Source organism: Lepeophtheirus salmonis, chromosome Z (genome assembly GCF_016086655.4).
Source record: "Lepeophtheirus salmonis chromosome Z, UVic_Lsal_1.4, whole genome shotgun sequence".
Classification (NCBI taxonomy): domain Eukaryota; kingdom Metazoa; phylum Arthropoda; class Copepoda; order Siphonostomatoida; family Caligidae; genus Lepeophtheirus; species Lepeophtheirus salmonis.
In genome coordinates, this window is record NC_092584.1 from 8,157,784 (window position 1) to 8,301,962 (window position 144,179).

Sequence of the window (144,179 nt, forward strand, 5' to 3'; positions counted from 1 at the left end):
CAATACAAATAATATTTAGTCCATGGGTTGTAGAATCAATCATTAAAATATTTACTTAAATATTTTAATGCTTTATTTTAAATATACTGCCTTAATAATATTTTTATTTAGTCATTACCTATGTTTGTGAGTACTCTAGGATACCCCAGCCCGGCTCCATGAGTCTACCAATCCATAAAAGAGGTTGCAAACTAAAATTTCATGCTTTTTGCAAATGAAAGCTCGTTTATTTTATTTATTAGTAAAGGGGTTTTATACTGAATTAGAAAACCCACTCAGTAGAGCGCAAACATCCACCTATGATATTTTTTCCCCCCCTTTATAAAATATCAAGTTTTCTCTAAAGGATTGTTCAAGTAAATCCCGACCGTCTTTGACCATTTCTTGAATAGTAAGAAAAACATTTAACTTGGTTATTTCAATTTTAAAGGTAGAATTTGAGTGTTAACTTTAAGTTAATTGGACAACTTTTAATTCAAAACAAGTATTTACGATGGATGAGACCAGGAGGAACACCATCAGCGTACATCGAGAAGATGCTTGGGTATCCAAAGTGCACAGTCTACAGCATTTACAGCCGCTGGAAGGAAGAGGACCATATAAGAGAAAAGCTTACATGTTCCGGAGTGATAAAAAACATACTCCCAGATTCTTCGTAGGCCTGAAACGGTCCATGAAGGCATTTACTGGGACTCTGATTAACTTTCTTGCCAAAAAGTGGTATATAACCCATGCAACTGTCTCCAGGGTCATAAGCACTGAGGATGAAGCTATACTGCATCGACGATAGAATTATCAAAACAGGAAAAATGAAGTCCACCTGGGCTGCCCACGGAAGAAAATTGCTGAATGATGTGAAGTCCCATGTTAACCTAATCATTGTTTATTCGGATGAGAAACAATGAATTGTCGACAGATCCACCAACATCCAGAACGACATGTGGTCGGTCATACAGAGAGCTAATGTTCCCCACGTCCTTAAAACGAAGTTTCCGGCCATCATCATTACTCATTGGGAGCAACAACAGCGTCTTGCCCCACTATTCTTTGGCCCCAACGAGAGAGTGGATACCGACAGGTCTCCTGTCTGACCAAGTGATACCTTGGATGAAAGCTGAGGCCAAATATACTGTATATTATTCCTATAAGTAGCATTTATATTAAACCTACATAATAACACCAATTTGAGCTCTGTACCTCAATATGTTCAAAATTATTGGTCGATTATGTATGTCGAACGTTTTTTGCTACCCTGACCTAAAATATTGACCTCTCCAAATTTAATGGTCTTTTAATGTGGCCATAAATATTCTTCGTAACAAGTTAAATCATTATCGATTAATAACTTGATAAATGTAAGTAAAATGTGCAATACTTTGTTATGAGACCGTGCTTGTCGTAAAAATTTAGAATGTTTAATCCATCTGGAAGAAAATATATATTTTCTTGTATAAAAAACATTAAATAAAACTGTAAAGGTGTTTAGCTTCCTTCAAGAAACATCTTTGTGACATACCTGATGAACAACTATTAATTCAAATAAATACCGGACGTGTAAAACCCGGATTAAACAGGATATTACGGTTTATAAGTATGTAATATGTATATTCTCACATCAATTATAATATATCTATAAATAATCATTATACTTTTTGCTAATAAATTTGCAGTAGAATCGGTTCATTTGTCGTTACAACTCAAAAGATTATTTTAAATTATAATTTGTCTATTATTATTAATTTATATATATTTGTATACAAATATTTTATTTAAATCAATGGAAAGTTCGTTGGTTTTGCTTAATAGTCCTTGGATCAAGTAGTCATTTTCTCTCTCTATATATACACACTACACAGGGTGTTTATTTTTCAATGGTAGATTGGTTTTATTGACATATATCTCCATTAGTATATAGACTGACGCTTCAGTTCACATCATTGCAAAAAGTCGTTGTTTTAATGGAAAGAAAGATTGCTTTGTCTTTTTCTCCCTCAAATTATCTAAAAAAGGGATATGGAGGCTGCAAATTAAGCAATAAGATCATGATGTCCCTTCAGAAGGTGAAAATAAACCAGGATGATTGTTTGAAAGTTGTTAATATAAACGCATATATAACCCAAAAGGGGAGCGTCCAAAAGAATGGGGTGCTTACTCATATCGTTTTGAAAGTGCAATCCATGTGCAAGAAAACCATTAAATCCTACAGAATTTGCTTCTCTCTTTAATTAATGTATACCCATTTTGTTTTCATGTAAGGAATAGTTGAGAAGAAGACGAATGAACTTTCCAGATCGAGCAACATAACATTTTATCCAATTTAAGTCATCTTGGGGGGACACTATTAGATTAAGCTATTCAAGCCACATCCGAAGCAGTAACAAAGTGCCCGACCATGATTATGAAGGCCAAAAAAGTCATTTTACTTAACCTTTGAATACTTTCTTTTGCAAATTTTAATCGTCCAAATGCATTACTAAACATTGTTAATCCGCTCATTAAGGCTTAAGTAATTTTAAATTTACGTAGGAACAGAGTTCAAATTGGCTGCAGTATGTATTTTTACTAAAGATACTTCATATAGAAAAACATAAAAGGTCTAAATTAAAGCCTTAAAGTCACACAAAGGGTCAGAAACTCAATTAACGACTATATTTTTTGAATAAATTGAGATAAAGAGCTGAAATAGTTTCCTTGTGGCACACAATACATATTACAGGATGCACGCAATATGTATTACATTTCATTCAAATCAACACGTTCAAGATTGCACATTTTTGACTTTAACATAGAGTTATTTAGGAATCTTTAAAAAAAGCCACCCTACGAGCTAAAAAAATTAATATACTAGCATCATTTTTAATAAAATCTATAGATGATAATCTCAATTAAAATATTTTTTTTGCTTTGTTGTGACTTGTGATTATATTGATAACATTTTACAAAATAATTCCCTACTATTTAAATAGATGTTTTCTAAAATTTCCTAAATTATTTAATTAAAAATAGTTTATAATAATTTAGTCAAACACAGTTTATTGTTGAACTTATATTTGATCAATTCAATGAAAAAAATATTTTCTTTGTCTGATTACTTTACTCGAAGTAAAGCTCGATTTAAAATTGATGCTCAAAAAGTCAAACTTATATCGACTCAATATTAAATTACTTCAAATTTTGCTAAAGGCTTTTTTTCTTTCCTTCCCCTCATGCGGGCATATAAAATTCAGCACGATTATTCCAGGTCTCTAAAATTTCATGGATACATATACTTACCAGGTCGTGCAAAAGTTTTGCAACAATTTTTAAAACTCAATAACTCAACGTAACATCAACAATTGGATTCTTTCTCCCTTCTGCAGAGAGCCAAGAGTCTTCTTTTTGATTTTTACGTTGAAATACAAAACAATAGAGTTTATTATCATGTCAAAAGAGCAACAAATGATTGCAGCCTCCATTGTTGCTAGAATGTCCATAAAAGGAGTTTTTACGGCGAAGTATGTCTCAAAGACAACAGTCTGCGTTATTAAAGAGTTACCTCTCACATGTACCCAAGAGGGGCTGTCTAAGAAAATTCAATACTGAATCTGCAGTCAAACTGTGATGTATTAAGGTGGAACGTAAAACAGATCGTTGACAATTTATGAAGAAAAAGGAAGTTGTGAAGGAACCCACATATCTAATCAGGTTAACAAATAAAATACATGACGGCAAGCCTTGAGAGAGAAGGGTCATCTTCCCATGTAGGATATGCCCAAGAACGTCAATAGGTCCACCGTATCACGGCACATAAAATAGGCTGGTGTTGCCTCTCTAAGATCCCAAAAATTGCTGACAGAAGAGATGGTAAAAAGGTGTACCATTAGTTCAGTTACTGTCTTGATGATGAACTCTGGACCTCTTCAATCACCAGATCTGAATCCCCTTGATTACAGTATATATTACCAAGTAGAATCCCAGACCTGCAGAATCAGAACACTCAAATATTGAGGCTCTTAAGAACTCTGCCAAAATCCACTGGGCTGTCATGTCAGATGCCTACATCAACATTGCCTGCAACAAATTCTGGCACCGTCTGGCAGCTGTTTTGACTGCCTTTGGTGATCATATTCAAAATTAATTATTGATAATATCATTATTATAAATTATACTAAAAATTGTTTCCGATATTTAATATTGAGTGTGAACCCTAAATACTGGAAAAAAGATATCTTCAAATTCAACTTATATAACCTATAAGTAGAAAGTAAAAAGATGCAAGAAATTACTTTGTTTGTAAAAATCTGGAACACCTTCTAGCATTGATATAGTTATACCAATTTTTTATTTATTGTGGATCTATACAACCTCAGAAAGTTATGGGGTTTTGGGAGAATAAAATATTTGATTCACACTGTAAGGTGCATAAAACCAGATTCAGTGATGGTATAGGTCACCATTATCCGTTTTGGTAAGGTTTATATTTGTAGGGGAAAAAAAATTAACAGCATTGAGTACGTCGATACAATCTTGGAGAAAAGTATCCAGTCATGTACGGGCTCCAACTTCAGGTAAGATATTTATACCTTTCAAAAGTATGGTGTTCAGTCCTAACGTTCCAATATGATGCAAATGTGGTATGCAACTCATTTCCCTAGCCTTTTGGAGCAACAGCTTTTAGCCTCCATCCAGTCCGAATTTGAATCCAATGCGTTTTGGAATATGCTTCGTTTTTGAGAACAGGATGCCCCATCGTGGCTTCTTGCTAATATTCTTCCCGATGAAAAATAGTTTTAATCAAGCTCGACTGTTAAAAATCGACTCCAACACTAGTTTATAGTAATTATTAGAATTGATCCCTTGTAATAACTCTTTTAAAACAACACTATAATCAAAAAATAGACAAATTGTAGAAAGTTACATTAAAAGATGCATTTTTGTTTTATTTTATTATTTTTGCATATAAACCCCTGGTCTACAAACACCGTATATGTAAATTCATAAACAAATTACATAAAAATGAACGCTGAAGCAAACAATTCACAATAGGTCAATAAATAACAAAATGCTTGGAGCGGAGCACAATGAATCTAGAGGCTGTCAAATGTTTGATTTACGTACGTACATAAGTAACGTACATCTAATTTCTTTATGAGGGATTGGTAATGGAGTTAGGAGTATATTTTGTAAATAAATATAAATTGATTTGAAATAATTGTAATGTCTGTGGGATAACATTTTGTATCATCATTTTTTTTTTTTTCGCTTTCATTTCGCCCATGTTGTCCATACAAAAAAAAAAATGAAATAGAAAAACTCCTCAATATACCTTATTAACCAAAGGTTAGTTAAAATTTGGATTGACACACAAGTTGTTAATGGGTGTGTTGCCTTGGAGTTATGCCCCTATGCAGAGTCCTGCAGAAGTACTACATTATTAAGGCCAAACTTAGCAAAACAAACTTCAGGATTTTCAGGTACTCTACGGTGTTGATCTTAAGTCCAGGCCGATTATCTCTGGTGTCATGATGTAACCAACGCGGCCCACAGCTCCAAAAAATATCACTCCAGTCATATTCTCAACCCTTTTTCTCATAAAGTTCCCTAGAAGCAACACTTCTTAAAAGAGTCTGTTTTATATATATATATATATAACAAAAGAAGGAAGACTTGTAAGAATTGTCGGGTTAATATGTGTCTAGGGATAAATATTCATGAATTTAAGTATCCAAAATATCGAAGTTTACCTGTTTCTCGATTGTTTCAATCCTTTCATTTTCAAAAACATACTAAGACTACTTCTATCTAGGCAATTGCACGTAAATTATGTATTAGTAGAACAATAATCAAACTCATGGGATTTCAGTCAGATTACATACGGTTCTTTTTCTTTTTTGACTAATCAATGCTCAAAGTGAAAAATGACTTTTGAAGCCTACCATGTGTTTTATGAAGTTCAAAAGCTTCAGGTAGTGATCAGCTCTTATGGCTTTGATTTCCTCTATAAATAAAGTCTCGTATGAAAGAAATAATTACGCAAATCACAGCAAGGCAAATTTTATCGCGTAATTCAAAGTGGCAGCGAAGATTGAGGAATTTGAAAATTCCCACTTTATCTGAAAACCTTTAGGTATTCATAATGAAGAAAATGAATAAATAACTCAATTTTTACTGCATATTTGAAAAACGTGGTTAATAAATCTAAAAGGCTTCTTTCTTGTCTTATTCCATATTCAAGGTCCAAAATCTAAGATATTTATATACTTAGTTAGTTTAGACCCTAAAAATGGGAATGATAATATTTTGAATGTGTTTTGTAAAAAAAAAAATCGTATTTAAAGTGGTCTAAACGACATATTTACAAAAAAAAGAGGCAATATATAGATATTTATTCCGAACCAGTTTGTTATAAAATTGTCACATTGGATATAATTACAAGTTATGTTATTTAAAGGGTTACGTGTTAATGCATGGATTACTTAACATCTGGCTACACTATATGTACAATAAACACTTATATAATCAGACAACATTTCTATGATAACTATTGATGTCTAAATAATGCAAAAAAATCCTTAAGTTATTTAATAACACACAGTATTAAAACTGAAACTTTTCCAAAAGAGTTATTGTATATTGTAATCAAACAAATAAATAGATGCACTTAATATTTATAGATGAAAAACGGATTGAAAAAAAACTCAATAGCTTCGATGTCAAGATGGAGCTGGGGAATATAAGTGACAGAGCTCTCTTGTTTTGGAGGGAAACACTTAGAGAGCGTGTGATCAGTACTGCTACTATGAAAAGACTGCACAAATACCCATTTCCTACCTACAAAATTCAAATAAAAGACGGAAATGCAAATAAAAGCCAAAGAGGGGGGAAATCTTATTTACATAATTTGGATATCACTAATTACTAGCGTAGGTTTGCCCAGTCTTGCCCGAGACATTAAGATATTAAAATTAACCCACATAATATTCCAAAAGCTCTCACGTTGTGTAGGTGATGAACTGGGCCGAAATACGGTTTAAGCTCTACCGCTGCCTTATTTCTAGGGATCCAGGAATCCTTCTAATATTCTATAATATACCCCAGCCCATAGGTTGTGCAGGGGAACTGCTGGTCAGAGACTAATTAAATTTATCTGCCACCCCTTCCGGTGTATTAAAAAACCTTTATAATATCCCAAAATACAACTCGGCTCTTAGGTGGTTCAGTTGAAGTACTGAGGCACAAGGAAGTTCAAACTGTGTTATTAGGTAAAAAGGAACCTTTATAATATTTTAAAATACACCCCAACCCACGGTTGCTGGTCCCTGGGCAAATCTAAAATAGCCAAAATACACCCCCTGCCCTCAGGTTGTACAGGTGAAGTGGCAAATGTTGTTATTTGAAGGACAAACATACACACACAGATATTTATATTTAATTTATAGATAGCCATTACTGTTTTGTTTTAATAAGTAATCTCTACCCGTATATATATTAAAAAAATGTTCATCAAGAGACGCTCTTAACCAATACAAGCGAAATATGATGCAATACTGAGGAACTGATAATATAATAATTATCTCCTGGACTGACATCCAAAAATGTCTTCCTTCGACTCGATTTAATAAGAGTTCCTTTCTCCATACACATTAATAAATGAGATACTGGAGTTGTATACTGTTGGATCATAAAAGTAAGATAGGAAATTCTATCCTTCCGAGAAAAAATATTCTTTGAACAAATTGAATCATACTTGATAGTTGCTTTCACACTCAAAAAATGTAATTTTAGGGACAAAATTTTTTCGTCTCTCTTCTTGTTCTGCTAATCCCACTTAAAGTAGTCAAAATGATTTGTCAAACCTAAATAGTTAGAAATTGATAAATGCTATGTTAAAGACCATTTGAGGACCAATATAGTGTCATACTCAAAAACTTTTATCTGCTTAAGAAATACATAAATAAGTTTTGAAACTATTTTTTCAATTTTTTAGCTGTTTAATACATTTATTTTCACAATTAATAGGATAATTAAATGGATTACGTTGTTTAAACACATAGAACAATAAATATAGCTTATTCATGTTACAACTTGGGATGATTTTTTGATTCAACAGTATTTGAAGATGTAATATCATACTTTTTCTGCGGAATGATCGTCTTTTCATTAGATACTTGAGGAGGTTTTAATATATTCGAAGATTAAGATGGGACTTACATTGTTACATATACATTGTTTTCAAAAAGCTTATATTAACCAAAGGTTCCTGTACACACAATGCACTTTTAGAATAAATGCACAAGTTTTAATGTTTTCTGATGAATTTCAGCCATGTGATTAACAAGTTTCCACATAAAAACCTTCCCACAGATGGGACATCTCCCAGAATCCTGTTCTTTATTCGCCAGCTCTTTCATATTTGTAGTAACCAGATCGTGAGATCCCAGGAAATGTCTTTCCAGGCCTTGATTGGTGAAAAAACAGTATTTACAAATTTGACAAGCAAAAAGAGGACGATTATGTATCGTCATGGGATAAATTTTAATCTTATGAATCCCTTGCATATGATTTCTCAGTTGCTCAAAGTCCTGCATAAAACCGTCACAAATTTCACAAATAGATAGATTTCCTCTTCCTTGGACAGCATTGGGTTGACCAGGCTTCATCACAGAGGGCAAAGGACGGACATAATTTTCAGATGAGCTTCCCCACGGAAGAGGAGTCATTGGTATATTAGCTGAATTTGAACATAGTGTACAATTTCTTTGATTTGCACTCTGAGTTGTTATGGAAGCTGAATTTGCTAAGTTGCCAGGCAAAAGTGCAAATGAATTGCTCGAAACTAAACATCCACCTTCTTTAAGGGCCTGAAATAATAATTGATCCTTCATAAACCGGCCTCCGACATTTTGCCGTCTTCCTGACTGCGTAACATTAAATACAGATCGCCGTGAGTCTGATCTTGCCATGCTTATAGATGATCCTCCGAGTTGCAGTTGTGGCATACCAGAATAGAATCCTCTATTTATATTCGAACGTACATTGGTGGTGGAAGATGATACACTTTCTGCAATAGGACCTGGAGAGAAGGATGAGTAAATCCCGCCTGAAGTACGTGACACGTGTGGTTTTGGATTTTTCGCAGGAGGTTCCCAGTCAAAAGCAGGCTCCAAATTCTTTTCTGGTAAAAATATTTTACTACATGCTGTTTTATAGCGGATTATTTTTCTTTTCAATTTGTCTTCAAAGGGACATTGTGGGCATTGGTGTAAAGATGGAGAACGTTTTAGTTTACTTTGAATTATATGCTGATTCATCATATGAAATAAAACTTCTCGTTGAAACTTGGTTTCATATGGGCAGAAATTACATCGATAATTAGTCATTTGAATATGAGAAATTTTTAAATGCAAGGACATAACGAGTTGGGACTCAGTTTTGTAGGAACACATTTTACATTTTTTCATATCAAAATGAAAGTATCGATTATTTTCTTTTAAAGCTTCTAAATTCTTTTTGAGAGACATGATCGTGGATGATTGATTGCGTTGTCTCTTACGAACTGTTGTTTTAAGACATCTATTTGTACTGCCTCTTGCACTAAATTCAATCCCAAATCCATAAAAAAATTCCCTAGTGGACTTTCAATGTAGTTTTCCGACTGAGTTTTTTGAGAGGATTGAAATATTTCGTCTTCTTCTTCAGATGAGGACTCTGAAATTAACTTGACTTTTTCATTTTCAATAATCACAGCATCAGGGTTGAATTCTGGATCCTTGTCATCTCCTTCTTCCTTGCACTTTCCCAATTTTTTGGTTTTTTGTTCTTTTTTCTTATGCTTTTCATCTCTCATTTTGTTTTGCAACTTTTTGATATCCTCCCAGAACTCGGAGAAAGTTTCCTTGGGAGGTTTTTCATAGACGAAAGGAACGATAAAACTCGGAGCTAGAACAACAAACGAGCCATCTGTCAAATAAGGGTAACTCAACTCTGTTTTTTTAGTATTGGAAGTGGACGACGCGGAATAATTTCCCACCTTAGGTGCATCACGCCTGCAGGGAAATTCGGAAGCGAATTGGTTTTAAAGCGTGAAGCCGGTCTAATCCCGACACCAGTTTTTCCTGCAAGATTGGAATCCATACCAATGAGGACAACGGTGTTCTTGTTCGCTGTTGCTGTAGATTCCTTTGGGTTGGATGCAGCAATTTTATGTGAAACTTTAACATCAGCAATGGTGACAACTCTCTTTAGTCCTGAGGGAAGAGGAAAACTCCCGTTTGCTTTGTTGAGGGGAGCTCCCATCGTGAGAGGAGTCGTTTTATTATCAGAGCCTTTTCCCAAAAGATCTTCTTCTTCCTCGACTTCCATTATATCGGAGTCATCCTTGATATCTTCCACATCATTCAGATCATCGTCATCCATTTCCACTACTTCTACCTCTTCTTCTTTGTCGTCTTCATCCTGGAGAATCTCTTGCCGCACTGCTGGGGGACTTCTTAAACGGCATCCATTTATTCGCCCCAATGAATCCTTGTCCCTGTTCTGACATTTTTTTCCATTTTCTCCCTCCAAGCCAAAACCTCCTTCTTTCCCTTCGTCCATTGGGGTATTCACATCCACCATCAAGTCCTCATTTCCTCCAATTCTATTCTTCTCGATCAACAGTTCTTCGCACTTCTTTTCCACTTCAGATCCCCTCATAGCTCCTTCAAACTCACTTATTTATCAATAGTCTCTCTCACTTAATCTGAATTATCAAACTCTACTTCCTTTACTCGCTTCTACCTTAAAACTGATTGATTTCTAATCTCTCTCTCCTCTTCTTCAATTCTCCGTACGACGACCACGACGAAAAGGGATGACTACCGGAGTTTCTTTTCAACAGATTGGCGGTATTACTAATCTTATTACGGCTATCACTCAATTAATAATTACTAATTACTATTCAGACTACTTTTTTTTTTTAGTATGTAAGTATTTCAATAAAACGAATACCAATGCTTAGAAAATAAATTACAAATCAAACATAAATTGTTATTTAATTAATATTATCAATAAATTTATTGATTTTCAGACAAGGAGATCGATGGAATAAAAATAAGGTACTATATACAAATAATAAGATAATATTTGTCATTAAGGCTTTTTTCAATCTTCATTCTTAGATGTGTTTTTTTGTTTTTTTTACAAACATCCGTACATGTACATTTTATCTAATTAAATAATTTCCAATATGAACAAATGAAACGATTGAAATAAATTTATCATCTCTACATAATAAGTAAGCAAAAGTACTTTCTTTATTTTGTGAGCATTTATTTTTTCCTGCCCCGTTGCACCTGCAGGTAGTTGACGCCTGTCCCATCTAAAGAATATTCTTCTTCTTACCCATAAATTGTCCCTCCTTACCAAGGTAGTGGATCATATATGTGTGTCGGTTAGCGCCTGCATTCTGATTGCCTGAATTAAGTGACGTCACATATGTTGTTTTCACTCAAAAATTAAAACAATAATATTAATATAACAACGTGAAATGATAATTTATCAAGGTGGTGTATGATATAACTCTCTTCAATGTAAGGGTCTGGTCAAGGGATCTCAACTCTTAAGGGGAGATCCAATGAAAAGTGTCCCTCTTGGTGGATCTCTTCTCCTTTAATGGAATGATCGCTCATTGTGCGGGTACCTCTTCATATCAAGGGGACTTGTGACTTCTGATCTCGTTAATAATTATCCCTTTTCATTCATTCCTTCGGATCGTCCAGAGAATCATCGTATACTTCTACATTTAATAACTAAAGAGTTCAAAAAAATGACAGATTAATCTGATGGGATACGCATTGAGGAGCAGGCTCTAGCCACAGGTCCTTCTTTGAAATGATTGAAAGTCAACTCTGCTTCGTCTCCTACTCTAAGAAAACTATTCCATTAATAGTGGTCCTTCAGTTTCCTGGATGTATATAGTGTAGAAATTACTCATCTCTATCACATTTGTATAAATTCCAATTATAAATTATATAAGCTATACATTTCAAGCTCAAGCCTGATTGCTTTATTACTACAGATCCACTTGACATCGGAAAATAAGTGAACCATGATTCTGAACTGGTAAAGATGATGTGCTTCTCTTTTCTAAATATTTTGGTCTGCAAAGCATATTCTACTCTGTTATTACATATAAATAGTTATTGAGACTGTTAAGTGATTATGTGTTTTACAAAATGTCACCATATTTGGGACCTTTACTCTTGCAAAGATCTAGGATCTCAACACGAATAAACAAATTATTAAATGTTTTCTAAACTACATTATTAAAAGTTGTTTTACTGAAAACAATAGTTAAAATGTAACAATATAATAATACGATTATTTTAGTATTGATTGAAAAAATATTAGTGTCCATGATATTTTTCAAAATTTACATTCCCTATTTATGAGTTCTCTGTTAATTAATTTTTTTATCTTATTGATTAATTCGGTTTTATTTTAGACATCCAAAATCTATTTTATTATTGGGATTGTTTTCAATTTCAAAACCCTTCCTATCATTTGTTGTAAAACTATTATTGGTATATATTAAAAACTATTGCAAGCAAAATATAATTAGAAAATCTTTAGAAAATTTGATTTTCCGAGTATTATTCAAATTTGTACTATAATATATATCTCTTTCTGGAGAGATAAGTAAAAATCACAGGGCAACAGAGACTTATTCAATGCATCATCTTCAGGGCTGTTAGCAAGATAAACTCTATATCAACATAAATAACAAATTCAGATTTAGTTGTAAGTTTATTTTTTTCACATGAGCGTTTCATGTTAAGCAAAAATAATATCGACTTATTTTTAATATATAATTGATTTCTGCGATATAATGATTGTTTTTTATCATAAAACTATATCTAATATTAAAATAATGGTGTATATTCCCTATCCACAGAAAATTGAAAAATATTCAGAAATGATTCAATGCATTTGTACGAACTTACAACTACAATGGAACTAATAGTAATAATTGTCTATCGTATTATATTCATAAACGTAGATAAACCGACATGTGGATAGTATGAAAATAAAATGTAATTCCCCCTTTATATACTGCCAGGCCCAGTTTGCAAGAAGAAAATCCTTCATCTTGAGTTAGATTCCTTGTAAACTGAGAGCAAAATACAAGTACGGACTACGTTTTCCACACATATGTGACGTCATTAAAATTGGATACCTACTTCTGTCAAATTATAAAAGTCGTGAGCTACACAGCTTATTAATACAGTACGCCACTCCCCACACAGGAAATGTAGCGCCTCGTGTGATGTGATTTCTCAACCACACAGACCCTCATCAGTGACCAAGGATGTCATTGGGAGGAGACACGCATAATTTAGTAAATTATATTAACAATAAAAACACATCTAAAGATGATAACACTGGATCCATCGTTTTTAAAAGATTCAAGCTCCATTAGTAATCTTTTTCCTAAATTTCCAATCCCTACCGATACGGGTTGATTGTTGATTTTAGGCGCATGTATTATCCACTGAACTTAATCATGAGGAAAACCCAACCTATCATCATTAATTTATCAATAATTGTTGACAAAAAAAACAAGCTAAAATGATTATTCTCAAAATAGAGTATGTTTATTTTATAATTTTAATACAAACTAGTGTAAACACGCTATCTTATGAAAAAAAAAATCAACTTATAAGCGAAAAAAGTCTTCCAGAGCCCAGGAATAGAGTCGGATCATAATGAAACAATGTCTAACGTACTTTACTCAGAATTCTTAATAACTTTTATTTTATGTCTAAATTATGTAGCTGTCTCTGTTTTTGAAATGCATTGAATCATTTTTTCCAAGTAGAAGGAACAGACACGCATAAATTATTTTACTACAATTAATCAATAATTTATTCTAATGAACCCTTTAGAGGCACTTCAAATTCCAATCAAAGTAGCCAAAATTCTCCATCACAACAAAAAATATTAAAAAATGGACAGACTCTATTTTAAAAAAACCCTATTGGGGCCAATATAAGTAGTCCCCTACATAAAAAAAAAAAAGTTCAAAATAATACATAAAATTCTTTTATATCTTGACTGATCCCACAAATTTGAATAAAATGCCTAGACTAAATTATATCGTTGAAAGTAATTAATAAATCAAATGCAATTTTTCCCATTTCTTGATTTTCGTTATCAATTGTTTTATGTTGACACACGATATGTATATTTCAGCAAAATTATTTTTCGACTTTTTTGTATTGTTTATTTGCTATAAGAACTGTGTTTTAAAAAGCAAACACTATAATAAATTTAGATTTTACTTGAAGGGCCCCATATCGGAGACGATATAAGTCTCTTACATCAAACGTAGGTACTCAACTTGGTGTGTCCGTTTAATCAATATCCAGTACTCAAGAATTAAAGGCACACTGATATTATTTCTTTGGAAATATTTCTTTTGAGATATAGGTAGGGTTCAAATTTAGATGAAGACTTTTACTAGATGATTGAAGCAGCATGTATCACTTCTACATTAATTTACTGTTATGTACATCTGATGTAAATTAATAATTTGCTTATTACTACTCTCTGTTAACTTTTCTTCCTAATTGATTTGATATATCCCTTTTAATTCGTAAAAAACAAAAAACTTTATTATTTTTTTGGGTTCATTTACTCATTCCACAATTTTAAATACAAAGTATATACTGACTCAAATATGTTTATAAAATATTGGACTGTATAAATAGGGTTGATTTTATTTAGTTACATTATGGCAAAGTCACGATGGAGGACAACAAGACATCTTATCTCTAAACAGAACAAGCTGAGACGGTTGAAAAGGGTAAAGAAGATTCTTAATATTCTCATGGGCAAAAAAAATTCGGGCTAAATTTGATTCTTTTCTCATAAAAAAAACAACAACATTCACCGTTAATGCCAACGTGAATCAGTAAAACAGTCACCACTGCATCAAAACCAATCATTTAGACTATGTCTCAGCTTCAGTGAAACATATCCTCAGAACAAATAAATCCATCCGGAACCAAAGTATTGATTGTTATAGAGTCTGACTTCTTATTTAAGTGAAGAGGAAGGAGCGGTAGAATGCAAATGCTTACATCGAACTTTGGGAGAAGAAAGTGCGACTTACGACTTATAAAACAACTTTGTTTTTAATCAAGAGGGCGCTTCATGTCATCGTACTAATAAGACCCAAGCCTTCCTGAGCGATATACTTCCCTACAAGGGGAATCTTTACATGTGGTCCCCTCTTCTCTAAACGCTAACCCCTTGGTCTACTCTATCTAGATGCGTATGGAAGAGAGGTTGAATGCTACTCCTTGGAGGCGTGAGCAGTATCTAGAGGCTTCAATCAAGAAGGAGTGGATCAAGCTCGAGTTTGACTACTTTGTCAATGTGTGCAAGGGGTTTAGACCTCGTATTGAGGCAATTACTAGAGTGAAGGACTCACATATTGAATAAAAGTTGTGCAGAGTATTATTTTCAGATAATTTTGTCAAATAAATGTCCTCATAAGCTTTCATTTAATTTTGACTTATTGAAAAATTAAAGAAAATAAAATGTATACCACTAGATAATACCATATATATTTATTTTATATAAAGTAAAAAAAATAATTTGGGATTCTTTATTTGGAGTAGAAACACATATGTAACAACAACTACTAAATTAGGGAAAACGCAGTTATATATTGCTAACATGTTCATTATAGTAATGGAATGGCTTACGCCCCCTAGGATAATATAGATGTTAATAATAACGGAGGTTTAATTAATAGGTTAATTGAATTGTTTTATTTTTAATATATAAAAAAGAAAATGACGTTGAAAGAGTGTGAGAAATCTTTTTGTAAGCCTGAATAAATATATACACATCTTATAGAAAGATAAATTACGATGAACAGGTGTCTATATAGTTTTTTTTGATATATAGACCTCTTAGAATGTAGTCTATATCCTTTTTTTTGGGGGGGGAAAGTTTTCATCAAGAAGCTCACAACTTTATTCATTATTCACACAGAGTATGATTGTATTATGAAAAAATGTTGGGGCTATTTGTAGGCTATCTTTGTATGAAATGGCATCATTCAACATTTCTTGCCCCTTATGTAGATATAACAATAGTTGGAGCGCCCGGCATGGCTTGGAGTTTATATGTAGTCAACAAACAAACAAACGTTTCTCTAATGATATAGATATCGACGCCCCTTTTCTTTTTAAATATGACACTTTAGCTATACACGCTAGCTGCTACATTTTTAATTCATATAGTTAGTGATGAAAATCGTGTGTCAATTGCTACCTTAAAAAATAAGATTTAAATCCCAATTGTAATTCAAGGAACTAGTAAAAACTAAGACGGACTTCATGCATTTTTTAATTCTTGAAAGTGTAGTAGATCTTTGAAATTAACTTCTTGAGTTGTCCAACTTATTTTTGGAAGAACCACTTTGAGCCAAGAATACTTTTTATTTAACTATCACTTAATAAAATCACTTTCACTAGCTAGTAGCTAGTATTCGTTGACCGGATAATCATAATTATTATACCTTGAGGTGTACTATTTTTCTGCAATGTGGCACTACTCACTGGTGATGTGTTTACAAACGAATATAAGTATACTACGGACATACGCTATTGAAATATTTCAAAATCTGCCTCTTGCAAATTTTCCCAACATTGATGGTATTTGTCGGAGGAAATTGTTGGACTCGCTTTCTTCGATGATAGAATCAGTCTCCACCAAAAAGGAAAAGCTCAAAAGAATTAAGAATGGCTCTTTTGAGAAAATAAAATATTATGACCCTTAACTTTTAAGTACATAACAGTTCCGTACAGACTTCAATGAATCATAATCCCATTTCGGATGATCAACCTTTTTTCTCATTAATTAAGAATAAGTGAAATAAAAAATATTTTTGACATTTTACAATGTTTTGAGTATAAGAAACATACCACAAGCTAAAAAAAAATAATTTTCTACCTTAGTAAAAAAATTCATAATGTTGCTTGAAGCAACATTATGAAATTCTGGTCCATAATTGATACAAAAATTAACTAGTTTATTTACACATATTATAATGATTATTATAATTATTTCAATGGAATTTCTTCAAACAATTTATATCTTTGATTAAAGAAAGATAAATGTAACTTAATTTAGTCGATCTGTTTGTAAGCTGATATGTGAATGAGAATGCTTCTTGGAGGTTCGGCAAAAATTTGTCAAGAATCTGATCATAAATTGATCAACTTGGAATTTTATACAAATCCTCCTAACAAAAAATTTAGAATCCCTAATTGGGTAATTTTCTCAAATGATTATAAATAAAAATTAATGAATGGTTGAAGGATTTCTTTTGACTCTACACTATTCTCCAATAAACTATTTACAATATTTAAAAAAAAATCATTTACGGTGATCAATAAGAAGACAATGTTGAGGACATAATGAAGACAAGGATGTCCGGTTCCCCTTCTGTTTTTAACTGTATGGAACCTTTACTTGAATCTTAAATATAGGGGTATCAGGGTTCGTTTTGGTGATTTATGAAACTTGGTCGATTCATATTATGGATGATATTACTCTTATGATTGAAGGAAATTCGAGTAAAAAATTGGAAAGAGAGTTGAAATTATGCTTTCTGCTTTCGAACAGAATGAGAGTTAATTTCAATCAAACTTACATCCTCTCTATTGGACACTGGAATCTTGTTTCGGATTTGACGATAGGTGACTGTGGGGTAGTTTACAGAGTTAAAATATGGGGCTTTGAATGGACAAGAGATGGACTTCTAATTTGATAAAAGTCAAATCAAAGACCCGTAAGTGTTGTCTCCAGTGGAGGAGATTTAATCTTTAAAAGTGAATTGATTTATATAATACCAAATTGCTTCTTCAGATTATTTATATATATCTGCTTCTGTCCCGTCTGATGTGAGGAACCATTATTGGAGGAAGATAAATGTCTTGGTACATTGTTTGATAAACGTTACATCCCCAGACATGTCTTAGTAGCTAGTATTTTACCTAAAATCTTTTTCAAAAGTTTTAAAGATATAATTAATAAGTCTCACCTGGAATTGATATATTTTTAATATGTTTCTAATACTTTTAGTTATTTAATTTTTGTCAGAGAGCTTTCAAATAACCGCATTCTCTATCTATCAAAGAAATGAGAAGCCTCTTTGGGAAAAACCTCCATGTTTAAATTCAAATAACACTATCAAGATAATTCGCTAAAACCTGAGCAATAAACCTTTTTTTAAGAATATTCGAGACCCAAGTGAGCTTGAAAAAATTGCTACGAACAAAAACGTCCTTATTCTCTATAACCTAAAATGCTACTCCATTTTTGATACAAGTAAATTCAATTACCTTTACAAAGAATGGCATTGTATCATTTTCTGCTAACTCCTTGGTCCCTAAAATTGATAAGCATAATTTATCTTTTTAAAGAGGCTAAGAAAATACTCTTTCATTGTATATCTCTTGATAAACCCTGGGAAAAGAAAATTGTACCTCTAAAATGATGGAAGAAAATTTACGGCTCAATTATTGGTAACAGCAAAGCTGTTAAAGTATCCACGCTTTTGTGGACTGCCCAGGCCTTTCAATACTTAAGCAGTTTATTGTGTTTAATTATATATTTATCGAGAATTATAAAGAAGAGGCAATTGAAAGATATATTCTGTTTGGTATTTCCTCTCGAAGGACTGGATTTTCGTAAGAATGCAAAATAATGAACGGGTGTTTTAGTAATTATAAGTCATTTATAGTATAGAACATTACTGTTTACTGGGTTTTTTGTCTTAATGATATAAGATCTATACATACTTATAGTCTCTACTTCAGGGTAAGCTACATTTTCTTTGAAGATACCAACCTCCGATGGGGCTACGTGGAATTATGCATCCGATTTAATAAAATACTTACCACAGATTACCATACGACATGAAAATATTCTTCAGTTAATTATTCGTCAATATAGAAAACACTTTAGTGAGTGATGTTTTCCTTTAGAGGGGGTTTTATGCTATTCTGTATTTATTTATGTTGTATTATTGAATTTTTGATTGCTTTTGTTTTTATTTTTTCATTGAGCAACTTACTTATTTTTTTCATGAATAATCGGGTTACATTGAAGGATAATAATTTTAAACTATAATGTTTAATTATATATATTTTTATATGAACGCAAATATTCTTGAAATAAAACCTTGCCTCTGAGGAACAAAAAAAATGTCTAACTCTTTCGAAGTTTAGCACTAGAGACCAATGATTTTATACATTCAAAATATAAAAAAGTAAAAAAAAATTAGGAAATTATTTACATATGTTATAAAAAAATATAAATGGTTTGAAAATAAATTTACTTAAAAATTAAAAAATTTGAACTGATTAAATCTTGTGTCTAAAGAAGGAAATATAAAAAAGCTAACATCATTAAGAAAAAGAACAAAAATGTAGCCAAATGATATTTTTGGTCTTGTACGTAGCATTTTGGACAAAAAAGACTTACATTTTTATTACTGATTTTATGTGATAATTTTTAATTAAAATGGTCAATTTTTTTTGAAAAGGTCATAATAAAGTTCTCTAAGGTCATGTTAATTAAAAATCTAAATTTTTTCGTTGAATTTAGTATCATTTAAACGTAATTACAAATTTTCATATTTATCAGTCCAATAGTTGGGCTGCAATATCTTAAAGAAATGTAAAAAACGGATGACGTTATTTGGTACATATAAATATTATTTTTTGTTGGAATAGTTATCAAACATATTTTATTGCATATCCACTAAGCTCATTTGATTGTTTTCACAAAAAATGCTTATTGGAAGTATATGGATAGTACTCAAGAATCCGTTTTTTTTTCTATGAAAAGGTAAATGCTCAAAACTTTATGCCCGTTGTTGAGCTACCTCCAAACATTTTTCAAAAATGTTGAAACTTTTCTTGACTGTTTTTTGTAGAGTTGGAACATTTTACATTTTAAGTCATTTTCCGTTCACAAAAAATTGACTTTATTGTCCCCCTATTGCAGGAGTGTATGAAATTTGTCCGGGACAGGAGGAACGACTTTTTATGGTTATCAATCTAATCAGTTTTTTATTTATTTTCCATGCCTTTTATCATTAATCTAGGATATAATTGTAAGGTTGTATCTTATGGAGGGGTGTGGGGGGGGTAGGTTGATAGAATATTTACTAAAATTACCCGAGTTTCATCTCCTTCAATCTGCACTTCGCCTCATATTGAGGTACTTGCCCGTTATTATTAAAATGTTGCAATAATTGAATTTTTGAAATACAATGAGAAAATAGGACATACACTTTTACAATGTATTTTTTAAGCATAAAAAAAAAAAAACAGCGGTATAGGCACCTTATTTATCTTCTTTTGTTTTACAAGAATATATTATTGTAGGGGGAAATTATTATAAAACTTTTGAAAGAGGGTTTATACGTCTAAAATAGTTATTTGGGCTCTGTTTTGACAATTATTGACGGTTGTCTTATTAAAGTACTATTTTTCCCCCACCAAAATATGAAATTTCAAGGACCATGGCAATCTTTGAACATGTATCAATATGTCTTAAAATTTATAGTTCTTCAATTTTTACCAAAAGGAAGATTATTTGACTATGTCCTTCCAAATTTTCGAAAAAAAATCATAAAAAGAACAAGTCTATTAGAGATGTATCTCTCCATCAAAACAATGCTCTCTTAAAAATGATAGACAATGACTATTTATATATAACATACTAATATGCTTAATTATTTTTTTTTCAGACTCAAGAATTAAAGTATGTCTTTGATTGCTACGTGACAATAAAAATAATGATTTATAACCATTTAACTTGATTATAGCTACGTTTATTTTTAGTAGCTATAAGTAAATATATATATATATATGTAATTAGTTGTCAATACATTTCATTTTTTCTAAAAACAAGTTATAGATTGATTGGCAGAATAACGTGGACTCGAGAGGTAGCTTTAAAAATACTTCAAAGATAACAAAAAATATATATATTAAAAACTTGTAAACAATGTCTTTCTAAACTTGCTCACTCAATATGCCCACCTTACATATCACTCACAGCATTTAAACGTCAACGGAATGCCTATCAGGATTTGACGAGAAACTCATCAGACAACCACGTGGATTTTAGTAAGTCCATATTTGGGTTTGGAGTTTCGTTAGTTTGTCTCTCCAATGCATCCCTCACAGTTAAGTCCAGGTTAGCTGGTATCAACACCAAAAAAATTGAACAAACCCAAAAAATAAAAATATCCCACTCAATAAATTTAAAATTCCTGTAATCTAGAATACCCATTATATCACTTTGAGTATTTTAAGTTTAATAAGTTTATTAGATAATTTAAAATATTAAGTAATGATCAATTTTAAAAATCTACACTAACAGGGGGCTGCTAGCTTGCATCATGTGGGGGAGCCCCAAAAATTTTAAAAATGTTATAAAATTACTTATATAAATATATATATAATGATAATTTTTTTGGGCTGTGGCTCAGAAACTTTTAAGGAACACGAGCCCTTTCATAAAACAGGCTAGTCACTCTACTGTTTTCTCTTAATATGATTAGTGATGTAAATCGTGTATATGGTTTAACTACCTCACTTTTTTGTAATTTGTATGTAATTGAAAGAATGAATTTTAATTGATATGTATATAACAAACCAGATCTTGAACAGAGATAGTAGTCTGTTTGTAATTCTAGTATATATTCTTGATCTATACTCATCTCTGAACAATAATACAGTTTTTTGAGATCCATCTCTCAAAATACGGCAGCTGTACAAAGAACTGAATGGCACAGGGATCCTGTTTTTTATTCTACGTCAAAAGTAGATATCGTGGAACAAAATGCATGGATTTTTTTTAAAAAAGGTATAAAAAACTCTAGGACTTGAAAATAGAAACAATGACTCATAATATAATTACTGTTCATAAATTTAACCGCGCCACAAAATCCCTGTTAAATAATGGAAAATATCGGGTTCCCCTTACAAAATTAGCAAGACATCTTTTAAATCCAGGGACCTGGGCACTTTAAGATGAGGATTTCGCCTTCATGAGTTGATATATTGAACAAGATATGTGAAAAATTCATAAGAAAGTTGAAACTGCCAGAGTTTTGGGCTAATACGATAGGCAATTCTTTGTGTGGAGCTGTCGAAGAAAAAAAAATTTACGTCTCAATTCCAGATTTCCACAGACTCTAGTATTTACTACAATCCCTGTTGAGTGCCCTTTCGTTTCTTTTAATTGAATTTGTTTCTCTAAATATGAGCAGGGGGGATATTAAGTACTTGAAGGCAACTATTTTTTTCGGCTTGTCAACAAGGCAAAGACAAAAAATTGCAAAAAAAATCGGTCAATACATTTTGCTCTTTTGAGGGGCGAATCCCTTATTGGCAATAAATTGGTATGTGGAGAACCAATTCTTGGAAATAACTCAAGAGCAATAGTTTTGTATTCTGCAGAAAGATATGGTTCTTTTGCTTTGAAAAGACCAAGGATGTGTGGCAATTTCTAGGACCTTACTATTAAAATTGTCAAAGTATAAAATCTCAGAGTCAACTAGATATATAATATTTTAAAAAATTGTCCCAAGGTATGAACGCTTTCATCAAAGGAGGCCACTGGATGGATTTTTATATTATTTAGTGTGTGGTAGTTTTTTATGACTATTTAATTTGCCAATGTTTTAATTGTTTTTAGGTGTAAGTTTTGGCTAGGACTACTAATTTTAGGCTAAAATGCTTATTTATTTTACTGCAACGCTAGAATAAAAAAAATGAACTTGATTTAACTCCTGAATAGTGAAATTCATTTCCAACTATATTGAATTTTATTTGAAACGTGAGTTTTCCTTCGATGTGTACTCAATATAGACGGAGAGTCAACTGAAGATTTTTTGCGGAGTTTTAATCGTTAACCTTGTTGGACTCAGAGTAGAATTGACGATCGAGATCAGAGTAACTCTTGACAATATCCTTGTTAATTTTTGTCTGCCTTCCTCTTATGCCACGGTTGATTGTAGCTGATCTCACGTCATGACAGCCAAGGTGCTCTCCACCAAAAAATTCTGCAAATTGTCATGGTTACGCTCAGGATTTTTGTTTTTCTAACATGCACAAAAAACACATGATATGCATAAACAGTTATAACAATTTCTTCACAGCCTAACCTAGTGTTGTTTATTTAAACTACATGGAACATATCCTAATTATTCTCGAAATTACTTCAATAATTATAAACACAATTCTTTTCTGGACTTTCAATTTGTATAAAAATTCTAAAAACCTCTTCAAAAAATATAATAAATATGTATAATATTCATGTCGAGATATCTGCCCATTTAATAGGTTGGGATACACCCATTTTTACTCAAATAGTGGTCTGTTTTTGTTCATATAGATGTATATGCATAGTAAGTATAGGTTACTGGGCCCTTCATTTGAAAAAAAAAAAAAAAAAAAAAAATTGTCTTGATTCCAACCCTTTTTGAACTTTTCTTTTCTAGTACACGTTGCAAAATGGAGCTTCTACAATTCAAACCAAAGTAAAATATCATTTAATTTCCTATTGTAAACAAATTTTTATGGAATAGACTTCTTGATGTTTTAAACAGTTTTGATGTAGATGAAAATGGTCTCTGCAGACATATTGGCACTGATATCGGGATGGAGGAGATCAAACCCCTTTTGTTCTTACTTTGAAATTTTTACATAAAAGAGATGGGATCAAATCAAAGCTTGTTTATTTTTTTTAAAGCTGTCGTTTGATTACATAATGAAACCTTATAATTAAAAATAACAGAGATAAAATCGTCATTCATCGGATGTGGAAGTTTTGGGTCCTCACTCTCTTTGCAAAGGCGACAGCTCAATTTTAGTTCTACATAATTGAGAATCACCGAAAAATAGACCAAAATTGCAGTTCCTAACTGTGGGGTTCACTCGAAATACTCGATATATATATTTGGATCTGAAAAGTGGTAAGCACTCTATTAAAAATAACTGCATTGAGTTGTGAGTCAGCGTAAAGTTTCCATGCCGAGTTGAGAATCATAAAAGACAACCTCAACTCAAATTTAGTCAATTCATTGATCTTGAACACAATTTAATTTGAAAAGGGGACCTACGAATTGAAGAAAGGGTACAAATAACAATATTATTTTTCTCAATTCTACCAATGAGCACTGAAAAATTATACATATGACCTTAATAAGTTTAAAAACAACCCGAAACTACCCAGATCCAAAATTAGAGCCTGAAATCTAACATTACTTTGAGGTTGTCAAAGAATAAAAAAATAGATTTGACTCAATTTAAATTTGATTCCATAATTTTGACCACTTATGACTCGAATTTATATCACAATCAAAGACTAGAGATTGGAATTGGAGAGCTTTGATTTGTAACTCAACTTTCTTTAGAAAGCCAGTAGAAAAAAGATAAATAATTGCCTTAAGACTATGGATAGCATATTATAACCATGCACTTCAAATGAACTAAAAAAAAATAAGTACTCAAACTGGACTTTATACAAATATTCAAAGACTTGGACTCCTAATAGCAAAGACTTGAGACTTGGCTAGAACTTGCAGTTTAAGCACATGTTCCTATCTCTAAATCTATTTCAGTAACGTAATTAATTAAATTTCTTTACAATATTGAGCTTAATTTTATATATATTATCTATCAAATTAAACAAAAGCAAGAAACAAATTTCAATATTTCTTCAAAAAAAGGACAGAGAAATCATTTAATTCAGAATTTTGAATATAGGCATTGATCATCCTAATAAAATAATTCAAATTTCCCAATTTTACAAAATAATGGAGCCTTACAAAAATAAACCTGAGTAACAAATAATCAGATTATAACATTCAAAATCAGAAGATAGTCAATACACAGTTGCTAAACACTGAAATGAATTTAAAAGTTTTGCAGCTCAGAAACAGAGAATGGCTAGTAGTTTGAGATTCAAACCTCGCTAACTCTATAATTAATAACTATTTCGAGATCAAAAAAGTACAATGTTGAAATTGAGCTCTGAAGCTTTTATTGGTGAGTCAAATAAAAATCAATAAATTGCTTCAATTTCTTATATACAAAAAAAAATCATAATAATAATAATTCACTTTTACTAAAGTAGGTTTGTTCGGTGTGCCCTGGACCTTAGGAACATAATTAATTAAGAACTCTTCTGCTTGATATAAAAACAAAAATTAAAGATCGTAAAAATTTAAGAACTATTCTCATGTGGGTTTTATGAGGATACTAATATATAGGCACTCTTTTTTCAAGCAATAAGGAAGTAGTTGCTTATTTCTGGTCAGATCCCGAACTTGCAGTCTTGCAGCCACTCCCATGACCATCAATGAAATCTCAAAATACACTCCAGCTCTCAGGCTGTACAGGTGAAGTACTGGGCCAAAATACAGTTTAAAATCTACCGCCGCCATGTTTCTAGGTACCACGGAACCTTTGTAATATTCTATATAATACATCAGGCCACGGGTTAAACAGTTGAACTTCTGTACCCAAGGTAAGTTAAAGTATATCACATCCCTCAGGAAGTACAAGGCCTCGCCGCAGTTTAAACAGCATTGCCACTCCATGTCTAAGCACCAAGTACCCTTTCCAATATGCTATAATACACTCCCACCCTTGGGTTGTGCAGACGAGCTATTGGGCCAGAGTCAACTTAAATTCTTCTATCACCCGCTTCCCTGAGCATCAAGAAACCCTCCTATCCAAAATAAACTCCTGCCCTCAGGTTGTACAGTAGAAGTGTTGGACCGAAATACAGGTTAAACTATACCGCCGCTGTGATTCTAAGCACCAAAAACCTCTTCAAATATGCTAGAATACACCTAATGACGCTTCCCTAAGCACCATAGGTCCTTTATATTATCTGAAATACACCCAGATACTCAGGTTGTACAGTCAAAGTGCTAAAAATGTTATTTAAAGGCCAGTATGCTCCAAAGAAACGAAAAAAATCTTACTAGAACCGTTTCTGAAACCATCAAAACCTACATGAAACAGCAAAATCCATCCATTGGTTTGGCCTTGATTGAAGGACATTCACACACACACACACACTTTCAAATTGAGTATATAAATAATTTGAAATTTGCAAAATTATTCGAACAAGACTAACTCTACGGATAATTATAATAAGGAGCTAAAACTGGTGCCATTACTTTAAATTTGATGCAAAAATTGCAAATTAGTGTATATATTTATAAATAAACATTCTAGTTTAAAATATATTCACTAAATCAAAGTCAAACATGAGGGAAAAATGCTATATATGATGTTATTTATCAATCCATTTCCAACAAAACGTTCCTTCTATAAAATGAAACAATGAATAAATTTACAACACAAAGCCACAAAATAGCACAAAATGTCATAAATGAGTAGTAGTTATATAATATTTAAATAAAGACGATAAAACAATAATTATTCTGAAGATCCGGAATATCTTTTTAATTTCTTATAATTGTGAACTAAACGGCACAAGAATTTTAAGTTTTTATCTGAGAATGAGCAGAAGTGGTGTAATATATTCCCAGCATAGTTCTGTGAAGACGTATACACCCTTAAAATCCTGACGTAGAAGGCAGAATATCGGGCTGCTGCGATCAGAAATGCTCTGATTTCTTCGACTCTGATTGGCTCCTCTACTCCCAACTTCTCTGCAATCAAGCCTTTACAGCTTTATAAGACAAATTCCATATCTATTGTTTTTGTAGGAGTTTTTTTAAGGAGAGACAAAATAAAATTAAAGGCGTTATGAATTTTCCTTTAACTCCGGCAATGTTAAATTTTATAAAATCTCTCAAAATCTAAAGTGCCAGGGAACTCGCAAACGCATGCATAACTATGTTGAAAATTGTGCTGCGGTCCTTAGAGGAAGTATTAAAAAATAAAAAAACCCGTGGGTACGTAAAATCCGGCAGTAAATCCCTTTTCCTTTCTGATTTTAGATAAAGAACTCTTGACGTCTTTTTCTATGATTTATGTAAATTCAAACAATTTAAATATACATCAAAGATTTTATCCGCCTGTTTTTTAGAGTTGGAGGGAAACTTCATTCCTAAGTGCCACGGAATTGGAGTGAAATGGATGATTACAGATTGTAGATTCCTATTTTTTTGGGGGCCATGAAGTTTTTAAAGAAACACTTTGTATTACTATTCTGACGCATAATCTCAATAGTAGAAGATGATTAAAAGACTGGGCCCCTTTTCCAAATGATCCTCTTGACAACTTCCCCAGAATAAGAGACTTGAAGGAATTTTGTGAATTAAGAAAATCAGTTCCTAGCATTAACGAATTTTAGGCAGGATGGCACGAAATAGATACACTCAGACTCCAAGTTTCTTGAGTTTCTTCTTCCTAAATGCCTTGTGGGTATTTTCATGGAATTTATGATGTAACTTTTATGAAAAATCTTATTGAACCCGCAATTTTTCTTGTTAATCTTCAAACTAGAAGCCTTTTTTTCATATGCCTTGAAGTAGTTCATTCAAACTTCAATCCTCCTTGTTAATTGGTTTTCTAACTTTGCCACAAATATCAAAGTGATATCGTCAGCATACATATCCATCATATGTTTTGACGTTCCAAAATCAGCTCCAAAACCCTCAAACTTCTTTCTTATGGTATCCCCAATATCTTTAATACCTGCACCCAAAAGTAGCGGAACTGAAGGACAACCCTGGGGACAACTTTTTTTATTTTAAAGTATTGGATTACTTTTCAAATCACATTATGCAATAGTGGACGTACCATCGAGTAGAAGAGTTCTAATTGGGTTGAAAAACCTTCTGGGAAGTAGTTTATTTATTACTCTCAAAATATGCCTTTGTAAATTGGCATCAATTTAATCATTGTACCATATTTTGTAGTGTCCCAATTCCAGTTTGAATATTTCTTGATATGTCGGAAATCATCTTTCTCTTCGAGAATCCATTCTGTTCCAGACCAAGATTAGAACTTAAAATTGGCTCAATTTCCGCTTCAAGAATACCAGAAAGGATTATATACCTTTCATTAATAACAATAATTGGTCTCCCGTGATTGACATTCCTAGACGGACCTTTTGTCAACGACTTTGAAAGATGCCCATATATTTCCATGGACTTTCCTGTTTTAACAACCAGGTCAGGACCAACACCATCAATTGACCAGTGAAAATTTTATCATTAACACCATCAGGCGTCGACGTTTTCCCATCTTTAAAGTTATTTTTGATAAAAGAAGTTATAACTTCTTTTGTAAAAATCGAGTGGTTGCTTAATTTTGCCGAGGAAAATTAACTATCTCAATACCAAGAGTCTTTTGGAAGCACAATTGAAAAAGAGTCAATATTGCCCGAGAGTCTGTAGCAAAATTGCCTTCATTCATAATTTTCTTGATGATAGTTGTAGGGAAACGTTGTTTTAGGAAGAGGGTTATTTTGTACAAGAGTCATTTTAGTTGTCGATTTTTGTTTTAAATTCCAATTCAACAATTTCTAAGAATCGAAATGAGTTTATAATATCTGAAATTTACAACGTACAAATAAGGAACCTTTTCCCAGCATTTTTTCATTATCTTTTTCTCTCTCTTTTTTCTTTACGAACAAGTTCTAAGGTAGTAGATTTAACAGTATGAAACCAAGAATAAGCAAGTTTTTTTAAAAATTAAATGAAGTGTTAAATTTATATAAATAAAATGCCTATGAACTTTGTTGATAAATGTTTGTCTTCCAATAACCATTTGGTGAAATGATATTTAGGTCTATAAAATTGGAAAACAATTTCAATAAGCCTATGTTCTGAATCAGTACGAGGCAGTTAAAAGGGTTTTTAGTTTTGGATAAGAAAAGTAAAAAGGAAAGTGGCAGATGGATTCGGGAAATATGCTGGTCAATTCTACAGAACATTATGTCTTCTGTGTTCAAAATCATAATAAAAAACTTTCTAACTCTGTTCTATTTTGAGTTTAGATTAACAAAATTGATTACTGTACCGACGATTCGTACTATATAAGTCAACATGTAATTCTTCTATGATCAATACAGAATAAAAGTCATTATGAGTACATTTAGACACAATTAGAAGAAGGTGTGGCATTTGCCATTAGGCCTATATGCGTTAATTATATAAAAACCAGCACTTTTTGCTAACATAAATATTTTATGCAAATCACCAACCCTTGATAATTTTTAAATATATTTAGGTTCTTCGATTGATTTTGAAATTAGAGCAAGTATTCCCCTATCCATACCGGAGCAAGATACTGACCTTCATTTCATAGCTTCTAGCAGCTTATTGTATAAAATATCATGAGAGCTAGACTGCTCTGGTTCAAACATTGTTCAAATTCTTAACGAATGCTTATATGCTAAAAAGGAAAATTAAAATTTAATAATTTCATTAAATATATTTTTTTTTTTAAATGTTAGATCGTCTAAATACCTGAAAAGTAGTTCTGTTAGGATTTGAAGTAAAAAAAAAAGAAGGGCTCTACACAAATAAAGTTTACGACGAAGTTTGCTGAAAAATAAGTTGACATTTGAAATTTAGCGATATTTGTTTTGCTCAATTTTTTAAGCTTTTTAATGTTAGTACACTCGCCACGAACATATATTTACTGTTTCGGCTATAAAATATGTTTAAATAGCTTACAGAGTCATAACGGCTAGAAGTATACTGCATCTTTGGCAATATTTTGCTTTGAAAAAATATGGATAAATAACTTGGATTAAATTTTATGTAAAAAATGAAATTAAGTGCTCCAAAACACTTGAAATGTGGACAGTGGCATACGTTAAAACACTTCTGAGTTATAAAAAAATGTTTCAAGGTGGCCGGGAAAATGCGAACGACAAGCTTCGCTCTGAACGTCCAAGCACTTCAACAATAGATGAAAACCTTGAATCAGTGAAGAAAATTACTAGCTGAGAATTTGCTGAGAATATTGAAATATGGGTTGGCTCGTGCCATAAATTGTTTTTAGAACATTTGTGGCATAAGACGAGTGTCAGCGAAGTTTGTTCCGAGCCTCCTTAATTTTGAGCTTTGCTTGGAAAATATTTTTCGGTTATAAATTACGGCACAATCCTGTCTCAGGCACCATATTCACGGACTTCTTCTTGTTTCCAAAACTGAAGATACACAGATTGAGTAGATGAAGACTGCATCACTAGAAGAGCTCAAGGCTATACCGAAAAGAGCTTTGAGGATTGGAAATAGGGTTGGTACAAGTGTATTCTATCTGAGAGGGATTACTTTGAAGAGGACAACGGAAATATTGATGCATACATAAATAAATTTTTTCCTAAAAATTAAAGGTCACCATACATTTTAAAAACATTTGTATATTGCAAAAATATTAAATACGACTGTTTCAGGGAGAAAATCTCTAGTCTAAACTTTGTTAAATCCCTCCCCCCCTTTCCCCTAAAAAAATCAACCCTTAGACAACATAAACTACTACTTGCCATTTTGTAAAAAAAAAAAAACTCTGGAAAATTAATAAACACTAATAATTTCAACCTGCACGATAATAATGAACCTTCACAGCACAAAGTTCTTATAATTATGTTTTCTAGAAGTTTATTACCAACTCACGATCATTATACGTAGATATATAGGTAATGTTAAATAGTTTTTAAGGCCCTCTTGTTCCTATTTACAGGCACAACATGTATATATTAGTGTTGCAATTTGATCCGAATATTCATAACGGATCAAAGGAAGTTGTTGGTTTTGTAGAGCTGATTTTTTCTCCTCTAGATCAGTCTTGAGAACAAGATCGATCCTAATATTGAATTTTTGTCCCAAACCATTTTTTGTATTTAAATAGGTGCTATGGAATTTCATTCTAGGCGGATTTGAATCAATAATTCGACCTAGAAATCCGTCAGAAACCATACACAGAAATTAAAAACTTCGGCCGGAGGGATAAATATGACAATTTATTGGGAATGATCAAGAACAATTTGTATGTATATTAATTTTTATAATGTGACCGGTCCGAACTGAACTTTAATCGAATTAGTTAGATATTGAAAAAATTGTAACGATCTCAGATCGGTCTAGGATTTTCAGACCAAGAGAAAAAGCTTAATTAAAAAACTTTAGTCTTGATCAGTATCCTGATTTTAAGCTTTGTTCTGGAGAGATATTTAAAGAAATTGAAGTGGATGCCATTAATTGGTATTTCAAATTGGGGAAACGATTCTTTCAATAGCAGAATACACAGCTTTACCGTAATTCTTTTCGATGGTAATTGACCAATATAGTTTTTGGTAACAATTCAATAATAGTTGATGAAAATGTTTATAAGTATTTTTTCGCTTTATTTTAACAATAATATTACCATAGTTAGGACTATCTGATTAAAATCGTTTCAAACGATTTTCTGTAAAATCTTCAGTTTCTGTGCAATGGACTAAGTGCTCAAATTTGATGTCCATATTACCATTCACGAATTATAGTCAATTTCTATTTAAAAAATATATATTTATAGCCTTTTAGAAGCGCAACAAAGTACTCTTAATTTAACCCTCCCAATAAAATATTGATAAATTGATTTATTTTATTGGAAAGGCCATATCCAGATCAATATAAGTCTCTTTAAACCAATACAGGTTTTGAATTATAGTTAAAACTCTTAGGATATTTAATCATTCCACAAATTTGTGTACAAAGCCACCATAATTGCATCAAATAATATCATTAGATAAATTTAAATTGCCTTCTTTTCTTTACTAGAGTGAATAATTGGTTTTATGTTGACGTATCACATATATATGTGTATTTTCCCCAATTTTTTTGTCTGTTTGGTAATTTGCTATAAGGAATGTGTATTGAAAAGTATACGCTGTACCAAGATTTAAAGAAATTCAAGGTTATACCATAACAATGCGTGTACGACTCATGTTTGACTTACACCGGACTTTTTAATAGTGACGTCATAGAGTAGGATCGGGTGCATACTTTGTCAAAATCTGTACGAATCGGTACGATATATTAAATTGAAAATTGTCAAAAGCTCAATTACATGATGGTCTAACCTTTTATTTCTATTAACCTTCCTCTATAAACGGAGCGGGGATCAAATTGTCGCCAAAATATTTTTCTACAAAAAACAACACAAAATATACATTTTTTAACTTTTTTATTGAAAATCAAAACTATGACGAGCATATAGGTATAGAGTAGCCATTCATTCGATATAATCACCGTTGGCATCAATAAAGGCCTCAATACGGCCTCTGAACCGGCCGCAGGCTCTTCTGACCATCTCATCGTCCATGTTGCCAAATACCTCCTTGATTGAGTCCATCAGGCTGGCCTTGGTGCTATGGGGATGTCTGTTGGTATGTCTCTCGACATAGCCCCAGACAAAATAGTCCAAATGATTAAGGTCGGGAGAGTTAGGAGGCCACAAATCCTTGGTTACGACGTCATAACAGTTCACCGTTAACCACTACATGGAGATTTTGGACACATGACAAGTCCTGTTGCCACACCCAGGGCCTGTCTCCGGCCTTCATGGACCTAGTAGAGTCATCCTCAACCATCTTCTTCACCTTGTCGACAAAGTCGGTGCCCCATACCTTCCTGTCGGCGCCCTCCTCCTTGGGTGCCCTCTTTAAGGTGGCATCAACATCCCAGGTGTCCTCTAGCTTCTTATGGATACGCTGAACAGTCTGTAAATTTACTCCTAAGGTTGAAGCAATCGTTGAATTGGAGATTTCACCTCCATTATTAACCAATACCATGACTACGGTGGACCTCGAAAGCTCCTCGTTCCACTTATAGCTCTTTATCTCCTGATATGATGACGGCATGATACTAACTGAACTACGTATCGTCAGCTGACAAGAATAGCTTTTCTATTTGGTAACCGGTTTTTTATTTGATAATGTCGTCTTCAAGTTATCAAGGTTTAAAGTCGGCGACAATTTGATCCCTGCTCCCTGTACTAAATTAATTTCCGACGTAATCTTTGGCGAAAATGATTTTCTATTTTTCTTAAGGAAAAAACAAAATTATAAATTGGATATTTCCTGCGTTAATTATCACTTGAAAGTATGTATGTATGTACTACACAGTAAATGATTCATATGCAAAAAGAAAAAAAAAGGAAAAAAAGTAGGTTTATTTGAATCATGCTTATGCATAAATTAAAATACTCCACCGCTGTGTTTAATGATCAATAAGATTTCTCTTCATTTTTTTTACAATATGTAATCAAAATATCAAGATTCTTATTATGTATAAAAGAAAAAAAATATATATATACATTTAATTTACGGTCTCGTTGCATTAACAATGTGCAAAAACAAAACAGCAACCCTAGGGCTAGCAAATTTTTTTAAAAGTGTAGTATTAATCAGTCAATTATATGCGTAAATTAGCCAAGTTTACGATGTTGAGTCGAGAAATACAGGAGTGACAAAATGGCTTATTTTTTCCAAAAGGCAATAAAATACGTTTTGTATATCAAAAAAGCTTTATTTTTGTTTTATAATGATATTAAAGAATTAAAGTTTTGTTTGTCAGAGTTGTGTCTATTTTTTTTAGAATTGGTAATCTGAAGCATGAATTGTATCTTGGATGTTCTCATTATTACTTATCTCCTGTTTTGTGAACTTCTTATTCTAAATTCCTTCAATTCAAAACCTGATTGAACATTCATGTGTGCTCATAAAAGACGGGGAGAGTATTCTTGAGGGATTTGTTGTGGAGTAATAATTGAAAGTTCTTGTTGGACTTTGAGTAGGATTGAGGATCGACATTGTAGCATGACATTGTTTATTTCCTTTCTTCGCCCCCTCCCCCCTCATGATAGTGAATTGTAGCCCCAAATTGTGAAGGCTACCTTGTTGATTATCGGTTTCTTTTTTTTTAACATCCCAAAATTACACATAATTTTCATCACTATTCCTGTACATAAACATAATTTTATGGCCAATAATGAATGCGATGCGGATTTTTAATTCTACTTCGAGTCCACACTAATAGCTCCACAGTGTATAGAAAATCAACCTGCATCCCACTCCGTATCGTGTAAGAAAAGTGGCAAGAACTACCCAGATGTCGATCCTCAATTATACAATGACTTATATATATAACTTGGCATCAAACCTTTGCTTGTGTCCTCACGGACTTGAAGGGATTGGCCTTGGCTATTTTTTAACTTAGTTCTAATTTCGTAATTCACGAGATAGTGATTACTTCATACTTAAATGAAATCCCAAGATTTCTTGCTTGTGTCCTCACGGACTTGAAGGGATTGGTCTTGGCTATTTTTTTAACTCCTACAGGTCTGGTTTGGGTTTTTTTATATTTTTTAATTATAAAAGGAAATACATTTATAACTTGCCATCAAACCCTTAGTTCTAATTTCGTCTAGGATTTGAAATCCCAAGATTTCTTGCTTTTCCTCACGGACTTGAAGGGATTGGCCTTGGCTATTTTTTTAACTCCTACAGGTCTGGTTTGGGCTTTTTTATATAACTTTTCTTCCTCTCCCAAGATTTGGACTTCGTAACAGCATAGACTGTGGTCCTGGAGATGCCCAATTCCTTGGAGTGTGTGAATGGAAATTCATCCATCACGTTCAAGTGACATTTTCTCAACTTAGAGAGCTCCAGTTTGTTTTGTTTACTAACGAATTGTGTATGCTTTAATATATCAATCTTCATTAATTATTAAGTGTTTAGATTTTAATGAACCACTCGATACATATTCCGGATTGAAAACAGCAAACGATGTTTTTAACTCTCAGAATACTATTTTCTGTGTAATTATGATCAGAAATTCACTTCTGAAAAATACAATCAAGCCTATTACATGGTATGGAAGTCTATTTATTAAAAACCTTAGTATGAGGATGATGATTTTCTTAGCTAAATATGATTTCAGCAACGAGTTTTTTGCTCCAGCATTGAAGAAAGGAAAGGTATCTCAATATATTAAGGATATATTTGGGATCCAAGCCTCAGCTCAACGGAAATGTATTTAAAATATCTGATTTCGTCAGAGGTCTTATTTAATAGGATACACTATAATGATAATCCCATTGTGGGGAGTGTGAACAGTTAAAGCTAATTTCCTACATATTCTGGGACTGTAGAAATATTTTAATTTATAAAGATCAGAAAATTATCAGTATGCATGTATCTTAGTGAACGTTATTACCTTATTTTTTTTAAATATTAACCCGTCTTAATATCATCTCTGATCGAGACAACTATCCTCTTTCTTGGGAATCGTTACCTTACCAATAGTTGGTACAAAATTCCCTAAAATTGGGCTGCTTTTTATTTTTGCTCTGTTCAGACAAAAAATTTTAAGATAGTATGAGGTGCATGTAATAAAATATTCCTCTTTTTATCCAATAGCCATCTTGTAACACCCCAACTTACTAATCGATAGAGAATGACTAAATACAAAAAAAATATTCCAGATAAATCATGTTTCAATAACAATTCCAAGAATTCCTTAAAACAAGTGTAATATTGTACCTTTTGAATTCACAAAAATAGAACACCAGCTGTACTACAACAAATGTGTAACATGGATCGGAAATGCCATGTTTTGAGGTAGGTATTTAAAAAAAAACATAACAAAAAAACACACATTCGTATCTTTCATCATTATCCGGAAATGACATCTTTTTATCTTGATTCATAACCTCAGTGGGTTTGAAGCTCATTAATTTTTGTTTTCGTTTTCTTGCGATAGCTATGGGGTTGTAATTTACTGGATATTAGCAGTCAAACTAATGCGTAGCCTGATAGACTAATTAAAATGTGGACAGCATAAAAAAAAGTCATGTTAACTTGTGTTTGTTCGGTTTCAGGACTGATTTCCTAATCCCCTTCAACCGTTGTTTTACTGATTCAATCTTTGTCATCATTGATCAGTCCTAAGGCCTGATTAGTCAGCTTTCACTCCTTTTATTTTCTTGACTCCTAGCTAGGATTTAACCAAGGTTTATAGAAGTACAAGGTTATACCATTACATCTGTACGGCTGAGCTTGACTTCCACCACGGCTTCAATATTCACGTCATAGTAAATGAGTGATTGCGTGTTTGTTCAAAATCTGTTTTTCTTCCACAGCAGTTAGTACGATTCATTAAATTGAAAATTCTAGCAATGGTGACCTTATAGACTATGACTTGTTGTTTGATTAGTCTAAGCCTACCTATTTTGCCCAGGAGTCGGCTCAATACATCAGATTGAATATTCTAGCAAGCCGGTTTACATGATGGTCTAACCTAGTATTTTTATTAGCCTTGGGATTGAACAATATAAAAACGAATAAAATAATGAATGATAGCTGGATCGTAAAAACATTTCTAGCTGCATACATTCTACCTTCAGGAGTGTCCGCAGGGGGTAGGCTGGAAGGGCTGTAGGCTCCCTCTAAATAAAGGATTTTTTGAATTTTAATAGAACTTTTATTTTGTAAGGATGAAACAATTTTAAACGAAAATAGAGTTAATTTTTTTTTTGAAAGAATTATTTACCAAATCGGTAAAATTATGCATCAGAGCAAAAAATTTAATATTTAAAATTTCATTTTTGATTTTTTTTCGAAAATATTTAGTATTGGGAATTGAATTAAGGAACAATTTTGTGAACAGCTGTGGATTTTGAAATTTTTTCCTATGAAATTTAATGTTTGAAATGCAATATAAAATAATTAAATATTTGAAATTTAATATAAAATCATTAAATATTTGAATTTTTTTTGTCAACAGTTGCGGATTTTTGAATTCTTTTTCTAAAGTTCTATTTTTTTGTAAACAACAATGGATTTTTAGATTTTTTTTTGATTTTGTTTAAAATAAATACAAAAAACTGGGGTTATTTTTAGTTTCTTAGGGCTGGGAGTTTGTAATTTATTAAGAATTTACAAATATTTTATTATTCAAAGACTTGAGCATACGACTGTATTCATTGGATTATCCATTGAAACGATCTATAGACCTAACTATACCCTATTTTCATCCAAATGATTAAAATAACTCGGCAAATTATTTGAGTTAAGATCATTATCACGCCATTTTCAAGGTAGGTAGTAGATAAATTCACATATATACATTTCTTAATTATCTTGAGGGAAAGGTAAAGGCAAATTCAGATATGTGACGATGTGAGTAACAGTTGTTATATAGGTGGAATTATTGTACAAAAGAGGTAAATTTTTTCTTCTATGTATAAACATACATTTTGGAGTTGTATACGATAATAGGATAATGAGAGGGGTTGGAACATATTGAAAACGACATTTTCTTGTTTTTGTTTTGTTTACCTATTATTATTAATTATATTTTAGGACGAAAAATGGGCTTTTTATTATTATTATAGGTAAAGAAAAAAGAGTTTGAAGGAAAGTACATTTTTTTTAACCCAATATAAATTTAGAATTTCATTCCAAGTTTGAAGACCTTCTTCGTTTAAAAAGTATATATTTTTTTGAAGGCTGAATAAATTGAGTGCATTGTATATGTTTTTGTACGTCATACTTTCACTTTCGATCTTGTAATTCGAGACATTGTCAAGGGATAGCAGAAATTCAAGTCTTGCAATCTTTTAATAATGAGGAAATAACTTTACAAAGCGAAGAATATAATTGTACTGTCGTAGATTTAGTGGGTTTAAAATAAATCACTAAACCTTCAGGTATTTATGGCAAATTAACATAAATTTAAATTTTTTGTTTCAGGAGTTAATCTTTTTAATGTCACCAAAGTTTACTTCCTTGATACTTCTTATACCACTAATATTTTTATTGAAAGTACTTAATATCTCAAAAATAAAAGTATTATATAGACCACCTAAAGCATCATTGGCACAAAATATTCAAATAAATTAAATATTCACTGAGATATTTAATAGCGATGTAGAAAAATATGCGCTTTGGTTTTAATGGGATCTAAAAAACATTTAATCTTTTGTTAGTGAACAGTGATTTTTATACTCCAAATTTTATTTACGGATTTTATGTCTGTTTCAGCTACCTTTTATCCCCAAAAACTTTTTAGCGTGCCCCTAAAAATGCCCAGGAAAGTATACACCATTTTTTTTGTTCTTATACAAATATTGTTTCTAGAGATTATTCTCATATTTTACAAATTTAAGTACAGTTTTTGTAAATTTAATTAATGTATTTGCTTATGTAAGTCGTTCTTTACCTTTCTATTTTTTTCATTTGTGAGTCGTACATATTACTACTTTGTAAAATCAGTTGTTATTTTTATACATAAATATGTTATGAAAAATTTCAAATTCAATTTTTTCCTTTAACACCTGTTTTATAATAAATAATGGTAAGAAAAACCTATGCCTATAAAAATCATCTCTATAACTTCAATATTAAAGAAGTTATTACCAATTTATCATCAAAATTTTACGCCTTTTTTTCGTGATGTTTATGTTATAACCTAGACCAATATCTGGGATCTAATATTTGAATCAAACAACACAACTTCCTTAAACATCAAGAGAATTGAGTGAAATTTTGACGAATTACCAAATACAGTATTGTACAAAAGAAAATACTTTCAAATATTTGGAATGAAATTGTATAATATGAAATTCGAGTATATTCGTAACTTCCCACGCTCAATTAATCATAATTATTTAAAAAAAATGGAGAGGTGTCTTTCATATTCCTCAGTTAAAAGATTGAAGGTGCTAATGTCGGGTACAAATTGATGCACGTCGCATCAACAACCTTTTTAAAAACTTAACTAATATATTAGATAGTTATCCGTATTAAAGGTCATTATATTTTTTATTTAACTTATGCCACTTAATTTGTAATTTTGAAAGGTACCTTGTGATGGCATATTTTCCAGCGAATCGTGCGATTAAACAAAGAAACGGATTGAAAAAAAAAATTAAACTGGTGAAAGATTAAAAATTAATCGATATTAAATTTAAATGATGTCAAATTTAAGTAATAAATATCCATCATTTCTACAGGACTTCTCAAAACACTTTTACACTTCCGCACACACCTTCTCCAAGATCATTTACCTCCCCCCACCCTCCATCCCTTTTCTGTCCTTCTTTTATAGTTCCAATCTTTTTTACTATTCTACGATCCGTCGGTCCTTTAATCCTACGATCATTATAGCTATGCTTCACACATAGCTAGCATTAAATATCATAAAAAAAGAAGAAAATGATGAATGATAGCTATAACAAGTAAAAATAAGTTCTAGCTACACACTCCCTACTTTAAACTTAAGGAAATTGTCTCTTAAAAGAAGTTATTTTGAACAGCTTAAAGGACATAGCTATTAACTACGTCATTTTTGCATTTGTAGTTACCATAAAAGACTGATGGGGATCCGTTCTAGGACTCAAAAATTTTAAAAAGACCAAACTCATAGAATTGCAGTCTTTTTAGTTTTTTAAGAGAAATTCAACACTACAGAGAAGTATTAGCTTGGGGAAAAATTAATTTCGTATTTCCCGCTTTTTTTGAACTAGGCATTCCTTTTCATTATTTTGGTCATCTCGGAAACTACGACAAGGCTCTGCAAAGGTCTGAGTGTATATTTCAAACGGAGTATTGCACTCGGCCGGATCATTCGTGAATTATTGTGCGTCAAGTATAGATGCGAAAAAATTTGCGTTAATTTACTTTTTTACTAACTGCAACGGGAAAACGCAATGAAAGGTACAAAGAAAATTTGCAATCTATATGGGGGGATACTCTTTTTGTTCGTGTTGCACAATCGTAGTTCGAGCAATATTTTTTTCCCCGCTCAATTTTCCGAACTTCTGTGAACAACTCGACCCTTTGAAGCTGACCATCAAACATTGGTGAATAAGAGACAACCAGACATGATAAAGACAGCGCCAGACCGCACACAGGGCGTTATAAAATTGAATTCTCGTTGACAACATGTTATAGAACAGAAAGGGGCATACTTGGCTTAAATTGACTGATTGTAACACTTTTCATAAAGCAGTGAAATAAAGCAAAAAATATGAAATTACTTTTTCCTCAACCAATAATTTTTAGCCTTTTAATTTATTTATGAGTTTAAAATGGATTAAAAAGTAAAGAAGATATTACAAATTTAGGTATCTAACTTTAAATCTAAGTCGAGTGTACATCATGTAACACCATTTGTTTTATTTCAACGTTGTTATAAAAGTATGTTTACTAATGGAGGGTTAACTAAAATCCCTCCACACTTTATCAAACATACAATTTATTAGGTAAGAACGGTTCCTCTACGTGTAATTTCCTGAATCTCATCAATCATTATCAAAAAAAAATATATATATTTTAAATACGCCAAAAGGATGTCACGAAGTTTCGCTATAAAAACTTTTTTTTATAACGATGATTAGTCAAGTCATAAGTCATTCAGGGAATTTTGTCTTTTTTATTATTTTTTGCACTATTTATTCACGGGTTTTTTTATGTGTGAGTCTATAAGTAGCCTTCAGGTGAAAGATTTCCTTCACATAGCACTACAAAAATGATGATAATTATTCGTCGTAATACACTAAAATAAAATTCTTCACACTTCTCGAGTCTTTGAACTAGTTTTATCACGATACTAAAATTTCCGTACCTCTATCCATATGAGTATTTTGATACTTTTTTGACTAAAAATGTCGTTACCAATGATGGAATGGCCACATTTTTTTTTCATAAAATAAATGGCCAAGGAGTCAAAAATGATACTGTTTAACTATAATTATAATTAAACATTTTTTAACCTGATGTTAGTGAACTGGGATGTTATACATCCCAAAATTTATAAATATGCTTCTTAATCTTTTAAATCAACATTTTATCGCCAATACTTTTCGGTAGGGTTGTGTCAGTCCTAATAGATTCGGTCCAGTTCAGTCTTAGTACCGGTCCTATCAGACCTTGGGACCGGTCCTTAAGACTGTCTCAACTAAACAGATTGAAAATAAAAAAGATCCATTTTTTATAAGTTTAAAGACTGATTTGTAAGAGACTACAGTTTAGAGTCCTAAATAAGAACTAACTATTTTTCAGTTATCTTCTGAAACATTAAATCAGTTTATTCATCATTTTTTATTTATCGTGAAAATACCTTATTTAGAATTTATTCGTATAGTTTGCAATTTTGGATAGAGGAGTCAATATGTTGATTTTTGGTGGAGGATTGGACAAAGTCTCATTGCCTTATAAATTTTTCCCAGTTGATGGTATCGTTTGTCCTTCAGTCTTTAGGTCAATTTTTGGTTGAGAGACAAAGTGAGCTATGAAATCATGCCCCACCAAAGCCACAAACAACGAAGTGGAGAATAGGGAATGGACACAACATCAATCTACTGTTTGTATTAAAAGTACTTCCGTTTTATTTATTCGATTTTCTCATTTTCAATAAGAGGAGTCAGTTGTATACATATACTAATTAGATTTAATAAAATGTAATTAGTATATATTAGTTTATATTATAAACGCCTAAAAACCTACAAATTTGTTTTAAATATATAAAAAAAAAAATCACTAAAATATCCCACTATATCTAGTTGAACCCCAAAACTAGTGTTGTTTATATGTATAATTAGAATAAGGTTTATCTTTTAAATCATGCTTGATATTTAAACAAGTATTTTCAGGATTTTAATTGATATTTACGTTCGCAAAAATGAGGGAGTATTTAAAAGCATGATACAAAATTTAAATAATGTTATTATTATAAACGTTTAACCATTTAACGTGTAATTAAATAATTTATACTGTTTATCACGTTCATTATCTGCGTTACAACAAGGATGTTCATTAACAAAATGTAAATTGATTGTGATTTTATTTAAATTTTGGTAATTTTTTTATATGTCCTTAAAAAAAATCGATAAGAACTATTGAAAAATGGACATGAAAAATTCGATGTTACCAAATATGACAGTTTGGCCATTTGAGTGTTAAGAACACTTATGGTGTCTGCAGGAGCATCTTAAAGATTTTTGAGTGAAGTTGGTAGAGGAAAATGAGAAGATTTCTTTTTAAAAAAACCCCTTAAAAATATATTTTTCTGTATTGCTAAATTATACTTAAATTATTACACTTATTTTTTTATTTTTTTAAATGAAAGACGATTTCACTTCAAGTAAGTCTAAGTCGAGTCTTAAATTATAGTTTAATAAGACATGATACACTAAAGACTAACGCTGAAAATTTCTTATGGAGTTCTATGTATTAAAATCCCTTGTTGGACTCAAGGTATAATTGAGGAATAACATTTAAGTCATTTCTGTATTTGGCCTTGTTAGATGAAAAGGTAGATTTGTGTTTATATCCTTCATCCTATAGCTGTCTGCATCCAATGTTATGAAACGTCAAGAAAGATACGCTGCTCTTTTCAAAAACATTATTCAAATTTCCAGGGTTACCAAATTAATTTTTGATTTCTTGTTTATATAGATTGGCAAGTAGTTTATTGTTCAGTCCAAAATTTATTCGGTCTAGTTCAAATGTAGGACTGGTCTTATAGCTGTCGGTCCTTGTATTGTTTCTACAAATTTCTGTGGTTTATTAAGCCAAATAGGATACATGAAATATTTATTAAAATGATTGGACAAATCTTTCCAAAAAATATATATATTTTTTTTTATATATAAAAATGCAATATAAAAGGAACATTGTATATTTTGACTTAGTTATATTAGATATAACTCCATTATATTTAATGAATATTTTAATTTTTTTCTTCTTCCATTAATGTTGATCTCCTTGGCAATCAAAACAGTGTTTACACAACGATCAGAATCGACGAATTCCATTATTTTATCTATATTTTCGACAATTGTCCCACCAGAACTTGGTGTATCCTTTACATAAAATTTATCGGAAGTGAACCGAAAAAACTAAAATACCACATGAGGGGCTGTTAAAGTATCAAGAGAAAAAACACTATTCATATTTTCAGCCATATGTGTATTATGTACCCAAAGAAAAACTAGAAATATAGCGTATTTTCTCTTTGCGTACTGCTCAAACAATCACAAAACTGTTCAAAAAGCTTTATTATTACAAAATTTTACCTGTGTAATCCAATGGCATTATACAACGCGATATACACATTACTAAAGCCTTCTATTGTAAAAATAATATATTTCTTCTTTCTACGCCTATTATAATTAACTGAATAATTTACAAAAAGGAAAACAATCCTTAATGACGTCAGGAGGGTTCCATTGTAACTTCTTGAAGGACGGACAAGTTGAACTGGACTGGATGCATCTGGTCTGGATGGGAGTGGACCTGCCCTTTACTGAATCGGGATGGAATAAATGTAACTGGGCTATAATTTGATCCTCAAGTTATACATTAGGATCAACAAAACATGACTGTTAGGTCATATTATGTACAACTCTATATATACACATCTTCTCATTGGAAGATACAAAAAAACCCTTGTATGTACATAAAATATAACATGACAACAAGTAATGTAATGTTTGTTCCTGAGTCATAAAATAACAAAAACGAAAAAAAAAAAAACAATAACAAAACGATACACATCAGTTGAAACTAACTAAACAGAGTTGTTATATATAAATACGTACTCAGAGCAATCTTTTTGACAGTGTTTATTTTTTAGTTATCGTTATTATTTTGATACAAAAGTATCATCAGATCTCCAATTTGCTTGTTGCTTTAAATAAATAAAAAAAGGATCCCTCCCTTCCCCATATCAATGGCATTTATCAATAACAAGCTTGACAAAGATACCACACAGGGAGCCTGTTTTATTAATAAATCGTGTACGAGCTGTGGCCCAGTAGCGTCCCCATGATTGTATATATATATTTAATTATATTTTTATATATTATTTTTTTTGGGAGGGGGGAAGTGGCCTTGTTTTTGGAACTTTTTGAATGAAAGTTCAATTATTCAAAACTTTAGGTAAAAAATGTCAAAAATCCAGAGCTGTTCCAAAAAATTTTAAATTAAATTTCGAATATTTATTTAAATATTGGAAAAAAATCTACAAAATCCAGAACAATTGACAGATGATGATTTTTTTTTTTTTTTTTTTTTTTTTCAAAAACTAAATTTTATTGAAAAAAATCTCCAAAAGTTCATAGCTATTCTCGAAAAGTTTAATTTTAAGAGAAAATTTTCAAAAATCCAGAGTTGTTCAGAATAATTTTGAAAAATGAAATTTTTTGGGAAAAAATTTGAAAAAAAATTAATTTCAAATAAAAAAATTTCTGTAAATTTTTTAGAAAATAAATTAAAAATTAAATATTAAATTTTCTGGAAGAAAATTTGAAAAATAAATTATATTTCAAACATTAAAGGGGTTCCTTTCCCTACTCGCGGCTTGTCATATAACAGGCAGATTCTACAAGTTGCATCACTCAAAATTGTAGGTAAAGTATTTTATGATGAGCGTACAGTGTTCTTGTGAGAAGTAGATGTGTCAACATTAAAATAATCATAAACAAAAATTAGCAGAACATCAAAATATTTTTTTTACTTCATATCTACTAAATGAGGACCCAAAACTTGCAGTATGGTAACTTAAATACTGATAACATGATTTTTATCAAATCGAAAAGCCACAACTCAAAACCCATTGGTGATATGTTTAAATATTATATTTGTATTCAAATATCGTCGTTCACAAAAATAACAGTTTCCACATGGTGGTGAACAGATTGCCAGCTTTTGACAGATATTTATCCTCTGGAGACCTCAAACTACAAAGTACAAAGGGGTTGAGGTCAGGACTAGAGGATTCCGATATGGAGGCATGCCAAAAGTCTTCTATATTATTGTTGCATATGTTTTAGTCCTTCTTGGGTGCATGGGGTTGGAATTGACTTCTTGATGTTTTGTTGGCCGTACGAATGGAGATGTCAATAATGGTAATACAGCCTTTTTGGCATTGTCACCGTGCAAAGGAGATTGGAGGCACGTTATCCTTTTTGTTTATGCTCTGAAATTGCATTATATGTATTTTGTCCTTATTAGCTAAATAGGGTTGTAATTTACCTTTTGGCGTAGTAAGAAGTACGGCTGAAGATTCCAACAGTCTCTGCAACTTGTTCCACTATGACATTGGTTTGAAGGTGATTGTCCACCCGTTGCCTTTTTCTGGTTTTTCCAACATGATTACACTTTGGGATAAAAACAGGGGTTGAGTACAGCCCTTAGCATAAAATTATTTCATTATGAGCTATGTTTCACAATTGGTTCCTACTTTATGGTCGATTATCCATTTTAACGTGCTATGTGACCTTGGATCCTGAGTTTTCAAAATTTAATGGCTTCTTACTGTGAACATATTTTATCTTTCTACAAAGTTTCGTTAGGTAAATTTTTACGTTAACAAACAAACCAACAAATCAAGACAAATTCCATAGGCAGAGCGAACAAACAAAAGGAGGCGATTACGTTCAACTTCCTAATAAATCTTATTAAGATATGAGATAATTTGTTTGTACAAAGTACTTTCTAAAGATTAAGCCTGAGTTACTAAAGGAACTCTTTTTTTTTTCGATAAATTTCGGGGGAAAATCATCACCCAGGATGAAATCTTTACTTACAGTACATAAATTAAAAGTTTTTTTTTACACAAATGTTCTCTCAGAGAGACTTCGAACAAAGAAACTTATTGATATTATAGTTCTTCGTAATTACCTCCTCAAAGCAAAAGAAGAAGTTTAAGGAGTTTTACCCATCCGTACTACTAGAGCGTCATTGCGTACGGATTTAGGTCAAAAAAAAAAAAAAAGGAACAAGAATTAAACTAATTATGGAATATACGAGTATATATTATTATACTGTCAGGGAAGACTTCCTTATTTCATAAAAAACAGTGAAATTGGCAATAAAATTGAAGGAGAAAAGGCTGTATGTTATTTTTAAATATACTTTTTATGACGAACATTGCTTTGTATAGGTAGCTATTGTTTGGAATCCCTGTCATTTACCACATTTCCGCAAGGCTGTGTAAAAGAAGCACTTCTCAAGTTTATGTATAAAGAGTGGCAACTTGAACTCGCAAACTTAATTACAAAAATGTGATTTTTATGGAATCAACAATTAAAAACAAGTTGTGATACGTTTAAATACAATATATCCTTCTTCACAAGCATTAAGTCACACCTCTTGACAATGAAATCTGTGTACATGACAAACCATACAGTAATTATGGCAGCTGGGAGCGAATCGAAATTTAGATAAAATGTGAAACAGATATTCTTCTCCAAGAGTGCACAAAACAGCAAAGTCCAGGGGGTTGAGGTCCAGGGTTGAGGAAGATCACATAAAGGCATGCTAGATGTCAGCCATAATGTTTCTGAAGAATTTATGCTTCTTCTTGGCTCTATGGTCCTCTAATGGACTAATGTATGTCGTAGGAAGTCCGGATGGAGATTCGAACGTTCTTTAAGAAGAGAAGATTGTACACTCGTTTCAACCATAGAGAAGAAAAATGTGACAAGAATTTATACTTGACCGCTTGGCTAAGAGAATATATATATAATGAGTTTGCAAAGTTTAATGGAGCTGTTGAGTAGGTCTTATTTAATTACAACTCGTGAGGAAGAAATCAGCCTATTAAATTAATTGCTATTTCTTCAATATACTATTTTTCAACATACCAAAGTTAACAGCTGACGGCAATAGAACAGTCTTTATCATACCTTGTCACCTCTATGTATATTTCCTTCCTTTATTGTTGAAGCTTTCAAAGGTTGGGATATATAAATAATAAAATCACAAATATTTTGCAGTTAATCAACAATACTTTTTTTTAAATGCATCTTCACAAAGATTTTGTCAACTTTCATATGACTATTTACAACGGTGGTCTGAAAAGTTTCTGACCTCAAAGTGAAGATGAAAGCACTCCTAAATCACAGCTAGTGACATCTATTTACCATCTGTTGACTATTTCTCACCAAAGTTTCAGTCATTTTGGACCTGCAGTTAGAGTGAGTTGATGTGTTTGTTTTGTTAAAAAATTTGACAAAATTGAGTATCGAGTTTTCGAAATGATGTATTTCTTTTTGAAAGGCAATATATGTACCTACGCAAATTAAAGGTCGGTTGGAGTCTGTGTATGATGACTTTTCAACATCCTTTACCTGATGAAATTATGGGAAGCTGAATATTTACAGTTGTTTTCCATTTTCACAAAAAATAACCACATCAACTCACTCAAACGATTGTTACATAACAACTGGCCGTTCAAAATGGCTGAAACTTTGGTGTGTAACTGTAAAACAGATGCTAAGTAGATGTGACTAGCTGTTTACGCCATTTTAGACTACATATATTTTATAGCAGCTCGAACCCTGATTTTGCCCATTTTCATAAAACCACTAACATCAACTCACTCAAACGACAGTTACCTAGCAACATAGTAACCCTCACCAGATGCTGGATGGATGTGACTAGCTTTTCTATAGGAGTGCTATCATCACTAAGATAAGGTCAGAAACTTTTCATACCATCCTCGTATAAATAATAAGAACATTCATACCTTCCAGGTTCCCAACTTATAATTTTATTAAAAAAGTATACTCATGAATAATTTGACAAGGTTCATATCCCTATATGTGTATAACAATATACATATATGTAGAGAAATCATGTAATGACGCTTTCAACTATGTATCAGAGCGTATATTGTGCGTATATTTATGTATGTATTTAACGATGGACCTAGTTCGTTTCCCTTACAACCCTCCCCATATAGTAGTTCTCTACTCTTCCTCCAAAAACATATTAAATACATCTGCTTCAAATAAAACATGGAAGTAAAAAATAATAATAGTCAGTCAAACACATGAAATTCCCACGTGATTAGGTCTTTTAAACAGCGTTACTCTTTTCCATCCCTCCTGGCTTAGTTATGATGTTTGTAGTTTGTAGAGAGAAAAATGCTTCAAAGAAAAGTAAAGGATATAATTTAACTGTTCATTTAGTAACGAAAATATCAATAGAATAATGAATAGTAATAAATAGAGCTTGGTTTTTGGATTTTTTTGAAAATATGTTCGGAAAGTTATTTAAAAAATCACAAAAAAATTAAATTAGTATTTCCAGGAAAATCCATTGCTTTTTCCAAAAATTAATTTTTTGGAAAATAATTTCAAACATTTTTTTCTTTTTTGGATAAAAAAACCTTTGATATTTTATCCCTCGGTACAAAAGACATCTTGAAGGTTTTTTTTTCTTCTCTAAATGGAGCCTGGATTACAATGAATCATTCTCGTCAATTTCTATTAATAAATAATTCTAATAATTAATCCTTCGGAGGCGTAACAAATTGCACTTTCAAGTAGCGAAAATTCATGGCATATTGAAAAAATTAGAAATGGATATATTTCTTATTTAAAGGGAGCCATATCGGAGCCAAATAACGTCTCATAAATCAAATGAAGGTACTGAACTATAATTAACACTCTACTACATCTCATCTTATCCCATAAATTTAGATACAATGCTAAGTATTTGATAATGTCTAAGAAAGTTGAATGGGACATTTTTCCATTTTCTGATTTTTATTCAAGATTGTTATTGTGTTAATTTATCGCATATTTTGATTTTGACATAAAAAGTTTCGATTTATGTAATATAGTCAAGTGATATATTCATATATATTTTACATTTGAAACGATTTGGATTGTTAGTTTTTGCAGGAAGTTACTTAACGTACCAATATCGTTACATATATATTCATTGCCAGAGGCCTAGTGAAAAACATATGTCCTTGATAAAAAGGATAACTTAACTAATTGGGCTCGAGTAAATTAAACAAATAATTGATAGTTGCATGATGGTTCGATAGTCTTGATAGACCAACTAGTAAGTTAACAACGCTCATGGATGTATCTGTAGAGTAAATGACTTGCTACGAGTGTCAAACTTTTTATCGTTGCCTCCCGATCAGTGTTATTTTTTCAAAGCTGTTATCATCCTTCTTGATACTATCTAAGCATAATTTAGTCACTAGATCGTGAAGAATAATAGAGTTGATTTGTTGAAGAGATTTAAATTTAAGTTCTTGTATTAATTACCAAGAGGTCAACCTTGGAAGCTACATGAATAGAACGCCATGCCTACTAAGCTGCTCTGCTCTTCAACATATGTTAATGGAAGGCAGAGAATAAAACTGAGAATTTGTTGGGAGCTATATGTTTGTTGGACTCGGACTAGAATTCCCTATCAATATTCTAGTAATACCTTGCTAGATACAGCATTAGATATTTGGTGTTTTTTTTCACTTTATCTCGCAGCTAGCTTTATGAAAAGTATGGGCATATAAGCTGATCTCCTCCAAAACATATGCCGATGAAAGAGGGAGAGGAAGGCCGAGAATTCTAAGTCATTGTTAAACTCAAATTAGAATAGAGAATTGAAAACCAAATTATTCTGGCCTATGTCCTTAGAACTTGTATTCATTTTCTTCTTCAGATAGATCCACAAAGTTATACAACTGTTTAGTCGTAAGTTGGAGTTTTCTATCTTTAGGTTGTCTTAATAAAAAACTGTTTACTCTAAGTGATAAACCTTTATATTCTAGTAGATATAGACTAGGAGCTAATTACTACGTGTTTTTTTTAGTAGCATTACGGATTATGTGGAGAAATATATACAAATCAGGGGCGTCTACAGGATTCTATTTTGTGAGATCTTTGCTTTTGGAGTGATTATGAAAAAAAAATTGGAAAAATTGGGGAAAAAAATAAAAAAATAAATATTATTATACGGAAAAAAATATTAAAAATTAATTTTTTTGGGAAATTTTAATCTTATGGAAAAAATTTCAAATATTAAATTATTTGCAAAAATTTCAAAAATACACAGCTATTCACACAAAATAAAAATTTCGAATAAAAATTGGAAAATTTCTGAATAAATTTTAAAAATTGTATTCACAAAATATTAAATTTTTCGGAAAAAAGTTTCAAAAATCCACAATTATTTACAAAAAAAAATCAAATCAATGTATTAAATTTTCTAGTCAAAAGAAAAAAATTACTTAATTTAGGTAGGGCTACACCTCCCGGCTCAGGGCCTGCAAATAAATTAACATTTGAGTGTTTCTTTAAATGTAAATCGTTACGAGTAAGACCAATATGTTATTTCTCAAAAGTGCTCAAAATTGAATTTCTACAGTCATTCCAGCACTTCACTAGTAGTGTGGGCTAGGGCCCCATCCTGTTGTTGCAATATTTTGGACTTGGATAACGGAATTTGTACATACAATACTCTTAATTTAATTATTATACATTTGCGACGAACTATATATTGGTTTCAACGGATTGCATAAATCATTTTAGGTGTAAAAGAACATTATCAGATTTTTCGACTGTAAATTTTGGCAGGCATTATTTTCCTCTGAAATATTATTTTACACTTTCAAATATTATGATAAAAACAAAAAATATCATTGGTAATTGGGTTTGTTGGATGAGTCCTAAGATTATTTTCTCAGTCAGTATTGTCCACCTCTTTGAGTCTGACAGTCCAATCTTTTTCAACATTCATAAGTTTTAGGGACGGATTAGTCGGTTCTTCAGTCCTAGATATATTCACCTCTAGTTTGGATTAAAGAATATACATAAGAAGAAATAATGAATAAAAGCTAAAACGTACTAGTTGATACAAAAGTTTTGAATGATTTTTTCGCTTTTTTATTTTAACAATAAAATGAGCATAGTTAGGATTATCAGATTAAGATGGTTCCAAAGGGTCGTGTGGTTAATCCTCAGTTATTCGGCAATTGAATAAGAGTTAACATACCGGTCCAACTCTACGATTTCAACTATTATTTTATTGACATCTTCGACGTCAACCAGAACGTAATACTTGGAATCACCGCTTTGCTCTTCCATTCGATACTGTATTGGGTCCCTAAACGGTCATATATTTTTTTTTTTGCCGCCTGCTCTGCCTTTTCACCTTGGTCGTAGTGACCCTGAAGAATGTATCAAATTTTCTCTTTCTTTTTTACTTCCACTTGGGAACACTGTATTATACAACTGGCTCCACCTAACGCAAAACTGTATATGTACTATTTTTATTATCTTTAACTATACTTTAAGCTTCTTTTGATCGATATTTTTAATTGTGAGATAGTATCACTAAGCTCACTAAAGAAATCTACCAAAAACGCTCCAAACTTTTTTCTTAGCCTCATATATACAATATATATTATACGTTCTAGCCACACAACTCTTATGATGTAGTTTATAAACTACATCCTTTCTGCTGTTGTATTAACCATAAAAACCCCATAAAGACCATGCCTGGTACTAAAACATTTTATTAGGACCAGATTTATAGGCTCGAGTGTTTTTTTTTTGACGGATCCAACACTATGCTTTAGCGTTGTTTAATTATATTACTTTGTAAACAAAGCGACAGATTGAGGCGCCATCTTGAGACGAAGTTCCAATTCCAAATGATAATATTATTCCATGCTAAATATGGATATATGTTGTTCACATGATGCGCTGTGAATATGCTACCTCGCTCCTGTTATTTTTTGTAGATAACTAAGTTAAACAATACGCTACAGACTGCCACATCCCCTCACAGATAGTGTATATATTTGAGTGTGTTCTTGTCCTTTTGCAAATGATTTTATATATATATATATTAAAAAAAGTGAAATGGAAATATTTTATGTATTATATGCAAATTATTTATATTAACAAACAAAAGATATTATGATAATCTTTACATGATTGACAAACTGTAATCAATTATTATTTACTCATAGGTTCAATCAGGGCCGGTACAGGAGTTCTTTTTTTCTATACAATATTTACCTTCTTTTTTTCTTTTTTTTAAATACATTTTATTTTTTCTCAGTTACTGAATATTTTTTTCACAAAATAAAGCAAATTTTATTTTCATATCTACACCAAATTTTCACACTGAAATTCTAATTTTTTCGACTGAAAAATCCATTGAGAGCTATTGATACCCTCCAATGGTGACGGCTTTGGGTTCAACTGCACCAAGAAAGTTTTAAAACAGTGACTCCATAAATTGTTTGTTTAATTAAAATGGAAATTGTGAAAGAGGTCCATAATGTTATTTTTTTCGTTTAGATTACCTATGTTCACTTTTCTGACACAACCGGAACAAAAATGAAAATAAGGAAAGGAGTCGAGTAGTAAATCTGTTCATTGCGAACCTAAGTCGAGTTTAATTATGTATTAGTGCATTCAAAGTCGGAGTTGCAAGCAAGAGTCTCCGAGCGTCTTAATACAACAAGAACAATCTAAATATTTAGTGCGTAAATATACAAAAAAATATTTTTAAGAAAATTATCAGAAAAATATGAATTTCCAATTATTTTATAAAAACATCATACAGCCCATTATTTTATAGAAATATAATTTTGATCAACTATAGTTCATATTTTCAAATTTCTGGGGTGCTATTAAATATCCCCAAATGTAAACTATAGTTTAAAACTTTCATTTAATAAATAATATTTAATTTGACTCCAATATGCCTACTTTCAAAAAACCAAGAACCAAAAAAAAAAAAAAAAGTTTATAATCCTTTTATTCTAACAATGATTTTTTCTACCTTAAGGAGTGAAAATTGATGGACGACCTCCATAAGATTAATTAGAATAATAATGTGTTTCTAGAAATGAATGATAATTATTAGCAGAAAAAAATGCACACGTAAATCTTTACACAACTCTGAAACTAAGGGAATATATAAGGTTTTAAAATCAAATCGGTTTATATTTAAAAAATCATTAAATTGTCAATAAGTCCATATTTTTAGGAGGATTTACATGAATATTAGGTTGAATGGTTACATATGAATATTGAGATAGAGCTAATTTAATGTATCTGCCTACAACATCAATCAGGGACTAGATCCATGTCCAGAAGAAGGAGGTGTAGAAGAAGTAGTTGGTCATTTTCACCTGGATGAAGGCAATCAAAGATTCCTTAATGGAATGTAATGTTCGATTTATTCTACCTTCAATCTAGCCCAAGGCAAAATATTACATGGGATTAAGATCCACACTCCTGAGGGCCATATTTTCTTCCTAATGAAGTTATATAACTGTTCAATCAATTACTTATTTGACAAACGACAAGTTGAAAAGTGGCTTACAAACCTCTTGCACGCTCCGGATTTGAACACCAGTTCTATTTGAGACCTCCTGATTTGAAATCTTCTTATTGTTGTCGTCAAAATCATCGTCACGCTGCAACGCCGTTTCTTCTATGTACATTCAATCGTCTTTATAACTGAAGCAGTTGTGGCCACGATGCCCACAACTTCACAAAAGTTTGTTGATGGCTAAACGAGAAAAACCATAAGGCAGGTACATCATAACAAAGTCGCCAGTCTAAACAAACGCCGATTTGATCTCACGTCCTTTAGTTTGCTTTTATAAACATGAATGACTTTGTTTAAAATAAAACCAAATTCATAAATAAATTTACAATGTCCAATTTTTGCTATTGGTTTAGAGCCCCATTAAGATCCGACGGATCAAAATGTATTTGACACATCCCCCTCTGTTCCAATTGAATTAAAATATTTTGCATGTCTTATTTAAAAATCTCTGTTTTATTTTTATTTTGATAACAATCTTTTGAACATCTCATAAATATAATTCTAAGTAAATTTATAAGATGTTTATTGATCCATAGAGAGTCTTATAACATTATTTATAGACAAGTTCATATATCGGTAATAAATTTGCTCGGTGTAATGTTTTCGCAAAAAAAGAAAAGAAGGTATATTTAATTACCTTCGCATCACAAATCACACATATACACTTCTATATATTTTTTTGCAAGTATTTAAAGTATTTTAAAGGTACATTCCGGGAATACGTTTTGTCCATGGTACATAACACTAGTGTTGGGGCTCGATCTATTAGATCGGTCTGAGACACTAATTTTAGGGTCGAACTAATAGTATCCCTATAAAAAACTATGGTTGGACCGCTACCATAGAAGAAATTGATTTAAATTCGTTAGAGAAAAGTCTCATTTAAAACTCAACTCAATTTATTTTATAGCTGAACTATTGATGACGTCATGCGTGTTTTCAAATAGATTATTTTGCCACAATACTGCCAATGAATTTAAAAGTATTTCCGATGTGTAGAGAATGTAGACTGTCTACGTCATCAAAAAGTCAATTACAGCCCCTTACATCTAAGTAAAACCAAGACTACTGTAGCCACGGTATGCCTGACTTTTGGACTCCTTACACGTGGTCCTCTTCCAGGCCGGATCTCCACTTCCTGGACTTGAAACTTGACGTCCAAAATTGGATTTACACATATTCATATTCTGGTACGCCATCCGTCTTTCATCCTTAAGAGCTGTCAATCCATTCACTAGAGTTTCAAGGCTTTTATTACTTGTGAAGGAGGGCATATTGAATAAAAAATATCCCATATAGTATTAAAGTAATTTATGTGTGTGTTTTATGTACGCCCTGCTTAGAAAAACAATGATAAATATGCATTTATTTCAAAAACAGAGACAAATACAGACTTTGGACTTAAAATAAATGTTGTCTAGAAATATGAGTTACGTACGTACGGTTATGTTTACTTCTGATGTGACCAGATTCCTGGGCTCTCAAGGGCAAGTTTTATTTTTTATTTTTTCATACAGCAAGATAGATTCCCACTGTCTCAAAATTGTTTTTAATGTACAGGTTGTAGAATCGAAAATACATCAAAAAAATTAAAAATCCAATAAACAAATTATTGTACTAACAGAACGTAAATTAAATGCGAATTAAAAAAGAGAATTAGGAAGATGATGAGGGGGAGTTAATCTTAGTATGTATCTTCAATCTTCATTATGGTTAAAGAAGAAACATGACAAGTTAGCAATGGCAATTAAACAAATCAAGGGGTCAAACATTTGAAAAAATTGCTTTATATTTATCAAAATCAGTATTTTCAAATGGTCAATTATATGTTGCATTTTCAAGAGTATTAAAAAGGGCTGTAGATTTGATTATATTTATCTCAAATGGACAGAAAACAACAAAACAGTTGTATACAAGGAGGTTTTATAATATAAATTTACCTTTTATATAATTATAGTATATAGTAAATCGTTTTAGTTTAGAATTCTAACTTAAATAAGCTATATATAAATAAAATATTTTTAATTTTTCATTGGCTATCTTAACGATAGTGTAATGGTCAACTGTACATTTATCTGCTTCAATGAGGGTTTTTGAATGACGTTTGGTTAAATTCGAAATAGATCTTGTTAAGATTAAGATTTAAGTCATTCTCAACAATTATTACTGAATAGTTATAACTCAATAGCTGGGAAGAATTGAATTGAAGAACCACCAATTGATTTTGGGGCTTCTTTTATGTTTCTTTTCAAGGAGTAGATTGGAAGATACGATAAAGGCAACAACTTACAGGGGTGGGACCGACAAAAAATATGTCCACGAGTTAAAAAAGATGGAATTTTTTATACAGAGTCTCAACTAAAATATCAAATCAAAATTTCCTAGAAAAAATTACATATTCTGAACTGAAAAGCAAATCCCTGTTGCACCGAGTCTCATCAATAACATCTGTATTAATACATGTTTACAAGGTATGTGCACTTCGCAGTCATAACTAGTTAATTTGATCATTCGGGTCCTTGTTCTTAATCTTAGAGATTAACGTTCCATAGATGATGATTGGAGGGGAATCCAGGATTGATATTATAGCATAGATTTTGAAGAAGTAATGTGACGTTAAGGATTCAAACTAAGATGATCAATTTGACTTCAACAGTAACAACAAATTATCCTTGTTTGAAGTTAATAAGCCATATCAAAACGCATATATTAGATGTTTTTTTTTCTTCAGTTATCAAAGGATTGAATTCATCTTTATAATTAACTGATTCATTTATGAACAACTACATATAGTTAAATAATAAACCTGTATCAAAACTGCATACAACTACTGACTTAGTTACAAAGTCAAGCAATGTTTTTGTATGAATAGACAAAGATGCATTCACGCTATAAATAGAATTTGTAGAAACTGCGTAGTAATTGATGGAAATTTATTTAAATATAAAAATTGGCAAGTAATGTAATTTTGTATCAAACTCGATGATTTATGCCTTGCAAAAGTGGAAAATAAGTAAGTATTGCTACAAAGCAAGATACATTTGATTGACTGAAGAGTATTGATCAAGTGTGGGCAATTATTTACTTCATACGTCATATTTAAGCTTATACTCACAATTGCTTTTTAAACTTTATTAAAAGTTGGGTTGTGAAGACATTGAGAAGAAAATTAAGTTTCTCTCTAGTGAATTGTATCTGATATCATCATATTTTATTCAATATGCCCTTCCTCAGCCTCAATGGTGATATCCACCCTTTTCCTGAAGGCTGCACAATCCTTCCGCATGTAGTCTTTTGACAAGTCAGCTATCACGGCATTGATGAAGGAATTTAAAGATCACACTGACTCATGATGATTGTTGCAGACTGCTTCCTGGACCTTTGTCCATATGGAATAATACATAAGATTAAGATCGGAGAAACTGGGAGGCCACCTCTTCTTCTGACACATACGAAAGAAAGACGACCTCTTCTTCTTTGTGGATGTTGTAATGAGATATTTCTTCCTCCTTGCATTTCATTTTGCTTCCAAGTCATCTTTAATGAACCTTCAGAGTATAGTATCGCTCACATTCATCTTCTTGGCGATACCTCGAAATCCTCCTCATGGAATTGGTAGAAAAGCTGTTTTGACGTACATTTTTATGGCTTTTGTTTTGACTGTTCGTTTCTTACCTTGCTCAGACTTTCTGACGACTATTGTTTGGATTTCAAATAACTTTTTAATGCCGTATACGGCAGTCTGGCTTGAGGGCGGGGGGGGGTAAGGGGAGGCTGGGGGGGTAAGGGGAGGCTGGGGGGTTGAGGAGTGCAGAAGATGGAGAATGGAAGATTGTATTCCTTCTACAAATACATAGTACTCATGCTTTGTATAAAGGGATCTCAGATAAAAATATATTAGCGATAGGCATAGTAAAGTTTGGGAAACCTTGGATTAAGAAATGTTAAAGCCCCGACAAATTTAGCAGCGGACCAGGAACAATAATCCTCCACCCTCCTTCCCTCTTTTATTTTCACCGTTTGGTCCCTAAAACTACTTTGCCAGATCCATAAGAAGCTCTTAGCTGTTTTGAACTCAGATACAACTGTATTACCCTGGCAAGCTTAGCTTAAAAAAAATAGTTGGAAAACGCTGATTTGCACAAAAAAAAACTCCGAAAATTTAGTAAAGCTAGTTTATTTTTTTATAATATATATTGTATTGTCTTTATATATTCTATATATGAACAAAAACCCAAGATATGAGATCAATAAACAATATATTGTGGTTGCGGTTCGACTTTGTCGGTTCTGGTTCTAACAGTTCAAGAACCGGATCCACTAGAGCCGCAAGATCGATAAGGGCACACCCTTGGCTATCTCAGTTGAATTCTTCTGGGTGCAAACATTTCCAGCATAAGAACTACTTGTTCTTCCATTTTGTTGTCTTTGAAGATTATAGTCAATATATTTATAACTTAAAACAAAATAGATTAATAATTATCATCAATTTTTATTTAAAGTTACCATGATTAGTAACAAAAAAGTCCATCTTTGATAATAGCCAATTGAATCACAAATTGTTTTCTAAAGAAAAACAACGAGACTAAGAGTTTGATTAATTGTATATTCCATGGTGTTTTTTATTTATGTGTTATAATGTCTTTCTTTGTTGATTTACTGAGACTTAATTTGGTAACTTAAGTAGTTACATACGAAGTAATCTAGACTGCATTTGTATACATACTTGAGTATACTTGAAATATTTACATTTCTGCTTACAAACTCCTTTGGAGACAACCCCTTAACTACCAACAAAAGAAGAAAAAAAACCTCGTTACATTAAAATTATTCGAAATTAACATATATTTTTTGCAAAGAGTAATATCGGTTATAAGTGAACCCCCATACACCCAATGAAAATTCTAAATTCTAGTTAATATTCTTGTGTATCTGTACTCATTCCAGAAATTTGAATACAAAGTCAATAATTTACTTACATAATATGTTTTTATGAACTAAAAATATATATTACGTAATAATACTAATTGAAAATTTGTAGAATGTCAACATAAAAACAATTCTGAATATTTCAAGAAAAAAAGAAAATCCATATATATTTTTTTACTGCATATATGAGGATACTGGTTTATATTTACTTTTGGAATGAGTTTAGGTATCCAGGAGCTTTATCTACAATTTAGAAGCTTTATTTGATTTAAATGACAAATATTGGTCACGATATGGCCTTTAAATCAATAGGTGAAGTAAAAAGTAATCAGCATTTTTTTTTTGGTTTTATTTGGATAGTAAAATGAACAGAGTAAGGATTATCCGATTTAGATAGTTTCAAAAGGTTGTCTATCAATTCTTAAGTTTAAGTGTTCATATGCTGGTCCCACTAGATGATATTCATTATTTTATCGACATTTTCGACGTTCATATTCAGGGGCATCTACAGAGGAAGGGCTGAAGGGCCTATCGATCACCCACTAAATTAATTTTTTTTTATTCCTACGAGAAAATTTAATATTTGAATATTAACTTAATTTTTCAAATAAAAAAATTTAATCTACTGACAACAGCTAGGGATTTTTGAAATTTTTCCCTGAAAAATGTAATATTCAGATTTCTTTGCAAAAAATTGTATATTTGAGATGTAATTTTATAAATTTTTTCCAAAAAAATTCTTTTTTGATTACACCTCTAGATTATTGAAATTTCGTTACAAAAAATGTAATTTTTTGAGAATAGCTTTAGACTTTTGAATTTTTGTCTGTTTTTTTTTTGTGAACAGCAATGGATTTCTTAAATTTTTTTACAAAAAGTTTAAAATTTGATTTTTTTTTCAAAAATTGTAAATTTAATTTAAAAAAATTGAATTCCAAAAGAGTCGTTTTTTTAAAAATCACTATGAAATTTTGAATTTTTTTTTCAAAAATTAATTTTTTGTGAACAGTTATAAATTTTTGAATTTATTTTCACAAATTCTAATTTTGGATTTAAAAAGTACAAAAACCAAGCCCCCACCAAAAAAAAATATATATATATATAATCCCGCGGACGCCCCTGATGCTACCAGAACGGAATCATTGCAACCACCACTTTCCTGTTGCATTTGATACTGTATTGGGTATACAAAGAGGACACAGTTTTTGGTTGCCTACTCTGCCTTTTTACCTTGGTATTAATGATATCGAAGAATGTATCAATTTTTTTAATATTTACTTACATTTTGAAATGCTGTAACTTAAAACAAACTTCACCATAAACAAAACTGTAATTCAACTTTTTTAAGTGTATGCTTAAATTTAAGTTTGTTTTGATGCAATGCACATGTGTCATAGGATTTAGCTCAACAGAGACATCCAGTGAAAAACGCTGATATATTTTTTTACTTAACCGAATATAATGTATCCACTTCATGTTTTTTACTTTTGTGCCCATCAATTTTGGGCAATTTAAGTGCAATTTGTTTGTAGGCCTTAAGGGTTAATAGGTGTAATTTGTTGCCAGAAATTGAGAATCAATCGTCGAAGAATACAAATGTATCCAGACTCAATTTTGAGACAAAACATTATTTCTTTTTTATGAAGTAACGGGCGGTATTTTCGTGGGTAGTCACTTGCGTAGGTATATTAGAAAATGTATGACTAAATTACTGAGAAACTGAGTTGAAACTGTTCTACAAAAAAAAACCCGCTACATTCGGTCTTTTAAATATAAGTACATTTATTGAGGAGTAGCAACATATATAGAAATAACATGTAATGTCAGGGGTCAAAGGTCAACTCTATTTACCAAAATGGGAACATTTCATGTTTTCATAATATAACTTTTCACCCTAATAAATATTTAACAGAACCTCTCCATCTATGTGTATTTTTTTTTTAGTTCATTAATTTTTATTTATTTCAAATTGCATGATATGAATATTTTTTGCTTTACATATATTTGAATAGCTTTAGATGGATGTACATGTATATTTTAGAGGGTTTAAGTGAGATTTTTAGCGTGAGAAATGATTATACGTTAGTGAGTATTAATATATTTTGTCTAAATTGGTTTTAATTGCTCCTATAATTGAACTTAATTCAGAGTAGAAGAAAAACTAATTACTAAAAAAATTTGCACACACGATATGGACATCAAGAGAATCTCAATTGAAATATATCCTATAAATGTGAACAATTATATAATATCTTTGGTGTGTGCTTGACTAGTTAGAAATTAGGGGAAATATTTTTACTCCCTTTGTATTTCACATTATTTGTTTTAATATATTTAGTAAATACTAGTTTTGAGTAGTGATAGGACAATTCCAAAATTAATCCCAATGGTGGTTCTTTAATATTGAAATAATAGTTAAAAAATACAATGTTGCTATCAGGGACGTCTACGGGATGATTTTATAGGATTCTATTTCGTTGGAAAATTTTTAGAAAATAAAATTTCTTGGAAATAAATATCAAATATTAAATTTTTTTTTCAAAAATCCCATCTGTTCTAAAATAATAAATTTTTTTGCAAAAAAAATTTAAAAATTAATTTCTAATAATATAAATTTTTTTTGGAAAAAATATCAAATATTACATTTTTGAAGAACAAAGTTAAACAGAAAGTTAGTTTTTAGCCATTGTCTCTAAGTCTACTAATATTGCATCAACCAACCCAAGACCATATGCATCACCATCCATACTGCATACAATATCAAGAATTCCATTATAGCCACATAGAGGCAAGCAGACCATAAAACTTCTATGGCAATAGTATGGCTGACCTTCGGCCTATTTTTAATTTTGTACTTCCCTAGTCTTGACCTCAGCCCCATGAATTTTGCAGTTTTAGGCATCTTGGAGAATAATGTTTGTTTTATCCAAAATTTGATTCGGTCCCATCTATCATCACGACAGTGTTGTACGCCATGGATACGGCCTTTATCGTCTCTAGCTCTCCATATGTTTGCTCGGTGTATCGAGGCTGTAATGGCTTGTGAAGGAGAACATGTTGAATAAAAGATAAACTATTTACATAAAGATATCGTAAATTGGTTTTGAGTACTATTTCCTTGATTCCTTCGCAATCTCGATTTTGGGTATTTTATTCATACTACAGCAATTTTTTTGTGCCCCACTCTCTACATCTCCAAGTAGTTGTAAAAATGAACTAATATTCATTTATAATAAGTATCACAGTCATGTTTAAATATCACATAATAACCTAGTTTAGTTTTAATATACGACGCATTTCTCATTCATATAAATTAGAAATCTTATAGAACATGACCACAATGTTAACGTTTATAGTCCTTATCTTTTAAACCCAGGACATTTTCCCATCCGGGACTTGTTGCCTGGCATTAAGGCTTTATTATCTCCCCTCACACTCCCAACGATATTCATAGAGGGATTTCCTTCCGGTTATAAAGGCAATCGTTCATCATTCTACTTTATATCATTATCAAACTATTTTTAGAACAATGTTTACCCGTGCATTTCCTCATGTCAAATAAAATCATTAAAGCGCCCCACGTCTAGGGGTGAAATGAATGAATTTCCTTTGATGTATGTTGTATAGTATAACATCCATATGAATACCATTTCCGTCTTAGGAAGAGTCTTGAATCATTTTCCTTTTCAAGAAAATTGGAGCGCATAAGACAATAAAAATTATTATTTTTAAAGACCCCCGTAAAAAATCCTATTCCCCATTGAAACGTCATTTTTAGAAAGAAAAATCAATTTAAAATAAGAGCGGGGTTTTATATATATATATATAAGGAATTTATTATTTCTTTCTTTTCAAAACCATTTGGTTTCGAACAAATGAATGGTTGGAATGAGGGATCAAATAATTTAATAGAAAAGAAATTAAATTGAATTTATTTAATAAGTATATTCTACAATATCTTTCATGAGAATATGTTATAATTTGACTACATAAGGTGATCATAAAATTGGGGGTTTGTTCAAAGAGAAGGACTTCACAATTGAGGCTGTACTCAAACTGATACTTTTTCGGTCAGAAGTAAGGAATGTATTGTATGTTTATGGATAGCTCCTTGGTAGATGAGATGTATTGAGTGGCGTTACCTCAATATTTTCTCAGCACTAATTCTATTTTAAATAATGATGTTGAAGTAATTCATTTTGACCCCTAAAATCATATAACAGATAGCTGATATTAATAATGGTCTGAAGTTATAAGGCGTCGACAAACATACAACTTTTGCTTTAATATTATAAAAGATAATTTCTCAACAAATCCTTGGTGCTACTGATTTTTTTGTTTAAATGCCTACTTATTTTGAGCCGTTATTCTGTTAATTTTTGGAGGGAAGGCTCTGCAGTTCAATGAAGGTAACTATGTTATTGACGATCACAAAGAAAGTTTGCTCCAATTCGGACGTGTCCGACAGATTTAGAACCAAAACTAGTTTTAAAACTTTGGTATACTATTCCTGCAATTTTTATTAGAAATCCAAAATAAACGCTTAATAAATAGTTAGGTTTTATTGTTCCTTAATGTAGGTCTTAAAATGGGATCTTCCCACAATCTGTACAGTCCAGTCTTGTCAATGTTACTGGGCTTTAAAAGTGTCCTAAATTGTATAATGCACACTCCAAAGCATCATTTTCACTAATATTATAGCACATAGACAGAAATAGACTGAAGACATTAGGACTTACACAACACTACAGTCATCTATGATGTACCTTTAATGGGTATTTAATCGAGTTATTAATATACCTATGTAAATATTATAGAGTTATTTTAAATAGTATAATAATAATAACTTATCCTCATGTCAAATGAACAGGTGTGTGTGTGTGTCTAAGTGCATACTATTCAAGCCTATACTTATACATCTTATATTAGAGGCAATTAAATAATAAAAAGAGAGTTTAATAAAGGTTACATTAGAGCAAAAATGGTATATTTTCATGTCTGTAAATATGGATAGTGATGAAAATCCTGTGTATTTTGGGAGTGTTAAAAAAAGTCTAAAATCAACATGGTAACCATTACAATTTTAAGAGTGTTTTGGAGAAGAGAGGCTGAGTTGTCAAAAAGTAATGATGCCCAAATTTTGTAAATAAGATTTATTTGCACTTTTATAGAGAATGTGTGCAATTGCTTCATACAAACAGACCTGCTTACACACTTTATAAGATCCCCCTCCCCCTGAACAAAATATCTCTGTCTCTTGTCGCCGAAGCTAATAAAGTTTTTACAATCAATTTGTCTCTCTTGCCCAAAACCTCGCCTTATTAATGTAAAACTTCAAGAGCCTAAGGGAGAACATCACTTTGTTCGAGGAAAGATTGTCTCTTGCCCATCATGAAGATGGTCTACAAGACCCTGACCATCCCCATGTTTGTCCACAAGTAGGAAGACGTTCTCAAGAATAAGAATAAGAGAGTAATATTGGTTTAGTGATCTCTGGTGAGAATGTGTCTGTCGTGAAGGAAAATCCCAACATACTAGGCAGCCTCAACTGCGTCCTCATAACGTATGTGGACTGTGGAAAATCCTTTACAGGCTAACAGAGGACCACTTGAGGCTACAGATGATTAACCAGTGGAATAAGGACTTGCTGGAAAAAAACATGCAATTTGATAGATACATTTTAAACCATTAAACAAACCTATTTTTAAAAGATTTATTTATATTTTTTGCATTTGTATTTGCATATGTAGCTCCATTTTATGAACTATTTGGACAATCACTACTCATGACGTTTCGTTAAATCAGCTACAATCAGATGTGACAAGGGGGATCAGGAAATTAACAGGGATATTAGGAAGAACTTCCCCGATGTCAATTTGCAATTCTACTCAAAGTCCAACCAGGACATACATTTATAACTTTGCAACAAAACCTCAAGGTAACTCCCGTTTTTATGAGCACACACGAATTCTAAAATGACGTTTTGGGTACTATTGAATGAAGTTCACTGCTCGGGAGTTAAACAATAATGATAACAGCTGAGGCTAAGAAAATTAACTCTTCGGATTACTATAATGGATAGTTTAGCCATATAAAAACTGTATTTTCCTCTTGTAGAGGTTACATTTGACTATGGATGTGAAAATTGGCTAAATTGTGGTGAACGTATATTTAAAAAAAGAAGTGTATTTTGAGAAGCACAGCTTAGCTGTTACGACATTTTATCAAATTACCTCAGAGCAACTATGAGATGAAGAAAATATACACATGAGTGATTTTTTTAAATCAAAGCTCCTATCGTTTAGAACGGTTGGCCCATCTAGCGGTTGCATTTTGAACTACCACTTTTTTGACGTTTGACAGCTGTAGTAACATTCTCATTGTGTCTAATATTTGGTAAAAGGTCTTCGGGTTACGAAATGGTTAAGTTTACGCTCGAAGAAGATTGGGAAATACCGAAGACTTACTTCCAAAATGGAGAGTCTTCAAACGAAACTGCAAGAAAATTACGCCGGTCGAAATAAAGCGCCTTCCAGGCAGTTTGTAGATAACTTTGTGAAGCGTGTGGGCGAAACTGGTTCGTTAATGGATAAAACAATGCTTTCCCGTGTTCGTCCAGTGCGCTCAATCGAAAACATTGCTGCTGTTGCCGAAGGCGAAAAAACGAGCAAGGAGCTGCCGTTACGGTCAATGGTGAGCACTATCGGGCCATGTTGAAAGATTTTTTGTTTCTCGAATGGAAAAGGAAGACATAAACGACATTTTATTCCAAAAAAATGGCGCTACGTGCAACATAGCCAACGTTACAGTGGATCTTTTGCGCACTGTCTTCGACAATCGCATCATAACCCAAAACGGCAACGTCAACTGGCCACCTTGTAGCTGCGATTTGACTTCGTTGGACTATTTTTTGTGGAGAACCGTCAAGGATAAATGTTATGCCAACCATCCAAAGACGATTGACGATTTGAAACACGAAATTGGAGTAGCCATTGCAGCTATTGAAGCTCACACAATCGAAAATGTATTGAAAAATGGGGTCGACAGAATGGGCTACTGTAAGACCAGCGGCGGCGGTTATATGAATACAGTGGTGGTTCATTATTAACCGGAATGTTAAGGCTTTCAAATAATTATAAATTATTGAAAGTTATCCATCCGTCTTTTTTTTTTATAGCGGTATCAAAAAGGAAAAGTTTCGTGGGCCACTCTTGATATGATTCCTGAAGAAAACTATTTTTTCTTCTACATACAAACTATTATTGATATATACGAAACCAGACCAAGAGTAACCCATATGATTTGTTGCAGATTTAATGTTGTACGTCCTTGTTGGACATAGAGTAGCGTTGTGTTATGTTATCTTTTTATTCCATATTTGTTTTTATTTAAGACATTGAGTACTTTTATATTTCTTACAGTAAATGCCCTGAGGGATTGTTAATGTCAGAGTGATTTTATCGTACCTTATTCCTCCAGGAATAATCTCTTATTACTTTTTCATCCAGGATCCATCTTAGATCCTGGTCGAAGAAGCAAGAAGTATATACAATCAATATAAATATGATACAACTAAACATCATGGAAAAAGAAAGTCGTCACATGGAAGAATATTTATGAAAAATCCCAAAAACAATCAACCAATTAATGACCACATAATATATACTTGAACAAAAATTATACATAGATTAATAGGTTTTAGTAGGATCATAACAAAAGCAAGGAGAGGGTGTTTAAAAATTTAGATGATAATTCTAATCATTTGAAGATTAAGGTATATATGAATAATATCCTCTCCACCATTATGTAATTATATCTAAAAATGATATTCCAAATATTCGAATGGATTAATAAAACAATATAGATAAATGAATGTTCGTAACATCAGTGCTTCAATTATTTTACTTGTAGGTATGTAGAAACATCAATAATAAAAAGATATTGTATAACAACACATTGAAGGGAAAGAAAGCTCAATAAAGCAGATTTATCATCAAATACAAAAATTATATATACATAATAATTGGTTTTAAAAGAATAAATACAAAAGGAAGGGAGGGGTAAAAATTGAAATTTAATTAAAAAAAAAAAATTCTAAATTTCTAAAAATTAAATTTTGGACAAAACAATTTATTTATCAAATATTTTGAAGAAATTCAAAAATCTACATTTATCCAAAAAAATTAAAGAGACGTTTGGTACATCTGAATTAAGCTCTTAATTAAACATGTTAGAACATTCATGTGTGCTCATAAAAAGACGCATAAAAGTCCTCCTTCGGCTCAAAGTTTAATTTAAGATTGACATAGGAGTAATTCTTTCCAATCTCCTTGTTAATTTCTTTCTCCTCCTCCTCCCTTGTCACAGCTGATTGTAGCTGATCTAATAAAACTTCATGAGCGATATTCTGTCTCTCCTCCAAAACATTGTTCAGATTGTCAGAGATACCATGTTGATCTTTGATTTCTTTTTTAACATGCCCATTATACAGACGATTTTCATTCCTAGTAATTATACATATATAAATTTATTTTTGTTATGATTTTCAAAACAATTTTCACCAAAGAAAGGCAATAAAGAGAGAAGTTATCATCACAAAAACCGATTAAGTAATCAAAAAATAAATAAAAAGCAGGCAAAAAAACCGTTTTACATTGTGTTATATTTAAAACGAAATTTTGTTGTAACAAATTACTCAACTCTAGCTTGAGTTTATCTAATTCAAAACCTATTTGAGCTCAGACAAAAGATGAATATCTAAAAAACTAGTTTTTTTGGAATCAGAGGCCCAAGGCAGCTGAGTAGTAGTCCTCGTCTACAATGGATCTAAGTGATCAAATCTTCATTATTCATAATTAATATTGTAATATTAATAACGGAATAATAGTAATAGTTGCTTTTAAGGCAGTAATTGTTAATGGAATACGTATTTACAGAGTTATGTCGTCATAAAAATATTGGTCTGGTGAGAAAAAAAAAAATAGAATTTATAAAATAAACTTGCATATTAGCTTCACTTTCTACTACCCCTATAAAAATCATACAGACACCCGTATGAGTGCATCTAAACTGCCCTTCCTTGTTATATATTTTTTGCTAAAAATAGTGGAAATATCAATAGCATTTTTCGAACATAGGATAGTTTTTTGTCAGTCACTATTTTGGACAGAGAGAAATCATTTCTGTCCATTTAAGTCTCAATTTGTAGTCCTTAAAACCCGGTGTGATCTCTTTAACAACAAATTATACTGTGTAGTTTGTTGTCTGACGTCGATGTTTCTGCTTCTTTTTTCTTAATCAACTCATGGGGAACTATGAAAAATTCTCAACAATACTGGGGCAAGGAATTATCGAATGCCATGAACTATCTTTGGAATGGGACATTCCAGTGAAAGACGATTTATATCCAATAGAAATTAAAACCCATGGATATCTGCATTGTTTCTGAGGGTGCTATATACCCATCTTTTGTAAACAAAATAGCATTACGACTAGTGATAAGAAGATTAATCAGAATCGGAGAATAGGGTGTTTTTCTTGAATTGGGAGGGGCATCCGGAAAATAATGTGTAATTTGCAATTCCAAATCTTATTTATTACTGGTGTTGAACTATTTATTACTTTTCTAAGATATGAAAAAAAATAACCCCTCCCCAACAAAATTAAGGTATTTTTACTGGGAAATTTGATCATTGTAGTTTTTGGTGAGTAAATGTGGATTTAGTATTATGTCCCCATAAAAATTAATTTTGTTATGAAAAGCTGTGGATTTTTTAATTTGAAGCCTTGGGCTCATAACTTTTTCACAAAAAATTTCATTTTTTGTGAATTGTTGTGGATTTTAGCAAAAAAAAAAAAATTAATATTAAATCGTATATTTGAAATTTAATTTTATAATTTTTTTCAAATAAAATTCCAAAAACCAAGCCCCTCTAAAATATAAACCTGTGGACCCCCTGATAGCAAAATTGAATTTTTACCTATTTTTTAAAATATTACAGTATCGGAATCGGCATCCGGAATTTGTAGAAAAATTGCATTGGAATCGGTATTTGAATTGTTTTTTGGAATTGTCCCATCACTAATTACGACACCATTATTCTATATTTCCAAAGAAATGAAGTCCAAAGACCAATTGTACCATTCAAATTGAGGGTAACCTCGATTTCAGTATCATTGTTAAGAAAATGTGCTCAATCCACTACAATAAACTCTTTTATTGAATAGCTGAAACTAGGGAAAATAAAAAATAAACATACACAAAGTTATCGAGCTTTTAGTAGTACATTTCTGACTTCGGCGGAAATGTGATTTACTTATCGAAAATTATAGAATACCCTGGAAGTTGGAAGTAAATTTTATAAAAGTAAATGTGGAGAATGCCTTTATTGCAGTTTAATGGAGACTACCAATCATTTTTTTGAGGGAATGTCCTCTTTTAAATGGAATATATAGATACTTTCTTTCGGTTTTAGATAGCTCTGATGGGTGTAAGCTCCTAGTATACTTTTTTAGCAAGACAAACAGTCAAAAAGTTAACGATGTCCTTACGTACTTTATACTTCTTAAGGTAAGGGAAAGAAAAAACCACTGGAAAGGCTTTAAATATTGTAAAGCTGTGCAAGGATGTTTTAAAATAGTTATAACATCTAGTATTTTGTATATGGTTGTAATTATTAAATAGGTAGAATGTATCTGTTTAATATTCCATTGGCATGTTTTTTATTTTATTTATGTCCCTGTATTTATTGTTTAAAATCTGAAAATAAATGGTTGCCGGCCTAAGGCCAAGAGAAAAAAAAAGAAAAAATATTGGGTATAGAGGTTGTTTACTTACTTTTGTTTGTAAGCAAAGCAGCAGAGAGTGGTGTCATCTTGCAACCAAATAGTACAACTCCCTCAATTATATTATTTCATATTAAAAAAAACATAATATATGTAAATCACATAGTGGACGCTATTAAAATTCTTCCGAATATGTGCAATTTAAAAAAAAAAAGAAGCTACGGACTGTCAAACAATCTTGCGGATAGTATATATATATATTTAGTTTGATGATGTACAATTGAATAATAGCTCCATCGTTTGGAAGAATAGGGTGACTACAAACTGATTTTGCACCGTATTTTCTGTTTTGTTTTTTTACGGAGGAAAGTTTGCGTGATACAATGGAAACTACGTGGGGGAAAAAAAAGGAACACTTTATCCCTTCTCTCATGGCTGAATACAGGTTTGACTATATAGCAGTAATTTTTATAAAATTGGTGATGATTTCTTGACTAGATAATATTTATGATGCCTTTATTTATTAAGAATTTTATATGGTATCGCATTGTCATCCGGTTTGGATGTGTCTTTAAGTTTTAGGACGAAACGTATATATTTTGATATCATTAAATCCCTAAGAATTAGAGGCACGCCTAGGACATCGTATGTTATCTCTGTCCATACTTAGGACTGAGGACTAATCAAGCTCAGTCCGATATAGTCCTCTCCTCTTTATAGTCCTTCAAAAAGAAGAAGATCATTTGTGACGCCATCGAGGTAATTCTTCCTTATGAATGATTATAATGGCGTTGAGTTCAAGTACCAGTCACTTGTATCGTTCTTAGACTGAAATGAACCAAAGAAATTAGGAATGATACGACCAATCATTATAATGTATAAATTGAAATTTTGAAAAATATAAAAACTAGTTCAAGGAAACAACCCCCCTGTTTCCTTTTATGTTTACGGACCACAAAAGAGAGATAGTTAGTGTTGCAAAAAAGGTAAAATCTATGATGTTGGGCACCTAATTGATTTCCATTAAAAATCATTCCATTCACGTTTTGTTTTGTTTTGATTGTTTACAACCTCCATTTTGAAAGATATTTATCATCAGTATATCCATTCGATTTATTGATTTATAATGACTATATGGATACCACCCCTTTAAGTCAAAATGTATCAAGTCTACAAAATAAGACTGGTTTGTGATCTGCATTAATCCTTCTTTGTAACATGATTAGTACAAAAACTAATTTGGTTTCTTCATATGCAACAGTTGATGTTTCTCTCCAAATTTGGACACTTTTTATGATATTTATACAAGTAAAATATATTTCAATTCTTCCTTAATGAAATATTCTCTGATTCATACTAATCATTAAGAGTAATAAAGCTCTAGCAAAGACAAAGAACAAAGTCAACTCGTGAATCATCCAAAAAAATGGAGAGAATGAATCATGATGGGCAACTTTATATTGTTTTTAAATATAAAATTATGTAAAGGAAGAGAAATTTATTATTGCACGCTGTGGGTAATTACAACATTGTCCTGGTCAATAGAAAATAATTAAGTGATACATTGTACTTAAATACAAATTGTGAGCATGGATTAGTGATATATTGAATTTGATGAGTATTTAAAAAGAAATGCATTATTTTGAATGGATTTTTTATATTTATTTTCCAGAGAGGTTTGGTAGATAAAGAAAAAATAAAATTGAGAAGCGACCACTATCTTATACATCCCTCTTTTTTTCGAAGATGCATTAGTGGTATTCACATTTTCATTCTACCCCTAAGAATAGTGATGAAAATCTTGTCAATAATGGGCACATTAAAGCAACCATTAATCAACACGGTAAACCTGACAATTCGAAGAATGTTTTGGAGTAGATCAGCTACAATTAGCTGTGACAATTTTGAGAGGGAGAAGGGAATTCACAAAGATATTGGCAATAAGTATTCAAATATGGATCTCCAATTCTACTAAGAGTTCAATAAGTACATATAGTTATGTTTGACTCTGAAACAAATCCTAAAGGTTACTTTTCCGTCTTTTATAAGTATACACATATGTTCAATCAGGTTTTGAATATCATTGAATGTAGTAGGAAAAGAAGTTCACAACTCCAGAGTTAAATAATAATGGCAACTGCAAAGGAAAAGAAAATTCATTCTTCTTTAAAAATACACAAATACACACCTGAGAATACTGAAGAGACTCTAAGTAAAGAGATGCCATGCATATAAATTGAGAAAAAAAATTAATTTGAATTATGATAAGTTTAAAATATTTAAGTGCGTTATGATCATCCATTCCCTCGCGTTATTGTTATGAATGGGATTTTTGTTGATCAATATTACAGTTTTATTCTCCTCTGATCTACAAATGTCCAATACCTTGTATTTTTGCTTTTGTTCGAGGGTGCGTTAATGAGTAAATATATTTGAGGCCCATGTTTTTAATTCATCATGGCATAGCGTTGTCTTGCTAACACAAAATAATACATTGTATTTGGCTGTAAGCTGTCGATATATCTTCTAATGTCCTCTTAATCAATGTTTCAAACGATGATTTGGTTGAAATGGAATTAGCTTCTTTTAAACTGTTAACAATTCCCAGAGTATTATGGAATACTAATTTCATAGTTGGAAGAATTGTCTAACAACCTACTGATTTTGGGCATTTATCTATTTTTTTGGGAGTAGGAGGGATGGTCGCCTTTTTCGTCATTTTCTCTTTAGAGAATAAAAAGATTTTTCTAAGTATTCATAGAAGCAAATATTTCTGTAACCAGATTTTATTATTATTTTTTTTTTTTTTTTTTTTTTTGGGGGTGAAATAAAAAAACACAACAACTCAAATTTAGAGTTTTTTGGAAAATATTTCAAAAATTCGTTGTTATTCAAATTTTTTTTTTTTTTTTTTGTAAAAAGTTACAATTATCCATAGTTATTCTTAAAAATCAATATTTTGAAAATAAATTTCAAATATTAATTTTTTCAAAAATATTCAGCTGTTTAAAAAAAATTCAAAATTACAAAGTTGTTTACAAAAAAATCAAATATTACATTGTTTAAAAAAATTTTTTAACTATTAACAAAAAAATTTAAAAAAAAAATCGGAATAATCTAAAAAATCCATTTTCAAAAAAAAAAAAATTATTATGTGAAAAAAATCCTTCATTTGGGGAGTGGACTTGAGCTCTTCTGCCCAGTCTCTTTGGACGCCCCTAAGAATGCAGATAATCCAAGAGTGAATACAAATATATGTAGATACATCACTAATTTATGTGTATTCCAATATTACCATATAGATATATGCAATACAACTTGAGTCACGCTTACCAAGTCTGACTCACTTATATGTACAATATAATATGTACTGTAACTAATAGTGATGTGCCGTGAACTAAATTTTGCTACTCAAGTATTTTTGAGTTTTTAGAAACAACATTCTAATTACGAGTTATATTCGCAAACAGTCTCATAAAAATCAAATCCTACTTTGAAAATAATTATTGAAACCTTATCATTTAAAAATTGTGTTTCCTTTCTCTAATAAGTAGGGATGTCTTTTTTGTTGTGAAAAAACTACCTCTATACATCAGAAAATTAAAAACAGTTGTTGTGTCTACTGTTCCTTATTTTTTGTTTATTATTTAATAGGGCGTCGTGGTGACTTCTTCTTCCCAAGTAAGGGTTCTTGCATCACCCATCCATGGTACATAATGTTTTAAAAATTTAGAAATAAAATATAAATATGTTAAAGAAGTTGTAAAGGAGCTCATTTCGTTCTCCGCAGGAGAAAAGGGATTTAGAAGTAACACTGAAGTAAGAGGCAAAGTATTAAGTACAAGTTTATGTCATTTTTTAAACTACTGTATTTCTTTAATTTTTCTCAGATACTTAAGTATTTCAAGTATCATTTGACATTGTATGTACAAAACCATAATATATAATTATAGAAACTGAGAAGATAATTTCAGATTACTACGTCACTGTCGAACAAATACAAAAAAATAACACATCACTGAATTAGAAAAAAGGCTACATCAAATACTACTTCTTATTGCCTCAAATCGGACTTTTTTTGCATTATTTAACATACTTAGATATACGTACATGAATTTGAATACAATTCTAATATTTTCGCCTCACATAGGTATACTATTACCAATGAAGAAGGTTCTCCTGTTTGTGGAGCTACTCATTTTCTCCAACCAAAATTACTTAACAGTAACTGATAGTAACAAGCGTACTTATTTAGTGTTGCTATAAGTATTACTACCACCTCCACCTTGCCCTCATTTTTTTGCCAACAATAATGACATTCCTTCTCTGAATTAATAAAAAAACTCACATTAGATATGGTGAAATTCTGTGAACGGAAAACTTTTTAAATCTGAATAAAAAAATAAATAACCGTTTTGAAGACGGTTCCGTACGGACAAGGCCAAAGAGTACCCGATGCACAACAATCAGCATACATCATCTTGCGGGTGGGAAAAAATAAAATCCAAAATTTTACAGAGAAAGGAAGTCTGCTTAATAAAATTTAAATAATAATGTGCTTGTAACAGAGAAAGAGAGAATCCCAATCTAGGTTTTGCTTTATGAAGCAGAGTTCTCATAGCATTTTTCATGCAACTGCTTATGCTTGAACAATACTTTTCCCATCAAGAAGAATTAAAACAAGACTTTGTTTTGGAACCACTGTTTTGAAGAAAAAAAAAGTGGAGGGTCACACTTAACAGAATAACTTACAAACTCAAGAACAGATTGTCATGTAATTTTGACTCCTGTCTGTTGAAGATTGGTTCTAACTGAAAATGGTGTGAATATAAGAAAGCACCATCTATAAGTGAAGGCTGAAACTATTCAGTCCATCTGTTAATTGACGAGTTTTGCTTATGACACATCCCTAGTAGTTAATTGAACTTTATTACCATATCTGTCTATTTCACGACGAGCCAACATGTAACATAGCTATAGAATCTGTTTCCAAGTGCAATTTTCCCAATGCACATTTTTGTAATTTACATTTATTGCATTATACGTAACAAAAAAAAAACACAACATAACAGAATTTCTACCTTTCCCTTCAAAATTGTATTATGTCTCATAATCATAATAAATTAACAATTGAAGAATGAAAACGTAGTGGGTATGTTTGTCTTTTTTTATTATTTATTATTATTATTTTTATTATGAGGAAAGGCCTGAGCTGATAATTTAGGAGATGTATTACGAAATAACAAAATTTAAAATATCTCTTCTCTCTCACCTAATTATTTGAAAATAATGTTACTAGTAATGTTACGAAAAATAACAGAAAGGATTTGTTGAACTAGGAGTAGAATTGAGGATCGCCGTTGGAGTAATTATTGCATATGTCCTTGTTTAAATCTTTCTCCCTCCCCTCTCGTCATAGCTGCTTGTAGCTGATATAATGAAACCTCATGACAACTAAGCTGATCTTCTTAAAAAAAAAAAGAATTAGCATCTCTGGATATAATTATTTTTCATTCTTCAGGAGATAACATCTAAGTTTAAAGTCTAATCACGAGGGTCTTTATTTATGATGAATGACAGAGAATATCGCTGAGGAGTTAAAAGTCCTTGTGGGACATAAAATAGAATTGAAAAACGGGAAAGGCGTCATTTCCGCCCATATCTTTGCTTGATACTGACGAGGACTTTCAATCATTTATTTCATCTCACATTCACTTATTATGAAGCGTTCTTTTCATTGTCAGGGGTACAATTTGTTTTTACTGTTCCATTAATGTGTCAGATGGAGTTGCAGGGATTAAGTATATGTAAATATTACAGAACTACAATTAACCTATTTTACCAAGGAATTGTCTTTGAAGTCCATATAAATTAACTACATTTCCTTCTTGAGGCGTTATAGGCTTATTTTTAATTTCCAGCCAAAAATCCTCTCGTAGCCCTAAAATGACTTTTTCAAAGATGAATGAGTATTTTTTAGATTTATATATTCCAAGAATACAAAGAAAATTGCGAATATCGTGATCAGTAAAGCATTTTTATGCTCAAGGCAATCTATATATATATATAAAATGTTAAGTTTATAACTTACAATTTTAAGGTCATATAAAAGGTCAACTAATTCTGAAGTCTTATTATAGCATGTGTAATAAGGTGTCCAATTTTTAGGGAGACTTCTTAATTTGATCTTCGGTTGTCTATCTTGTCTATAAAGTTTCAGTCTTCAAATAGTGTTTTTTTACCACTATAGCCATTTGAAAATGTGGATGTCACTCTAAGCACAAATTAATATAAATAGATAGATACTTGTGTCGATAAAGATAATATCTTATTTTTTAACTATGATTAGTATAAAGATACACTATAAGATGTTTGAGATCCGAAAAATCCTTTGGATCTTTTTTTAAGATATCCAAAGCCTGTTCAGATCCCAAATAATACAAATTATTAATTTACCGTACTCAATAAGTACTTTGGATCCCGACTCAAAACCCGTCTTATCTATATTCAACAATACTATAAAACTAAAAATTTGTCAACTTGCTCGTCTAAAGTTATATTTAGATTTAAATTTACTCAATATAAATTCAAATCCAGGATTTTAAGCGTTGCGTTTAATATTTTTGGCTTCGTTCAGCGTTCATCCATCGGCAATATTTCCGTTCTGTTCCACGTTCTCATGATTCAGAATTATTGATCAAGTCAAGTTTATATGTTCAAGTTAAGGTAGATTAATAGAAGCTTTCATGTTCAATAAAAAAGTGTCTTCCCCCCTGAGTAACTGTCACCAAATAGGTATCCCAAGCGTTCGTCTTTGCTTTAAAATCATATATAAATGACTAAAAGAAATGATAACTTTGATTTCTTGAAATTTTTTTATATATACTATAGGAACGAAACGCAAAAATCTCATTTTTAGCGTTCAACAAACATTTCCTTTCTTTCCTTTCCGTTTATTGAACGCCCGTTCAATGGAATGCCGTTCAATTTTGTGGTGGGTTACAAGACCGGTATAATCCATATACTAGAATTTTGGATGTAATAAAAATATGCTTATAGTCAAAGTTCCCTCATTTAACAATTTTGTTTTGTATAAAATACTTTGCGTAGAGGAAATAAATCCGTATACAGTCTACTTCGTTTCTCTCTTTTGTCATCAACTTCATAGGAATTCATATGAATGAAGAGTCCCTTTGGGGATTTTTGAAATTTTCATATGAACAAATCGTAGTTGGTGCGTACATTTTTAGGCTATATGTTTATTTTTAATTGAATTACACATTGCTCTGTCAATCAATATACATAGATATATATCATCAGTGCCACAAAAAAACACTTTTACAGAAAGATATACTAAAAACATCGACGATCTTTTAAAAACAGTATCTAATCTGAAAACTGTTTGCATCGAAATGTGAAGTTTCCAAATTATTTATTTACGGGGTCGTTCAGGTTAATCCAAACTACCTTTAATCACATTTGGATCAATAAAGGAAGCAAGTAGAGGCTTGAAATAGTATTTACATGTTCAAATAATAGAAGAAAAAAACCATTCAATGTGTCCACCATCTTCACCAATCATCCTCTTTATAGGAGGTCTAAAGGATTTGCAGGCCTTGATCACGTCTACAGGGGCTCAAGGAAGATGGGGGCATGATATTATCGTTGCTCTCAATGACCCTAAGGCCATGATACTGCGCAAAAAAAACTTGGTTTTAAAGACCTGGGGAACATTACCACCCTCTGTCGTTCTGGATATTGTTGTATCTGTCAACAGGCAATTGTTTCTCATTTGACAGAATTATTCATGTATAAACGAAAACCCAGTAAGGATTTTTACTCAATGACAGTTAAAAAGTAATCAACATACGACTGTCTCGTTACTCCAGTGGAGGTAAAATCTGTATAAAAACCAGTTCTTCTACCTAAACAAACTTTTAAAAGTATAAACACATACTCAGTCCACATGGAAACATGTTTAAATACGCTTACAATTTACATATACAAATGTTAAGTAAATATTTCAAGGTTGAGTTGGAGATATTTATACCTAAAATATTCACATCATAGTAGGATTTCTAAGCCTTATTTGTTTTGTTTCATGTTTGTAAATTTCAAATATAATTGACATTAAATAATAATATTTTTGAAAGAAAATGGAGGCAAAAATAAAAAGGTTTCATAACATAAGGAGAAAAGAGGGGGGGAGGAAGAATGAAACATTTGCAAAAAATAAAAAAGTTGTACAAATTATTCCGTAAAATACTAAAAAATAAAACTATGAAAAAAGCAAAGGGAAATTTCTCCTTTAGAAGTAGTATTTAATTTGATATAATCTCCAAAAAAAAAAAAAAAAATGGAAATAAAAAATCAAATATAAATTAAATGATTGGATTCTAAAAGGCTCATTTGATTATGTATATTAATATACTACAGAGTGTTCCCGTAAAAATGTACAGAAAATATTTATCAGATATGATGGTCCTTGGTGTGGACTCTAAATATGATTTCTATGGATTCCAGAAAGGGCAACTTAAATCCAATTTGTTATATGTTTAAATACTATATTTCTAATACAATATATCTCCTTTACAGCCTCAATACGTCCCCGAACAGATTGGCAGCTTTTGAAGATGAAGTCCATATAAATCGTGTACCACAATGACATGAGTGCAATTTGGAGCAAATCCAAATTTGAATGAGAGGTGAAACAGAATGCTTTTCCAAGACACCCGAAACTGCAAAGTCCGGGAGGAGGGCCACATTGAGACAGACCATATGTTCGTCATAATGTTTCTGCATAAGTTTTGGTCTTTCATGGCCATCAGAGGGTTTAATTGACTTCTTGATGCTTTAATCAGTCTGGATCGAGATTCTAATGGTATCCGTATTCTTCTCGTCACTGCCACTGGTACAGAGAAAATTGCCCATTCGTTGTTCTGACATTTTCACAGTTAGAGACCTAGGCAACTATTTTTTTTGTTTTGTTTATCTGTCATTTGATTGCTTACTGAAACCTCGTAATTAAACATCAGAGAGATAAAGTGTAATTAAATGATACTGCAAGTTCTGGGTCCTCACTCTGTGGACTCCCTCAACTTTTACAAGCAAAGAGAGAAAATTGAAACTGATGCTTCGAGAATATACTGAAGTACAATAGTATTTTTCCATAGATCAAGGCAGGGACCGTTCCTTATACAGACAATGTGAGCCACAGTCCCGCAAAAAGTAAGTATTTGTTTACATTCATTTTCTCTGGTTCTTGTATTCAAAACAGAAAAAAACTTTCAATTCCTGGTTTAATTTGTTCATATTGTGTTAGTATTATAAAGAAAACAGGATTTTTGTATTAGAATTCAAGGTCCCATAAATTTGACTAGACCGAATAACTTGAGATCGACTCTACCCTAGATAAGTACATACCATTTGCTACTAAATCATATTCTTTTTGAATCTTAAACTTAACCCAAACAATTTTTTTCTCAATTTTTTTGCAATAGAGTTTTGCTGGAATACATTCTCAAGATTATTAATTAGAATTATTGTTTCATTTGATCTGTTTATTACCTCAACAGAATTACATACATGTGGCTATCATAACTAATTGACCATGTATTAAATAAATATCTTCGTGTTTTATGCGATAAAATGGTATAAATCGATTTTTCACACCTAAAAAACGCTTTAATGGATATTAGTGAATTAATAATATATTTTCACGGATGAACATTGGAATTTTAAGACCATCTCTTCTTCTTTTTCAAGCAGAAACCATGTATTCTCTCATATATTTTTAAGGCAATATTTTTTATAGAGTTATGGAGGAAAAATAATAATGAAATGAACAAGGGTCAATAAGTTTAGCTACCGCCTTGTTCTTGAACTCTTTAAATATCCCATCCCTACTTATGACCAGAATTTTACAAAAATATATGTATATTTAATACAATTTACATATACTGTAAGTGCGTCAGAGTCATGATATACAATTGAGAGCAATAGAAAAACAAATCGTGTTCATTGTATACATGCACAAGCCTGCAATATATACATCATGGAGCACTATTTACAGTGCACCTTGTTACTCCTTTTCTGACATTCAGACATTTATACAACAGAGTATCTGTAAGGTATGTGTGGCCTTCGTTCAGGCTGAGAGAGTCAATATCAGGGGCGTGCGCAGGATTATATTATTACAGAGAGGCCTTGGTTTTTAGATTTTTTTGAAAAAAAAATCCAAATATTTTTAATGTTTGGAAACTTTTTTTGAAAAATTAAAAAATTTTCCTATAAAATTTAATACATCACATTTTTGGGGGGAAAAATACAAAAATTAATAGCTATTCTTACAAAAATTAAATTTTTCGAAAAAATATATATAAATATTATTTTTTTTTGGAAAAAAAAAATCATAAACCTACAGCTATTCATAAAAATTTCAAAAATTCTTAAGTATTCTCAAAAAATTATAATAATCCATAGCTGTTCACAAATAATTGCATATTATAGAAAAATATTTCAAAGGTAAACTTAAGAAAATCAAATTAAATTTCAAATAATAAATTGTTAGCAAAAAAAAATCCAGTTAAAAGCAAACATTCCTTAATGAGGAGGGGGAGGCTACAGCATCTCTAGCTAGCCCATTCTTTGCAAACACCCCTGCATATTTTATAAAAAATGTGTATTTTAGTTATAAATCACAAAAAATCAACATAATTTTGTTCTGACTGTCTTTACGGATTAGTATTTAATAGAGTTTGAAAAACAATCTACATTGTCAAATTAAATATGATCCAAGGGCTTTTGGATTATAGCATTTGATATGTTTACGCATTTTTCCCATGCTCTAAGATGTAAAACACTCGAAAATCATGTTTTTATGGTTCTAAGTATGTCCTATACAACGCGTCAGCTTCCTTAAATTGATGATTTTGGGTAGTGTTCTATATATAGATCAAATACACAATTAAATACCAAAAAATATATTCAGCTGGAATATCATTATTTTCGAATAAAACTTTTTATATATTTTGCAATCTAAGAATTAAGATTGCCCAGTAATTTGAAAGTAAAGGGAAACATTGGTATATAAATAAAATAAGAACATGGGGATTTTTCCTTTTATAGATTCTTATTGAAGATTGTTTTTACCTTGACGCATTACATATTTTCATTTCAGGACATTTTAAGTATGATTTTGTAGTTTAATGTTGATAAAATCCAAGATTGATCCTTTCTTTGTTGGTTTGGCGCTCTTTTCTGTTATAAAATAGAATGTAGAAATACAATATAATAATATTAATTGTATGCCTTCATTTTAAAGTATAATAATCCATCGTTTCATGTTACCTATGCATATTTTGTACGCACACACATGCAAAATGATATAAACGGTCCAAATACTTGGATATTGTACCTACTACAAATGTACATCAATTATAATATTATATGTATACCTATATCCCCGCCCAGGTAATTTTCCATTACTTTTATGATAACAATAGTAATAAAGTTGTACAACTTACCGTTTTGGTTAAATACCCATGTACCTTAGTTACATGGATATACAGGTACTTTGTCATGGGACGTACCTACATACAAATGTATACATTAGGGAGGACTGGGGATATTTGCAATACTTTTTCATTGAGGGGTCGATTAAATCGACCCACAAATTTTTAGGACAGAATATAGGGAAGGGCAGCTAAATGTGGACTTTCGGCCGATTTGACACTTATAACCACCGTCAGAAGGTGGCGTGGGGCTATCATATATGAAAACAATCACTATTTGCCCTTTACAGCCCCCTTGATGGTCCTAACAGCCCTGAATAAGTTGTTGGAGTGGGGATTCATCGATTTGGTGGGAGTCATCCTTTTTGAGAGGTTACTTTAGACATATTTCAATCATTTCAATTCCATGAATAATACAACACAAAATATATAACTTTTAAACAAGGCCCTTGCAAACTTGTTTATTCAATATGTCAAACTTCAGCATCAATTACAACGTTTACTCGTCCCCTGAAGGCCTTGCAGGAGTTGATAAGAAACTCCTCAGACAGGTTGTCCTACGCATCCCCTATGAGAGCCTTCAGGGCGTTCGTATTTGTGTGTTGAGTTTTGTTGATTTCCCTCTTCAAAGTGCCCACTCGACAGCAAAATCCAGTGGGTTTCAATCTGGGAGGAAGGGCCATTTCGAGCCTCCTAGTTTTCATTACCTGAGCAAAAAAGTGACAAGGGGTCCTTGTGTATGAGGACAATCCCAATTTGCCTTCACGGTCCTCCTGATATTTCGAGTATGCAGGGGAAAGTCATTTGTGAGGTGATCCATCGATTTGGTGGAGTCTTCCTTCATATTTTTCTTCCTGCATCCCAGGAGTGGTCTTCTTCATCATTTTTCATATTGGCCACCTTAAAAACAAGGCTCCTGGAGCATTTAAAAATGTTCATAATCCTAGCCACTTCAACTTTAATCTTCAGTCGAAATCCTGTATTTAATTATTCTGTTATGTAAGCTTTATAAAATAACAAATTAATCGAGAATAAATGACGTCCAACAAAGTACCAAATACTTTTGTTTTCTACTCAATTTATCGGAGCTGATTCTACAGGGTGTGGACCCATAACTTCCTTTTTTATAATGAGAGGGAATCATGCTGCAGATGTATTGAGGGAGTGGCTGTGGTTTCATTTTAGCGATGATATTCTAAACTTTTCTTGTTAATGCAGTCACTCTCTGTCACATATTATGGTACTTAGGAGACAAAATCAAGACTCCCTATCGAAAGTTTTGACTCAATTAAAAACAATACAAACGAGAACGATTAAAATAGCGTTGTTATATTTTTAGTATATTTTATTAATAACATCAGTATTATATCGACAAATCAAGATTTTAAAAAGATTATCTTCCGTTAATTTTTGCCTTCCATTAGTATTAGTAGTTTAAAACATACTACAAGATCCTTCAACATTCAGATTAGAATTTGGAGCAAAGTTGAAGATGGCGATATCTCGAGGAGTCCTGTTAGATGGAGGCATCTCAATTTCACACACCACCACTGATTATTCTTTCAACATTGTGCATAAATGGAGGATTTTGTAATTTTGCTCAAAAGTATTTCTCTTTTGTTTCAAAGGGATTTTTCAAGAGTTAATTTTGTGCCAAATGTATCTTTCCTCTCTACCTAGTTGTCTGTTGTCGTTATGAGTCTCACTCACATTTCCAATCATGTAATCATAACACTGATTACATCATATAAATATTTTTCCCTTCAAAAAGAGAACGGAATAAAGGATTTACAAGTGGATTTTTCCTAGAAAGATATCATCAAACAATCATCAAAAGCTGTTGTGTAATCTAACTAGAACCAAAATTATCTTTATTTTTTCATACCAGTTTAAAAAAAAGAGTGATTTCCACATAACAAGAGAAAAATCAGTAGTTAATCCCAAAAAAAAGTCAAATTGAGCCATTTCTTCCATGATTGCTTACCAATCCTTAGTCTATTCGTTATTTTTTCATATAAAAGGGTATAAAAGTCTCGAAACTTTTGCAAACCCCTGTATTACTTCTAAAATATAGTAGGACACCATGTTCCCGATTATTAAAGCCCTGTATTTATGATTGCATCATCTAATGTACGTTTGATACATACAAGAAGGAAATGAGGACCAGAAATGAGCGCAAAAACTGACAAATCACTTATGATTTAATGAGGGATTGAGAACATTTGATGGGTTTTAAGACAAGCTAAATATGTATTATATTTTTCCATGAAAATTTAAAAGGAAATGCTTAAGCCTTATAGTATTTATTACTTACTAATATGATCCCAGAATTTGAAATTTTTGGGGAGGGAAATGATCAACTGCAGAGTAATTTATAGCCTAATCTACGCCATTTCCCCATCGTGTTTAGTTATTTGTGACACATTGCATTGTTTTAATGAAATAGCTATTTTCTTCATCAAATAGAACTGTTTTTTCGTGGTTTCATTCTTTAAACGCTCCGACACTGCTGTGTAATAACCAATGTTGATGATTTAGCCATTTTTGAGGTAATCAATTAATATTATAACATCTACATCCCAGAATACTGATACTATAGCCTTGCTAGCCAACTGTTGCATCTTTCCACACTTTGGATTCGGTTCATCGCGTACAGTCCACTCGGATGACTGTCATTTATACTCTGTAGAGTAGTGAAAGAGCCACATTTTATTCTTGGTCACATATAATCTAGTTAAGTTGTGGTTATTACGTTTGAATTTTGGCCAAAATTACTCCAAATCTTGCTTTTGATCGATTTTGAAATCGTGGAGCACGTACTTTGCACACTACTTTGTGCATGTCTAATTATACATTCCCATGTGGTTTTCTTTTCTAAACAAAGGTCATTCGATCAAATAATACTGTGGAGTAACAATATAAAATGTTTGATTCACAAGTTTTTTATGAAAAAATCAGCCCCCTCCCCCTAATATAATAATCCAACGGACTCCCTATTAACGACGATTAACGTCACTTTATAGACATTTTTAATGTTTTCGTCAGTAATTGCCTCTTTCGATCGCCTACTGCGTGCATCGTCTTTGAAGCTAATTTTGCAAACCATTTTTCATTGGTTGATTCCTCTTGGTGCGGATTAGGAATACTATTTTCTAGCCAAACCTTGTCTTTATCATTTTTATCACCCTAAAGAATTTCTTCATTAGAACCCAAACTATTTATTATGAATTTTTACCATTAACAAAAGTGGTTTTAATAACAAAGGTATACATCACGAACCAATTGTCAGACAGATGACAAATATACAATATACAAACTAAAATATTATTGTTTAAATCTAGATACAAGATTCTACAATTTTTTGGAAATAAAATCCAGTCGTAATCATGTGTTTGTCATTGCAAATAGATATAACTAAATTTTTTTTATAAGATTAAAGTAACTGCAATTTAGCTTCAGAGTTTTTATAAGTGTGATTTAATGAAAATCGGTGAATTGATTTAATTATTATAAACATATAAAAAATTTTGCGACTTCCTTTTCATACTTTGAAATTTACACAATTGTTTGAAAGTAAATATATTCAAGGATTAGAATGCTGCAGAGCTGAAATTTATCTCAACAGATTTCAAAATAATTATCAATTAGTACTACTTTTAAAACCAAGTTATTGTAATCTGAATGATTCGGGGAAAAACAAGGATTTTTTGAGGTATTTGCGGAACTCTAATTACTATTTACTTATTGAACTAATCATCCACAATTATAAAATAATATATCTTGACAATTAAATTTCGCATCTTTTTGTACACAATTATTATCCCACTATAATTTCTATATGAACAATTATTTAAAGAGAAATGCAAAATTCAAAGTTTCTCCATTTGGAGTTGAGTTTTGAACTTTTAAAAAATGATATCAAGTGATAGCAAAATAAACAACAATTAGTTATATCATTTAGAGATAAAACAATTAGAACTGTCTTACTAATTATAAAGTAATGGGCCGTGTTCCAAGAACGCTATTTTAGTATGGAAGTAACAAACCTGAGGAAGAAATAATAAAGTAGAGGCTTGGATTGGGGGTAAAAGCATACACTAGCTTATATATGTCAAGGATTACTATTTAAGGGATGAATTTAAAGCTACGATAAAAAATATATATACACGTGGACTCTAATGCAATAAAGGTACATTGGGTTGACTATGGCTATAACTAATCCCTACGTCATATTAATAAAATTAAATAAAACAATGGTTATTTGAGTGGTAACTGTCCCTATTTAGGACCAAGGGCCGCAGTTCAGTCCCCTTTTTTGGTCCTTAAAGAAGGTAAAATTGATTTTTAATTATTTCGTTCTATAATAGAGTATATTTTTAGCAAGATATATCCAATAATGTTTGTCTTAATAAACTATTGATATTTTACGAAAAATTGTAAAGATCGAGAGTTAAGGAATGGCCCCAAGTGTCAGTAGGACCGTTTCTAAGACTGGATTGGACTGGAATGAATAAATGAGGACAAACACAACACTAATAGTGATACACAAATTTATGGTCCTAAAAAGAAACCCTGTTGGTAATTTCATCAATCAATTATAATACAATATCTAGAGAAAATATTTGAGAAACATTATATATTTGTTTCAACAGTAAAAAATATGATACAATTAATTGTGATATAGACCAGCCTTACGACTGTAACTTTTTCGATGATTGAGAAAAAATCCCTGTCACAACACTCTTGGTCTTCCCTACATCGATGGCAATCCATGTTAGCAACAATACTTCATCTCTGATGTAAGTTTGGTTTTTTTTTTTTTTTTACAACAATTAACGACTTATATTTAATACATAATGTATTTATGTGATTAACAACTTTGTAGGCTGTGTTCGTGATCAGTCAAACTACAAGTACAAGGGTATATGTATATTCAGATAAATAAATCAGGACACAATGGATTTATAAATTATTGTTCTTAGTGCATTTTTTGAAGACAAAAATGATAATAAAAAACCGTAGGTTGATTACTTACTAATGTTCCTACCTTCTAAATAATTATTACATACAAGGGTATCCATTCCGGGATCTTGTTTTCCCGGGATTTATTGATGTTTTACGTAGGTGGAAAATTTCTGTCTAATATTTCTTTGTCCTGGAAATCGCGTATTTAACAAGTTCATACTATTAGTATAATTTAACTAGTACATACAATAGAATATGAGTTAATTTAAATAATCCATCAAGATCCGCATGATGGTGCCGTTGTAGTAATTTTTTGAGGCCAAAAGTTATTTGAACAAAATAATGGAAACTAGAATTGGCACTCTGTATAGTGCCTTTACTTAAAATCAAACCGAGTTATTTGTCTTAATTTGTTTCAAAGTTATGGTCGATTATGCATTTTGTACGTTTTATGTTAACTTGACCTTTGACCTGGCTCTCTTAAAGTTTAATGTCATTTTACTATTAGTATATATAATCTTTGTACCAAGTTTAGTAAAGACCGATTGGTAACTTTTACTGTAATCCTGGTGACTAACGCCAACAAATAATGGCAAAAACTGAAACTTCCTACAACTTTGTTGGTAGAGAAAACAAAAATCAAGACTATATTGCACTCGATAGTCTACATAACCTCTTCCCAAAATGAAATTGTCTTATGTATCTCAGTTTGTTCCAAAATTACTGTGGAATATGCATTTTTTACGTTTTCTGTTTTTTGACCTCTCAATATTTTTATTTTGTAAAATCTTTGTATCAAGTTTGATCAAAGTTGGTTAGTATCTTTTAGAGTTATCCTGGTGAAAAAAAAAACAACAACTAAAAAACAAACAGGAGCAAAACATAGAAAAAAACTTGTTGAGTGTTATCCTGGTAACAAAAAAACAAACTAACTATCTACATAACTAACAAACTGGGGCAAAAATATAAAAAAAAATTCTTGACTTTTTCTCCACAGGTTGGGTCGTCATTTGAGCAATCATACCAACCCCCAGCTCCACAAAACAAAAAGCTATTTACGTTTATTATTTAACAACGGGATCCTGATATTTCCCGGAAAATGAGAAGCATACCTTTATAATATTCTTGCATTTAAAACATTCTGTTATTGATTCCACCCAGGTTTTTTTAAATATATATTTAGTATGCCATTTTTGGGAGTTCTTTGATTCAATTATTTTTATTATTATGTTTATTTGCAAATCGAATATCCATTTTCCAAAATGAGCTACTCCCATAATGCAAAGTATGAAAAAATAAAGTTTAAGGGCTTATTTAAAATACTAAGTAGTTAAAACGTAAGTAGTTGTATATTTTGTATAAACATAGTGGTCCCAAAATGTTGGGGTGCCCTCTAGTCGTGTCCTAATTGTAGAAGCCTGTTCCTAATCGGAACCAAGACTATACTTTAAAAAAATCTTCTATAGAAGTTGTCATCAAACATTTTCATTACTAACGTAATTAAAAAAACGAAAAAAAAATTCTTACCATTTAGGAAGTATGCGTAGTGTTTTACAAAATATGATCTACTTGCACGTTAGATTTTGTTATAGATTGTAATCTGTTAAGTAATTTTTATTTATAGAAGCTTTTCTTATGTATATAGCAATATATTGTTCTTAAAGAGAGAACATCTATGTGTCAAGTAATAGCTAGTGCGTGTGCACTTGAATTATGGAGAGTAACACGCATGATTTGTTGGACAGTTATTAGAGTAATACTTACCCGTATTCCGAGTAGAATTGAGAAACTACATCGATTAATATCTGTATATAAAAAGCCTCCCAAAATGGCGGGTTTTTCTATCATAAAACATGGTCTAGTTAAATGTGAGTTCCACATTAGGGTGATATGATTGCAATGGCCTATCACCGGTCATCTCTCCCTTCTCTGAGGTCATATATTTATAGGGTTGTTGATATTAAGCATTTTTGATATTTAAAAAACAAAAGTGAAGTAGTTAACATTGACACCCTGACAGTTTTAAGAATATTTGGTAGGTGAGCAGTTTAGCTGTCACGACAGCTTTACCTACAAACAGCAATTAGGTGAAAGATATAAACTCAAGCCCCACCTGTATCTATCAATTATTTAAGCCGGAGTAATTCTGTTTTCCAAGAGGGACTTACACTTATAACTAGAGTTGACATTTTTGTAATGAAAAAGCTACTTTTGAAGATTATAAACAGAATAATGCCTATTACTTGTGCTCTTTCTTCCTTTTTGCTTATTATTTAATAGACCAAGGGTGTGTTACCATTTCCCTCTGAAAGAAGAATCCTTTCCTATTTTTGGTGTAAATTGTTTTAAAAATGCACAATCAAATTTATACATATATATGAATTTAAATATCATCACAATATTTTTCTCTGCACTAATGTAATGATTAAAAAAATATATGTATAAATGTAGGGGTATAAAATTTGAATTTTCTAAAAAAAATTTTAAAGGAGACGAATCCAATATTTCATGACCCTAAAGAAAAAGTTCTGCTAAGTTGAGCATTTATTGATTAGAGAAGGCTCGATTGGGCAGTTAATATACTTTCTTGTCATGTAGGATGAAATACCTTTATTTGAGATCCAATCAGGCTTGCTAATACAAAACTTCCCATGATATAAACGTGGAAACTTTAAAATGATCGTTACAGTCCTTCGTGTTCTTATTTTTATGAAGTCAACCTATCTGACATTCTCTTTGTATGAAAATCGTACAAATATCCTTTGAACTTTTGCAGTTGCATTGGTTAAATATATTATGTCATCAGATCCAGAGGATGAGGATGAACAGAGCGAGACTAATTATTTTACAACCTCACTTTCAGATAAGAAAGTGTTGAAGATTCTCCAATTTATTTGCAGTAGTTCATTTCCTTCCCCAAAATCATATAACATCCCGCTGATATTATCAACAGTCTTAATTCCAGTAGTACCCTCTTCTCCTCGAACTCATTTTTTCCTTACAAAAATGGCAACTCTACTTATAACTCATCCGCGTGGAGCACACCCACACTTACTGGTTCTTTCCTCAAGAGTTAAAAAATCATTATAAGATCCTTAGAAAATAAAAATAATACTATTCAGGCCGAAGCAACGACAAAAGACACGCACACCTATAAATGCTTAAGATTTACAGCTCAACATATACATATATTATGACCCCTATGTATTTCATGACTTTGTACTAAACTGAGAAAATGTATATAATTTTAGAGTATTTTATTACATAAGAGCTCTAATCAAATGCCAAGGACTAACTGGACCGTAAAAACTCCAAGGTAGTAAAGAGATCATTACTAATACGCTCTTACCAAAAATGGACAATTTCATTATGCACTAAATTTAGCATAATCGTTTTCCTCTAGTAGTAATAATTATTATTGTAGGAATAATTTTATTTCCTTATATGTGCATATCAAATAATTTATGACCAAAAATCAACGTTAAAGATATAAATCTGCCAAGAAAGAAAAAAAATGAAAAGTACACACGAGCCAAAAATTTAATTTTAGGGATTGGGTAGTGTGAACTTTTTTTATGGAGATAATGAAGCATGTTTTATACTATGATAACGCAACGTTATTTCAGCCCATTGCTCTGAATTTCAATGTGAAGAGATTCGCCCTTGCGTGGTAAGCGGGGGGAGTTGGTAAAGGAAGTTTAATTTGAGGGGTTGTGTTGTGTGATATGTTCAGTATACTGGTACTATAGTGGTATGGACGTATTCTAAACGTTACTATACTCATTTGGTATTAGAATCGGTATTGGAGAGCCACACCATCAACCAAAGTTAGAATACAAATAAAAAACTTAGTTCATTAAATTCTGACCTAGGCCCCACGCCAAACCAAAATCCTCCAGAGGTCTTTATAAACCCCCCCCCACTACCAAATGATGAAAGCTAGGGACCCTCCAGAATAAGTATCATGTCTGTTTCGAGTTTTGTGACTCTAGTCTAGTGAATGGAATTTTCTCTCTCTTTAGTAGAATACATTCCCTTTGCGTATTATGTAAAGCTATAAAAAAACTAAATTACATATATATACAATTATGTAAATAACAAAACAAACTATCTAAATAAATTAGGAAATCCCGACGATAAAAGGGTCTTACATCATTTTGATAATGTGTTACTTAAAATGAAAGTTGGCAAAAAATTATTTAGAGTAAATAAGAGTAAAAAAGTGTTGTAGGAAGTGAGAATATATAAACAAATTTAAACATTTATACAATGACACCCTTTCCTTAGTTTAATCTCAGTTTCTTCCTTTCAAATCATATATACTTACTTCTCCAATATTAAAATGGATAGTTTAGTAGTATAAAATATTTTTTTACACTCTTCTTTATTATGATTTTATAAGCTTCTAACAGAAAGTTAAGTACATTTTCACTGGTAAGGCAAAAAAATATGGACTGGACAGGTCACTTAATATGACCACATTCAGCATTAATCACAGTCTTTACATATCGTTGGAAGGCCTTGCATGAGTCGATTATCAAATACTCAGACAAATTGTTCCACGTACCTACTACGGCGGCCTTCAGTGATTCTACATTTGGCTATAAAGTTTTATTGGTTTCTATTTCCAAAATGCCCAACACTGCAAAGTCTAGCGAGATCAAATTTGGTGAGGAAGGACGGGACTAATCTCTTCGGACCAGAATCCAGAAAATAATATATCTATATATATATATTAGTAATGGGTTATCCAGTGTACTTGGACCAAGGAGGGATCGGGACATCCCATTCACTATTACTTCTTAATCTTTAGTATCTTTGGGTATTCTTACAGGAATTATAAGTTAGCGCCTGTATATTATATATACATGTATTATTAATTAAAGAAAATATATTTAAAAATTTCAAATAATATACCAACATATATACATGAAAGATTTGTATAGATAGAAGGATCATCTTTTATTCATGTCAAAAAATTGCCCAATCGAAATTTGCGAAGAAAATTAAAAAAAACTGTTTACAGTACTTTTGCAGGAAAAAATATAGGAAGTATTTTATATTGCCATGGTCATAAGGTACACAAACCTACCAAGATTTTTGTCCTACTTACAAAACCAAAAAAGTTATGGAGAATATTGTTGTAGAAAAAATGTCCGTCGCAAACTGGTTTATTTTTGGAAGTATTGCAAAAATTATGTAGTTAAATGTTCTGCACATTAGAAATAACTGAATATTCAGTCAAGGTTTAAATTTCTATATCTAAAATTCAAAGTTTTGTGGCATTTCTTTTTAAAAAAATTTAAAATTGACGTTCAGCGATAAAAAGAGAAAAAAAATGAAAAGAATTGAAAAATTATTGAGAAAATGACAAATATTTCCTTTCTTTATAAATTTGTAAATGTCAAATTTATATGCAAACGAATCTCCAGACGAAATCTACAAATCTGGATATCTATGGATATGGATATCTAGATGAGAAATCCTCATAGCCCAGAATCAAAAGATAATTATTCATAGGAATCTTCATTCTATGATTTCTGTAAAAGACTTTATTTATCTTGATGCATCAACAGAGTTTTTTTGTTTGTTTTTTTTCACTGCCCCCATCTCTACAACCAAATCAAATAGTACTTGGCGTTTACTCTCCAAAATAATTGTTCACTTGGATTGACTTAAACGCGTCAAGTTTTAACACAACAAGACTTTATATGTTGGCTATTGTTTGAATCTAATTAAAAGTTACAGTTTTAAAAATAAAAGATGAATGATACTCGATTTTGTCCGTCCATTTTTATAGCAACCCTCACATCAACTCACTCAAACGACTGATACAGTACAACTCCCGTCCAAAATGGCTGAAAAACTTTGTTGAGTTACTGTCAACAGATGCGCGATAGATATGATTAGTTTTTATTTACAAGTACTGCTATATTTACGTTGAGATCAGAAACTACCACCATCATAGATTTTTAGGGGCATCTGAAGGGTTTTTTTAGGGGGCGGACTTTATTGTTTAATAGAGACTACCTTTTTTTTTCTGTATGAAAGAAAATTTGGAAAACTTTTTTTTACCCTTTTTTAACAATGAAATGCATCCTATAAAGTAATAATTTTTGAAGATAAAACAAAAATTCTTAATTTGGAGGGAGGCTCAAGAAGACATCTATGACTTTGTGAATATGAAACACGTTCAGTGAAGTATCACGAACAGGTGTATAATAAGAAACATATTTTTCTACTGTGTGACAAAATCTACTAATTACAACAAAGTATTTTTTTTTATAGTTTTAGTTATCATAAATGATGTTGATGAATATGGAAATCCCTTTCCCAGTAAGGAGCATGAAAATTCTAGGAATTTTATTCATCTGTAAAATGTGATGATATCATGAAAACTCGGGAAACTATTATTTAGTAGCTAGCAAAGTGTGTCATTCTACCAATGACTCGTCATGACCAGTGATGCTAATCTGTAGCATTTTGTAGATCCCTATGTTTTTTAGAGTAGACAATATGGAGAGTGCCTTTCTTTTCCCAAGCTCTTCAATTCCTTGTCTACTACATACAATTACAGGCGGCTCGGAGATGGAATCCACTCTATCTTCTATTTACAAAAAAAAACAAAAACATAAAATCGGTCATTTTTAATATTTTTATTTCATATAAAAAGCAGGCTCATTATTGGTCATATGCCTGGAGTCTTACTCAATCACGAGCTTGGTACTACCATTGAAAAGGGAGAAGGCATTTCTGTCGATGTACCTGGGCTCCCTCATGGCGAACAACATACTTCCCTTAGTTGTGTGGGGACCTCTTTAAGGGTATGCTTCAAGGTAGCCCAAGACAAAACGATCCATCGGATTAAGATCAGGGATCCCTGGTCCTTGTCATAAAGTGATAGGAGTTCTCCTCAGGCCAAGCAAGATACTTGTTGGGTACATGAAAGGGTGCAGAGTCCTACTACATCAGCCAGGGGTATTGGTATTATATATGTCACAGTTTATAATTTGAAGATTAATTGGATACATAAAAAACGTTTCCTCTCCGTTCCTCCTCTCTGAACTGAATTTCCGGCTGCTCCGAGAATACTCCTTTGATTGTGACGTAATTAGACTGAATAAATGTGGTTAATCTGTAAATTACATGGGATTTAAAATAAATTGATATGAGTTCTTTGTATACAATACCAGATCAAAATTTGTGTGTACTCATAATAGACGGACAGCCACTTTGAGGATTTGTTGCGGAAGTATAATTGTAAGTCCTTGCGTGACTCAGAGTGGAACTGAGAATTTGCATCCGATTCACATTTGCAAGTGTCCTTACATGTTTCTTTGTCTTTTTTAATGGTACTTTTGCGGTACTATACTATATTGATATTGAAACCATAACTAACTTAAAAAATTGCCCCTGCTATCAAACAACACAGTCATAAAATTATTAAGCTAATTACCTATCACTGCTACAAAATAACTCAACCCTATTTCTAAGCCACAACGTTTCAGTATAACTCTAACGCAGTTGTTGAATGATATATTGACCTAAATTATCCACCATTTTTTTTAGTCATTCTCTAACTAAGAGATTAACTTGCTCTAATGAAATATTTTATTTGATATTGATATTTATGCATTTAAAATTGGAAAAATGATGATTCACTTTGGGAAAATGATGAAATAATATACTTACTTTATCTATATATGTATATTATGGCCTAAAGGCCCTTTAAACATGCATAAATAGAAGACGTCTCAGTGTTTTTTTTTACATTTATTTTAAAGAAAATATATATTGTACTGTTTTTATTATTTTTAATTTCTTAATATGGAATTTCCTCTTCAACAATTGTATACTATATTAATTATGTACAGTGTACGTTTAGAGATTCAAGTACTTCCTCTATCATAATTCGTGGAAATGAAATTAACTAATTTGATGCTTTAACCTTCAAGATCACTCTTTATGCCATTGACGCCAAGTTCATGTACGATTAGTATGAATGTTTCACACTCAGAACAGAGTTTACAGAGGGCTATCACTTGGGATTTTTCTTTGAGATAAAAGGACTTTTTATAGAAATCTTTGACAATTTTGTCAAAATGTTTTTTTTATTATATTTTTTATTAATTATACATTAGTTTTTGTAAAGATACATTTGGCCAAAACCTTTTTTTCGTATTTTAAAATTAGTGCTTTTTGAACAGTCAAGATTTGAGGAAATAACTTTTTTTTTTAAATTTGTAATCTAAAAAATTTGAAAGCTCTAATTTATTATAAGAAATTTTATTTTTGGTAATAGGAAAAATAATATTTTGTTGATTAATTACTCCAATGTTGCGAACACATCACAGAAAGAAATTTAACTCGTTATGCTCATAAAAACTAAGAATGAAACTAAGGATTTATTTGAGAGTCATCTTCCAAATTATTTTATACAAAATTTGGGCTTGTCTTCAAACTTGGTACTACCGCTAGAAATTTAACAAGAACATTTAAATAGTTAAACTATTTAAAACCAATGAATCCTTTTTCTTCTTAATAAATACAAAACTCATTCTCGCTGTTTACAAATCTTCTACCATCTGGTCGATAACCTTTACATATGGCATATCACTTCATGTTTGAATGTTGCATGGTGTACCAATTAAAAATACTACTTATCAGTAGTTTTCACGTACCTAATAAATTGCATCATAATTGAAGCAGATACCATCTCGGGGGGTCAAAGTTTATATTTTAAGTACATTCAATGTACAATTTCTTAATAAACCTTGATAAAATTCCATCAAATGACTTTTTGAATAATAGAAAATGATCATCACCTGCATTGAATACTACTTGATACTAATATTGAACAGTGATCTTTAAATAAAATCAGAGTAATATACACTGAAAATCCTTATAAAATGAATTGAGTAATATATTGCTTTTTTGATGGATTATGGACGAGAAAAGTAAGATAATTAGAGAAAAATGTCTTATTCTTTAACTGTAATAGTTGTAGCAGGGCGTCTATAGATTATATTAATTTTTTAGGGAGGAATGTGTTTTTTAGAATTTTTTCCAAAAAATTTTAATATTCAAATTGAAATTATCAGTATATGTATTATATAATATATAGAAGTATTTTTGAATAATTTTTCAATTAGTTTGACCATTGTCATTCTGATTTCCTGTTCCCCCCTTTAGACCAAGCAACGCCGACTGACCCTTTGCAAGTATTTTAAATGAATTATCAATCTATCAGAAAATATTGTCTGTCCTCTAATTCCAAAAGTTAATATTTTCAAAAAACTACGCTAATAATAGCGCACCCCTAACAAAGTAACATCATCTATTTTTAATAAAGTTTTATCACACACCCTCTCAATATCAAATTGCATTTGAATGGCATTTATATCTTTGGACGAATTATATTAAGTTTCTAACACAAAATCATTCAGATTTATCCGAATAAGGCTCCCAAATTGCAATTAGAGTAATTAAAATTAATCGTCACAATTAATTATAATTAGAAATTGATGAATTATAATTAAATGAAACCTTATCAGAATCAAATTCACTCTCATAAATCAAAACAAAGTTATTAACTGCAGCGAACATTTTTGAGTAACTAAACTTTCCTGAAAATTTAAAAACCTAACTAATATTACACCAAATAAGTTAATAAAATACAGTACCGTTTATTTTGATGACGTTAAAACTATATAGGGAATTTCTGATCTTTTCTGTGGATTTCTGAACTTTTTTGTGAATTGCTATGGATTTTTGAGATTAAAAAAAAAAAAAGTTCAAAAAAAATTATATTCCTCTCATAACTGTTTGCAGCTGATTTAATAAAACCTCATTACAGCAATACAGTTCCTCCTCCAAACATTTGCAATAATTGTTAGGGTGATTATGTTAATTATCCCCTTTTTTATTTTCACATACCGGCAGAACATATTTTTCACATCACTCTCCAGAGGTGCTTAAAATATGTCATACTACAGGGTGGTCCATTCAAATCTGAACACTTAGTAATTCAATAATCGATTAAGGTTGAGTGATTGAAATTAATTTATATTTCGATTTATTCAAGCATAAACAATTATTTAAAAAAACCTTATCTCTCTACCTACAAGTCGAGAAAATGACACGGGAACGTGATTGAAAATTTTACATTTGCACACTCTAAGCAGTGTAGAATTTAAGATCGACATCGGAGTAATTATAGTCTCTATGTCTTTGCTGTATACAGAATATAATTTTTGGTTTTTTCCCCTTCCTTTTACAGTTGCTTGCAGCTGATATAATACAACGTACCGACAGCTAAGCTACCCTCCACCCAATTTTATTCCCATGATTACCCTGTTCATTTACATATGTGTACCAGGAGACCCCTATTGCATACACAGTAGAGTGTACATAATATATATAATCAATGCAATTACATTAACTCTCTCCAAACCGTACAATATATGAGTCAATTAAAGTAAATAATGATTAGAAAATCATTTTAAATGATTTGACAGAATTAAAAAAGATTAAGGGAAGGATTCTTCAAATGGATTTCCTATTGCGACGCAAATAAAACAGTTTTTAATAGATGACATAAAAGGAGGAGATACCAAAAACGAAATTGATTTTAAAGTTATTTTAATAATAATAATAAAAAACGGATGCATTGGCTCAATAGAACTAGTAAAGTAATCTTCCAATTATTTTTAATATTTTAAATCAAAGCACGTGTTATAAAACTCATGGATATCAAGCAGCTTCTTTAACCGATGATAAACAATCAGATAGGGGCCAATAACGAGCATGCATGACGATGGCTACTTTTGATGCTAATTAATTTTTTGCAATTAATTATGTGAAAGATACGTAATTATTGATGTTGGTTAGCGTCACAGCATGAATACAAGAAACCCACTAATAATATAGAAGGTTTGATTGCTTACTCATGAAGTAACCTTACGGGGGCATTAATTGTACCCCTCTGCTTAAAAGGAATATAGTAAATATTAAAACAAAGAGAGGCATATGAATCAAAGTATTCGTTCGGAGATAAAATGTGCTTTTAATAACCTTAAAAAGACAGTCAAATGTCAAATCGATTTCTGCCCTTACTAGCTTTTTATAATCCATCAATTTAGTTACCTAATGGATTTGGGGTCTTTTTTTTTTAAAGTTTGAAGCAAAAACCATGTATATCAATACAAATTATGTATTATAAGTGTATGAAGCTTATAAAAAAAATGATGTATGACTCAACTGGGGAAAAAAGGAGATAAAAAATGACGTTAATAGACTTTCCTTTAGATTTCTAGAATTTTACGAATAAGCCGTTTATTAACTTTTCACAAAAGTGTACTCAACTTGACTTCTACAATATTTATTTTATAAGTCAATGTGTACTTTCCCTGGTGCAATCATTAGACTACAATGTTTTAGTCATATATTAAAAAGTCTAAGAATAGTTAATTTTCCATTATCCCATATTTTATACCAGTGTCAAAAAAATAAAAAAATGGTAAGAAGGCCTATAAGCTTTGCAAATAGTTTTTGTTTATGCCTTCTTGCCTAAAGAATAAACTATAGTTCAGATTGATAATTATCTGGATAACAAAGGTATCAAAATAAGCATAAATTTGGATGACTAAATCCAATATATCAAATTAATAAAATATTTTTTCCGAAATCGATTTTATGCATAGTACTAATTACCTATATTTTTGTTCATCATTCGATGCTTCTGCCTAATTAATTTTATATACGCAAATAGTGCAACTATCTATTTAAAATACTAACAATGATGTGCAGAAGGGATAAAATTATATTTAAAAATAATTAAGAGGTAAAAATTGTTTAAATGTAAAACTTATTTGTCGTATGAGGTGTTTTTTTTTTTTTGTACTTATAAACTGATAACCAGTATTGTAAATTTTAAGCGTTTTCTACTTGTTTCATTGTTCAAAACTCTCATCATTAATCATTCATTTTTTTGAAAACATGCACGTATTAAGTAACCGTAAATGTGTGGGCGCATGAATACTTAAGATTTTTGGGAAGTTATACGCACTAGGCTCTAAACAATGTCCCTCCTTCGGCCGAGAAAGGCCGGATAGCCCTTTGCTTATATCATACATTTTGATTATAAAATTCCCAGAGAACATCAATTTAAATAAAAATAAACAATCTCGTCGTATAAACAACATTTACTTATATGTATTAATAGCTTTGAGGCAAAATTTCCTTCGCTGATAGATCTTAGCGTCATTAAAATTGCTTAGAATTTACAATTCTACAAATACCGACTTTTACTTCTCTTTTTTTTCTCTCTCTAAATCAATTTATATACTTTCTGATGAAATTTTTTTTACATACTTTGCATTTTCCTAACTGAGCATTAGTGGAGAAAAAAAAAAATGATTTATGCTTTTTTCGTCATTTTAAAAAATTGTACCTACATAGCTGTATAACAAAATGTGTGCTAATGGCAAAAAAGAACAAGCATAGTAATAATTTAATAACAACAAATAAATATTTATTGTAATTTACTTTAACCACAAATAGTCATAAAAACAATGCAAAAAAACAAAAAAAAAGTTTTACAATGAACATTTAAGTTACTTAGAGGCTCCCTAGCACTACGGAAATATCTATATATCATCCACCTATGCAAGAAATGACCTCGAAAAATACAAATGTACTTTTCCCACCATTGCACTTTTCTCTTCAATTCTTGGATAATGATTCTTAATTTTTTTTTTTTGGCCAGCATTTAATTAAAATATTGAATATATATTAATGTAATACGGCGTACGGGTGATGTTTGACAACGAAATTTGAGCTCATGTGCTTGTAGGATGTGTTTTGTTACTTTGGTGGGTTGGCAGAATCATCGCATCAGTTTTAAAAATGCTATTGTTCAACAAAGTATTTATTCCACAATCGTACAAAATGCAGAGTGTCCTTCTTGCGTTATGAAAACGTTTAATTGGTTCTCATCACTTTTGTTGGACACAGTGTTTGGGCACCAAGCTATCTGGACATTTCCCAAGGAGCAACACACACCAATAAGTCCTCATTCAACACAAAATCCGAGTTATAGCTCTAAAACCAATCTTTAGTTTGACTCCCAACAGTGTTGCTCACGCACTTAATAAATAAATGTTAAATTAACAGAATTAAAGAAACATGATAAAGGTTTCGGAAAATGAGACTTCCTGCTCTCGACTAAAGTTATATTATTTACAACTCCAGCTATATATTTCTACATTTGATTGTAGATTATACTTTAAGTTTCTGAAATGTGAAGTTCTTGTGGTCTCAAAATGCTCATTTTTTGTATTTGGATATCATATATATATATTTGAACTATTTCGATAAATAATTTAGAGTTAGTTTAACTTTTTTTTTTTTTCTTTGAAAAAAAGATGTGTTTTTTTATATTTCAATATCATCTATATGCTACATAATACAGATTTTTATAGAATTACTTTTGAAAATTCCGTGCAAAGTCCCAGAGATGACACTACGGACGTGGATGGAGGTTATGTTTATTTAGTAACATCTTTTGGAAAAACATACAATAAGTTTCAGCCATTTCTGTCTGTTTAGCATTCGATTGAATCGAATAAGTGGATCAAAAAATGATTAAAGTAATGTTTAATCAACAGACGAAACTCTTTTTCGTTCATTTTTTGGAAGGAAAAACACCTTAGAAGGCTAAAAAGAAGCATAAAAAAAAATTACGGGGACTCTCATTAAGGAATAGGTCAGAAAGATTATGTCGACTTTCTTCTAGACTTGCAAAGAATACTCCTCATGGCCTATCTGGAAAAGGGTAAAACCACATTACAGATGCATAATATTCATCGATATTGGACCCTTTAAAAAACGAGTAACAAAAAAAGACCCACAATTGGCACAAAAAGAAAATCCTTTTCCATCACGACAATCAGTAGTTGTGATCGCAAAATTAGTGGAAAAAGAGAGTTTCAACTCAAGATGCCAACAGCAGTAGAAACCTCACACACCTTCACTCTTCTGACATTCATCACCGTATCGTGGAGTTTATCAATGATTTCTGAAGTAGTAACCTCATCCAGAACATTCAGCGACACTTGTGCTCATATGGACCCTCAAAATTTTGAAATGACTTATCAACGGTTCTAATCAAGCTTCTTTTTAGTCTCCAGAGGCGTTTTGCCTTTCATAAAGTAATGTTTAATCAACATACGAAACTATTTTTTGTACATTTTTGGATCCACTTCCTCGATTCAAACGAATGCAAAAGAGCAAAAATATACCGATCTGGCAAAAAGTTGTTCGGTGTGTTCTTCCAGGAGATGCTAATAACTAAACATGATCTCGATACGCGTCTGTTGTGCCCTCTTTCTGGCTTTGCACGGACTCTTCAAAAGACCCTCGTAATATTGTAATTCAATATATAAAAAACAAAAATGATAAACATTTAGTTATGATTTACATTGGTCCGAAAGAATGTTGATTGTACTTGAATGAACTGTGGCTTTCCACCTAACTGTTTGTTTGTTAGTGCATCAAAACCAAACGTTAAGTACATGTATTTGTACCCAAACAAACCAAAAAGGGAGAATGATGATGACCTAAATGACTCTCTTTCTTATCTTTATATGAGACAAAATATGTTCATAACCAAATTATTTAAATAATCTAAAGTTGCATGTAAACCAAACAAAAAAGAAGGAAATTTAATTTAGTCATAGTCACTCAATTTTAGTGCACAGAAACTTCGCCAAAAACCTTATTGTCAAATGCCACTTTGGACATATATATAAATTTTAGTGTACTTTGCTGAAAACCTTATTATTGTCGAAAGCCACTATTCGGGGGGCGTCCGCAAGATTGCATATATTTGCAGACATATATATTATTTTTTTCATGAGGGGGTTCGTTTTAAAAAATAATAAGAAGTTAATTTTTTGGAAGAAAAACTTCAAAAATAAATTTCGAAAATCAAATTTTTGGAAATTTTTTTCAAAAATCCATAGATATTCACCAAAAAAAAAAAAATTGTAAAAAATATTTGTATACATTAATTTCAAAAATAATATTTTTTGAAAATATTTTTCAAGAATCTATGGTAATTCAAAAAGTACTTAATTTTTTGAAATACATTTCAAATATTCAATTTTATGATAAAAAATAAAGTAATAACTTTCTTTTGAAATTAAAATAGAAAAACTAATTTTTTTAGAAAAAAATTATTAGAGGTTATATTTCACATAATTATTTTTTTAAATAGAAATTTATTATTCAAAATTTTGTAGTAAAAAAACAAAAACTCTTATTTTGGGGAGGCCTACAGCCACTCCAGCCCACTCACTACGGACGCCCGCTTTTGCCAAATGCAATTTTGGCAAACAAACACAATGCCAAAACAAATAATAAATATTTTTGATGATGATTCGTGCTTCAGTAATGGATCAGCGTTACAATACCGACAAAGAATGCAACTTTTTTTTCTAAATTCACAGATATTCATAAGAAAATTTAATTTTTATATTCGAAATAAAATTATAAAAATTCAATTTTAAATATTAAATTTAAAAAAAACAAGAACTCAAATGTTTTATTTTTTTGGAAAAATCTTCCATATTATTAAACATTGAACTTTTTTTCAAAGATCGAGTTATTCATAATAAATTATAGTTTTTCAATAAAAAAAATCCGAAATTATATTTCAAATATAAAATGTTTGAAAATATTTTTTATAAATCTACAGTTATTTACAAAATATTAAATTTAAAAACAAAAATCATTTATTAAATTTCTAAAATTCCCTTTGTTATAAATAAAATTAGAAAACTTAAATTTTTTGGAATAACAATTCAAAAATAACATCTCAAATATTAAATTTCAACAATATATTTCAAATATGGAATTTCTATGAAAATAGACTTTCAAATCCAAAGTAATTCATAAAACATTAAATATTTGAAAAAAAAAATTGAGAAACTAATTTTTTGCTAAAAAACTTCAAAATATAATTTAATTTATTAAATTTAAAAAAAAATCAAAATCTACAACCATTTACAAAAATATTTCAAAAATCTCCAAAAATTAATACAAATTTAAATATTGAAAAAAAAAAATTGGAAACAAATTTGAGAAGTATAATTTTTTTGGAAAAAAATTTCAAAAAGTAAATTTCAAAAAATCCAAAGCTATTAAAAAAAAAGAAGAATATTTTCGTTAATAATTTCCAAAGATAAATATCTAATATTAAATTTTTTGAAAAAAAAATCAAAAATCTACAGTTAATAACAAAATATTAGATTTTTGAAAAAATTTCAATTACTCAATTTCATCAAAAAACATTGCAAAATGATGTTCTTTTAAAATTAAAATAAATAAATTGAAAAATATTCAACTATTCACCAAAAAAATAACATTTTTGAAAAAAGTTTCAAAAACTCCAAAGATATTCAAGTAAACTTAAATATTTAGGAAATAAATTTTTTTCCAGAAAAATTTCAAAAGTAAATTACAAAAAATCCAAAGCTATTCACAAAAAGGACAATTTTTCGTAAATAATTTGCAAAATTAAATGTCAAATATTAAATTTTTTGTAAAAGTTATATTTCACATATTTATTTTTTTAAATAGATATTTATTATTCCAACTTTTCTATTAAAAACATAAATTTCTTATTCTAAGGAGGGCTACATCCCCTTTAGCCACCCATTGCTGACGCCCCTCCTTTCCTATATGCCATTTTGCTATACAGATACATTACCTAAACATATAATAAATATAATTGATGATTCATGCTTCAGTATTTAAAGGGTGTTACAAAACTAAATTTTAAAATTAAATTTCCAATACTAAAATTTTTGATTTTTTTTTCAAAAGTTTATATCAGTTCACAAAATATAATTGCTTTTAAACATAATTTTTATATTATTTTAAAATAGAAAAATCTAATATTTGAAATTTTTCTCCGAAAAATCATATAATTGATTTGATAAAGCCTCATAATACAAGTGATATTCAAAAAAAAGTATATATTTGTTGTTGTTTTGTTTAGGTTTTAAATTCAGTAGACTTGATTAACCTTTATAGCTTTGCTCAAGAATGAAAAAGAACATGAGGGAAGTAAATTCCCATGTAAATTAAAGCATGTATTGAGTTTTTCCCTTCTTTGATGTATTCGTATGTTGTTAAAAGTATAATTAGTAATGACTCACAGAGTCTATTTATATTATAAATATTATGTATTTATTAATTCAAATACATACTTTCTATATCTGATGTAGTTCCAAGCTACTTGAAAGATCTGAAATCCATTCAAGTAGCTTTTATCTACGTATACAATGTGTATATATAGAAATAAGCCACTTCAAAGATCTGAAATGTATTAAAAAATCAATCAATTAAAGGTGGCTTTCTCTCATTAAGAAGGTGGTTCTAGAAGAGTGGTTTTTTGTTTTTTATTGTTTTTCTTTTACTTCTATAGTGAAATATCCTTTTTATGACAACATCAGAACCGAGCAAATCTGTCATTATGAACGATTTTTCACAACGTCCAGGATGTTTGTTATGCAGAAGTGTGTTCTTTAAATATGCCCTAAAAATGTGGGTTTGCTCGGAAGTTTTACATAAGCAATGATGAAAATCCACTACAGAATGGGCATGTTAAAAAACTCCCCGAAAATCAACAAGGTTGGTCGAGGCCTAATCCAATAATCTACATATACCTAAAGCCTACCACTAAAGAAATTGCTGTAACTAGTGGTGTGTCAGTCTTTAATTAGGACCGAGGTCCAGTCCAATTCTATTTGTCGGTCCTTAAATCGGTGTTATGTCACTAACACTAAAATACCCTATGTATTTGTTGTCAGCTGTCGATTCGCTCATCTGCCTTGATACGTCATGGCTATTTCATAATTTATTCTTTTCATAAATACACGAAGTAATAATTTCTTCTATACGTATGTTCGGTTTAGAAAAGAACAGGAATACCATTTCATGTTGATCCCTCATCGTTTATATATAATATATATATATAAATATATTGGCCATTTTATTATTTATTTGAATTTTTTTTGGTTATTTCTTCATAGAAATAATATAATAACTGACCATAACAACTCTTTCAATCATATATTACTAAGTAAAATTATAATACTGTATCGAATAAAATACTACGTAGATTTCAATAATATGTAATTTATTTTAAAAATGGTGAAGAAATAATATATCAGTGATAGTCTACGAGTATATATGATATAAATAGGTGTTGGTATTACTGACTTATTTGGCTAACTAACAGATGATTTTGGGCCTTTTTTCGGTTTCATTTTTGGAGGAAAGGTTGCGTGATACAATAAAGATAATGACGTGTTTTAGAAGGTAATTTCGATCACTCCTCACGTCAATGAGGGACTTTGGAAAAGTCCCTCATTCACTTAATAAATAATTGTATAGATTTTTTTTCGTAACATCAACTGATTGAGCAATGAGTTACGACAAGAGCTCCCACATCGTCACCAGCTCCTAGGGTATCATTACAAAGATTCAAAAGCTCAAGAAGGAGAACAAGAGCCTTGAAAGATTGTAGGTAGCCCCAAGGCCAAGAAAGAAAAAAAAAGTGGTGTGAATACAACTAGGCGAATTTCTGGCCCAATAATGTGACTATGGTTTCTAAGGCGACGTCTAGATGAAGTACTATGCCACCTCCCATGTGAATGTTGATGCCTAAAAGGATGCTGTGGAGAAAAAATGTGATGACTTATCAGAAGAATACGTGTAATACCTCTAGGAATAGGGGCAAGGCTATTGTGGAGGCCAAGGGTGGCCACTTTGAGATTTATTCAATTATATAAAGCCTCATTACCTTAATACTTGTACTGTTTGAGTGTGCTAACTTGTTGGAGGAATACGATCAAGACCCTTAGGCCTAGTATTGAGGCCCTGTTGGCAGTCAAGGGTGGTCACGCTGAGATCTAATTGTTTATATAAAGCATAATGAATATATATAGTTTCAATGTCTTACTTCAACTTGTCCTTTTTGAGAATCTTGATCAAGACAATCCTTTAAAATGTGATCACGGCACGTAGGGACACACTGTAATTGTCAAGAAAAATTTAAAAAATCCGTAGTAGATTTCAAAAATACAAATACAGATATCTTAATCTTTTAAAATACTGACAGTCTAGTAGTAACTAGGTGATTCTAATGATGAGAGCATAATTGCAATCTACGAATTTCAATATTGGTGAACATATTGTCACTCAAATAATGAGATTATAAATCTAAATTTGAGCTTTTATCAATAAATATGATAAAGAACTTTTATATCTGTATAATATATTCAAATAAGACAAACTTCTGTCATGTATTTATAAGCAAGATGCATCACTAAACTAATATCAAAATGATTTTCTTGATTGACTAAAGTGTACTGATATTACTTTTATTTTAACGATCCTCTATTTGGATCATAGGTACATATAGGTAACATATATTAAAAAAACTGCATTAACGTTTTCAAATATAGATACTATCTAATACCAAACCCAAAATTAGAAAAGGTTATATGAACATACACACAAAAAAATAAATATATATACCTACATATATATTGTTTTGACGTTTAAAGCACTATGCAGTAATTTAGTTTTTTCTTCAAGATCAACCAGAGCATAAAGTTGTATACCTATATATAAGAAAAAAAGATGCCATAGGCTTTAATTGGATCATTTTGATCTGAATGGCATTAATTTTTTTTAATATAGTAAAGTCTGAATAAGGATCTTTAAAAGGAAAATTTTTTGGAATGACTTGCAATTATTAGGGATGTTTTTTTCGATATCGGTCTTGGTTTTTGTGATGAATTTTTGAAGACTTGTATGTCATCTGGATTTCAAACCCTGAATAACAAAATGGGAACAAGACCATTTACTCTCTTTTGGTCGTGATTCCCTCAAGCATGGCTGGTTTTATCACGAGTGTGGACCAGGGGAAAGGTAAATGTGTGAGCAATTTTCTCTATTATTATATAAATTCGAATTAAATTTTTACCTTCAATATGCCAAATTTTTGAGAAGCACCATGGTGTTGAATACAAAGAATATCCTACAGTGAACCCTAGCATGACTAAAAAAATTATACCTTAGGGTGACGGCAAAGTCGTTTTTTTACTTTTAATCAATATAGAAATTAAAGTAAATTTTTAATTTTATTTTTCTAATTCATATATTATAAAATAATTTAAAATAATTTTAATATATATATATAATTATTCAATCAAATATTATATACAAATTACCAATAAATACTTTTACTTTTTAATAGAAAATGTAATATTTGAATATTATTTTTAAAAGATTTTAAGAGATTAAAATTTAACTTTTGATTTTTTTTTAAATAATTTAATTTTTTGTGAACAACTGTGAACTTTGAAAAAAATTTGCACCAGCTATTGATTTTTCAATTTATTTATTTTCACAAAGCTTCGAATTTTTGAAATTTTTTTCTAAAATGTAATACTTCAAATTAATTTTGAAGTTAATATTTAATTTTTTTGGATCAGCTGTATATTTTGAATTTTTTTTTTAAATAACTATTTATTTTGAAGAATTTTTTATCTACAAATTTTTCAAAATAAATTTTAACTTTTTTAATTTTATATGAAAAAAATACTAAAAATTAAGCCTCCCAACATCCTCCCCCCCAAAAAAAAAAAATATATATATACTTCTTTGGACGCATTTGAGAATCCAAAAACTTTTTTACAGGCCATGAGCGAGTGGCTTGTGATAACATCTTTTCTACAATTGTCTATTTAAAAATATATTTTATTATTAAGAAAGTGAAGTTATCCATACATGATTCTCACTTAAATAGATCCAAGGTCCTCCTGGGCCTAAACAAATTCGTAGGTTGAACATTGGACCTCTGAGCGTCATTTGTCAAAAACGGAGCTAAACTAAAATTAAGATACTATCAGTGCTATTTATTACTCTGAAAAAAACAAAAACAAGAATGTTTAGATGGAGGAATTAATTAGGACTCTCCACTCTTCTCCTCTTACTTTCTGTTTCATTTCGGAACAGCTAACTATCATGTTACGTATAAATAATTAAATTAATAATTAGAAATTTGTGTTACCGGCAATATTATCCCAACTTTTCTTCAGATATATTTGGGTTTTTTTCCATTTTTTCAAACCTCAACTAAGGCCACGATTATGATTCATTAACGTGCTACAAGCATGCATCACTATATTTGTTTGTTTGTAAGAAAGATTACGGAAAAAGTTAATGAGCAGGGTCCAAAAGAGAAGTTTCAACCATTTCATTTTTGTTCCATATCATTGTTATCACTATTCACTAGATTTGATCCCATGTGACTTTTTCTTGTTCCCAAAACTGACGATACCTTCGAAAGGACGGATATTGGCAACAATTGAGGAGATAAAGACTACATCGCAAAAAGAGCTCATGGCAAGTCTGAAAAGTGCTTCAAGGATTGGATAAAGCGTTGGGACAAGTATATCGTATCGGAGGGGAATTATGTTGAAAGGGACAAAATAAATATTGATGAATAAATAAATCTTTTTTGCTATAGAATTTCAAGAAAATTAATAGTATGTACCTGAGTTTCCTTAATCATTAATACCGGCACCCTTAGCCGCAATTATGGCTTAAAGGTGGCAGTGGAAGGCCTGGCACTCGCTTTGGATGTATTCCTTTGTCATTGAGTCCCAGTGCTGGCTGACTATGGCTTTAAGGGCCCGGTATTTGAAGGACGGACACTACAAGCCTCTAGATATCTTGCATGGGCCCACATGGACTTGAAAAGATTGACATGAGTTGTTTTCTTGAACTCCTCGGGATCCAGTTTGGCAGATACCTTGTTCCTCTCTTGCATTTTGGACTTGCAGATGGTTTAAACGGTGGCTTGGAGTGTGTGAATGGAAATTCGTTGATCGTATTCAAGTCTGATGTTCTCGGCTTGTACGTAATCTGGAGAGCTCAAGTTTGATTAGTTTTGTAACTAATTGTTTATGCTTTAATATATAGAAATATGAATCAATTTTAATCACTCAACCTTTATTAATTATTGAATTAGTAGTTGTTTAGATTTCAAATGGACCACCCATTAAATGGTTTGAAGTTTTTATATGCTCTACCATTTACTCATTTGTAGATAGGTATATGCATAATTGTATCCATTAGTGTTAATGGTTTTTTAGAGTACCACAAGGATTCAAGGTTATGTTATTGAAGCTGTCTGGTAATGTTGGTATAATTGATCTTTATTATTCTAAAGCCTAAAGAAAAGTTTAAATTATAAGAAAGTGAAATGAGACGTTGGAAATAGATTTCCAAGAAGAAAAAATCGATGGATTCTACAGTAAAAAAATATAAAACCCATCCACCCCCATTCCAAAATCACTTCTTATGACCTTGTCATATCAAGCTAGTCAACTCAAGAAGAAAATAGCAGCCCCAGAGCTAGTGCCTTTATGACCATAGGTCTGGTTACAGAAGTTGTTATATGGAACACAAAAGTATAATATTCAATTAATGGTCATTGAGGCCATGTCTGAGATGGTATGCAAATTTTTAAATAGTGTTAAAAAATAATAAAATTATCATAATAAAAAGTAATTAGGCAAGTCTTTAATGAACTTAATAATCAGGGTAATTAAGGGCGAGAGAGGAGAGGGAAAATTTAAAAATGGTTGCTCTGGGCAAGTCTTAATTTTCAAGAGTTAGTAATTAAAATATTTGATATCGTTATTTTCAAAAGAAATAACGAAAAACCGGGAGATTTTTTTTTTCATTAAAAAAAACTATTTGATCTTGGCTTTTAAAGGAAAACTATCGGCGGTGATGAATTGGCAACTTCGACGAACGATGTTTTTCAAATCATACATAGGTGGCCACTTTAATCGAACAGGCTCTAATTGAGTCTTCCTATTGATACTTACTTACTGTACATTTTCGACTAAACATATCTAGATTAGGAGAATAAATAAAAACTAGAATGGCATTCAGTAAAGAACTAATCTCTATTAAAATCAATTTTCCAAATTATGACTGATTGTACATTTTAAACTTTTTTAGGTGGGAAACTTTTTTTGACGACACCAGTATATCTCAATTTGTTCAAAGGTCAATTTTGACTTTGTAACATAATGTAATGGTTTCTTACTTTTAAGGGGTACAAATATGAAACTAAATCCTAATAACTTTTTTCACAGGTGGCTACGCTTACTCCTGATAACATTGTTACAAAAAATGAAGTGGTTGAAAGTTCTCTTTTGGACCCTGCTCATTAACTTTTTCCGTAATCTTTCTTACAAACAAACAAACCGAGGACAAAACATAAACTTCATTCAGCTTCTTTGGCGGAGGTAACAATCAAAAATTGAAGTGTAAAATAGCATGACATTATTTACATTTAGTTTCTTTTAATATAATTACTCGTAATGTGTTCACACTTAATAGAATATCTGTGGTCCAGCAATAAACGGTAATTGGTTATTTGCTTTTGTCTAAATATGATGTTCTACTTAAAGTAATTTCGAGAAAAGAGGCGGCAAGACCATTGAAATAGTCCACACTAATCAGCAAAATTTCAACCTTTTTTTACCTTTGGATATAGATGGTTTGTTCCTGAGGGATTTTACCATACAAAACATGAAAATGAGATTTTAATACAAAATTTCTGCTTTTGTGTTCTACCGTGTGCTTTTTTGAAGAACATTTTTTCACAACATATACATAGTTGAGTGTTGTTTTTTTTCGCCTTGAAAGATATAAATAGAAGAAAAAAATTTGAAATATAGGTTTCCAGATTCAAAAAATATTTGAATTATTTTTTTATCCCTTTCTGACTCGGAAAAAATCCCTTATAAGTATATAAAATTACAAAAATTGAAGTTTTCTTATTAATCAGAATAAATTCATAATCTTTAATCACAGTAGTTAAAATCATAGTTTGTTGTGAAGTAAAGATAAAAAACTTCAAAATTATAAATAAACAAAAACCCTAAGAGGAATAAAATTTCAAAAGAAAATCAAGATTTATAGCATAAAAAAGTGTATATATATATATATATATATTAAGCTATGAATGCGTATTGGTAGTATTTGAAATGTTGCACTCTATAGGTCACAAAACAGGAAAATGTGCCTTATAAAATTGATTTTAATCTGTTTTGAGGTAAAATCAATCAAAACCCCATTATTTTAATAATGGACAAACATTTGTTGACTTGTGCAATGAAAAAAATAACTAAATAATATTTACTAATTCACGTCCCTCCAAAAAGTTATAAAAATGATTTCTGTAGAGTCCGAGGGGAACAAAACTATAACATTTCCCTACAAAAATCCAACCCCTCTCAATAATCAAGACAACATATAAACATAGTTTAGTAAACAAAACTAAATCCATTAGAACTCCAACTAATAATAATTGTAGCTTCTATCATATGAGTCTCTTTAATGTTACCTAAATATTGTCAACCAGAGTGTACATGCTAGATTATATACAGTATGTATTTTCTATATGGTTTTATGATGTCCTTATAAGTTGCATTACATTGAGTTAATTTTATTGTTATTGTACCTAAATTCTTTCTACTATTAATTAGTAATACACACTAGGGTGACATGAACTTAACTCCACACTCATTGCCTAGAAATATAATTAATAGTTTCAAGAATTATCTATTTTCATCTCTTTAATATCTTTTTTAAGAATATTTCTTGCAAAGTCAATAGTACAAATTCCGTATGCCTTCCAAAAGACTCGCCACCTCTTCATCTATAGTTCCAGGTGTATAATTAGTTCTTGTTGATCGATGACCAATTTTGTTTGAATCTTTTGAACAAAAGAACATTTGGTAACGATTTGGCACATTATTGTTGCTGGTATTTAAACTTATAGTGTGAAAACAAATTGTTTCATTTTAATAAATATGCATGTAATCGTTGTTTATTTAAAAACTAACTCATAATTTATTTGATACATCATTTACAAGAAAGAATAGATATGTATTTAAACTATATATTTTCTTGTAGGTACCATATTAAAATAGGAAGACTTACATTTTCATTTCTTGTTCTCTATGTTAAAATTGAATTAAATGGTACATTTCCATGAAAAGGTCATAAAAAGGTCACTAAGACCAAGGTTATTAAAATATACTTCTTTTTCGTTAAATTTAATATGATATAAACATAATTACAATTTTTCATATTTATCAGTCTAATATTTGGGTTAAAATATTCTAAATATTTAAAAAAAAGGGCATAAGCTAAATTTCAATCAACTTCAATTGACGTTATTTTAAACATATAAATATTATTTTTGTTGAAATATTTATTCTAAATGCATAATTTATTGTAATTTTGTAAGATCAATTTATTGTTTTACAGCAATGCTTTAGTTTGAAGTATATGGACAGTATTTAAGAAAATACTAAGTTTTTTAGTTGAATATGTAAATTTTCAAAAATTTAGGGGCGTTGAGGTACCTTTAAATATTTTTTGAAACTGTTCAAACCTTTCTTAAATGTTTTTGGTACAATTAAGAACCATTTTTCAACCTAGCCATTCACTTTTCCAAAAAAATTGATTTAATTGACACTAATACACATGTCTAGACAAAAATATAATAGTTATTAAAAATAAAGGCATATTCAAAGAAGTTCAATAAATTGATTTCACGTGTAAACTATATAAATTTAGTACGGAATTATCAAAATACAGGATACATGTCAACCCTAGGAACTAACATATCGTATGCAAATGTTGGACCTTAATACTAAAAGAGCTTTCATATAAAAAAACCTATTAAAGAAACCCTGACAGATCGAATCCAGGGGTTATGTGATTCCGTTGTAGTTCAAATAGGTTTTTATTACATTGTTTAATCAGATAAACCTTAGCTAATAATATGGAAAAAGTAAATTCGTACATTTTTTTAAATTAAGTACATCTGGTTCGTTATTGATCACATCCACACATAAGATACGGTGCTTCAACTATGTGAGTGTATACTACAAACGTTTTTCGGACAGTATTGCACTTGGTCGGTGCATTCGTGAATTATCGTGCGTCAAGTATGGAGTTCTCAAAGAAGAAATTGGACATATTTTACATATTTATTACCTGAAAGGAAAAAAAAAACGCGTCATTTCTGAAGCGGTTTGTGACTGGTGATGAAAAATGAATCACTTTCGTCAATATCAAGTGACAAAGATCGTGATCGAAAGCCAACTTAGCGGATAAACCCGTGGCCAAGCCATAGTTGACTTTTAGGAAGGTGTTGCTGTGTGTTTGGTAGGATTCTCAGGAAATAATCACCTATGAGCTGCTCCTCTATGGCCAAATGCTCCATTCTGCCCACTACTGTGAACAAATTGACCTTTTGAGCCTGGTTATCAAGCAGAAGTGGCCAGCATTGGTGAATCGTGTTTCATCCAGATACGCCAGGCTGTACATATCTTTGATGAGTCGCCAGAAGCTCTGGGAAGTCAGATGAGAAATTATTTTGCAACAACCTTATAGTCTGGGCCTGGCACCAAGTGATAACTACCTGTTCCTGTCGATGGCCAACCCGCTGAGGTACACATTTGGCATCACTAGAGGCCTGTCAAAATTGGTTGTCCAAGATTTTCATCAATAGGGACAAGGGCTTCTGCGAGAAGGGCATTATCAAGTAGAACAGGGCATACTTGGCTTAAATCGGATGATTGTAACACTTTTTTAAATATTGTAAAGTGAAATATACGAAATTACTTTTTGCTAAATCTATTCAAATGAGGTTGACGGCAGAAATATATTTATTATTAGTACAAATAGCTCTATGTAAGAATCTTTAGATGTGCATCATAGAAATAGGAATAACATTTTTTTTTTATTTTTGTCACTTCAAATATGAAAGACATCAAAATATCCATTTTAAGGACACTTAAAGCAAACAAAATAATAAAGCCACGATTTGTTTTTAAAAAAAAAATTGAACTTCTTGTTTCGTAATACAAATAATTTTATTTGTTTAAATATTTGGTTTATCGGACGATAGGTGACAGTCAAAATATTCATTATTCGACATTTGGGCAGAGGTACAATAAATGAATTTACAAAGAAATTCAACTTATGATTGAAAGGTTTTAAATTTAATTTTTTTAAACAGCTGTTGATTTTAGAAATGTTTTCCAAAAAAATTAGTTTTTCGATAATGGCAATGGAGTGTTGATATTTTTTTCGAATTTGTTTTTTTTTATTATAAAGTGGCGGATTTTATTTGTTTTTTTTCAAAAATTTAATTTCCTCTGAATATCTATGGATTATTGAAATTTTTGTCTACAAAATTTAATATTTTAAACTTTATTATAAACAATCTGATATATAAGATTTCTTTCCAAAAATTTTAATTTTTGGAAAACTGTTGTGTACGTTAGAAATTTTTTTCAAAAAATTTAATTTTTTCATAAAAGCTATGGATTTTAATTAACTTTTCAAAAAAATCAATTTTTTCTGAGTATCTCTAAATTTTGAAATTTTTTACAATTTAACATTTTGAAATTTTTGTCCAAGAAATTTAGTTTTTTGATTTTTTTTTTAAATTTGATCGTTTGAAAATAGCTGTTTATATTAGAAATTTTTGCTAAAAAATTTAATATTTTTGATTTTTGTTAAAAAAATTTATTTTTTCAAATTTTTATATAAAAATTTTGATTTTTTGATTTTTTTAAAAATCCAAAAACCAAGGCCTCCCCAAAATATAAAAAAAAATCCTGCGGACGCCCCTACACAAGCACAATTTCCCGGGGAGAATGAAAACCCTTTGTACTTATCATTACTCATATATAAACATGTAACTAACTTCAAATAATATAATTATACCTATTACATAATTGATTAGATTATGATCAATGGCAAAAACCTGGGTATTTTTATTTATTTATTGATTGCATTAAATGATTAAATTGGAGGAGGGGGGAATTTAATTACCTATCAAAGTATCCTTCGTTGATTAATGGTAGCTATTCTATTACATAAATAAATACCTTTAAAACATGCAAATTATATACCTATATTGCCCTAGGATAGATGAAAATGCAAAATAAGTTAAAAACTGCATTAGAAATTTTTTGTCTCTTTAACTGTCTGAAATCGAATTTATTTATCTTTGTCTATTTTCTATATATTTAATAGGATCATTAGACTGCCCCCCGTTTCTTAGTAAAATATAAATTCTATGTACAAAGACATTATCTACAATGGACAATAAAAAACTGACTCTGGTAAAGTTTCAGGCCTCTCAAGCCATTTTTAAAGGGGTACAGGCCATTCTAAATAGAAAAATGGGGATTTTTGGGACAAACAGTCTATTTGCAGACCACTTAACTGCCCCAAATATATTAGATTATCAAAGATAATGTTTTTCTTTTTGGTCAAGAACTTTCTCTTCAACAAGGGTTACATTTGCTGAACTACGTTTGATACACAAAGTGAGCCACAAATCATTACATCTTAGACCCAAGGTAAAAACAAGGGTAACATTTTTTGATGTTAAAGTAAAAGATACGATTTGTGACTCATATCATCCTTTTTGAGATCCAAAAATATATATCTATTTTTTTTCAAATTGAAATTAATTTTAACAAACCAAAAATTGCATAACTGTTCTTAACCTTTAGCTTAAATTAGCTTTTTAATTTTCCCCAGCAGAAAAAGTGATTTAAATCATATTAGGAACGTTAAAAAGGCCTAAAATTGTCCATTTTAACCATAAAAATACCTTCTTTTTTTTAAATTACAGTGTACTGTACCACACCAAAATTGGCATAAGGGATCACAAACTTTGCCAAACTTAGTTTTTTTAATTGTTCTTAGCAGAAAAGGTATTCGTTGTCCTATTTGGAAAGGTACAAAATGCCTCAAATGGTCAATTTTGGCCAAAAACTCCTACATTTTCAAATTAATATGTACTGCACAATGCACAAAATAATCTAAGAGATTTTAAACTTTACCAAATTCACTTTATTGATTATTACAGTTAAAAATAATTTTTTTATATAATTAGAACGGTACAATAGGCTGCAAAAATGGTCAATTTTGATCCTAAACACCCTTCTTTTTTTTTTTTAATATATATAATTTGAAATATCATTTGAAACCCAAAAGATCCATTTTTTCTAATTAAATTGAACTCTAGTACAAAAAAACTGACATAAGAAATCCCAAACTTTACCAAATTTAGTTTTTTGACGATCCTTGATTGAAAAGTTTATGCCATTATATTTAAGACAGTACAGAAAGCCTAAAAAAGTCTTATTTGACCTAAAAGACTTATTGCTTCAAACTAAGATAGACTGTAGCACGGCAAAAATGCCCTTTGAGCCCTCAAATTAGCCAAAGTCAGTTATGTGATTGTTCCCAGCAGAAATTGTATTTATGTAGGGAAAAAAGAATAAACCATAAACACTGGACTGTCTAATATGCAAATACATCATATATCCAGTGACAAAAGATAGTCGTTAATTAATTAGTTTTTATATATATCGACTATGAATTGAGAAGCGAATATATTTTTAACAAGGTATTTATTATCAATTCGAACTTAAATACGTCACACGATATTTAAGTGATTATAAAGTATTTTTTTAGTTAGTAAAGAAATGAATAGATATGTGTTGTAGAGTGTAGTTTGTTTTAAACTACTTTCCAAGTTCAATTACTACTAGTGGGGAAAAGCTTAGTAATATTTTCTATATGTTAGAAAAATGTTTTTATAGAAAATAAATAACAATGCTTTATTTAATCTTTATTGAGTAAATAAAGAAGTTTTTCCTTATTTGAAAGTTTGACATACTTGTGGAGGACCCTAAAGATGACATTCTTGAACAATGGCATATTGCATCGGTTATTTTATTACCAAGTTAAATCATCTTAAAGTATCCTATAAAGTAGGAAGAGAGAATTACCTAATAAAACATTGATGTTCTGTGTATTGTACGCATCGGTTTTTTTATAATATTTTTTACATTTTAGGAAAGTAAAATTCATAATAGATTGGGAACTAAAAACTTGACTTCATATAAAATAACGAAATTATTATATAATTAATAAAAAACAACTCAAAAACAATTTATCAAATGTTTAAGTATTATATTTTGCTTTGTTTTTTATTCAATTTATTCTCCTTTCCAAACAATAACAGGTTGTACACGCCGGCGAACAGACTTGCAGCTTTTGAAGATAAAGAGTGTGCCCATTGTGTTCCACGTTGGCATAATGGTAGCTAGAAGTTAAGACAGTTGAGAGATTATTGGAAACATTCTTGTCCAAGACGTCCTAAACTATTAAGTCCATGGGATGTATATCAGGGCTGGTCGAGAGCCACATGGAGGCTGTCTGGAATTTAGCCATACTGTTGCTGCAGAAGTTTTGATCCTTCTTGGGTGTTTGTAGCTATAATTGACTAGTTTATGTTGTAGGCAGTCCAGATGGAGATGCCAACGGTCTCTGAAGCCTTCTCGGCACTGACAATAGTGCCGAGAAAATTGCATACAACTTGCATTTTTTGATGTTGCTCAGACTTTTTACATTTAGAGACATGATATAAAAGCAATACTTGTTTAGTTTTGTTTCAGCACTCATTTGGTTGGATAATGAAACTGCGTATTTCAAAATAATGGGGATTAAATTATGCTAAAATGTTACTGAATTTGATGGTCCACACTTAATATATTTAAAAATTTCCTTACGTTATCCTCATTTCTTTGCTCTAATTTTACGTAGGGCACTTCCTTATCACATGACATCCCCTTTTCTACCCGTTATTGAAACACCCTAATCTATAGATAGGTACATTTAAGTATAACACGAATAATGGACTTTGATTAAAAGGCTTTTAATGTTTGCTAAATCGCAATTAAATGGAATTAATCTTTTCTCTTTTTTTATATTTTTTTTATTTCAAATGATAATAAAGCAAAAAAAAATTCATGCATAGAAGGTTTTTTTTTATAAAATATGTATAGCTATATAAAAAAAGTTACTGATTTAGGTGACTAAGAGCATAGGGAAACTTAATACAGCATAGAAGGCTCGTCAACACAAAAGCAAGATGGGATAATTTTTCTCTAAAATTATACTGGATTATGTTTGTATTTACAGCCAAATACCTATAGCAACGCACCTGGAGCTCAGCACCATAATCAGTTGTAGAATGGGCAAAAAAATTATCGCAAGAATTTTTGTTCACTCTCAACGCCCATAGCAATAGAGAGAACGACATGTAAATCGCCGAGAGAAATGCTAAGGTCATCCCACAGCAGAAGAGTCAGCACCTCGCTTTCATCATGGTCCTCGGCGTCGTCTCTAGTGAGATCAACTAAATGCCACCTTTTATCTTCCGGCCAAAGGATCATCAACAAGGGCAGATGAACAGGTATGCTTATACTAATGTTTTTGTTTTAGACACGAGGGTTATCTCGGGTGACTTTCAGACTACTCCTCAATAAACCCTTTATGAGCTAAACTGCTCAGAATTGGCAGAGATAACCTCCCTCTAACAAACGTATTCAATGATAAACGGAGAGATTAAAAATAACTCTTCAAGAACACTGTCGGTCTGTGAATGAAGAAGGTCACAAACAGGTATATGTGCCGACACACGGTGCACAAAATTGTTCAATTGTTCTGCCCCCCAGTTCCACTTGGCATGAACCTTTTGGACTTCTAGGTCCAGGAGGAGTTAGGGAATAAGGCCTACGCCAAGTTCTAACCCTCTGTGAAGACCTTGATGAACAAAAATATGGACCCTGCTCACGTAAGTCGAATAAAATGTTTTGTTTATGAATATATTGATGAATAATGGCCGTAAGAAGTCGCCATGTTAGTCTAGTTATTGATCTTAACGAAGTCAAAAACTTTCTGGATTTATGTTTGAGACCATTTATATGATGTTTTAAAACATAAACAATATTGAATATAACTCAAGAAAAGGAAGAATGTCTGAATAGGTGTGTCCACAGGATTAAATTTATATATTTTGTTTTGTACAAAAATGGAAAAATTACAAATTAAAAATAAATTTTTTGTAAAAAAATTTGAAAAATTAAATTTTTGGAAAAAAATTACAAAAATCTATAATTATTTATAAAAAAAATCAAAAATCCACAGTTATTTAATAAAAATAAAAATATTTGGAAAAATATTGCAAAATATCAATTTTGGAAAAAAAAATTTCAAAATCCACTGCTATTCACAGAAAATTCAATTTTTGGAATAAAATTAAAAATTAAATTGAATTTCAAATGTTCATTTTTGTATTAATCTTTAGTAAAAAGCAACAATTACTTAATTTGGGGTGCTACAGTCCCTCCAACCCATCCTTACGGACGCCCCTGGATACACAAGAATGTTTATTTTAGTTTGGAACCTTAAATTTGACTTATGAAACTTAATTTGTTCCTGATATTGCCTTTCATTATCAAGTAAAACCTATTAATTTATAACACTTTCATCGAAATGATGCACTTTTGTAACATTGCAACATGTGGCTCCTCCATAGCCTGTTGATATAAATGGATGATAATTTTAATGCAGATTTAATTTTGAGGGAAAATCCTTTCAGTTTTCTTTTGTCTTGGTGGTCCATTTCTAACATAGGGCTTCTATTTACTTGATAGATGATTGAGTACTAAATTGTCGTAACTTAATCATTAGAAGTATTAATATAAGTCTTATATCTCATCATAGAATTCTAATATATGATGTTAATACTGAAAAACCGAAAAATTCAAACTATCGAAATGAATTTTTTAGATTATTTTCTCGTTATGATATTGTAAAAAAAAAAACCCACTATTATTCAATATGAAAGAATGAAGTTTTAAAGATTAACTATGTTAATATTCAAATTATAACAATTTGGCTCTTATCCCACGATATTTACTTCCCATATCCAACTTTTTCTGTGAGGGTATCACATTAGATACTGAGTTAGTAACAAATTATAGAATTAACTTATAAAAGTTTCAAAGAATGTTTTAAATGTGCTCTCATTATTAATCCATTCCAAATATGAGTTTGAAAAAGGGAGATGTCTTATTCTAATACAAGAATAAAGTTGCTATGTATATATTTTGTCTAATAAAAATTATATTGTTGACACTTTTTACATCATTTTGTATTTATATCTTTACATGTAGATAACTGCTTTTAATCATTTCATCTAAAATTACAAATTCTAATCTAATTTTTTAATTCCTATTCAAAAAATTTTTTATACTGGTATCTCTTACATCGTCTTAAAACTAAAACAGTCATTTTGCAAAAACAATTTTACTAAAATCAAATATGAGAAATAAATAATACTATATCTAGAGGGAAAATATATGGATGCAGTCCCACAAAATGGTCTTGTTCGCCGTTTTATGAGACCAATGCCAGGCGAAAGATATGGATTTGCACATTTCATAAGGAGTTGCATGAGACCTCCTTCCATTTCTTTTACGAATTTGAAATCGTGGAAACTGAGAGAAAGTAAGCTGAAAAAAAAATAGAAGATCAATACAGACTTGACCTTTATTAAGAATATTGGCTAGTACGTACACCTCCAAAGATTCCATCCCATTTCACCATCCATTCTTACAAGGGGATATACCAAAATTAATCAGAAAAGAACATTTAGTACATCTCTGAGGACATCCAGTCTGAATGATTATATAGCTGGACAATTTAGAGCTTAAAAAAACTTTTAATGTGAATACCTTCTATACTTTGTTTCACCTATTAAAGATTCAGGGTCCGATTTTGTGTTCCTCCCTCATTTGCCTGTGTTTCCTTTTCTTTTTTGTGAGAGTTATTTGGTCATAGTGGTTGTAATTTATAATAGTCCAGTGTCAGTCCGTATCTATTTAGTTTAGTTTAGTCTAGTCCAGTCTGAGGACTGGTCCTTACAATTGTTGATCCTTCGGACTATCACTACTAGAATATATTTAGGGGCGTCCCCAAATTATATATATATATTTATTTTTTTGGTATGGTTTTTTGATTTTTTCATAAAAATTTAAAAAATCCTGTCATTTACAAAAAATTAAATTTTTTTGAAAAAAGTTTAAAATATTATATTTTATAATATATAAAATTTGAAAAAAAAAATCCAAAACTATTCAGAAAAAATTAAATTTTGCGGGGAAAAAATTGGAAAAATTATTTTTTTTGGAAAAAAATTTGTAAAAATTAAATTAATTTTTTTAGTAAAAAGCAACAGTTCCTTAATATTTGAAGAGATACAGCCTCTGTACCCTCTGGGGACGCCCTTGTCAACAAAAAAAAAAATTGAATAACGTCATTAAGGAACTATCTTTAAAACTGCCTAGGACTAAACTGGACGGGAACGAGACTGAACTAGACTTCATTTTTCAGTCCTATATAAGGTACTTATTGCATCTTATTTTTTTATGGTTTTTTTTGCAATCTGCTTCAAACTTGGAATGCTACAAATTCATTTTATCCTGGGTGTGTGTGTATTTTTATTTAATTTTGCACTGATTGAAACAATAAAAAAATATAAATTTGTCATTTTCTTGATACTTGTTTTTCAATAGATACACAACATAATATGTAACTTATAAATGAATTATTCTTTTTTAACAAATGAATCATCACTGCTAGTGGATTTTTGATCGAATATCCCAATACATACAAAATGATTTAGATAGATATGTACATCGGACTATTGTTAATTCCTTATAATAATTTTCATAAATCTTATTGAATAACTTAAAAAACAGTATTAATTACATTACATGAGGCGTGTGAGTGGAGCCTATTCACAAGATTATGCAATACCAATGAAAAATATCTACCTTTGTAACATTGTATATTAGGGCGGTTGGTTTTTTCTATTTTTTTTTTTTTATTTCGAAAACTGCTAGTGTAGAAAAGTTTGCATTTAATAAAAAAATAACCTATGCAAAATTTCATAGTCATACAATTTCATCTTTAGATTGCACATCTCAATCAAAGTTTGAAAGGAGACAAAAGTTATTAATTTAGTTATGTATACTAAAAAAACATATTGATCAATATTTTGCATAAATACGGTATAGTAGACATTACTCTAAGCTATAAAAAAGGATTAATAAAGTATTTTATTAATCGCTAACTTATTGATCAAAAAGAGAAAATATTATAAGAAATTGTCTATCTAGATCTTAAAAAAATTGACATTTAAAAAAAATTATCTTTTATTTTTGCTACATAGAACAATGTAAAAAGCAAAAAAATATTTTTTTTACTTTTTAGAGGATAGAAAAATGTCCATCAAAAATCTTTTATACAAAATAACTAAAAATATATTCTTAGTATCTATTTTTACTGGAACTAAGTGCTTTTGCTTTAAACTATTTTGCCTCGGGACATTTTGCCATAATCCAATTCTCCTTAAAACCATTTTACCTTAAGGATATTTTGCCTTAGTGTAAAAATTTATTTTTGGTTGAAATTGATGATCCCTTTGATTTATTTAAATCAAAATATGCATTATGCATCTCTAATGATAATTAATAACAGAGCAGTGACTAACATTTCTTCCATTCGAACAGTTTCCCTCTTTGTTAATTTTTCTTAGTATATTAATTATATTACATATTTTGTTTTTGGTTCGGACTCATTACATAGTGATATTTTGTTAGTGTGTATTTTGATTTTGAAACATAATCCAATCATTATTCTAACAAAAAGAACCATTTAATGCTTTTTATTGTTATAAACATTTCATATTTGATTTAAAAAAATCAAAAAGAATATGACTTTAAGGCGAAATGTCCTAAGGCAAAGTGGTTTACCAGCAAATGTCCTGAGGCAAAATAGTTTAGGGCAAAAGTACCGGTCACAATTTTTAGTAAATAAAGTATTTTCTGTTGTTGTTTTTTTCATAAATTGATCGAGGTGTGCTATTTAAAGATGACTACGAAGGACAAATAAATATTGTATAGGCAATTTCCATACCATGTCAAAATTTCTCCGCTAAAGCCGTAATCGAAATTTGGAACAACAAACCGTCCTAATATATATCTATAGGGGGTTTTAATTTCCTTTGATAATACGGTATAGTCGTAAGGGAGACTGGGAAGGTTGCAAAACTATTTTTGCTTTTTCTTCAATTATTCGGAGTCGTTTTAATTCAAGCATTGTCCAAGGAACCCACTTTGAAATAAACTTTAATATTTTTTATTAAACAATTTTGGAAGGCTTTTGAAAAATAAAATATTTTAAAAGAAGGAATTTTAAAGTAGATAAAAAGATTACTATAAAAAAAAAAGGTAATCAAATTAAATATTGTCACAGTTTCATAGAAGTGATTTTTCAAAATTGTCATTCGATATATTAGAACAAAATTATTCTGTTTTGAAAAAAATGAATAGACATATTTCACTTTTTACAAAAAAAGAGAGAAAAATAGAAAAATTTTTAGACGGCTTTGGAAAAATACACTATATTTTTTTTTAATAAAAAAATTATAATGTCCATTTAAAAAAGAGAAATTAATAAAATTAAATATTGTCACAGTCCCCTACATCAAATGAGCTCCTTTTTAAAATTGAGATTTACTATTCAAGCCATTTTAAAAGTAAATCCACCGAACAATGTGGCCTCAGTGACAACTAAACCGATCTGATAATAACAACCTGTATTAAGTGTTGTAAAGAAATTGAAAAAATTACTGACTTAGTACAAAAATATTACTTTCATCTCTGAAAATCAGTTTTTATCCAACAACTCGAAAAACAAAATGACGAAAAATATATAATTTTTCGATGTACAGGTTGTGATCCCAAAAATTAGAAAAAATTTAAAGCGGTTTTTACTTTTCCATATTTTCATTTTGTGCCATTTTAATGGCAAACTTTAAAAGCAAAAGTTGGTAATTGAACAATTTTCTACAGTGTTTATTCATTATGTCTCCCTCCATTCTGAATTATGGCTTCAATACCTGGATAACCAGAAGCAAAGTTAGCCTTGGTGAAGCCCGAGGACAAGTTGATCCACTAGTTCGTAATCACAGCCTTCAGGGCATCAATATTCAGATGAGAAGACGTGTTTGTCTTGCCCTTCAAGACACATCAAAACAGCTAAGTCCAGGGGGTTCACGTCCGGCGGAGAGTGAGACCAAAAGCCAATTTCTCAATGCAGAAATGCTGCACCTTCTTGGAGGTGTGTGCCGGGCCCCATCTTGGGGAAACACATAATTGACAATGGTGAACGAGCTCTTCAACAAGACATGGTAACTGAGGACTTTGTAGGAGACGTCCGAGTTGACTTTCTTGTGTGCCTTGAAGAAGAAGGGAGGCATCTTGCTGCCGTCAGAAGATCTTAATAGTTTAACATGATTCTGAACAGGAGAAACGATGGCTTTTTGGCTGAAGAGCTCACGGCGAGGAACCTTCAGGACTAAACATACAGCAATACCTGAGCTGTATGTTTAGTCCTGAAGGTTCCCTCGACTTGAGCTCTTCAGCCAAAAAGTCATCGTTTCTCCTGTTCAGAACCATGTTCACTATGAAGATCTTCCTGTTGGAATAAATCATGTGTACTGAGGAGATCGCCGTTTTCCTTGTTGCTCGAATATTTTTCATCGCACAAAAATAAAACAAACATTAAATTGTAGCTTTTTGTCAGCTTTTTTTAATGGTTTCCATGTACAAAACTGTCAGACTTTTAGAACTTAGGCTAGACGGCCAATCAGAGGATTCAAATTTTTTTGTCATTACCCTAATTATTAAAATGCGTCCGTGCAACTGTGAACGTCTCCCCTACATTCAAAAGTGCATCTATGATATTAATACATTCAGTAAATGCCATCTATATTCCTGATATAGCAACATACATGTAATTCATTGTGATGGAAACGAACTAATTGTAAATAAAATTAAAATTGAAGCCATAACTTATTATCAAAATACTAGGGCATCTATTGATATTTTAAAAAACAGGAAAAAATCTTTGTTTTAATCAGCATCAGATTTGATAGCATTGCAGTTTGACTTGCTATATAAATCAACTCAATATTGATTTAAAATCTATGAAGATTATGTATACAGTGTGGGATTTTAAATCCAGAAAATTTAAGGATAATTTATATTACAATATATTTGCCAATTTTAAGTCTGCAATTCACAAATATGACACTAGATCCATAATCTACCCCACCCCTTTCCTCTTTTAGTTCCACTGTCTGGTATCTAAAACAACTTTTTCATACCCATACGAAGCCATACCCTATTTAAAACTCATATATAATTATATTTATCATCCTGTCAGCGTAAAAAAATAAGTAGAAAACACTACAATTGCACAAAAAAACTTAAAAAATTGGCTTATTGATTTAAACTAATTTATCTCTATAATATATATTGTATTTTCTTTATATATTCTGCATAGGAACAAAATCGCTAGACCCGAGACGGATAAGAATTATATTACAGTCTCGATTTGACTTTATTGGATCCGGTTCTAGCTGTTCAAGAACTGTAACCGCTAGACCGTTGAGGGCACAACCTTTGTAATACGTGCATGTTTAATGTATATTTCTCTCAATATGCCTCAGACATTATAGTCCAAGGGATTCACATCTGGGTAGACAGGAGGTCAATTTTCTGTGCCCAAAAAATTAATGTTAAGAACTGTCTTTTTATATTATAAATGTGGCTCAAATTACTCGATGCCGACAAACCATATCAATTAAAAATTCCAGCATGGCACTCGACCTACTAACATCTATTCAAGCTCTCTAGTATCATTATCTATGGAGTTGTTTGTGTCCTTGAGCGTGCACCTGTGAAAGGAAGCACATTATTATGATTGCACAGCCTTATTTTCGGAGGACATCTCAAGGATTTTGTATTTTTTCGTATACAGTTTCATAAGGTAAATCTGATGAACACACTTTCAAAAACATATATGTCAGGGATACCAAGATTTTAAGGTCTTAACTTGTTTCGGAACATAAAATCCCTACCCTATATATATTTCCTTAGCTCTAAATCAAGTTAGAGTGATTTTGTATAAAATATGGCTCGGATGACTTTTATATTCTTTGACGAGTTATCATCAATTTTTATTATCAAATTATTATGATTAATTCCTTTGTAGCTACCGCAAATTGAACTTAAAGCAGTACAACTTCATCGTCACTGTTAAAGAATGAGAAATTGATAGTTTATTGAAAATCCCCCGTATTGAGGATAAATTAAGCATCACTAATCAAATGAAGGGCTCTAAGCTATAAGTAAATTTCTTAAATAAAATTTGAATATACACCTCATAATTGACCCAATATGTCTACGAAATATTGGGTGGGTATAAAAAAATATATTTATAAATAGGTATTTCCGAATTCCTTGATGTTAGTTCAATATTCAATTTGAGTCAACTCTTCAATGACATGATATATATTTCTTAAAATTCGATGGACACTTTGTTTAATGATTTTTTCTTATAATGGGTGTGGACACAAGTCGTGAATATGAGCCAACTGGCAAAAGATTCCAAAGACCTATGACACTACTTAAAGGTTATAAGCCAATCGACAAAACTTATTACCACGTGATCATTTGATTTAAATTAGTATAATATATGAGAATACGTTTTTGTCCCACAGTGGCGCCATGATTATTATTTTATAGCTAACTACACATTCCGTTTGAACTTTTAAGTGAATAAACAAGTTGAATTCCTTGAAAAAAAGACACACTCCATAATTTTTTTTAATGTTCCTTTTATGGGTCATATGGAGTTACACTGAAACAATCTTGTACTATAATTATCTGAACTAGGAATTGTCTTTAAAGTCCATATTCATATTTCCCTATATTTCCTTCTCTATGAAGAATTTCAATGGCGGTAAGTATGCAAATTAAAAACTCAAAATGGAAATACAAAAACAAAAAAAGGTCAACAATACAAATACAACTGGTAATATTCAGTTGTATTCAGTTAAAAAACAAATGTACCATTAAAATGTATCAATTAAATATGCCCTTGTTCCATTGAATCATCATCTGGTTCCTCAGATGGTCCTCCGTCAGCCGCCTATTCATCTTGTTAGTGAGGAGATCGTTGAAAACACTTAATGCTCTCTGACATTCCATGGACGGAATTGGGGTGCAGTTGAAGCTTTCTATGGCTTTTGGATCCTCCTTCATACCAGGCACATTCTCATCAGAGAGCACTGAGCACATATTACTATTTACTCTTATGCTGGATTCATTTTAGTGTCTCGTCAAGCTTGTGAGCAAACTTGGGGATGGTTAGGCTCTCACAGACATTCTCATTTATGGACAAGGCTTGTACAAGAGGTAGCTTTTCTTAAAGCTGCTAAGTGATGCCTTTTAGTAGCTTGAAGTTTGCGTTGATGAAGGAGAGAGGTCTTGGGCAAGAGAGGCATCTTCGAGAGTTTCTTAGATTCATCGCTGGCCACCCTCTTGTCGGCAGGCATTCGCTGGACATACTCTTTGATGACACTAAAGTTTTCGGACTAGTAGAAGGTTGCCTCAAGCCCTATTCCCTACCTTGTCAGAACTGGCTCTGTAGGGGGGCATTGCATGAGGCAGCAATACCCAACTTGTGACGGGCATACTTAATGAAAATCGCCATTGATTCATCCTTTCTTCTTATTCGCTTACTCTTCCCATACACGCACCTAATTCTCTATTTACTCTAATAGCTGTATTTTTTTACGTAAAATGGCGGGAAAATTCAAATTAAGGTCGAAAATGCAATAAAATACAAATAAGAGCCCAAAAAGGCATATAAATCTTATTTCCTGAACTTGAACATCACTCATGTTTATTTAGTTGTAGTACCCAACATTACTAGGGGCTGTTAGACGTCAACAAACAGACACACTTTGCTCTATTAATGTAATAAAAACAACTCAAACAATCATCAGTGACACTTGCACTTTTCATCATCAAAGTTACACGTAGTTCCTCAAAATATACATGTTATGTCCTCAAGTATGAAATATTTATTAAATAAAAAAAACGTTATTTAATTAAATATTGACAACTTTTTTAAAAGGATCTGCATTATTTAAAAATACATCTTAAGAAAAGTGGCGAAAAAGAACCTTGTAAGTCCTGATTAGGGGAAATGTGAGTAGTGGACTGAAAAAGTGAAAAAATTACCATATGGTCATTGATACCCCCCCCAAAAAAAAAAAAAAAAAATTCCTTTAAGGAAAACAAAAAATGGAGGTGTAATTTTTCATTTGCAAATTTTCAATTATTGGGGGGTTAATACCTCCTGGTTCCCACTGTGTAAGTCCACAAGTCCGTAGATAGAGAGTCCATAGTGTTAAGGCTTTTATTTCATTCAGGATAAATTGTATTTCGATTCCAAGTCAAGCCGTGAGCATTTGATTTTGAAATCAAGTTGAGTTCCAAGTATGGAATGAAGTCCAAGTTGAGCCGTTACTCTCCAGCTCTGTGACCCAGTAACATTGACACACATCCATGTAGCACTTATTAATTATACAAAATAATAATATGTAAAACTACAACTTACGCAGTGGCCTAATGGCTTATAAAATACATAATAATGAACATTGTTCGGTAAAATAAAGCCAATTGTTCACTAATTTACTTTATTTTATATCTGTGGTACATTTTTGTATATATGATTATGTTTGTTGGTCTATAATAAAAATGGAGAAATTAGTTCACTCTCTGCTTGAATAAAAAACAAAAAAACCAAGGGAATGGAAAAATAAAGGCTTGCGACTTAGGGTAGACAGAGAACAATTGTTTGAATCATTTTCCTATATCATCATAAAAGATATTTTCATACCAAGGGACCTCCACGGAGGGTAGGATAGAGGGGCTACCCCCTACCCGAAATTAAGGAATTTTTACTGTTGACAAGAATTCTTTTTGGTCCGAATGAAAAAATTTTACTCGCAAGTAAAGGTAATTTTTTTTTTAAAGATTCATTTTCTTAACCAAATTTATTATTTTAATTTTTTTTTTATCTAAAAAATTTAATTGTTTGTCATTCAATTTGTTTCCAAAAAATGTAATTTTTTACTATTTAAATGTTTGATGTTTAATTTTTGGATTTTTTTTGTGAATCACTATTGTGATAATGATGTCATTTTTTTGTAACTTCTTTGATTTGAATTTCAATACTCAGTCAGAGATAATACACTTGAGATATCGTTACACTCAGCACTAAAGGTTGCAATGAGTGCAACAATATTGGAGAAATGTCCAAAAAGGCATTCACCGACCTCACTAAGGTCATCGGCATTCGCCACAGGTATATAAAATATAAATATAATATAAAATTAAGCTTCTTACAAGCAGGCGGGCCTAAGAGCCAGGTTTTAAATTATATGCATCAAATTTTTAACATAATAAAATATCCTAATCGTAGGTTTTATTTAGTTTATCTCCTATCAACAGATCAAATAATTGGAACCAATTATGGGACAGTTTATGGACGATTAAATTTTTTGTTATGCAGTCGAATGGTTACGATCGTTTTTACTTCATAAATTCATATAAATGCAAGTATTGGCATTCAAGAGTTTAAGTGCAATAAAACGGTTTTAAAGGATACCACACGACCTAATAAAGTTTTGATACTTTTTCACTAAGCGTTTATTCCTTGAAAAAGTTCAACACAGAACTGTTAGACCAAATAATAGAAACCTTTTTATTCTAATGTTTTAACCATAATGTGACCCTCAAATCAATACTACAAACTCCGCGACCGTTTATGCAAAATTAATGTTTTCCTTTAAAAATAGAATGATTACTCCTGTGGGAAAATAGAGATTGAGGCCCATAAACGTAATATTGGAAATTAATGTGAGCATTAACATCTATGTATTCAATAAAGAAATTAATAAAAAACTCTACGCAATGCATTTATTCCGTCTCTGGATGAGGTCAAAGTTTACTCTGACTGTTGTCCACGACCTATTATATTTCACATCAAGGTTGTTTGTTTTGACGTCTGACTAAAATTCAATATTGTCAACTGTTACAACCATCCTTAACTTTGGGAACAGTTGTAATATTTGACAAATTTCATTCACAAAATAATTGTGGGGAAATTATTGACAAATATTAAATCTAATCAGGGGCTTCCTCAGGATTATATTTTGAGGGAGCTTGGTTATTTGAGAAAAAATTGAAAATTAAAATTTTTGAACAAATAAAATTCAAAAATCCAGAGAAATTTACATTTTTGGAAAATAAATTCTACAATTAACTTCAAATATTTATTTTTTTTTAAATCCAGAAAAAAATTTCAGAAATCCATTTTTATTCTCAAAAATTAAATTATTCGGAAAAAAACCTGAAATTTTTGCAAAAAAAATTTTGAAATTAAAAATTTTGTTGAAGAAAAAATTAAAATTAAATTTTTAATATAAATTTTGTAGAAAAAAAATTAAAAAATCTAGAAAAGAATTTATAAACTTAAACTTTGTGAGAGAAATATCAAAGATCTATAGCGATTTTCAAAAAATTAAAATTTTGTGAAAAAATCATTTCTAAAATCCAGAGTTGTTCACAAAAAATGTAATTTTTTAAAAGAAATTCTAAAAAAAACTTTCAAAATTAAATCTTTTTTAAAAAATGTTTAATATCAAATATTTATTAAAAAATGTTTAATATCAAATTTTAAAAAAAATGTTTAATATAAAATCTTTTCAAAAAAAAATACCAAAATCTAGAAAAAAAAAAAAAATTCGAAATTTTTTTCTAATATTCATTTTTTCGAAAAAAGTCCATACCTGTTTACAGACAATTAAATTTTTCCAAAAAAAATTTCGATATTAAATTTTCTATTAAGAATCAAAAATTCCTTTATTTGGAGGGGGAAGGCTACAGCACCTCCAGTACTGCCACCGCAGACGCCCCTGCTACTATATACAACCATTGAATATATATTTCTCTCAATGTAGCCTCTGTTGGTCTCAGCAACGTCCTCGATTCGAGTCATAACCTGCGTTTAGGTCCTCGAAAATTACAGACCAATTTAAATTATTGCATTACACGACCATGGAGTCAATCAGAGACTTCTTAGTGGTCTGTTGACTTCACTTCAACTCTGACTCAAAATAATCCATCAGGTTCAAGTTGGAGGAGCAAGGAAGCAAATATCCTTGAGCACTCAGTCGTAAAAGTGCTCCTGGAGCCAATCCTGGGTCGTTTTAGTCCTTTACCCCTGTGTCAGGGAGGGGGGTTAGAGTCATTTTGACATATACTCATGGACTTACATTGCTACTATATCCAAATTTTTGTACACCAAAATCATTACAACTACGCACTTTGTTCTGCCTCTGGAATTGTAATAGGGCCTTGAAATTTTCTGTTGTTGACCTTATGGTAGTGTTTTGGCATCTAAGTGAAAGTATTATATACATACATATTTAAGACAAAAAAATTACGCAATTTCGTCATCATATATGCCGGGAACATCTGAACAACTGTATTTTCTTGGAACACCCTGTATATACGTTGAGTTAAAATAGGTCGAGGCTAAGTCAATCCAACTCGAAGTATTTGAAGACAGAAATAACAGACCTAATACTGTTACCGTCTCCCCTACCATGTCAGAATAGTCCATGTTGATATCGTTACAACACACAATGAACTATCTGTTAATTGAGGTCAATGTTAAAATCATAAATTATTATCATATGTTTTTTATACGTACAGTAAGACAATGGGGTTTTTTTTTTATTTATGAGAATAAATACTCGTAGATACTATGTAGATAGGAAAGACAAGTGTATTTTTTTTTTTTTTTTTTCAACTCTCAGCCACTAAAAATATATATATTATTGGTTTTATAATTTAATATTATTATATCACCATTTTTTCTTTCCTCAGAGGCATTCATGAGTGCAAATTGAAGGCTCAAGAAAAACTTACCACACCCATCTACACGTTCTCAATACGTGTAAAGTTTGCTACTTAAAAAGAAAAACCAAGTCCAAATGAGAATCATACGTCATTAGTCTTCCAATGCAAAGAGTCAAAAATAGTTTTTAGTGTTATAGATTTGGTTCTTGAGTTCGATATAGATCTTGTAACAAGCCAACCAAATATTGGTCTAGGTTTAATATTAATTTTATCATCTATAACTAAACGAAATATATTCGTAAATATATATATTTTTTTTTTGTATGACGATTAAGAGACGAAACAAAACAATTTTTTCATAATTTTCAAAAAATTACAACATATTTTTTTTTTACGTTGGTAATCTTCCAAAGTAATTGTGATTTCAATTCTTCCAAGTCTTGGTATTACAGACAAGATCCAGATTTAGAGATAACATTGTGGGCACTTGCTCGGGCAATCATTTTTATAATGGAAAATAAGGTACTGGGTTGATTTTTCTAACATTTTGTCAACCAAAATAAGCAGTTTTCAGTATAGCCTTGAGCTCTTCCTGCGATGTAGTCTTTATCTCCTCAATTGATGCGAATCTCAGTCCTTTGATGGGTATCTTCAGTTTTTTTGGGAAGAAGAAAAAGTCAGAATGGGCCAAATCCGGTAAATATGGTGGCTGAGGTATAACTGTGGTGTTGTTATTGGCCAAAAAATACGACAATTATTTTCGTTAAAATTAAGCAGCTTTGAAACAGAATTTGCCCACATTCGTCACATGCCCAAAACTTTCGAAAAACCATTATGGCACAAAGAACTGGAAGAGTCTGAAGGTGATGATGAATCAACAGCAAAGCATGCCTATGACAAGATGAGGTCAGATTGCCAGAGGGATCATGATTTTATTGCCAATTTGCAAAAAATCATTGATGATGATCCATTCAAATCGAGGAGGACCATTGCCATGGATCTCCTCTCTTCTGGAAGGCTGATCAGGAAGTGTGTGGTAGATCATTTGTGATACTCTGTTCCATGCCACACTGTAACTTACTGTAAAACTGTTGACTTGGTTTTCATAATCTTTTTTGACCTTGTTAGAAGACGTGTTTGGCTTTTAAGCTCAACGGACCTCAACTTTATAAACTTTTATGTGTGGGGTACAGTTGAGCAAGAAACCAACAGATCCCTTGATAATCCTGCATTGTCCTCTATCTAGACAAATGGTTCCCAAAAAAATTTGAGTTCGATCCTTAAAATATGTTGTTAAACAATGTACCTCTTATTCAGAGATGAATAATTTTTTTGTTGAGTAGATTTATGCAAACAGATTACTCAAAGGTATTATCACCCCTATAAAGTTCAGCCCAGAGGCAAATAATATCAGTTATTTGCCTATATTGAGCAACCATAAAGATTTTAATTCTAAATATTGAAAAAACTAATAGATATAACAACGAAATAATCGAATATTTTATAAATATAAAATCAGCGAAATATGTACTATTTGGAATCATTATTATACTATTAATTCTCTTTTTTGAAGTTAATTAAATCAAAATGGAGACTCACAACCAGATAACATAAGACGCTGTGGATGTGCAAATAGGTTTATAAAAGAAATCAAGGTCTTAGTGTGAGGGGTTGTGCACTGTGCATTAATTAAAGCAAGTCTTAAATTAGGGCAGCCTTAGAGTACTCATTAGTCACAAAAATTCATAATTTGTCGTGTGCTTTAGAATCAAAATCTGTTTTTTGTGCTTAGTCACCTTAAAATTTGATAAGGGCATCTTCCATATCAAACGATAAATGATTAAATGTGGCGGTAAAAGGGGCATACCCATTATTTTGTTTAGTACCATCGTCTGAGAAATACTTTTTAAAATGATTCGGAAGATATTTATAAAAATATTTCCATCATTATTTAAGTTTTGATAACACTCCAAGTAATATCGATTTCAATTAGTCTTTTCTTTTTTGAATATCGCCTAGCAACCCCACATTAGGAACAAGTGATCTGGAGAGCACTGTTGTATGCACGTTAGATGTTTGTGGGTCAACTTCTTTCAAATTTCGATTACGGCTAATGCGAAAAAATGTATTGTTCTATACAATTTTCTTTGAATATAACTTTCAAAGTTTGAAAAAAAGAGCAAAAGTTATTTATTTAGTCAATAAATATTTAAAAAAACAAACACTATATGCATTATTTTGCATTAAATATTTTTGATAGACTTTTAGATAGACTATTAACAATATTTTAGAAGTTTTTTTTTTCCTTCTAAAGTCACTCTATGGAGCATCAAGAGAGAAATTCAGAAGGAAGTTTTGATGAACCGCGTATAACGTGCATCTTTTTTTTTTTTTTACATTTTTAGATAGACAAGCTCAAAATAAATGTTAAGAACTATGTTTTGCCAATCTTTTTCTTCAATAAACTTGGTTCTTATCATTTTGTGTCTGCTCTCCGCACTATTTTCAACTTAATTTATCGACTAAATGCTTTTATTATTGCTTTTTCTATTAGTTAGGTAATTAAGTGATGGATTAAAGCCATTCCATCATAATTATAGCCCTATATGAAAATCTAATTAAATTTCAGTAGAAGCTGATAATAATAATTTTATCTTTTTTTTTTTTTATGAATGTAGAGCCTTTTTTTGATTGGTGGATTGCATCATTGCATCCAAACTTCATTTAAAGACATTAAATTATAGGTAAAATATAAAGACGTGAATTGCACCTCTGGCATTATTTTTTTTTTCTCTCAATTGATTACGGTTTTAGTGATGAAACAATTGGTTTGCTATTGTTATTATAAGAGCCCAATAAATAGTATATTGTTCAAAATTGGAGATTGATGCAAAAAATGGAAGTCGTTCATACTTTTCAGTTGATTTTCAAGTGTCTGAACGGACAAATCATTTAATGGAGTATATTTAGCTGTTCATTATTGATCCTCATTTACATTGTTCGATTAGGCCATGTACAGGTGAATCTAAAACGTAATCTCTCAGATGAACATATTTCTAGTAACCAGGGTGGATTGTAGGAGAGCACTTGCCACACTCTCCATTGGGTGCCCGCGATGGATAGATCTTTTTAATAAATGAAACTATGTATTATGAAAAGATTATAATATTTTTTTCTTTGTTTTAATTACCTTTTCTGACACAGAAGTTTTTATGAAAATAATCTATAAAATGACCAATTATAATATAAAGGTCATTGAGAAAAAAAAAAGTCAATGCATTGTTTTTTAAATGAAAATTATTTAAGTTATTTTTAAAAAAAGATTATAAAATTATTCTTTTTAAAGAAAAAATTATAGATTTCCTTTCAAGAATTTTTTTTTTTTCGGGTCTAAATCCCCATTTTTAAAACGAAGTAGAGGAAAGAGTCCAGCTTACGTTGAAACCGTTCCTGCTTTTCATAAGTTTCTAATGTGAAAGGCTCTCATCCAAGGCCAAATTTGAAATTCAGTCAAGTAGGAACGAATTTTTTTGAATCAGTTTCTGCTGTATGTAAATGGTTGCAAGTAAGCAAGTATGTCTCGCTAATATAATTAATGGGCGGAGGGACGATGACAATCATTATTACAACTTTTATTTTAATTCAATTTGCAACATATTTTAATTTGATTTAATTATCGTTTATATTATTCTATGTTATTTTACAATTTGTTTGAACTAATTATTCCATTTCAAAAATGAAGAAATTAGGGCCTGAATATATCTTTTTTATGAACCGATGAACGGAAACAGTAGATACGGATCGAAGCCTCGATATGGAAATATAAATATTAGGCAGTAAATAAGTTTTTCACCATCTTTTTAAAGATATTTGAAAGATGTAAAGAGTTTTATTTAAAAATTCTCGAACATAATTGAATGGCTGAAATTGTCATCTTTCAAATAAGATATTGCAACCAAATACCAATATCTCACTACCTGACAATAATGGAAACAAAAAGGTGGGAGATTGCAACTTTGATCCCCTCCGGCCATGATACCTCCGACATGGTCAAGCAGCTCGAGGTCAAATGCTACACCATCCACCGCATTTGCAAGTGTTTGAAATATAGGTCTAGACTCAAGGATCGTCCTTGATCTAGTCTCCAAAACCTCCAAACACTGTTTTTGAGTCCAATCTGACCATGTCCATTGACAAATTTGCAAAAAAATAACTCCTTAGATCGCTCTACCGTGTCAAGGCTGTTGGCGGGAAGTAAAAATTGTTTGAAGAGAGTTCATTATTAACTTAAAAGTATCATTAATTATCTATGGAGGGTTGTATGAATACTCTGAATTACTTCTGCATTTATTTCTGCTCACTCTGAAACCCAATTTCTAACTAGCTGGACTACGGAATTTGGTGGAAAGTACTGTTCAAAGTCTGCCGACTTTGCACAGTACGTATCGGCCTGAAGTCCTACGTAAAAAAAGAGTGGAAGACAATGAGCTGCACATCTCACAGTTCGGTACAAACCGCAGTATAGCATTCATAGTACGCGGTACGGTACGGTAAAGTAGTAAAATGTTTTTTTAAATATAATGAAAGTACTTTTACAAGTTTTTTTCTTTATTAATTTCTTTAATGATTTATTTTCCGTACAAATAAATTATTTCTAATTACAAATAACTTATTTAAAAAAAAACAACAAAGTTGATATGAAAAATTCAAGAGTTACTTTATACTATAATTATTGAATTTGTAATGTATTTTTTCCAGGAAGATGAGTTTGTCTCAATTTTCCTGGAATAAACAAGACCGACTACCAGTCACAATATCACCAGCTGTTGAAAAAGTGATTTTCCTTGATACAAATGTACTTGGAAACATGGGGGAATTGATTTAAATTATCCCTTCACAATACCACTGATTTTTTGTCAAATCGGATGCCTTTTATCATTTTTTAAGTCATCATCTCTTTTTCGACTTCTTTCGAATAATGTTTTCATTTGTTTTAATTAGATTCGTAGGTATTATATCAATATTTAAGGTGCATCACATATATATTTATGATACTATGCATATGTTTAAATTTTTTTAAATAATAAGCAACGAAATGGCTCCTGTTAATTTGTTTATTATGTAAACTAAATGAAAAATTATGAATGTAAAATAACAAAATTATTGTTATATCAAAATATAAAATATATGATTATTTTATAAAGAGTGAGGACTCAAAAATTAGAAAATTTTAAAACCTACATATTTCTATTTTTAGCCATTTTTATGGGAATCTTTTGAAGTAAAAGTTGGTATTTGAACAATTTTCTACACTTTTTATCCAATATGTCCCCCCTCCATTATTCATGATGGTTTCAATGCAGGGACAAGTAGAAGCAAAACTGGCCTTGATAAATTCCGAGGACAAGTTGTTCCACTCCTCCATGATGACGGCCTTCAAGGCATCCACCTTCAGGTGAGAAATATTGATCGTTTTCTCCTCCAAGACACACCAAACAGCGATTTCCAGGGGGTTCATGTTGCCTGAGGATGAACACGAGAAGCCTTCCGTAGCCATGATCTCCTTGCAAAAATGCTGCAGCTCCTTAAGTTATCACATAGTTGTCCCAGGGAAACGTGCGCTTCAAACATTGTAAGAGATGGTATCTGTGGACCTTGTCCGTGTTCAATTGTTCGTTGACCTTACAAGTATGGAGGCATCTTCCTACTGTCGTACGCCACGACGCGGAGGACCATCACCTGAGCTGGATGTTTGGTCATGAAGGTTCATCGGCCTGAGTTTTTGATTCAGGCAAGAAGGGATCATTTCTCCTGTTCAGAACAGCGTCAAGTTTCAAGATCTTCTTGTTGGAGATCGACTTGTGCTCGGAGGAGATATCACACCCTCTACCGTTTTATTTGTTGCTCGGACATTTTTGATGGCACAAAAATAAAAAAAACATCCAATTGTATCCTTTGTCCGCTATTTTGAATGACAAAAAGTACAAAATTATCAGACTGAGGCTAGACGGCCTCAAAAAGGATTCTTATTTTTTAGTACTCAGCCTGGATATACGTACCATACCGAGGCTAAAAACATACTGAACCAAACAGTGGTACAACCCCATGACATACTATACCTAGTTTAACCCCTAATTTTGAGATAGAGTATATAAACTATTAGCATTGTAAATTCAATAAATTTACCGAGCTATAACTTTTGAGCGATAAGATACAACCGTAAAAGGTCTGAGTAATAATAAATTATAGATTTGCACAGAGTGTTGCTAATGAACGAACCACAAAATAATAAATGCATTTCAATTACATTTGATGAAATTGATGGATCTTCAAATCTCCTGTCAATTTGATTCATTCTTTTAACAAATTAATCACTTTATCAAGTATTTGATAGATCTCCTTCAGGCATAAATAGGAGTCCTGGCTCCATCATACCATAACCCTGTTGTTAACAAAACTGTACAATATATACAATAGGGTGAGGATGGCCCAAAACAAATTCTTATATCCGGATGGATAATGCTTTTATTTTTGTGGAACTGTAAATGCATCCTAATGTGACAGACCGCCATTTTTTTACGGATAGTTGCAGGATGGCAGGTTACCCGTGAATTAAATACGTAAATAATTTAAGCAAATAAATGTATTTATGTATAATGTAAAGCATATCTGTTTTGAATACAAATTAGAGACCCAAAACCGGCAGTGGTATCACTAAATTAAGGATAGTGTGATTTGTATGTCATCATCAAAAGCCAACTCAAAACAATTGTTTGATAGGTTGAAATTAGTGATGAGACGATTCCAAAAAGCTTCCGAGAACGACTCTGATACGATTTAAGTAAAAATTACTTCTGTCGATTCCAATCACGATTTTTTCATATTTTAATAATTGTTAAGAAAGACATGATATGATATGGTATTGATATGAGGGTCGTCAACAGGATTATATTAAAATTAACTTTTTTAGAAAAAAATTTCAAAAATTAAATTTTAAATATTAAAACTTTTGAGATAAATTTAAAATACACAATTTTTTTGAAAATCCCAATCTATTCACAAAAAAATTAAATTCGTTGATAAAAATTTTAAAAACTGATGCTTTTTCTAACAAAATTTAATTTTTTGGAAAAAAATTTCAAAAATCCCCAGCAGTTGACATTTTTTTTTTAATCCACAGCTGATTACAAATTATTAAATTTTTTGGATACAAAATTCAAAAAATCCCAGCTGCTCTCAAAATATTTTTTTTTAATAATTAAAATTAAATTTCAAAAAATTATTAAAAAATTTTTTTGAGAAAAATTTAAAATACACAATTCGATTAACTTTTTTCAAAAAATCACAAAAATTAAATTCAGATGCTTTTTCTAAAATAATTTTTTTAGTTGATAAAAGTTTTTTTTTTATCCAAATTAAAATTATTAAATTTTTTGGATTTTTTTTTAATAAAAGTTTCAAAATTAAATTTCTTATTAAAATTTTTTGAAGAAATGTTTCAAAATACATAGTTAAACAGAGAAAATAATTTTTTCAGAAAAAGTTATGAAAAAGTAAATTTTTTGAGGAAAAATTGAAAAATTAAATTTTTTGGAAAAGAAATTTGAAAATTCTAAAAAATGAAAAATTAAATTTTATTTCAAACATAAAATTTTCTAGTAAAAAGTCAAAATTCGTAATATTTTATCATTAAGAAAAGTAATAAATAATTAAATACGAGTAATAAATCATAATAAAATTTGAGTCGGAATCACAAATTAAATATTATTTCCTCGATGCTCATCCCTATTCTAGAAAAAAATATCCGATTCTCCCATTCCGATTTATCGTCCATCCCTAGTTGAAATACTATACTTATCTATATTTTTTATTCAATATAATCCCCTTTACAAACAATAAAAGACACGAGACGCCGGCGAACAAAAGTGCAGCTCTTGATGATGAAGCCCGTGCCCATGGAGTATCACACTGACAAGATGGCAGTACGTAGCTAAATTCCAATGTGAAATGCAGTAGGTATTCTCCTTTAAGACACCCAAACTACAAAGTTTTGATGTTCTGGCTGAAGGAGGGGACACATGAAGACTGGCCAGAACTAAGACATATTGTTGCAGCAGAAGCTTTGGTTCTACGTGGCTCTATGGCCTTGAAATGGGCTTCTTGATGTTATAAATAGTCCAGATGGGGACGTCAACAATCTCTGGTACCTTCTCGTCGCTGACTCCGGCCCAGAGGAGATGATTTTGTTGTCTCCCGACATTTTTATATTAAGCCACAGGGGATGAAAACAAAACTTGTTTATTTGTCTTTCTACTCTGGTTTGGTTCCGTACTTAAATGCTACAGCATGTATTGGATGTCCACTTTGTAATCATGGAAGGACCTAATGGAATCTCATTTCAACAATTAAAATTTACTCCTAAAATAGTTCATAAAATAAACCAAAATCTTCAATGATGTAGATAAATTTGGACATTTAAAAAAAAAACACTCTAAAACAGTAGACCAAATAGGTTCAGCTTGTTTGGACAGAGTTGGTACATTACACTCACCCTAATATACATAGTTACACATATTTTTTAGAGACTCCGAGAATAATGATAATACATAATAATAGTCTAATATTGATGGAGGTAATTTTAGGGTAAACCGGATACATTAATGAACTTAATTGAGTAACACATGAAAATAAAAATCCGTAATAATATTACTATGTACGATAGGGCGTCATTACAAGTGGCTACAATTCTTCTACCATTATTTAAAGCCATCTTCAAAACGGTTTTTTTAATGTATATATACAAATGTGTGTATTGAAAAATATATATACGAGGGTCGTTTGAAAAGTACATGCAAAGTCTAATAGATGGTACTCCTGCTCCATATTGAGGTTAGGTTTAGTTAGCAGTTTCTCTTAAAAGAGCACACAGCAACTTTCAGCCAGATTGGTCAATTTATTTCTCTTTGGTATTCGTTCGAATGAAGGAATTGGCTTCGCCTTTTGTGAAACAGATTCCCACTTGATTCCCCACATTGTTTAGATTGTTGATTGGTTTGAGGAGTGTCGTGATAGATCAATTTTTCATCCACAGTGACATAACGATGCTTAAAGTCCTGCAGATTTTTCTGGAACATTTGCAAACCGTCCTTGCCACACTTAACACGATTTCATTTTTGGTCAAGTGTGAGCACTCATTTTCTATATGGCTTTGTCATACCCAAATATTGATGACAAATATTATGTACATTCGAGATGCCCACAGCATCTCGCAATCTCATGCATCTTCACTCTTCTCTCATCCATCATGGATTTTATTAATGATGTCCGGAGCAGTAACCTCAACAGGGCGACCAGAACCTTCAGCGTCCCTTGTACCCAAATGGCATCTCTGCAAAATTTTGAAACCTCTTATAAAATCTGCTCATTGAAGGTGCAGAGTTTATCAAGCTTTTTTAGTCTCCTGAGGCGTTTGGCCTTTTATAAAGTAATGCTCAATCAACACACGAAATTCCTTCCTGGGATTCAAACGAATGCCAAACAGAAAGAAATAAACCAATCTGGCTGAAAGTTGGTGTGTGTTCTTCCAAGAGATGCGACTAACTAAACATAACCTGGATATGCCCAGTTGTGCCATATCTCAGACTTTTTATGGCCTTTATGACGACCCTTGTATTTAAAAATAGGACTTTGTTTTGTCTATGAATTTTATATTATAACTAAAACAGATTTTTAACAGTTGACCATACATCATCATGGTATGAGCAAATCATAGACAACTACCATATCTTTCGATTTTTCCTTTCAGCTGTTTTTGTGAGTTGAGTTAATCTTAATCTTTAGTTACAAATATTACAAGTTGTAACTTGTAATATTTGCAACTAAATTATAAAATGAATGATTTTAAATGAAGGATTTACAGTAAAACTTAGGATGTGGAGCATACAAAAATTGAATATTTAATGGATGATTTACATACATATAAATGATTTAATTAATACAAGTGTCTAAAATATAAGTGATCAGTGTGACACATTATAAACTTCAAATACCCACAGGTATATTACTCATAAATGCATCGTAACCATGTCATTTTGAAATAAAATGATAGTATTAATTAATAGATGGTCATTATAATCACCAATAATGTAATTAATCAATGCATTAATTAATAGTTGGTCATTAAAAGGACCAATATTTAAGATGAACATATCACAACTTTTACAATTTATTTATACAGGGTCTAACTTTTTACTTGTACACAACGACGTGTATATTTTATACATATTATAAATTCAAAAGGTATATATATTATTTATGATTTTGATATTAATTTATTCAAATTTGAGCTTTAATTTAATCCATATTGTACAGGGTGTAACAAAGAAATCTGGTGCTTTTAATTACTGGACTTTTCCGGCATTTATAATTACAAAATTGGAGATTGTTGTTGTTTTTTTGTCGTGAAATATAGATCCAAACGTTCCACTTTGACGACAAAAAATCCCATGGAGTCAACAACAGAAGATTTTAAGCCTATATCTAATTCAATAATTAATTATGGTTGAGAGATTGAAATTAATTCATATTTCAATGTATTAATGCATAAACAATTAGTTACAAAATAAATTCAAGTCGAGCAATTCTGCTTACGTACAAGACGAGAGAAGGAAACTTGAACATGTGTTCTCTTGACACGCGGCGTATCCTGGGACACCGTTTACGCTGTCAGCAAGTCCGGCCCGTTGGAGAGGAAGAAGAGTGACGTCAAAAAGGCCCAGGGGGAGTAAAAAGAATCAGCCTTGTCCAATCCACTCTAGTCCATGAGGGCCCATGTTAAAGATCTCAGAGTTTAACAACAGACTGTCCAGAGAGCTATCAAAAAAGTGGCTCGAAAGAGCGTTGTGAAGGTGGGGAGGCTACTTTTGACACCAGAAAGGAAAGAACCCCATCTTTTACGTTGCAAAACTCTTTTTTGGCACCCTACAGTGATTATGCTAACCCCCTCGACTACACCTTTTGGGTGCATATCTAGCAACAGGCCTGCAGTGTCCACTATCCAAACACTTAGGCCTTCAAAGCCAAGGTCCGCCAGTATTGGGATGCCATGGGAGTGAAATATATCTACAACAGGTGCCAGGACTTCAGCCACCGCCTGGAAGGCATCATTCCCGCAAAAGTTGCGGCCACATTAATGATTAAGAGCGCTCCAACATACATCTATTTAGAGTATAGATTTTCTTGAAATTCTATTGTTAATGAGTAAATGATAATTTCAATTTCAAAGTTTTCAGATTTTAATGGACATATTCGTATAATAAATTTTGATTATGTAATCTTGAATTATTAAGCAATAAATATTCATTAAGAACGAAAAGGATCACGCATTTTAATACTAATGAATAGTTTCTCGTGTTCTCAGGATCTCATCACATATTATACGTATATCAAAAAAATTCTCATGATTTTCATATTTTGTTACCGGGAAGCCCCGACTTCATAATATATTATATGTAAGACAAAAGCAATGACCTTGTAAGAGGTAATTAGTATATTTTGTCACATTAGAAAGATTTATTAATTACCATGTACCTGTTACTTTTTTGAACGTAGAATAAAAAATTGTGAATTATTTATTTGTTAAATACAATTGATAAAATAATTATTTTATACCAAGAATATAGCACTTTTAATTTTAAATAAATACATTCAACTTGATCATGATTTTAATTTACTTTTGTAACCATGTATCGTGACTGGTCGAATGACGATTGAAGGAACCATGACCAACCCTTCAATAATATTTCATAGAGTCCCAAAGGTTAGAAGGATTTAAAAAAACAAAAACAGGAATAGAAATATATAATTTTAAGAATAAACTTTAAAAAACTATCAATAACCCAGAGGCGTTACATAATATTATGAATCCATGAAATCGTAGGAAGATCTGAAATGTCGATTTTTTAAAAACTCTTCCCATACCGCCGCCATGTTCATCATCAAGAAGAAATCATTAACCATTAAAAGTCAGATAAATCTAGTCCTAATTTTGTCGTTTTTTCGTCAAGAAAGGAGAATATTTGTTTCAATCAGACGAGACAATTAAAAAAATAATGTTTTTGTTTCATCTTGATATCGTACAGCAAAAAATATTCAGGACAGCTAAGCAGTTCCTCTTCTTAACATTTTCAAAATTGTCAGGGGGACCCTGTTAATTTTCGGTTACTCTTTTGTTCAGCATACATCATATCATATTGATTTCTTACCACAATAATACAAATATATTGGTTTTATGCCCTAAGCGCTAAGGCGTCTTTTGGCCGGCTGTAAATTGAGTTATTATCCTTGGATTTTCCCTTTTTTTTTTAAAGGTCGAACAACAATGTTGACAATAAAGTTATTATATAACTCTATGTAATACCCTTGGATTTCCGTAAAAAAGTTTGAACAATAATGTTAGAAATAAATAGATCGTTCAATTCCATATAATAGTAGTCGTCGTAGTTCCGGGTGGCGACGAGGGAGCTCTAAGAGAAGGCTGCCGACAATTCAATTTTGACTTGATTAGACAAATATACGATGTCGGAATGATCTCCCTACACCAAGTTTTAGAACGATACTTTCCCGTATAAAACCTATTCATATAATAATTGTCACGGATGATGCACCATTGCTTCCGTTGTTGTTTTGATTTTTTGTATATTATAATTGAGACATGTTCTAAATTTTTTCATTTTTTTACATGCTATAAAAAGATGTAGATCATATTTCTATTTATTGATATAATTTACTTGTAATGTTCGTACTTAAATTTAAAAAAAAGATATTACCCTAGTGTTGTTTTTTTTTTTTTGTTTTTTTACCTTCTAATAGTGAATATTCTTTTCAATGAAACAAATTATGACTAAATACTTGTAGATAACTTTTAATATGTGGAATAAAGATGTGGCATTAAAAAAAAGCTCTGACGCTTGGAACGAAAAAAATCAATAGCCTATAGATTTGAATTTTTTGCCTAAGTCCGACGGAAATGTCTCTCTTTTACCTTAAATCTCTATCCTCCAATCCCAATGAATTACTTATTAAGATCAAGTGATCTCATTTTTCAAGGCTACATACCTAAAATTTCAGACATGAGCTAATGGCAATCAGACCAATATTTTTTGTAAAAATATGATTTTTTAAAAATCACTAAGATGAAAAAAAAAAATATTAACGACGCACTTAAAGGCACTTTGGTACTTGAGGAGAGAACAATGTTGATCCCAAAAGATCTTACATGTCAAAAATCAGTTTAACCCATCAAGCCGTTTTCTAGTCTAATATATAGGCAACAGATAGACAGAAATCTACAAATATATATAAGATACACTCTGTAGATACAAATACATAGAAGGAACAAGAGGCACGGATAATTGAGCAAAGACTTCAGCTGGCACAAATGGAAATATTACGTTAAATTCAGCTGGTTTTTTTGCTTGTTTTTTTTTTTTACATTACCAGGTTATTAACTTCATTTATATAATAATCGACAATTCCAACTAGAGAAATTATATTCATTGACTTGAATGGTTGGTTAATAAGTTAACCAAACAACTTACATCCTTTAGCTAACGTTAATATTATATTACACTTTTATGCTCTTTGCCTTATACGCTGTTCATTAGAGCAGACTAAAGATATTATTCTACTTGACAGCTTTACTTTGACGAACTGACAATGGAAATATATTTTTCGTCTTTATGGATACAAGAGTTGGGACAGTATTGTTTTTTTTTTTGTTTTGTTTTTTTAATCTAGCGCGTTTCTTTTTCTGATATCTAACTTCACCTGGAAGTACAGACGACAAACAACAACATTTTTTATAATATTTGATCTGCTC

At 31.0% G+C, this 144,179-nt stretch overlaps 1 protein-coding gene across 1 annotated transcript; it reads right to left on the reverse strand.

The window, feature by feature from the left end:
* Positions 1 to 8,258: 8,258 nt before the first annotated feature.
* Positions 8,259 to 9,826, reverse strand: LOC121130461 (uncharacterized). The gene is given in 2 exon segments (XM_040726205.2): positions 8,259 to 9,530; positions 9,533 to 9,826. Coding segments are annotated over 2 exon segments (1,566 nt in total).
* Positions 9,827 to 144,179: the final 134,353 nt, after the last annotated feature.